This window comes from Phodopus roborovskii, unplaced genomic scaffold, assembly GCF_943737965.1.
Source record: "Phodopus roborovskii unplaced genomic scaffold, PHOROB, whole genome shotgun sequence".
NCBI lineage: Eukaryota > Metazoa > Chordata > Mammalia > Rodentia > Cricetidae > Phodopus > Phodopus roborovskii.
In genome coordinates this window covers 5,585,674-5,729,852 of record NW_026126588.1, presented here as the reverse complement: position 1 = coordinate 5,729,852, position 144,179 = coordinate 5,585,674, and the positions used below count along the sequence as shown (strand labels likewise).

General features: G+C 45.0%; 1 protein-coding gene across 1 annotated transcript; it reads left to right on the top strand.

The window, feature by feature from the left end:
* The first annotated feature begins 32,548 nt into the window (after window positions 1-32,548).
* Window positions 32,549-97,962, top strand: Tnfrsf21 (TNF receptor superfamily member 21). Its single transcript, XM_051204344.1, has 6 exons — window positions 32,549-33,110; window positions 53,328-53,976; window positions 55,481-55,975; window positions 73,139-73,404; window positions 93,871-94,099; window positions 96,557-97,962. Exons 1-6 carry the CDS (start codon window positions 33,015-33,017, stop codon window positions 96,784-96,786), a joined length of 1,965 nt encoding a protein of 654 aa, XP_051060301.1. The 5' UTR covers window positions 32,549-33,014; the 3' UTR covers window positions 96,787-97,962.
* Window positions 97,963-144,179: the final 46,217 nt, after the last annotated feature.

The window sequence follows — 144,179 nt, the reverse complement described above, 5'->3', positions numbered from 1 at the left end:
GATTATGCCTAAGAGTGGAATTACTGCATCTTGAGGTAGACTGATTCCCATTTTCCTGAGGAACAGCCATACTGAGTTCCAAAGTGGCTGAGTACAAGTTTGCACTCCCACCAGCAGTGGAGGAGTGTGCCCTTTCTCCACATCCTCTCCAGCATAAACTGTCTTTGGTGTTTTTTATTTTAGCCATTCTGACAGGAGTAAGATGGTATCTCAGAGTTGAAAACCAATGTTCTTAAACACAAAGACGTTGCAATATGAATTTGAGAAAATATTTTATTATTATTTTATTAATCCCTTTTATCTTTTTATGTGAGGAAATAAGAGAATGGTTAGAAGTACTGAAAATAGTAGGGGAAAATTCACATAGGTATGGCATGTGATCTCAACGAACAATATTTTGTTTTATTTGTTTATCTCTCATTTACTTCCTTACTTACTTGATGTTATTTGTTTGCATCTCCTTTAAAAACAATATAAAACATGGCAGTACAGTGTGAAGTCTCCTGTTTTTTTTCCTTCCTCAGATGCAATGGCCATTACAAAATTTTTGGGCAGCCTTTATTTTGTATTTAGCACATTTTTTTAACCTATAAGCTAGATTCAATGGTATCATATTGATGCTTGTCATTTTCATCTTTTATTTGGGCATGGTTGCCCACACCTGCTATCCCAACGCATGGACAGAGGCAGGAGGATCATGATAGCCCAAGGCCAGCCTAGTCTACACAGTAAGTTCTAAGCTTGCCAGGGCTACAAGAGGAGCCTCTGTTTCAAAATCAATCAAACAAAGTTAGTTTCATTTCTTTTAATGACTCTAGTATCTCACCCTATGAATACTGTCATATGTATTATTCATCCTTTACTGGTATTCACAATTACTTTATTTCTATTTTAAGCAGTACCAGAATGAACATCTTTGAGGTTTTTTTTTTTTCTCCTTGTGTACACATGCAAAAAATTTTTCTTTAAGCACATATGCCTAAAACTGGAATTGCTAGATCAGGGAACGAACATATTTGGTTGTATGAAATAGCTTCCAACTGGCTTTCAAACACTTGGAGTTTATATTCTTATACCCAATCTGTGAGAGCTCAGGAAAGGCTTGAACAATATTTGTGTTAGAATCTTTGGAGATGTCTATTTGAGCGGCTGGAGGCTGGGAACCTCCAGAATCCTTAGAGATGAAGAATGAGTTTCTTTTCTGTACAGTGGCTTCTAGTTTTTGCCATGCGATCTAAGAGCTAGGTAGCCACTAAAATTGTGCCACCCACTCTGTAGACCAAGCTGGTCTTGAACTTGCAGTGATCCACCTGCCTCTGCTTCCTGAGTGCTGGGACCCAAAGGTGTGTGTCATCACTACTTCCCACTCCCAGTCTTCATTAAAAATCTCCAAGTCCCAAGACCCAAATCGAGAATTATTTTATTAAATAACTTTTTAAATAAAAATTTTATATCTTTCTGTGTGTACCTGTGTGGAGGTATATTCATATCTGAGTGTAGATGCCTTTGGAGGCCAGGAGAGAGTATTGGATGCTTGGGGCTGGAGTTTCAGGCTGTTGTGAGCCATCTGCTGTAGGTGCGGGAACTAAAGTCCTATGCACGAGCAGTATGTGCTCTTAACTGCAGAGCCACCTCCCCGTTAACCCTAATGACTATCAGTCCTATTGCTTAGTTCTAAAGAGCATGCCCTCCAGAGATGACTCACTTGCATGACCTTTCTTGCTGTGTAGCCCTTCATCCTTTTGTTCTTTTGCTCCTATCACTGATTTACACAGGAGCCTCAAGGCCCCGCCTTAATTCTCCGTCACTCTTCAAGATCGAGTACCAGTCTGCTAACCCAAGACCCACTTTTCAGCCTAGTATGATGAGGTGGAGGAGAGCAGACTGATGGGTGGTGGCAGGAATAAGGAGTGGCCTGTGAAATATCATGGAAGTGCCGGAGAACTGCTAGGGTACCAAACGGCATTTGTGTGGAAACTGTTAAGGGAGGGGCGAGGCATTCTGCAACTAAACACCATAGACTGGTGTGTGGCGATAGAGAGAATTCACTTGTGCCATCTGCAGAAATACCAGGAGGCCAATGCTTGCCCATGTTTGCAAACTTAAGATTCAAAGCAATTCATATAGACGGTTTCTTGGCAGCAAGTGTGAGAAAATTTTGATATCTTATTTTTATGAGATGTCTTGCCAAATTTTACTTGAATGGTTTTTATATCTTGTTGTTAGGTGGATGTTGACTTTGGGGGGCAAGTTCTCTACAGTAGTTAAGTGCATCTGTTGATATGTAAAGCAAACTGCTAGAACAGGATCTTCTCACAAAAGCAAGGGGTTATTTTCAGGACTAATGGTAGACCAGTAGGTGTAAATGGGACAAGGTATAGAAAGCGCACGGCATGGCTACTTCTTCAGATTCTACATTGCAGCTAATCTTTAAGATACCACCAGTGAACCTTTCTTTTGGAGGCAGGGTCTCATGTAACTTAACCTGGCCTGGAACTCTCCATATAGTCAAGGATAACCCTGAACCCTTGATCTTCCTGCCTCTACCTCTTGGGTTATGGGGTTACAGACATACACTATCATGACTGGTTTAGGACAAATAAAAGTGTGTGTGTGTGTATAGATTGCTTCCTTAGTAACTTTCCACCATATTCATTGAGGCAGGGTCTCTTAGTAGCACCTAGAGCTTGGAGATAAGGGTAATCTAGCCAGCTTGTTCTGGGGATCCCATGCCTCTGACCTTCCCAGGCCAGAATTACAGGTGGCAGGCGCATACCCATTTGGCATTTACATGGGTTTGGGTGATTCCAGAAAGGAGTACTCACACTTGTGGGACAAATTCTTTATCCAATGACCTAACTCCCAATCCAAGACCGATAAACTGTTGACAATATCTAAGAATCTAAGACAAGATAAATCTTTCAAAGTTGGCATTCTGCCATAGAATTCACCAGGAAGGAAGATAAGCCATTATATTTCCTACTGTTCTATTGGAAGTCTATGCTATGGTTGGCTGTTTAATATCTATCGTGCAAAACGTAAACAAGAAGGATGGGAGGGAGGCGTGGGAGAGAGTCATGGGAGTCTCAGTAAATCTGCTAACAAGCAGATAAACCAAGTTCTGCATTCTTTCCACCTGACACCAGCCATCAAGTGACAGGAGATGGGTGGATGGAGGTCCACGTTGGAGCTATGGAAGAAGTGACATGAGCAGTGACATGCAGTACTGCCAGCAATCTGGGCTATACAGGGCTCCCTGTCCCACCTGACTGCACGCAAAGCCAAGCCAGGTTATGTCATAGTCAGTATTCATGTTTGCCTCAAATGCCTATTCCCTCAGGTGCAAGCCTGGCCATCATGGTGTTAAACACCTAAAGTTTGCTGAAGCCTGAAGGCTGTTAGTGAGGAGGGAGGTGGATGCTACTATTGAAGTCTTACTGAGTTGGTGGAATCCGTGAATGGATTCTTTGATGTTATACTCATTGATCCATCCCTCCTATAAAGCTATCAGAAGATACCTGATACCCAGTGGATCACTGAAGTCCACAAGCACAGGGATGTTTCTGGGCTGACATCTGTGGGTCACAATTTTCATGGAATTATTGATGGTTCTCACCATGCAGCTTGGGGAAGGACAATGCTCTTCAGCTCTGCAGTCTAACATTCCTTCTCGAGCTGGGCGTTGGCGGCACATACCTTTAATCCCAGCACTCTGGAGGCAGAGGCAGGCAGATCTCTGAGTTTGAGGCTAGCCTGGTCTACAGAGCTAGTTCCAGGACAGCTTCCAAAGCAATATAGAGAAACCCTGTCTCAAAAACAAAACAAAACAAACAAACAAACAAAAACAAAAAAGTTATTCCTACCCGGCAGACAATTTTAGATAGCTATGTCCACTTAAGGTGTTAGCTGTCTGCCAAAACTAGTCTGCAGGGGATATAGGTCAGTGGTTAAGGGCACTGGCTGTTCTTCCAGAGGACCTAGGTTCAGTTCCCACCACCCACTTGGCATTGTAATCTTCTGTAACTCTTAGTTTCAGATGATCCAATGCCCTCTCCTGACATCTGAGGACCGTGCACACACACACACACACACACACACACACACACACACACACAGAGGCAGGCATAACACTCACACACATAAATAAATAAATCTAAAAAAACCCCAAAACCCCAAACAAAAACTGGCCAGCATTTATTTCATGCATGTTTTGTGGAATTATAGTAGTTAAAATAAATGATGTGTGAATAGCATGATGGTACATCTTATATCTAATAGATAAATGTGTGGTCTTTGTGTTGTCTTCTTGGGAAGTTATGGGCACAGAGTGTATAACATGCTGGGTAGCATCAAAGGTGTCCAAGAAAATCTTTAAATGAGAGGCTTAGAAATAAAATCAAGGCTTGGCTCATATCCAGTGTTGGGTCTATAGACAAAAGCAGAAGCCAAAAGAGCAACATCAAATTCGCTCCACAATGCTGAGTGATGGGCAGGCAAGAGCCTGAGAGGCCAGCTCAGCGAGAACAAGTGTTTATCCTCCTAATGTAAGGAAACAGAGTAACCGAGTAAGATAAGTAAGAAGGATTTCATGAGAATGAATGATGAAAAGAGCTATTTCCCTCCTTCTATTCCGAAGCCTAGACTTGGTATAGATTAGTAAGTTAGCTCCTTGTGGACACAGGTTCTGTTTCTAGTTTATTTGTGCCAAAATCCCCAGCTCAGACAAACCACACTCATAGCGAAAGGTTCCAGTTGCTCCAGGAGCAGAAACTAAACCAGAACTGTTTTCTTAATGCCAAGGGACCTTCAATGTAAGCCATGTAGCTTAGGAGCGGCTTTCCTGGCATGACCTCGGCAACCTAAAATTATGGCAACGATGGAGTGCCATCCTGCCGCTGCCAGATGTTTTTGCTCTCTTCCTGTTCTGCTCACAGCTCAATTTTGTGTTTTCTTTCTTGTTTCTTTTCTCTTTTTAAATGTGCATTTACTTTATTATCCTTTGACAATTTTCAACATGTGTATGCTGCATTTTGGTCATTCTTTCAGCCTCTATTACCCTTCCCACTCCCAATGAGCCTCCTCTTCTTTCCAATAAGCCCCCTCCCCCCCCAGCCTGTGCATGTCTTTGCTTGTTTGTGTGTTTGACCAACTAAATTTTACTAGAGTTGCTGGCATGAGACGGGCAACTGAACAGTGGCTACACCACAGAAGAAAACGACCTCGTCTACCCCAGCAATCAGTTGCTGCCAATAGCTCTTTAGGGAGGGTGGGGCTTCATGTGCCCATTCCCCAACCATGATGACAACGTTGAGTGGCTTGGTCTTGTTTAAGTAACTTCAGATGCCGTGGGTTCATGAGTAAAAGGGTCATCCTGCATCCTGAAGACATTTCACAGCATACCCAACACCTTCCGGCTCTGTATTCTTTCTCGCCCCTCTCCTGAGGTGTCCCCTGGCAAATAATTTTTTTTCTTTTATAACATCATGTATACGTGCCTGTGAGGGTGGGAAGGGAGGTGTGCAGAGGCCAAAGGAGGGTGTCAGGTGTCTTCTCTTTTACTTTGTCCTGTTTGTTTGAGGCAGGGCCTCTTGTTGAACCCAGAGTTTGCGTGTGTGTGTGTGTGTGTGTGTGTGTGTGTGTGTGTGTGTGTGTGTGTGTGTGTGTGTGTGTGTGCTGGCAGCCCGCAAGCCCCAGTAACTCTATCTCCACTTGCCACTCCATGCCAGAGTTGCAGGCATGTACGAGCCCACATCTGACTTTTATGAGTATGCTGAGATCCAAACTCAGACCTTCCTGATTGCGTAGTAATCGCTGAGAATTTCTGAGCCATCTCTCCATCCCGCACTTTTCTTTCTTTGTGGAAAAAATAATTTAATTTTTTATGTATTATGTTTTGATCATATCTTTCCCTTCCCCCAACTCCTCCCAGAGATCCTCTACATCTGTACCTTCCCAACTTCGTGTTCTTCCTCTCTCTCTCAAAAAACAAAAAAGCCAGTGGACCAGAAAAACAACAAAGAGCAAAACAAGGAAATTAAAAAGAAAGAAAATCAGTAAGACAAAAAAAAAACTAAAACAAAACAGAGTGCACCAAAACAAAGCATGAAGTTTGTTTTGTGTTGGTCAGCTACTCCTGGGCCCGAGGCCCTCCCTGGAATATGGTTGACACACCCAATGATACTTCATGGAGAAAACTGGTCTTCCTTTCCCCTGCAGGCATCAACCACAGATCGTTTTTTCAGTTATGCTAGGGACTTCGTACTCCTCCATGCTGGTTCCACCTATAAATGTCTGGGCAAAGACGTTTATATTAATGTCTCAGGCTGTGTGTCCTGAGGCAAAGCTCTGAGGACGATATTAGTATGCAAGGGATGCATTGGAGAGTGATCGACAACCATGAAAGGGAAAGGAAAGAAGAAATATTAAACAAAGGGATAAATTGACCTATGATACAGTTTCAGCAAAGGTCTCACATGACCCCGAGGAGTTTCTCCCGGTTGGGCCAAGGGAACAGACTTTCGTTTTCTTCAGCAATTACTCAGTGGTTTAAACTGCTTAGAAATGGTGGTATGACCCTGGAACGGGGTCGTTCTGTTTCACAGAGGGCATTCACCAAGAACAGTGGATCAGAGGGAGCTGAGGAGCAAATTCTTCAGTCGGAACAGGATGTTGGGCGGGCTCTGTCAGCCCGCACCAGGGAGCCATCAGCCGTTCCATGCACACAGGAAACTCACAGAGAAGTTTTGGTTGGCTATTTACTTATTTATTTTGTGATGCTGTCTAATGTAGCCCAGGTTGGCCTCAAGCTTTATGTAGCTAAGGAGGACCTTGAACTTCTGCTTCTCTTGCCCTCACCTCTAGGATGCTGGGATTACGGACATGTATCACTATACCCGGTTTATGCGGTGCTCAGTATCAAACCCGGGCTTGATGAATGATAGACAATCACTCCAGTTGAGTGACACCCCCAGATTCACAATAATCCTCTTTTTTGTTTTTTAAGTTATGGAAGTGTGCAGTGAGGATCAAACTCAGGCCACCATCAGGCTCACTGGCAAGTGCTGAGCATCTTGCCTTCTGGTTTGGCGTTTTGGGCGACAGTGTCTTACGTAGCTCAGGATGGCCTTGACCTCTTGACCCTTCTGCTTCTGCCTCCCAACTGTTGAGATCACAGGCATGGGCCCCCCCCCCCCAAGACCTGGTTTTGTCTATAATTTTTGTTGTTGTTGTTGTTTGTTAGTGTTTTTGGAGACCGGCTTTTTCTGTGTAACAGCCCTAGCTGTCCTAGAACTCACTCTGTAGAACTTAGAAGTTCACCTGCTCATGAGTGCTGGGATTAAGGCATAGGCTACCACCACCCGGATGTCTTCTACCCTCTTGACATTGACAATTGATAAGTTTCCTTTTATTTCCCATTAATCAAGTTTGGAGTTGGTCAATTTCACTCACTTCTTAAGTAGCCACCTTTTCTGAATTATTCAGTTCTCTTCTACTCTTTCACTTGTTCGAATCTTAGCTGCATTATGTATTTCTTTCTTTCGTTTTTTGGAGGGGGTTATTTGTTCCCCTTTCTATATCTCTTAGCCCAAGTCTTTCCTTTTTTTTCTTTTTCCTATTTTTAAAAATATCTGTTTTAGCCATGCATGGTGGTGCATGCCTTTAATCCCAATACTGGGTGGCAAGGCAGGAGGATCTCTGAGTTCAAGGCCAGGCTGATCTACAAAGTGAGTTCCTGGACAGTCAGGGCTGTTACACAAAGAAACTCTGTCCCCCCAAAAAAGAAAGATTTATTATAACTTTTATTTTTGTGTATGTGTGTGTTTGTATACCTGTGTTTGGAGGCCAGAAGAGGCCAACAGGTCACCTGGAGCTGGAGTGACATGTCAGCGACCTGGCGTGAGTCTCAGGGACTGCATGCAGGACCTCAGCAAAAGCAGCAAGTACTCTTCATGGCACAGCCGCCTCTCAGGCCATTATTTATTTATTTTTAACATTTATTTATTTAGCATGTGTGTGTCTCTGTTCATATGTGTCTTTCTCTGTGTGTGTGTGTGTACATGTGTTTGCAGAGGACTGCCTGAGGTACCATCCTCACAAACACTGTCAGTTACAAGTCTCTGATTGTCTGCTGACCACTGTGAAGTCTTCTCTATACACTAATCTATGTGCATAAAATATACACATGGGGCTGGAGAGATGGCATAGTGGTAAAGAACATGGATCACTCTTGCAGAGGACCCAATTCCCGGCACCCACACCAGGCAGCTTACCGCTGCTTATAACTCCAGCCCCAGGGGATGCCGCTAACCTCAGGTACATGCACATATACAGACATCCACATATGCCCATGTAAATAAACAACAATAAAACATACAAAAAATAAATGTGCAGAAGGTAGCTTGACGGCATGTCCACTTAGCAGCACAACAGCAGTAGATTTATTCTAGATCAGCAAGAGGCTCTAGACCGATTGGGGGGATGTTGAATGACCTTTTCACGGGGGTCAGCTAAGACCATCAGAAGTATCAGACATTTACATTACAATTCACAACAGCAGCAAAATTACAGTTACGAAGTAGCAGCGAAATAATTTTATGGTTGAGAGTCACCACAACATGACGTTCTTTGTTAAGGGGTCGCAGCATTAGGGAGGGTCATAACCACTGCCTTAGAGCCTAGCTTGCCCAGCCATGGGTCCTCCATCAGGCTTATAGCACCAGACATGAATTTTTTCATGTGGAGCAGCCCTCAAGTGCAATTAGAAAGTGGCTGGTTACCCCTGTAACTGCCATGGCACTATGACAGCAACAGGCATTTCCTATAGCATTCGGGGTCCTCAGATGTGTAAGTCTGTCTTCTTTCCCCCCAGCGGCATGGGTGGAGGCTAGCCAGCGGAGAGGAAGTTTGTAATGACCTTGTATTTCTGATCTTCCTGCTTCCACCTCCCAAGTGCTTAGATTACAGGTCTGCACCGCCTCACCCAGGTTATATGATACTAGGTCTCGTGCACACTGAGCAAACACTCTACTAGAAGAACTATACTCAGTCCTCAGCCAGCTCATTTAGTGCCAGCAGCTTGCTGGTGTTTATGTTTATAATCACAACGCAGCAGTGAGTTTCCTGCTTGTTCCACCCGTTGCTTATTCCATTATCTTTTCCTGCTTTGTTTCAGAACACACACACACACACACACACACACACACACACACACACACACACATGCAGACACTCTGGCATTCTGTTTTTAGGGGCTTCAGTGTAGCTCATTGGTATTTGTCTAGCATTCCATTTTATTTCTACTTTTCATTTTTACCTCTGCTTCTTCTATTGATGTAAGATTTACATTTGTTGTTATTATTGTTGTTGCTGTTGTTTTGTGAGACGGGGTTTCTCTGTGTAGCCAGGGTTTCTCTCTTTGGCCATCCTGGAACTTGTTCTGTAGACCACTCTGACCTTGAACTCAGAGATCCTTTTGCCTCTGCCTCTCCAGGGCTGGGATTTGTTGTTTTTTTTCTTTTTCTTTTTTGAGACAGGGTTTCTCTGTGTAACATTTCTGGCTGTTGTAGAACTAGATCTGTAGACCAAGCTGCCCTCTAACTCACAGAGACCCACCTGCCTCTGCCTCCCAAGGGCTGGGATTAAAGGTGTGCACCATCTCTCTTATCATCCAGTCGCATCTGGCCCCGCCCCTTGGGGACCTGGCAGAGTGCAGGCATGGCAAGCTGTACCCTGGCCCTGTACGCAAGCACAATGGTCCTTTTAAGAGACAAGCTCCATTCACTCCCTCTTTCTTTTCCCACTGTTCCTCTGAAGAGGCAGGTGGGTCTTTTCCTCTCCCCCCTCTCTCTGCCTCTCTCCCTACCCTTTTCCCACTAATAAAACTTCCCACACAAGCTCAGCCTGCGTGGCGTGTTGTCCCTCAACCGTGGGGCTTCCCGCCAAGGTTCCTCTCCAGCCGCATCATAACAGCCACCTCCCAGCTTGCTTTAGGCTTGGGTCCAAATAACCATAAATGTCTCTTTCTTTCTTAAAATCTTGTCTTGGGGAGGGGGCGATGATGGCACACAGCCTCATGTGCAAGTAGTTATGTTTAGCTTCAGCTGTCAGCTTGTCAGAGTCACCTAAGGGGATTTCAACTGAGTGATTTCCTACTGCAGACGACAAATGACTGTGAGAGATCATCTTGAGTGATAACTGATGTAGGAGGTCCCAGGCCACCATGGGTGGCACCATTCCTAGGCAAGTGGGTATGGACTACACAAGAAAGCTAGCTGAGCAAGAGTAACATATTCCTGCACGGTTTCTGCTCCTGGTTCCTATCGAAGTCTCTATCTTGACTTCTTCAATGATACACTACTATCTGGAAGTGTAAGCCAAATAAACCTTTTCCTCCTCAATTGTCTTCAGGTGGACTGTAGGCCATTTTGGTGAAACTCAGAACTGATCTAGGGAGATCCTGGCTGAAGTTTCCTTTAGTCAAGACAGCCTGCCAGTGTGATCTACACCATTTCTCAGAAGCTTTTAGCAGGCACAAGTTCCAGTTGCCTATGCTGAGGCCTCATTTTTTGATATCTCCTATGTTTGTTTTTTTCCTTTTCCTTATATTATTTGTTCACCTCCCCTCAGTTCTTCCTGGGATTGCCTTTTACATCTATTCTTCACATCCCAAGATTTCTTTCAGGGTCATCTTCTTGGAAAAACATCCCAAGGCATTAATTGTGGCCAAAATGGTAGCCTATAAATGGGTGAAATTTGTAGCAATAAAAGGTGACTTAAAAACGTTTAGTTAACCTTGATAAAGGAAAGCAAACAACACGTGTGATCAATGTCCTTTGTAGTGTCTATTAACTGGCAACACACAGTACAGTAAAGTTGACTTCGACTCAGAATTTGTTGGGTGCACGTTGTAGCGGGATCACTATAACTGCCGTGATGTCGTCCCCACGTTCCTTTACAGATCACTTTACCCATCTGTATCGCCTCTCTCCTTTGAGCATAGTATCTCATGTCTTATGATCCTCTTCATTCTTTTCCCTGAGGCTCTGGAGCTGGGAAAGCTGCCTTAATTTTGTTCTTCTTCGGTGGCGTTCCAGCCTGCGTCTAGCTCATCTTTCTCTCCTAGAAACCCAAGGGATCTGGTGATCTTTACTCTTTTCCTATCCCTGACATTGCCACCTCTAGATTGCTTGAGGCAGAATTTCACATGCTGACCACAGCTTCCTCCTTGAAAACTCTCTGCCCTCAGAATCTGGGAACATGATTTAAAGAAACAAAAAAGATTCTTTATTTTTCTTTATTTTATTTTTTTTACGTGTTTGGATGTTTAGCCTACCTTGGTGTCTGCACACCTTGTGCATGCAGTGCCTGCAAGGGCCAGCAGAGGGCGACAGATTCCCCACTAGAACTGGAGTTACAGATAGATCAGACCCTCTCAGGCCCTCACATAAGGCCGCACGCACAGATGCACATAGACATGAATAAAACCAAAAGTAACATCTTTTTAAAAATGCAATGCTCTGGCATTGACTCCTTCATGGCAAGCACTGTTCCTATGCTTGTGACTTCTCTTTTTAAGCTAAATATTATTCTCTCACGTGTGTGTGTGTGTGTGTGTGTGTGTGTGTGTGTGTAAACATGTGAACATGTGTAAAAGCAATACCTTCTGAGAGATCTGGGAGGGAATGAAAACTGGAACTATGAAGTTTTTGGTGTTTGATGAATTCCCGTTACCACCTAACTGACAGGGGAGGCCCTTCTTTGTACTATGAGTATATGTTTCTCTTATTGGTTGTTGAATAAATGCTGATTGGTCAGTAGCCAGGCAGGGAGTATAGGCAAGGCTACCAGACTAGGAATGCTGAGAAGAGGAAAGCAGAGAGTCACCAGAGAGAGGCCATGTAGCCACTGAAGAAGTAACATGCTGGAGCATTATGGGTAAGGCACAGTCTTACCCAATAAAAAGCCTAAGCCATCAGCCAAACAGTTTATCACTAATATAAGCCTCTGTGTATTTCTTTGGGACTAAACGGCTGCAGGACCTGGTGGGACAGAAAATTCTGTCGGCACCTAACACTCATCACAAAGCCAGCAAGTTGGCTCAGCAGGCAAAGACATCTGCTGCTAAGCCTGATGATCCAAGTTCAATCCGCAGAACCCGCGTGGTGGAAGGAGAGAACTGGCTTCTGAAAGCTGTCCTCTGATCTCCACGTGTGCACAAGGGTACATGTGTACCCCTCTCCCCAACACACACAAATAATAGACATGCAAGTAGTAATTTAACCATCTCCCCAACAGAACCTGGCCTCTATGTGTCCTCACCCCTCCCTGTCCTCACTGTCTTTATTCTGGTCCTTGAGATGCCAGGCATACTATATGGCCGTTACCTCCCACTAGACACCGAGCTGAGCATAGCATCCTTTACCTTTGTCTTGTCAGCCAATAACTCATTGTTCTTCTGCTATGTAAGGCATAGCATAACCAGCCCTTTCAGTTTCTCATGCATGCGACTTCTTGTGTAAGCCCTGCTCAGAAACTCCACTGTCTTTTCTCTCAATCCACCTTTTGCCAGCACCTGGAGGGCAGTAACAAACAAAAGCAAAAATTGAAAAAGCCCACTCTCTTCCTAGTATCATAATGCCAATGCTGGTTATTATTGCATAGACTACCAGTTGAAGATAATCTTGTTTGTCTATTAAATTTTTGTTTGTTTGTTTTTAATATGTGCAGGTGTATGCCTGCTTATCTCTCTGTGTGTAGCAAATGCATGTAGGTGCCTGTGGAGGCCAGAAGAGAGGTCATTGAATCCTCTGGAACTGGAGTTATGGGTGGTTGTGGGTAACACAGTGTAGGTGCTGGGAACCAAACTCAGGTCCTCTGGAAGAGCAGCCAGTGCACTTAACCACTGAGCCATCTCTCCAGGCTCCAACAACTTGTTTATCTTGCTCAACTCAATAGCTCCAAGACTTAAAAACTGTTTAATAAGCAGCCTGGGGCTCAAAAGATGCTTCTCCCTCCCGCCCTCGCTCCCTTCCTTCCATCTTTCTCCTTTCTCTCCTTTCTTCCTTTCATTCTTCCTTCTTCTTCTCCTTCTCCTTCTCCTTTTCCTTCTTCTTCTTGTTTGTTAAAAGATGCTTTTAAATCAGATGAGAGAGGGCTCTGGGAAGTGATTCAGATGACCCTTCTCATGTGTGTCCTGGTCTTTCTTTTGCCATTTCTAGACTGGTTCTGGTGCTATCCCAGCACAGGGAGGAAAGAGTATGAAAGCAAGCACCCAGCCCAGAGGGCGTTTATGATCTCAGCCTGTTTCTCCACTGGTCTCACTGGGTCCCTTGCTCTACAGCTCAGTCATCCAGACTACGCTGAGCAGCCTTCACAGCACAGTACGAAGATGGAATTGAAACCCGAGGAAGCAGGTCCAGGTGGAGGTACCATCCCTTACTCCTACTGTGTTTACCTTGTCTCATCCAGGGTGCCTGGAGGGTGGCAGATGGGCGCCAGTTGTTTACCTCATCAGATAGGAAGTGACAGGACAAAACCATGGTTTTGATCTGTAGGGGCCAAGTGGCAAGCGCCGTGCCCTCCACCTACTCATGTTGACGGTGCTCTGCCACTCTGAGCTGGCGTCGTTCTCATCTTATTGTTTGCCTTCTTGGTCTTGTTTGCTTCTAGCCTATCAGCTCAGTGCAAACTGAACGGAATATCCCCACATCTGGACACAGCACTGCCTGCAAGAATCTGAAGTCTAAGTCAAGTCTAGGGCAATCACACTTTCCAGATTTGTGAGTCTAGATTTGTCTGGGTTCTTGTTTTTCCATCTCTGAAAGGATGACACCCACCCCTCCCCGGGATACCGTGTGTATGGTTATTTGTAGGAAACTCAACACTCTTGATACTTGAATAATGTTTTTCTTTGCACTTGAGGCAAAGTGTTCACAAAGGGAAGCATTGTCCATCTGTCCATCTGCTGAGTCCTCAGCTTAGCATTGGGCATGTGGGTATCCTGCAGAGAGGCAATAAAAATCTGTAGAGCCAGTCAATACATGACACATGCATTATCTCACATGTATATTTTTAATATGTGTATGGGGGTTTTGTCTGAATGTGTCTGTGCACAACTTTCATGCAGGTGCCTGAGGAGGTCAGCAGAGGACATCAGCTCTCCTGAAACTGGAGTTAGAGATGGTTTTGTGCCACCTTACGGGTGCTGGGGACTGAACAGGGATTCTCTGGAAGAACAGCCAGTGCTCTTAACCACCGGGTCATCACCCAGGCCCCTACCCCATATTATTAAGGAGGCTGAACTCCAAATGATTTAGCTTAACTACAGACAAGTGGAAACATGTGTTTGACCTTTTCAATCAAGGAGTGGGGCTACCCATGGCATAGAAGGCAGAGAATAGCTTGTGCTGACTTGACACCATTCCTATATCATAGGCTATATTATTGTTCCATTTTCCAAATGCCACTGTGCATCTATGCCTAGGTATTCTGTGTGTATGTTCTAATTGTCAAGGAGATTTTTACCTGCCTTTTAAAGTTCTTCAGTGCAACTGTATTTCTTTGCAAAGGACACAAACCAAGGTCCCCTTCAGGGTGAAGAATTCATTATTATTAGGCAGGCAAGATGGCACAACAGTTTAAGGTGTTTGCTGGCAGCTCCTATGACCTGAGTTCAATCCCTGGAACCCACATGATGGGAGGGGAAAACTGTCTCCCACAATTTGTCTTCTTAACCTCCACACCAACATATAGATGAGCATATGCATGCTTGCACACACATACTAAATAAGCATACAGGCAACTTTTCTCAAAGCACGCATTTTGTTGTTTGTCATATGCATTATTTGCTTTGTAAGAGAACACCAAAAGGGGCTTGAGAAGTACAGTATGGGAGAAAACACACCTAGCCCTTCAGAGAATTGTGGCCCTTTTCCCACAAAGTAGTAGAACGATAACATCATCTCAGAGGTGAGCAGGCACTTACATCCCAAAGGAATAGAGTGTTGGGTTTTCCTTCCTATTTGTTTTGAGTAGTTCTGCTCCTCAATACTCTGCTTGCCCAGCTGATCTGTGAAATGGGTGTGTGAGCACCACACCTTCCCACTGGACTGTAACAGACGTCAGCAAGCTTCATTAGCTGCTGTTTATCTAACTAAAGAGAACAGGGGGTGGAAAGAATCTTAATTACCTGTCTTCCCACGTGCCAGGTGCCACTTGCATCATTGTGCACACTGAGATTGAGTCAGCTGACTTGGCAAACAAGGAACAGTGGAAGCGGAAGACAGAAAAAGAGCCCTAGAGAGGCTGCCTATTGAGTGGGACTCCCGCGGCTCCATTCCAGGAGAGTGTAGCAGAGACACGTGCAGGGAAGCAAGGCCAACTCAGGTTCACATCTGGGCTATGCTGCATAGTAGCTGAGGGTCTAATTACCCAAACGCTCTAGCCCTGTTCCCAAGATTAAAATAGGGATAATGATAGAAACTTCAGGAAAAGGAGAGATGTGTACGTAAATCACACACCGCTGGATAATTGGCAGGAGCGACCGTTTCTGACTCTACAGAAGAGAGACGGGAAGAGTAATGACTGGTACTGTGTGTGCAGGTGGCTAAATATGACTTTATATGCTAAAAGGAAGCAGGCCAATTGTGGGTTTAAGTAACTGAACTCTGCTCCAAAAAACTTCCCCTTGCCTTCCTTACCCACTGATTTTGCTCCGGTTCCATTCCTCCTGAAGCATCCTCCGGATGCGCTCGCCCCCTGGCTACAGCACACTCCTGGAAAGGAGATGAAAGTACAATTTGAAGTGTGGTGTGTTGATGCTCCCCCACCCCAGGCACATTGTTTTGTTGTCTTTCCTCACACTGTAGGCACCATGCGCCCAGCAGGCAGAGGGATGCTCCAGAAGCACAGCAACTGGCAAAAGCTCGCAGTCCCATGGGTCCTTGCTCATCCCAGTACCCAGCAGGCTTCTGGTGTCTGAAATCGGAAGAGCGCGCACATTGTTCTCAGGGGCAGGGAATGGAATGGGAGCAACTTTGGGTGAGGAGCCACGCTTCGTGCGATTACTTCTTTGGGGGCAGCTTGTTAAGAGGTTGATAGCACAGAACCCCACTCCAGGTAAAAAAATAAGACTCTTCCTACGACCGTGTATGGAGAGCCCAATACACAAGGAGAGAATTGAAACACGAAGGAAAAAGTGATCATTAATTTTGCCAGCGCATAATTCCATGTATTAGCAAGTGACTTCAGCTGTGCTATCTGCGCACAGTCTTATTTTCCACAGCTGTAAAATAGTGAAAATGCCTACTCCAACCATTTATCAGAGTTACCCAGACTCCCTATCAAATACCATCTGCTTTGGCAAATCCTCTGTTATATAGTCACATGCCGGAACTGGCTCGTCAGAGCTACATTGAACTGAGCAAGTCCCTTCTCCACTTCAGGAGCAGATACCCTGCTGGTAGCTTGAAATCCAAAATAATGGGGAAATTCAAACCATGGCAACTGACACATGAAACAAGTCAGGCTTTCCTCGTTATTGTACCCTCGTGTTAGAAAAAAAAAATAAGAATATATCTTTAAACATTTACACATTTACAGAATGGGCCCTTCACCGATAAGCCATTTCTGGCCCAACAAACGCTTTTGAAAAAAAACTGAAAATGATTGAGAGTAGCAATAATTAATACTACAGAGGATCCCAGTGACACTCCCTCCTCAGAAGAACACTCAAGGTATTTTTCTGAGCACTGGGCAGGTAGACATCACAAGGCAAACATCTCAAAGTAGAAAGTAAGGTTGACATATTTAACTTCCCATCAAACATGCTCAGACTGACTGACAGACTGAAATCCCAGAATGCTAGATGCTTGGGACACATCAGCCACGAAGACTCTATCTAGTCTCTGTCTTTAGGGGGGCTTGTTGCTAAAAGGGAGCAGGCAGAACACCCCCGAGGAAAGGACTGTGCATATCAGGGTTATTAGCCACACATGGGTATTGCATCCTCCGGTTTGTATGCCTGTGTGTGAGTGGGTGTGCACGTATATGGGTGTGTATGTGTGTGGGGTGTGTGAGTGTGCATGTATGTGGGTATGCAAATGTGTGGGTGTGCAAATGTGTGGGCATGTGTGAGTGTGCATGCATGTGGGCGTGTATGTGTATGAATGTGCACGTGTGTGTGTACAAATGTGTGGACATGTGTGTGAGTGTGCATATGTGTGGGCATGCATATGGAGGCCAGAGGACAACTTTTGGGAGCTCTGTCCTTCCACCATGTGGGTCCTCAGGATCAAACTCAGGCTCTCAGGCTTGATGGAGGGTGTCTTTGCCCATTGAGCCCCAGCACATTTGGTTACTGAGAACTTGAAATTTTACTACATGTGTAACAAGTAAAACACACAGTAGATTTTGAGAATTTAGAGCTTAAGCGAAGAAAGTAAACAACCTCACCAACAGTTTTGAGATGTTAATTATATGTTGAACTATTAATGTTGTGAGTACAATGCATTAAATAAAATGTTAAAATCAATTTCAGAAACTAAGGAAGACATCCAGATACAAACCTCTGGTCTCTGATTACTTGTAAGTTAATTAATTAGTTAATTAAAATTAATCTTATTTCACCTTTTAAGATGGATAATTTTAAGATGGAGTATGAAACTTTTGTTGGACATTTGTCTTTTAAAAAATATGTATTCAAATCTTTTGTTGTTGTTGTTTTGTTTTTTTTCTTTTGAGACAAGGTTTCTCTGTGGCTTTGGAACTAGCTCTTGTTGACTAGGCTGGTCTTGAACTCACAGAGATCTGCCTCCTGAGTGCTGGGACTAAAGGTGTGTGCCACTACTGCCCACTATATTCAGATCTTTTGCCTATTCCTAAGTCGATTTACTTCCTTTTGTTGTATTTTTTTTTCTATCTCAAATAATAATAAAGTCTTAGCAGGAAAATGTTTTGAAAAAGTTTTTTCCCAGTGTGTGTGTGTGTTCACTTTTGTTTTCTTTTTGAAGCAAAGTCTCACATAGCCTAGGCTGGTCTTGAACTTGCTAGGTAGCAAAAGATGATCTTGGACCCCTGTGTTCTTTCCCCCACTTCTGGTGCTGGGATTATAGGCATGTGTCACCACACACTGCCTTACTCTCTTATTTTTCTCTTTATGTGCATGTGTTTGTGGATGCTCCATGTGTAAAGGTCCCCTCAGAGGCCAGAAGAGGGCATTTTCTCCTTGGAGTTAGTCTTATAGAAGGTTGTGAGCTGCCTGACAGGAGGCTGGGAACTGAACGTGGGTCCTCTGAAAGAACAGCAAGTGCTCTTGACTGCTCATCTCTCCAGGCTTTCTGTTGTTTTGTTTTTTTGAGACAGGGTTTTTCTGTGAAATAGTCCAGGCTGTCCTGGAACTCACTCTGTGGAACAGGCTGGCCTCGAACTCACTGAGATCTACCTGCCTCTGCCTCCAAAATACTGGGATTAAAGGGGTGTACCACTACCACCCTGCTCAGCCTTGCTCTCTTAACAGTGCCACAAATCTCAGAATCAGCTGACATGTTTCTATAAAATATATAGTTGAAATATTGAGAAAGCCTTCATCGAATCTGTGAATATGACTGACACTTAACAGTATTAAGATGGTGCCATATCTTAGGACACTTGTTGCTCTTGTAGAAGAGCTGGGTTCAGGTAACAACCATTTGAAACTCCAGTTCTGGAGGATCCAACCCCCCCCCTTTTTTTTTTTACCTCCATTGGCATTGCACAAATATGCTACACAGACTTGTATGCAGAGTAAGGCAGAGAGTCACAGAGACTCCTGAAGTCAAACTCAGGCCTCTACATGTATGTGCACACATGTGCATTTGAATATAGACACACACAAATGTGTCCACACATACAATAACATACACACACGCACACACACACACACACTGCAGTTTGAGTTACTTTTGTTAAAACTGGGTCTGTGTTGCTATTTTGAAGGGTACTATTTACTTGTTTACATTGGCCGCTAGCTCAGTCAGGTAAAGAGACACCAAGCAGGGAGGGTAAGAAAATGTTACAACAAGGCAAGCTGTCATGGCTTGTGTGAATTATACACTGAAAGTGAAAAGTAAAATAAAACATGCTGGACCGAAATCCGTAAGTTCTGAAATACGGTCCAAGCGGTACCATCTGCTCGTGAAAAGAGGCTTCTGGAACTTTCCAGTACTGGGTTGGATTGTCTTCATAACGCTTCCTGGGCATGATCCCATGGCACTGGATCATCAGAGGAGTCTCTGTAAGGGAACTGACACATTTCCCTTTAACCTCAGTGTTTCTTTGTTATCCCACACACACAAGATGGCGGTACATAAGAAGGCTTGCCTAGCTAAGCCATCAGTCACAATATACTTTCTCTTCTCCAGCTGCAATGTGGAATGCCTCAACTTTATTACTACCATAACCATTCTGCAGTTCTATTCTCAAGTCCGAGAGAGGGGACAGGGGACAGACACATCTGGTAGGAAGTGACACTCAGCTAGCTGCTTGAGTTTGCATGTGGTTTCAATCCCACGGTGTAGCAATTTCCCCAGGAAAACAGAGATGGTATCTAGTTTTTGAGTCGCTGAAAGAATTATATAAACTAAGCTCTCATTCAGTGTTTGCACATACATTATGCTTTATGGTCCCTGACTTCCCTCATCCATCCTCTCTTGGAACTTCCCCAGGACAATTTACTGTCCTGATTGCAATCTCGCTTCCTGACATGAATTAAGTCTTATCTTACCAGGAAGTTCTTGGCGTGGACATTCTTTTCTTTCTTGTGACTCCCCTTCCTCTGCTTCTTCTCTCCATTTCTTCTCTGTACTGTTCAGGGCTCCAGGAAGATCTCCATCAATTGTGAGATGTCTGCACCGAAAGAGTTCATTGCCAGAAAATGAAGCCAAGTGTTCTGGCTGGATCGGCTGACTGCAGCAGACGCTGGCCAGTGTGTCTGCATTTCCCGAGTTCCTCTTGTGTTCCCATAGTGCCTACCTCACACAAGCATGGTCTTTCCTCATGATTTTTTCCTCAGAGGGCACCCAAAGAGTACCTTCTGGCATTCATGGTATCCCCCGAGCTTCCCTGTGTATGTCTGAATATGGCTTTAACCCTCTCTGAGGGGAGCAGCTGTGTCAAACACAGTGTCTCCATTGGCAATAGAGAATCCCGTTCAGCTAACAAGGCCCTTGCTTCTATGTTAAAGAGTAACAGCAATCCCCCCCCCATTTATTAATCTCACACCTAGACCAATGAGGCATGCATATCGTCGTCTATTACCCCTACTTAGATTCCAACCCATAGTTCAACAAGGATTGAGGAAAAGGAATACCCTTCCCCCCATCCCATGGGACAATATGGGTAAATGGCTCCTCTGCAGGTCCCCCAGGTTTCTCAGTGAGGAAGTGAACGGCTTAGGAGTCTTGTCTTCCGGTTTGCTAAAGATAGGATGTTCAGCAAGAACATGTCTTCTTACGTTGTCAATGGAGAGTGCAAAACTCTTAGGTGTTTCCATAAGGACATCTTCAGGAGGCTTCACAATCATGTGATCTGGTTATTACCAAGCTAAGAGAAATGGGTTGTCTGACAAGAAGCGTGAAGGAAAAGCCTTCTGTATCTGGGAGATTGTTCAGTGGTAAGGTGTGTAGCCACATCTTGCCAGTGAACCTGTAAGGGTGGCCACACCTCTTTGGGTGTGGTTTCAGGTGTCAGGGAATGTTCAAAGGCACTTGCTGAGCAGTGATGAGGATGTGAGCTTCGATCTCCAGAATCCTCCTAGAGCTGGACATGGTGGTGTGTACACCTACACACCGTGTACAATTCTGTGGTGTACACACCTATGCAGTGTCTGCAGTTCGGTGGTGTATATGCCCATGCTGTCTTCAATTCTAGTACTCCTGTGGGAAGAGAGAGCTAATTGTCCCGTGAAGCGAAGAAACAAGATGCTGCCTCAAACAAGGTAGAAGGGGCAGGCATCTACGTCTGTCTATCTTCCGACCTTTGTACATGTGTCATGACATGAGCATACCTACAGTCACATACAAAGTGACAATTGTACACACACACACACACACACACACACACACACACACACTAGACAGAGAGATAGAGAGACAGACAGAGAGACAAAGAGGTAGAGAGAGACAGAGACACAGAGAGATACACACAGAGAACGGGAGTGAGATAGAGAGAGATAGAGATAGATAGATAGATAGATAGATAGATAGATAGATAGATAGATAGAGAGAGAGATTTAAAAAGAAAAGCATTTCAGGGCTGAGGAGATGGCTCAGTTGGTAATGCCTTACAAGCATGAAACCCTTTTTTCCAAATGGTGTAGTAGCCTCCACTTGTAGGAAGGATGCCCTTTTTCTACGTGACATCACCTCTTTGTTTACAAAATGGTTTTATCCCACTATTCTCAGTCTGGAAATAGTCCAGTTTAATGATGGCGGGATGATAACTACACTTAATACCAAACCCTTAAGCCATGTAGATGAATTTATGGTTATCACTTGACAGTTTCCCCCACACACACTAGGAAAAGAGAGGCTTCCTGCTTTTCCCTAACACAGAGCTACCGGCCCTGCTGGGAGTGAATGCATCATACTCAAGAGCATCACTGAGCAGCACGGGAACACACATGTCTCTGTGGACCTTTTGGCATTCAGAGGAATGTAAAGCCATTGTATTTTTGGCTAGTTACAGTTCAACTTGTGCAGCTAGTATGTACTGAATAGCTGCTACGACCTGAGATCTCTGGAAACCTCTGAGGACAACTGTATTTGCCTCTACCTGAGAGGTAGAGGACCAGAAAATGTCAGAGTTTTTTTTTTTCTTTTTTCTTTTTCTTCTCTCTTGTACAACCACATTGAAGATTCACACACATGCCACTTAACCCATATAAAGTGAGTTGCTGGTCACATCATTTGACAGTTCCCCTAAAACGCTCTAGGAAGTTTAAGTAAATAATTCAATTATTTTCAGTAAATTTACAAATCGAGTAAAACATTAAAAATCCAATTTTAGAATATGCCCATTACCACAAAGGCTGAAGAAGGAGGAGGAGGAAGAGGGAGGAGAAGGGGAAGGATGATAGAGATAGTTAGATGATAAATAGATAAATAGATGATAAAGATAGCTGATAGATTTGATGGGAGATGTCATTTTATAAATATTTTTCTCTTATTGGTTAATGAATAAAGCCTTGTTGGCCAATAGGAAATCAAGAGAGGCAGGACTAGGAGACAAGGAGGATTCTGGGAGATGTAGTAGAGGGTCAAAATGTAGGACCAAGAGGAATAAGAGGTCCTGACCCTCTCTCCGGTAAGTGTGGAAACACTTAGATTAATAGAAATGGGTTAATATTTAAGACAGAGCTAACCAATAAGAAATACTAGTAACAGGCCAACAGCTTTATATCTAATACAGCATCTCTGGGTGCTATTTGGGATTGATGCAGCTGTGGGACCAGGCTGGCAGGAAAACTGCTCATAACAATAGATAGATATAGATAGGTAGGTTGGTAGATAGATCCAGTTTCACTTCAGACTGATTATGTCAGAGGTATTTATTTATTTCGTTTAGAGCTCATGTATTCCAGGCTTGCCTTGAATTCACTATGTAATAGAGGATGGCCTTTAGACTCTGGTCTTTCTGCCTCAACTTCTTGAATGATGGGATTCCAGGTGAGCATCAACACAGTTAGATCAGAGTCTTTATTTTTATTTGTTGTTTGTTTGTTTGTTTATTGGTGGTGGTAAGTGGAATGGATTGGTGGTGGATGACTTTGGCAGCGTCTGAAGAGGTTCAGCCTTGCAGACTGTACCAGAAAGAATGGCTATGGAGGATGCAGCACGAAGAGTGGCTAGAGCCTGCTCTTAGGGAACTTGCTATCTATAAGTAAGGGTTCTCAGCCTTGGTAACATTAGCTAATTCAGTGTTTTGGAGAGCTGCCATGCATACCGTGGGATGTTACAATGGTATCCTTATCTTTAGGTCACATTGTTTTAGATTTTATTTTTAAATATGTATGTTTTTATGTGGTTTTGTGCACAGGAGTGCAGTGCCCATGGGTGGGCAGAAGAGCTGGAATTAAAGGCATTTGTAAGCCTCTTGAGTGCTGGGAACAAACTCCATTCTTCTGCAAGAGCAACAAGGGCTCTTAACAGCTGAGCCATCCTGCAGCTTCTTCCTTCCTTCCTTCCTTCCTTCCTTTTCCCCTCCCTCCCTCCCTCCCTCCTTCCCAACCCCCACTTTTTGAGACAGGGTCTCAAATAGCCCAGGCTGGCCTCCACCTTGTCATGTAGCTACAGATGATCTTGAACTCCTGGTCCTCCTACTCTACTTTCCCAGAGCTGGTGTTACAGGCATCTATCACCATACCTAGTTTTATGTAGTGCTGGGGAGTGAGCCCAGGGCACTGTATACATGCCAGGCTAGCACTCAACCCAACTATCTCCTCTTCTTGCCCCAGCATATCACTGTTAAAGTTAAAAAAATAAAATATTAGTTGGCATAAGAATGGTATATATATATATATATATATATATATATATATATATATCATAGTACATTGTATATAGTACATAGTAATATATATATATATATATTACATTGAGGTCATTTGATATACAAATAGAGCGCACAAAGATCAAGGCAGAGGGATTGGCATTTCCAGGTCTTAAAACTTTTTAACATTTGCTCATATTGGGAAGCCCCCTCCCCAACCCCATTCCCGCTCCGTTCCACCGATTTACAAAAATACAATAATTATGTAATCCCAGTGCTCAGGAGGCAGAGGTAGGCAGATCTCTGAGTTTCAGGTTAACTTGGTCTCTGTAGTAAGTTCTAGGCCAGACAGGGCTACCAGTGACATTGTCTGCAAAAGCAATATAGCTATCATAGTCCTATATCGCTTTTCCTTCCTCCTTTTCTGCAGCTGTGCCCTCTCCCACACTTTCAGCAAATGGGAGTCTGTGGAGATGGGACCATTGATTAATTTGAGCAGGCATGTGTCAACATCACTTGGAGAAAAGGGAGTAGACTCATAACACACATGCAGCTAACATAATTTGGACCAGTTTGAGAACATCAATCCTCTGGCTTCCTAATTAAGTCCTGACTCTGTCAGGACTCTATCTAGACTGTCTTCTTAGCTAAGTTTTCCTTCCCTGTCTCTCCCTCCCACTCCAACCCCATCTCTAACACACACCACACACATACACCCACACCACACATACCATGCACACCGCCCACACATGTACACACTATACACACACATACACCCCACTCATACACACCACACACACCACACACATCCAGCAACACACACACACACACACACACACACACACGTGCACAGAGTGGGGGGGTCAATGTGTGTGTATGTGCCTGCGACCATCTGTCCTTCCTTTGCTCTTCTGTAACTTGTTAGGGTAAGTTACAACATCTATGGGGTTTCCTTGCAGAAGAGGTAAATTTTTAGGCTCTCACATTCTTGATGGGTGTGGGGGGGAAATGGGAGGAGGTTACTCTTATATGAAACTGGATCCAATCCTAATCCCTTCCTTATCATTGTTAGATTCATGGAATCTTAAAGACCAGAGACCCTAGATCCTGTCTTATGAAATTCAACCGTCATTTTAGAAAAGCATCAGTCTCATAGAAACTTATTTGAAAAAGACTGTGGAGTTGAAAGCAGTTGAGTTCTCAGTGTGTGTGTGTGTGTGTGTGTGTGTGTGTGTGTGTGTGTGTGTGTGTATTCAGAGGTCAATTGCTGGGTTCTGGAGACTGGAACTTCCATGTATAGTGTTCCCACTGGGTTTTTTTCTGAGGGTTCGTTACTAGAGCCCTGGGTCAGGGACCAAGGCTACAGCTTCAGCTGGAGCATCTATCCCCTGCTCTGTTTATCCTCTGCTCTAGCCCCCTGAGACAAAGGCAGTTGTTGGAAGGCTGACACTCAGGGCTCAGGTCCATGGCTGTCTCTGGCTCTTGCTTTCAAACTCTCTTTAGTACCAGCCATCAAATGGCAAAGTGGGAAATATGTCTATTTCCCACACTGTAGACCTTCTGTTTATTTTCAAACCCCATTTTCCTCATCTCAGACCTTGTGGGAACAGTGGTCCTTTCAAGGTTATGATTGCAAGCTTATATATTTAAAATAGTTTGCATTTATTCTTTAGGAATTTCATACACATCTCTCCCCTCCATTCTGAACTCCAGACTCTCCTAGACCACGTTTTCCTCCCAATTTCACATAGTCATCCTTGCCCCCTGCCCCAAACTCACTGAGTCTAGTGTTGCTTGTACACTGGCAGATGTCCATCCATCCAGTGTGGGCCATCGATTCTCTCTCCTCTAGCAGACATCAACTATCAATGAGCCTCAGCTAGGGGTTGGGTGGGCTCTTGTGAGCCCTTCCTTCCCCACGCTGGAAAGTTGACCGGCTTGATCTTGTGAAGGTCTTGGGTAGGCAGCCACAGCTGTTGAGAACTCTGTTTTAAAATAGTTCTCCCTAACTCTGGCTCTTAACATCTTCCTGAATAGTTTCCTTTGATGTTCTCTGGGTCTCACAGGATAGGGTGTGGTGCAGATAATGAGTATTTTTAGTGTCAATGGTCTCTGTGATAGCAGAGTTACTGTTTGTGGGGTAGCTGCTGTTAAATCAGTGACTATGGCTTTTTAAGTGAAATCCAGAGGTCAGGTAGCAATAGGTCTCTCATATACAGCACCAAGGCTTAACTCTGTATTTTTAAAACTTGTGTATGTATGTGCATGAGAGTGTTGTATGAAGGCATGCACATGTATTTGTGTGGTTATGTGGTCTTTTGTCAGAGGGAATTGGATGCCCACCTCTATTACTTTCCACATCATTTCTTTGAGGCAGGGTGTCTCCCTGAACCTGGGCTTCATTTCTTTTTGCCAGGCAATCAGCAAGCCCTAGGGACCCTCCTGTCCCGTCCTCCCTCATCTCTGGGTTATACAGGCATGTGCAGAGCCATGCCTGGCTTCTTAGGTGGGCACTGAGATCTGAACCCTGGTTCTCATGATCACACAGCAAGTGTTATATTTTTGCTTGTGAGCCTGGCCTTTAATGGATGAGCCATCTCTCCAGCCCATAGAAAGTGTTCTTAACTGCTGAGTTCCTGAAGTACTCGTTATTGAGGAGCATGCCACATTTCCTGGGTTTTTATGTTTTGTTTTGTTTTTTTTCCCAAAGATTTTGAAAGCACATATGTTACAAATGACAACAAAGTCACTTTAAAGTATGTCAATTTCCTTATGTTTATATAATTTTGTGAATTTTGAATTTAATTTTTGTTGTTTTGGTCAATGTTTGCCATTATTCTGGCTTCCTTTCTGCTGCTGTGGTAAAACACTTTAACAGAAAGCAACTTGGGGGAGAAAAGGATTTGTTTGGCTTGAACTTCCAGGTCACCGTCTATTATTGAAAGAAGTCAGAGCAAGAGCTCTAAGCAGGAACCAGGAGCAGGAGCTCTGAGGGAGTGTTTCTCACTGGTTGACTTTCTGGTCTCCTCAACTAGCTTTATTATGTAGTCCAGGCCCACTTGCCTAGGGATGGTGTTTCCCACAGTGGACTGGGTCCCTCCACTTGAATGAATCATTATTACATTCTCTAAGAGACATGGACACAGGCCAATAGGATCTAAGAAATCCCTCAAATGAAATGTCATCCTAGGGTGACTCTAGCTTGTGTTAAGTTGACAGCTGAACCTAAGAAGGGTAGTCATCCTTAATCAGAGAGATGAAAAGTGTAGATGCCCTTACTGCAAGAATTTGTGTTGCGACGTCTATAATGAAAAGTAAATTAATAAGACAAAAAACAAACAACACAATTCAACGTAAGTTTTTTGGAAATGAAGACTCAAAGAAGCAGGGCAGCCCATTGTACCAGTTACATTTCTGTTGCTGCTTTGGTAGAAAGAGAAGGAAAGCTGTATATAGATACAGATAACTCCACTGTCAGAGGGAGTGAAATAGAGTGTCACACATTGTGAATAGACTGGCCACCTTACTTTCCAAACCATCTCTTCCTTATCATCTAAGAAAGCAAGACGACCCTGGAACAATGCCTGCTCTGCAATGCTATCCCCACTTGATCTTATCCAAGGGCGCTGCGTTGTCACAGTCACCATGGAGACGTGACCAAACTCGTGCACAGGCACTTGATCTTGTAATCTGTCACTGAATGGTGGATATTCTCTCTGAGACCAAAGAACAAGTTCTTAACTGAGTTCTTGTAAGGAAACAGAGCTATGGAGAAATGTTTAATCTGAATCCAGGACCGAGAAGGACATTGGAAATATCCTAGATTAAAGCGTACTCATTTGTACACAACTCAGAATGTTTGAATTAAGTCTTGGAAAAAGCAAGGTGTATCTCATGTGCTAACTTCTTCATTGTTTCCAAATTTTCCAAGCTATTTCATTTAGCTAATATTTATTGAGCAAGGTCATTGCCTCCAATTTTGACTATGAAGACTCAAAGATTAAGACATGTACTTTGTCCTCAAGGGCCTCAAAGACTGGGATAGGCACACACAGGTAACCACACATACAACCACTGAGCCTTGTGGGGGGGGAACTAGAAAAAGGCTCATCTCTTCTACAGAGGTAGAGAACACTTTTCAGGTGAAGTGACATTTGACATGGCCTTGGAAGTCCCCAAAGCTCATTTTTCTTAGCAAATGAAGGATAGACTTACTGAAGGGTTGAGAGGTCACAGAAAAGCTAGCAGGAGGGACAAGAAACAACCAATCAGGAAAAATGCTTGACTGAATGGAAGGGTTATACTACAGGGGATAGAAGTCGATTAGAATTAAGATGGAGTGAGCCAATCTCTGTGCTACTGTGTGAACAATGTGATGATAACGGCCAATGGGAAGTTGTCTAGAAGGAACACAAAGCAGTTCTGACTGGACATGTCTTTAGTCTCATGCAGTGAACGGGGAGTGGAAAACGCATCATCTTATTTCGAGCAGCCACAGTGTCAGCTGAAAATAGGTGTGTGCATTATCATGGGTCAATGGTGGTTCTTGACTTACACACACACAAACACAAGTGCGCGTGCACATGCGCGTGTGTGCAGGACTGGGCATTGAACCCTGGACCAGGCACTTGACCATTGAGCTACATCCCCTGGTACCATGCTGTCCTCTTTTAACTATTCTTACCCATTTCCTCTGGAGAGGAGATGATGGGGTCTTCAAAGGTAAGACAGGGTCTTATTGTATCTATGGTATCCAACAGTGTCGTGTACACACTGCATACATAGATACATAGGAAGTGTAGAAACAGAATTGCACTCTTGGATAGCATTTCATGTTCTTTCTCCCTATGAACTTGGCTTCTTACACTTTCAGGTGTTCAAACCTATTCTTGTTAAATTCCTGCCACTCCATCCTAGCTCAGCGTAATCCTAGGCTTTTGAACAGGTTTGAAGAACAAATTTTCTCTTATGGATCAGGCCTTAGGTCCCATTAAAAAGCAGTTGGTTGCCCCACAAAAATCATATGGACCTACACTTTAGGAATAGAATTATATGTTTTATATGTTTGAGTGTTTTCCTTATATGTGTATGTGTGTACCATGTATATGCCTGGCGCCTGTAGAGGTCAGATGAGGGTGTTAGATCTCCTGGAACTGAGTTATAAATGGCTGTGAGCTGCCTCGTGGATGCTGGGAACCAAGAAGAAAGTGCTCGTTTTTTTTTCTTTTAATTTAAATGTTAAGAGAATTTCACACATGGCCGCTGTATTTACACCATTTCTATCCCTCCCATCCCAATTTCTTCCTTGTCTCTCAAACACCCCCTCCAAAACTTATGACCTCTTCTTTTCTTTTTTTGAGACTTATGTTATATGTATAAGTGTTTTGCCTACACCCATCTATCTGTCCGTCCGTCTGTCCATCCATCCATCGTCCATCTGTCCATCTGTGTACCACATGTTCACCTGGTGCCCTGAGAGGCCAGCAGAGGGCATCAGATGCCCTGGATGGAACTGGAGCTACAGAAGGCTGTGACTTTCTCACTTTATACTGCAAGACCCAGTCCTCAGAGAGGAGGCTTCCAGGACAGTTTCAGATTTATTCCTTCAAGTCCTGTGTCCAAAGTGTGTGGTGTCTTCAGCCATATTGCCCTCACATTTTGGGAGGCCACAAAGGGCAGCAGCAGAAATCTCTTGGATTCTCACCAACAATTCAGAAGGAGGCTTTGGAAGTCTGTTGGCCTCTTTGACCAATAGTTCAGAAGAAAGGTTTTCATTGTCTGGTACTGGGTACTTTGTTAGTCTATGACTCTTACGGGGAGTATTATCACCCAAAGTGGTATACACTCCATTTAAGCCACAATATGTAATATATATGAATAATATATATTATTCATGAATAATATATATATATATATATATATATTACATATGTGTTCCTTTTTTTTTTCTCTTTGGTTTTTCTAGACAGGGTTTCTCTGTGTGGTCATTGCTGTCCTGGAGCTCACTCTGTAGAGCAGGCTGGCCTTGAACTCACAGAGATCCACCTGCTTGTGCTTCCCAAATGCTGGGATCAAAGGCATGCACCACCACCACCCAAATGCGTGTCTTTTTTGTTTTTTAAAGATTTGTTGTATGAGTATGAATGTTTTGCCTGCATGCATGTGTGTGTATAGTATGGGTGTGCCTGGTGCCCGAGGAAGTTAGAAGAGGGCATCATATCCCCTGGAACTGGATTTACAGACAGTCGTGAGCTTCCATGTGGGTGTTGGGGCCTGAACCTGGGTTCTCTACAGGAGCAGTTAGTGCTTTTAACCACTTAGCTATGTCTCCAGTGTTCCATTATGTGTGCATTTTAAGTAAATGCACACATTTCCCTATGGCTTTTGCAAACACACTTGTTCTTATTTATCCCTCTCTCTGCTCTCCCTCTGTTTTCCCCACCCTTCCCCTCCCCACTAAAGCCCTGGCCCTGTTTCCCCCATCTCCCCTCCATAACACCACAGCAAGTGCTCCTAACTGTGGAGCCATCTCTTCAGGCTGCACACAATTACACCTTCTAGAACTAAAAATTGACTACAGCTTTCAAAGGGCATGGGATAGGGTGTAGAAATACAATAAAACAAAGGGGGAAGATGGCAACCCTGGTGTTTCCTTTAGTGCACGGGGACTTTTAACTAGAAAAAAAAAAAAAAAAAAAGGAAACAGAAAAATCCATTGATTAGAAATAAATTAAGGAAATGGGAGATTCTAGTGATGGTGCATTTGAGGCTGGGGAAACTGGACAGTTCTACAGTATCAGATGAAGAATGAAACGTTCAAATCAGGCTGGAGGCCAGAGGCAGTTATTTTATGGCAAAGATAGGGTTAGGCTTATCCATTTTGGTCTCATTTATACCTTTCAGTTTTAGCTCTAGTCATACTTTATTAATAATACTTCTCCTCTCTTTGGTGCTCAGGCAGAAAATCCATTATTTATGGTCGAATATGCACCAATTATGAGTAAATAAAGACATTTTCATGGTCATATTGAATATGCCACTATGAAGTAATCAGTGATAAAAGCATTTTACAATCTGAAATAAGAGATATTTCTCTCTCTCTTTTTTAGCATGCAATAGAAAAATAACATTTTATATTTTTACCTTGATTCAAATGACTCAATTGATTCTTTATTGGTTTATCACTGATACCAAGGAGCATTTACCCAATTAGCAGTAAGCAAGATCAACTGAAATTTTTCAACAAGAGGCACGCGGTTCCATGCCTGTAATTCTAGAACTCAGGTGGGATCCATGCCTGTAATTCTAGAACTCAGGTGGGAGGCAGAAGCAGAAGGACCATGCATTGGAGGCTAACTGAGTTGCACAGCAAAACCTGATCTAAAACAAAAACTAACCAGCCAATCAACCAACCACCCAACCAGTCCAACTCTAACCCAAAAGGTGTGTTAAAGTCTGAGTTCAGGTGGTTAATGCCCTAAGGACCTAATGAAACGGGAAAATATTGCAAAGAACACGAGCTGGTCATAGCTGAAGCTCAGGGGAAGAGTCGTGTAACTTCAAGGAACTCACATTTGGATATGAGGTGTTAACTGACCCTCCTCTAATATCTCACTTCCTTTTCCTTTAGATAAAGAGAGCTACTTTAGTAGTAGTTGATAATGTAAATTTTCCCAGAATGAATTAACCCTAACATGTGTGGAGATATAATAAACACCCCTCACTTTGGGAAGCATTGGAGATAGCTTGAGAATTTCAGATTGAATTATTACCTCCTCCCCTCCCCCATTCTCCAAATTCTGTATTTAATCATAGTGTTTTTCAGAACCTCTTTGAATTTTACCAAAGACTACATATGGCTACTTTTCCCTTCAGTGTTTATGGACAACCCTTTTCTTTACTGGCAGATGTTTGAAAGATGAGGTTGGAATGAATCCTCATGTTAATTTTTAACACATTTCTAACTTCTAAAGAATGCTGAGAAAAAGAACCAGTGTTCAACGTACTAAGCGATAAGGAAGTAAACAGGACCCCCACTGTAGCAGATTCCTATTGGGGCTGCTCAGTGTTATGTCTTTGTACTAGTTTTCCCACTACTGAGATCAAATATACAACAAAAAGCAGGCAGAGAGAGAGAGGGGGGGGAGGGGTCTGATTTGGGTTACAGTTTCAGAGGATACAGTTACTGTCCCGGTGGAGAGGAGACAGCTGATCACATTGTATGTGCAGTCAGGAAGCACAGAGCCACAGATCAATGCAGATTCTATGCTTGCCTTTTCCTTTTCATCCAGAGAGACCCCAGGAGACACCACAACACAGCGCGGACTTTGGGAATCGACATACAAGTCTCTTTGTGTCTGATAGTTGATGTAAGCCCTTTGGTTTTTTATTTAGTTTTGTTTTTTGCTTGTTTAATTGATTTTTTTTTTTGAGACAGGGTTTTGCTCTGTAAGTCAGGCTTGTGTGAAACCCTAGCTTTGGAGAGCCTGGAACTGGAGAACTTCATGTCAGCCTCCAGAGTACTTAATGGCACTGTTATGCTCAATTCATTCGTTCGTTCGTTCATTCATTCATTCATTCATTCATTCATTCATTCGTGCACTAATTCATTCCTTCATTTATTCATGCATGCATATATGTATACGTTCACGAGACAGGAATTTTGTGTATCTCAGGCTTTCCTCCAACTCCAAATTCTCTAGCCTCATCTCTCCCAGCAATGAGCATACAGACGTGTTCCATAATGCTCAAGTTGTATTGGCTGTTGTTAATACTTGTGTTACAGAAAAAAAATAGTATCTTTACATATAATAGTAGCTTTACATATAATTTATTTGGAATCTTTTTACAGGAAGAAAAGTAAGGAGTGTGTGCTCAACTCCCAGGCTAACAAGCGAACGCAATTCCTCAAGCTAACGCCAAGGGGCACCCTTTCCTTCCCTCGGTTTCTGGAACGCCTTGAGCTCTCCCTCAGCACAAAGAGCCCGGCCTCCTCCCGGGTGACATCACAAAGGGCCGGTTCTCCGCCCCTTCGGCGCCACCACGTGTGTCCCCGAGCTGAGTGTCCACCCTACTCAGTCCCTCGCCGGCTAGTCTGGGCAGCGGAGGAGGCGAGCGTTTGGTAGTGGCTGCAGGCGTCGCTATGGGAAGTCGTTCCTTCGCTGTGTCTCCGTCAGCCCTGCTCCCTGCTTCTCCACAGCCGCTGTCGCTGGAGAGCACCGGGAGGCGCGGGTTCCAAGCGCGCTTGCTTCTTCTCCCCGCCCGGGCGCCCGCGCCCCTGGGCAGGTGCTGAGCGCCTTCCCGAGCCTCCCCTGCCGCCTCCCTCTTCCGCCCGGCCGCCCGGCTGCTGCAGTGCACATGGGCTGCTGGAGGTAGATGGGCTCCCCGCCCGGGAGGCGGCGGTGGATGCGGCGCTGGGCAGAAACAGCCACCGATTCCAGCTGCCGTGGGGCCGCGCGCTCCGGGCGCCCCTGCGAGCCCCGGCCTTGGCCATGGGGACCTCGGCAAGCAGCATCACCGCCCTCGCCACTGGCAGCCGCATCGCCGGCCAAGTCGGAGTCACGATGGTCGCCGGCACCCTTCTCCTGGTGAGCGATTGGAGGGAACCCTAGGGTGGCGGTTGCGTTCGAGGAGATGTACGGGAGCGGGGCGGGTCCCCGGGCCCAGAGTGCCTGAGGCACGCGGTGGGACCAGCAGGATTGGAAGATTACAAGGCAATGGCCAGACCAAGGGGGGCTCCTAGATAATTTTTTTTTTTGGAGGGGGGCAGAGGGAGAGTTACGACTGGGGAGTGTCAGCGAATTCTTTTTCTTGCCATCCGGCTGCTTGGAGGAGGCACGAGTGGTGGCCGCCCCGGCGTCCTGCGCATTTCAGGGCTTTTGCCCCCTACTCGGCCTACCTCGCACCCCAACACCTAGCTTCACCCTAGTATCATCCTCTGCCAGCTCCTCCGCGTGGTGCGAGGCTGGAGCAGTCCTGTCAGTTGCCTGCGGCCGGTTGTGGCCGCCGCTTTGTCGCTGGTGCAATGTCATGTCCGGATGCTACCGCAGTGGAGACCGCGGGACCGGTGCGCTCCGGACACGAGCAACCGCTGCGTGTTTCCGCGCGCCGCGCATTCCGGAGTAGGGAGCAGGCCGCCCCTTGCTCGCTCTAGCCTTCTTGCTTCTCTCCGTCTTGGCTCGGATGGGTCCTGATTTCTGCACGCCAAAAAAAAAAAAAAAAAAAAAAGGATGAAGAAAAAAAAGGGACCCAGAGACCCATTCTTAGGCGCCTCCAAAGCACCGGCTCGGAGCCAAAGGCGCTCTGGCTCTCCAGTAGAGGGGGAGGGGAAAAGAGCTATATAAAGGAGGATTAATTTTCTCCATCCTTATTTCTCCTTTTCTGTGTTTAGGCATGTCACCACTCAAGATGATGCAGGCTCCCTCAGCGCCCAAAGCTGGGGTGTGCCCTGAGCAGAGTCCTCCATCACTTTATCTGACATCATCCCTTATACAAAACTTACCCGGACCATCCCTTTTATTCCTAATATTGGGGCCAAGTGGGGAATTGGGCGGAAAAATAATTTGAATTCAAACCCTTGAGCCATCATAAACCAGCCATGTCTTTTATCCCTGCAGGGAGGATGAAGGTTGTTAGTTAAAAACCAAACAAAAACAAAAAAGAGCCTGTTTTCATGGTTGGGCTGTGTAAGGGAAGGGAGGCCTCTTGTCTCCTTCCCCTAAAGGACCTACTGCCTGGCCAGCCAAGATCTACTGCTTCCCTCTCGAGGCATTGCAGTTGCTATGGCCTGGGAATTCATCCTACAGACACTTAGATTCCCCCCTCCATTCCCCCCCCCCCCCCCCCCCGTGAGTGTGTGTGTGTGTGTGTGTGTGTGTGTGTGAGAGAGAGAGAGAGAGAGAGAGAGAGAGAGAGAGAGAGAGAGAGAGAGAGTACAGAGAGAGAGAAAAGAAAGTTTGTTGTTTTAGCATTTATAATGAGGCAAATTTCAGGAGACATTTTTTTTTTTTCTGGCCATTTATAATACCAGCAAAGTTCAAGTTTGTACCCTTGAAACAAGTAGCCAGGGAATCCTTGGGGCAATGAACTTGAACTGTCAGCCTAAAGCAGAGTTCATGGGAACTGACCCTAATGACTGCAGTTAGGTCCCTCGCGGTATGTTTCCCTCTAAAGTGGGATCTGCTGCTCTGCTCAGCCCATGTTGTGTGGTCCTGCTCCCCACGACAGTCCACTAACACCTTCAGACGTGAGTTATTGCCCGGTGTGTACTAGTTCATACGTTTTTAACTTCTAGCATGAAATAGGTACTCGAGGTTCTCAGTCTATAAAAGTGTCTGCTGTAACTAACCAGGAAAGGCTCAACTCCTTTTATTAAAGTACCAAACCCAACTTAACCCACAAATTGCACAACAGATTTGCAACTCACAGCCCGACAATGTAAGTCTGACAATTAAGCGCAGTTTACAGAAGGATTTTAGAAGCAGTCTCCAGGTGACAATACTGCCAGGTCCTTTGATCTTCTGGTACCTATAGCAAAAAGAACTTTGCTTAAATTGAGGGAGTAGTAGAAGGGTGGCCTGATTGTCCTGAAGGGTGATCTCTGGGGTACGCCAGGAACCATCAGGAACTATGCAATAACCTTCTCTTCCATCCCACTCTGCTTGCCCCAGTCAGCAGGACAGGCTTTGTTAATATGTCCAGCAGCGATCTGGCGACATTGTTCTCGGGAGAACTTGCACCACTGGTAGCCTTGGCCAGGTTAATGACTGACGTCAGGTAGGATAGCTCAAGTAAACAGGGTATGAGGTACATAGAAAAAAACTAATGGGGGATGTAGGGATGTAGGGAGGTTACTGCTGCGCTCATACAGTTAGAGAAAATGATGGCGATGAAACATCTCTCAGTTGCTGCTCTCCTTTTTCTCATAGCAGTCTTTGTTATTGTTATTTTGTGACCCCCCCCTTTTTTTTTTTAGCAAGATAGACTAAAAAGGAGCTTACTATAGGCTGTGATGTAGATACATTGTATATGTTGTATAATATATTTGTGTGGTGACTATATGAACATGTGGAGAGAGCAACAAGGTACTTTATACATAGTATCTCACCATCCCTGTTGTACTGATGAGAAAATAGAGTCTCCAAGAACTTTACTGGTCTCTTGCAGGTCACCGCACGTGTATATGGGGACTCTGGGATAGAATTCCTTGGCTCACATTCTCCTTCACCCGTGTACCACACCGCTTGTTCCACAACTTCAACCTGTCTGATGACAAAGTGTAAAGACAGAGAAGGGTCACTGGAGGGAAGCTGAGATCGTGGCTTGGATATATGTATATATATATGTGTGTGTATATATATATATATATGTATATATATATATATATATATATATATAGAGAGAGAGAGAGAGAGAGAGAGAGAGAGAATTATACAAGGGCTTTTGGAATGAGTCGTTGTAGTTGCTTGCATTTCTGTTGTTGATGAGTTGAGGTGACCTTGTCACGCTTGAAAGTTACACATAAACTGAAAGGTAGCACACATGGTCCAGGCTGTCTGTAAATGAGATTTTCAGATTCCTGGTAGTTTAGGGACTGTCTTAGGAGGTCTTACTCATGCAACATTAGATGCAATCAGATGTGCCCATGCCTTTAGAGAGCTTGCTTTGACTACAAAGACCGATTGCAAAGACCAGTCAAGGCAGAAATAGACTTCCTTGATAAAGACATTGGATCTGAAACTTTGGAAAGTACCATTATCACGCCTGGATTGAGAATTCCTGCACCTAAGGAGCGGGAGAACATAGCAGAAGAGGGGCCGGAAAGATTCTAAGAGCCAGAGGAAGAGAACTAACTCTGTGGGGTTGTGTTTCCTAGAAATGTCAGGGAAGCTTCACTCATAAAGTCTCAACAACATGACTGCCTAAACAGGGCCTGACCAAGGACAATACCGGCAGACATAGTAACATGGAAGGGGGCGATCTCATGGAGCCCCAATCCTAAACAAATAATTAGAATTATGGGCAACTAAGAAGTGTATATAATCTATGTAACGGCAATTGAAAAAGAGGCCATGAATTTGAGATAAAAATTGTTCAGTACATGGGAGGGGTCAGAAAGAGGAAAGGAAAGGGAGAAAGCTATACTGAATAATTCCATTTTAATTAAAAAAACAAAAGAATTCCAGACACAGGGCCATTTGCTTAGTATCTTGTTCAGCTCTCTGTCTATCCTTTTTCTAGGCAGTTGGCATCTCACCATATCGATCATGTCACCAAAAGGAAAATCTTTATTCATTATTATTTTTTCTTTTTAGTGATAGGAAATGGCGAGACACGCCACCAAGCTCTCTTTCTGCCTAGAGAACAGCAGCCGTTACTATTGACCACTGTTACTGAGTTCTATCTTCACCCATCAAAAGGAATGGCTATTCACCTAGGCAGATGTGGGGGGCTGATCTGGTTGGGGCTCAAATCTTTACAACTTGGTGACAAGTTCAAGTAGAACAGTGTATGAGAGCTGGCACTATGTACAGGGACTTTCTCCCATCTTAGACTGTGGAGCTGGAAGGGAAGCCAAGCTGTTACTGATCTCACACCCCACACAGCTTGGCTGAGCGGAAGAGCAGCCTACGGGAGGAAGTGACTATTTTTCATGTTATCAACTCTGCACCGTGCTCCCTTTCTGAGTGATGTGTCGTCCTAGGCTGTCAGTAGAGCTGATAGAGTTTCGCTCCGGTGGGATGGGTGGATGAGCATGCCAGACCCACAGTCATGTACAAATACCATGTTCACATCTGTAAAATATGGCAAGTAGCTTCACCATTAGATTCAAAGCCAGAAGCGGGAAACGCTTTTGATTTTGGGAGACTTTTCAATCTTGGAATAATGTATCAGTCTTGGTAAGGAAGCTGGCTCGTGGGGAATTGGGGATGAGGAAGAAAATGACTCAGAACCTGTACTGCACTGAACAGTTCCCGATTTTACCCCATGTGTTATCCGTACAACTGAACCAGAGAATAGGGTCAGGCTTTCTCATCTGGATTAAAGAGATCTGGCTCTCTCTCAGGTCTAGTCCTTAACAGACAGACAGACTCTCCAGCACAACTAAACTACATCTACAAGAAACTATTTCTTCAAATAAACTGTATACTTAGAATAGAAATAAATGAAAAATCTCCCATAACTACATGGGCACAGATCCTCCAACTGTTTACATTACACATCTGGACAATGTCTTTCAAGTTACATAGAGCAAGAATAGTTATTGCCACATTCTTTTGGGTAGTCTGCAAGCTGTCCCCTCCTCCAGTGGTCAGAAGTGGTCATGGATTCTTGGCTGGGTCTGGTGAGTTGTAGTTGTTGGAGGTTAAGGTTTGGAGACATCACACCTTGACTTTGCACTTGACTTCATCTTGAAGAGAGGCAAAGCCTCCTGGGAAGCTTGGTAGAAAAGTTGCAAATTGGTTTTGTGCTTACTCAGCCAGTATGTAAACTATAATTGGCCTAAGTAAAGTTCATTATTATTTTTTTTCTTTTGGTGACGGGAAATGGTGAGACCAGTTGTCAGAGTATTCGGGGGCTGGAATGAATCGGGTGACTTTCCCTTGTACAAACAGCTCTGCCTATTTTCCAGAAGGCACTAATAGTCTGCTGGCCGCCTTTCCCCACACAGGCCTGGCAAACTGGTAATGCCAGGTCACCACCACCAACTTCTTGGCAAACTCAGGTGCTTCTCCTCTAGTGACAAGAGGAGCCCAGATTATCTCAGAGCTTTGGTGGGTGTCCAGTGGCTGTTTGGAGTCGAATCCCTCCAGACCATGACATGCAGACAGGTTTGATGGACAGAATGATAACTGAAGCCGTTAAGAGGGGCAGCTTGGTCCCAGTCTTTAATCTCCATGGAGTGTCAGCAGGAGGCTGGGCTTTCTTGCTACTGCAGCTGCTGAGCTTGTGTTCTTTAGGAATTGGGGCGAGATCATGAATAAACACTGGCTTTCCCAGGAGTGTTTATATTTGCCAAATACAGGATCTTCAATTGACTTGAACGCCGCCACCTGGTTGGACAGTGGTTATTAACCTTCGGGGAAGCTGGCGGAGGCCTGCGAGAATGGGTCGAGGCCTCTGCTGATGGAGAGAGGGACTGGCGGTCATGCTGTTGATTGAAGACAGGTGTGCAGTCATTGTCCGTGAGGCCTGCTGAAGTTATGTTTGTGCTGGTGTGGTGTCAGTGTGCTGGCTTTGGAGATGGCATGTCAGTAGTGTTGGGAAAGTTGGACTTGAAGGTTCTTGGGGAGGTGTAGGATGCAACAGGGCCTGGGTATGTTGGCAGGATGCTGCAGTGCCCTTTCATCATCTCCTCAGAACATTTGAAGACTATGCATGGCCCTTCTCTGGACTGCAACAAATGAAAAGAATGGAGATGCACATGACTACCCAAATCTTAGCAGGGCGAACGGTCTAATAGCTATATAATTTCCCATTTGTTCTTCTGCAACCAGAAGGACATGGTGGCTGTGTTGCTTGGTACCACTTGCAAATCTTTCTGTCTACGTGTCGGGGGAGGGGGAGGACCAGGAGCTTAATAGATTTAGAGGAGAACATGGAGGATGACCGCGTGCCCTGAACTCAGAAGAGAGCAGCCGTGGATTCAGCAGAGTTTCTGTGTTAGCAGTCTTTGGAGGAGTGCTAAGCAAATGGCGGGTGACCGTTCATATCAGGATATCACTGGCCCTTGGTTACTGAGTACTTACCACCTCCTCGAGTACCTTTGATAAAGCGTCACAGTGCAGGTCTTCCAAGTCACCAAGTCTCAGCCTTAGTCCCATTTTGCAGACTCCAGAATGAGGTTTGATAGAATTTTCTCTTCTCTAGGTCTGGAGAGATGAATGGCATCTCAGTCAGCCTAGTTTCATACCCGAGCTCTTTTGCCAAGTGGGTTCACTTCAGTTTCCCATATGTTCGTTTCTTCTAAGGGGAATTGATTTTAACCAAGAGTTGAGCATGCTCTTTCTATTTTCTGAGTTTCATGATGTGCCTGGATGGATGGTTTGCCAAAACCCCCGGTAAGAGCATGGGGGGGAGGTTGAAAGGGGAGGGTGTGGAGACATGGGCGAGCATTTTCCTATGGTGTGACTCTGACGGGCCATGGTGCCATGGTTGAGATGGAAAGACACTGCTGCAAATTGAGATGTTATAAATAGGGGATGGGCACATTGCTCTCCCGCAGCCTGGGCCATTTTTGAAAAATATTTGCTTAGTGAGTAACAGTGTGGTGTGGGTTCTGCTTCCCAGTGTCATTTCTGCTCCCTTAACCTGAGGACCTGAGGAGCTGTTTAGGGTCCTCTTTGCTGCCAGCCTAATTATTTGTGGATGATAAGTTCACAGTTTGTATCAGCTGTGACTGGTATTTGTTTACTTTGCATTTCAGTTCTCTGGGATGTGGATTTAACGCCATGATTTGACTGGTTTACATATGCTCTGAATGTGACATGTAAGTTGCCACAATTGCTGGAGACACCTTTATAAGCAAGCTGGTTAAAAAAAAAAAAAAAATCGAGAGCTTCATATATGCATAGAATGTGATTTGGTCAAATCCATAGCCCTCTACTCCCCACCCCCCATGACTTTTTCCTTCCCATTTCCTGTTTTCTCAACCCACCGAGCCCATGTAATGCCACCTGCATGTGCAGGGATGTAGGGCCTTGTACTGGAGTGTGGACGGCCTGTCAAGAACCCCACCCCTGAAGAAAATGGAGTCTCCCTCCCCAAACAGCCACCAGTGGCCAATAGAGCCTCAGCTAGGGGTGAGACTTTGTGACTCCCTTCCCTGTCCATGCAAGCTTTAGGCTGGCTTGATCTTGTGCAGGTCTTGTGCATCCTGTCTCAGCCCACTGTGCGTTCATGTATGCACTGGCTTGTCATTTCTACCAAATGCTGCTTAACCATAGTCATCCACTCCTTTTGGATCTTACCATTTTCTCGCCCCCCCCCTTCTGTAAAAGCCCTGAGCCTTGTGGGGAGAGATCCATTGGCATAGAGGTCCCATTTAGAGCTGAGCGCTCCACAGTCTCTTCTGTCCATGGACCAGTAGGCCTCTTTCTTGGTCATCATCTTTGTCTCTGATGAGAGTAGCGAGTTGTGCTAGTTAAATGAGCTTTGAAATATCTGTCCATAGACTTTAGGGCCTCAGTAGACCAGAGCAAGACGAATTCTGAGAGGAAATTACTTGATTGTTGATCCTGAAAGAGAGGTTGGAATTCTGGTCTCCTGAGAACCACTGTCTAATTGCACTGTAGTCTTGGCTAGTTCTACGCAGCCGGGAGTGGGGGAGGCAGGAGGGTAAGAGCCAAGAAAATTTAAAGGCAAAGGTGACATGTTTCCAGAACAGTCTAACAAGTGTGTTCAAGCTTGCTTGAGTCCCTCTTTTCTTTCTGTGGTTATTTGCCCTTCCCTTGAAGATGCATATTTGTGTTTTTCATCCATTAATAAAACTCAGGGACCATCTATTAACTAACAGGTGCGATTAGACTGTGGGGATGTAGCAGTGTAAGGCTGTCTGTGGTCTTGGAGCCCACAGAAAGAGTGACATTTCATGGTAATTGTCATAGAGCAAAAGGGGGAGAATTCCAGTGGGAAGAAACAGTATGTGGAGTAGCCAAGTTTAGGACAGACTGTGTCCTATGACCTCTGGCCACTATGGCTGGGACTCTGTGAAAGGGGACAGTGGGGGGCTGGGTGGGAAGAGGCTGCAGGACTATGTCATGTGGGGCCCTTGAAGATGTGAAGGCATCGCTCAGTTCGTGAGAGGCAGTATTTGGTGTGTGTGTGTGTGTGTGTGTGTGTGTGTGTGTGTGTGTGTGTAATGGACATGTGTGTGAAGGGGGCCTCAGAGGCCAGAAAAGAGCATCAGATCCCCAGCAGTTCACGTTTTGAGACACCAAAATGGGTTCAGGGAACCAAATTCCTCTGTAAGAGCAAGAAGAGCTCTTAACCACCGAGCATCTCTCCAGCCTGCAAACATATAATGATGATGATGATATCTTAATTAATTCTTGGAAAATTTCATTCAGGATATTTTGGTCCAACCACCCTACTCCCTGAGCTCCTTCCAGATCCTCCCACCTCCTTACTTATCCAACTTTGTCTCCCTCTCCCACCTCCCTGCATGGAGTATAATCTGTGTTGGCCAAATACTCTTGGGCATCAGGACATAAAAACAATAAGGAAAAAAAAAATACCCCAAAAAGGAAAAAGTCCATTTTCTTTTCAAGCTCAGGATGGAACCTCGGGCCTTGTACATACTGAGCAAGTGCTCTACCACTGAGCTACAGTACTGTCAGCTCTCAGATCACTCTGGAAGCCTGGTAGAGCAGGGGTTAGAGAGAGAAGTCCTGGAAGGCGGGGGCCAGTTTGTTTTTACAGGACTACAGGGTGGAGTTCACGGTCCTGGGGTATCGGCAGTGAAGACGACAGCATTATTAGAGATTTTGGGGGATTTATTGTGGTGAGATGGGAGGGGCAGGTGGTGTCAAAGAAGATGGACTCCTAAGTTCCTAGACTGGACGGTCTACGGTGGGAAGAACAGGCAGAGGAGGGATGAACGGGACTAGCGCCCTAAGGCTCGGATGGTTACTAAGTAATTTTGAGGTGTGTGATGTACATCGGCTCAGGTCTTCGTCCTGCCATTTAAAAGTAGCTGACTTTGCGGGTCCAAAAGTGTGTTGAGCCACCCCTGCTGTCACCACGTGCTGGGGATGCTGCCATTCGTCCACTGCGCTCTGCGGCACGAGACGTCTCTGTACGCACCAACACTCTGCCCCCTTTTAGGTTTTTCTCCCTAGGGTGCATTCCCCAAAGTGGCAATGCCAGGTCAGAGGAAACGAATGAGTGGTTTTATGGGGTTTGCAGTAGACTGCCAGATTGTTTTTAGGAAGATAATCAATTCCGAATGCCACCAGCCACCCATAAATGTGTTTTCCAGCCCATGAACCTGCCGGCACTGGAGTCTCTCATTTCCAATTGCTTATCCTCTTTTTAATTCAGAGGGCTGTCAGTGGTCTCAGCGACATCTTAGTCATTTACCTTAGACATCATAGATTTACCTGTGCTTGCCTTTTAATGACTCGTGATTCTCACTATTGAGTAGAAGTTATGTTAACCTTATTTTTTATCAGTTCCCTGTATCTTTCTAATTATATTTGTATTAGTTATGTATGACATTGTTTTACATGCATTCATTTTTTTTCTGATCACTTTTACATATTTATTTGTGTGTGTGTGTGTGTGTGTGTGTGTGTGTGTGTGTGGTGTCAGATACAACTTATGAAGTCTTTGGGCCCTGGAGATAGCAGTGCCCAGGCTACCAGGTTAAGTGCCTTTGCCCACCGATCCATTTCACCAGCACTATATTCTATTTTTAATATTACTGTAACATGAAAAATTAGGCTTGTGTTATTAACCCTTTTCCTTTCTGGGCCTGAGAATATTCTTTTTATTATTGTTTGCCCATTTTGACAGGAATTCATGTGTTGACAGGCAGTATAAAGGATCGTGATAATTTTATCGTTTGACTGTTGGGCTTGTTGGTGCTTCTGGAATTTGGTGTTCCGTTTGTGGTGAGAAGCCCCTCAGTGTGTTCTCCAGGCTATCTGTATGCATTGTGTGTGTAGAAGAGTTTTTGAGTAAACACACAAGGGAGTGCTGAGCACGGCTGATCGAATTTTCTTTTTCAGGCAGGTCTTAGGACCAGTCATATGTTGCTATATTAGTTGTGTCCTTCCAGAAGAAGGTATAGAGAGGAATATTTTTTGAACTTTTGACTAGAGGATTAGTAAACTTTTCATGTAAAGAACTAGGCAGTATTTCTACCTTATGAAATCCATAGAAACTACTTAATTCTGCCTTTGTGTGGACATAGCATCCCTAGACATTACCTCAAAGAATGAGTCTGGCTATGTTTCAATAAAACTTTATTTGTAGAATGGAAATTTGAATATTACATACTTTTTACTGGTACTATATATTACTATATATTTTTCATTCCTCCTCACCTACAAGCAAACCAGGATATAAAACCGTTGTTAGCCTACGGGCTATGCAAACACAGGAGGTTCTAGGGGCTAGTTTGTTCCTAGACCAGGCCACTAATATTGTGAGACCAGATTAGGGAACCTTGCTCTGGAAAACTCTTATTTAAAATTGTGTCATGGGTGTCTAACGTGAAAATGGGATGACTAACTGTAAATCCTTTCTCTTCTCTTAGGTTTTTAAAAATTTGTTATAAACCAAGATTTATTTCAATTTAATTAATTAATTAATTAATTAATTAGCTTACTTTGAGATAACATCTCAGGTTGTGTTGACCCAAGGCTGACCTTGCACCTCCATGGGATTATAGTGTGAGCTGGTCTGGGAACTCGAGGGTTTGCACATGTCAGGCAAGCAGTCTACTAGCTAAGCAACATCCCCAGAGCCTTGAATATTCATTTTTTATTTGTTTTTAATGTGTTTTTGAAAAGCAGTCTTTGTTTTTCTTGTCTTTATCTTGACATCTGCTTTAAAAAATAAACCAATATAGTATGTTCTTGTGTTCAAGGAAGTATGTTTCAGCATTATAGTCTTTCAGTATATTAAATAAAATAGGTAACCAAAATTTGGTTTTTTGAAAAAGGATCTCCTTATGCAAATCAACCTGAATAGTAACTCAGTGTCTAGGCCAAGCTGGCCTTAAATTTGTGATCTTCCTGTCTCTACATCTTAACTTCTGGGGTCCTAACTTCTAATTACCATGTAAATGGAATTAGTTGGTAGTTTTTGCTTTTTTTTTTTTTTGTCAGTTTTGCTGTGGATCCCAGCCTAACTTTGAATACACTTTATATACCAAATTGGTCTTGAACTAACTATGTATACCAAGCTGGCTCAGACTATATCTTGTAGATAGACAAAGCTAGTCTTGAATTTACTTTGTAGCTAGACCAAGCTGGCCTTGAATTTGTGATGTCCTTCATTCCTTTGTCCACTGAGTGCTAGAAATAAAGGTGTGTGTCAGTCAAATTAAGATCTAAAAATTGGGTACTGGAAATGTAATAAATATGCCCAGCACATAAATAACCATGGATTTAACTTCAGCATGACAAATAACACAAATAAATAATAGGAAAAAACCCTCAAATTTTTGTTATGTATCCTAGAGTCACATTTTTGAGATATAATTAATAAGTTTTAAAAGGTTGTCTAATCTCAAGGAAACTGACTTAAAGTATAGTAAAATAACGAATTGGTGACAATTTTCCAAACTAATAACCATACAACAATTACCATGTCAGGCATGTTTTCTGTGCTTTTTTTTTTTTTTTTGTATGAACCATTAATTAATTATCAAAACAACTTTGAATAGCAGTTACTACTGCTACCTCCAGCTGAGCCACTTTCCAAGGTCACCCAGGATAGAAGGACAGAAGATATCCAAAGTGATTTGCCTACTCTCAGACCAGAAACCAGATTCGCCATCTGATACTAGCAAGGTGTCTTTAATTCACTTTGACCCTGTTTGCTTGGAGATAGCATCCAATGCTACAGGTTTGAAGGCTGAGTTCCATAAGACTGACCCTGACTTCAAACATCCATAGCAAAACCCAGGTTGTCACCTGCACCTCGTAAATCGGAGACCCCATGACCTTCTGGGGTTCAGTTGACTTGCAAGCATATCCTCATATATCTTAAGGAAATACTTTCTGTTTGTCACTCACTATAAACAGGAGATTCTAAAGGATGCAGAGGAAGGCATGCCTAGAGCAGCCAAATACGACACGATGTGGAGCTCCTGTGTCCACTCTGGACACTTCACCCTCCAGGTATTTGCACCTGATCAGCTAGCTGTGAGCTCTCTGAACCTTGTCCTTTTAGGGTTTTATGGAGGCATCATTATGAAGGCATGGTTGGTTTACTATATCACTAGCCATTGGTGATTAACTTTACCTTCAGCTCCCTCTCCCTGTCTCGCTTATTTCCGTGGAGCTGTCCAAACCCTGTCGTCTTGTTAGCATACAAAAGACCCTAGTCACGTTTGCTTGGAGGTTTCCCACTTTGTGATGGGAGCCACCTGAAGAGACTGCATCTCTATTTCTTATTAGTATCACAGCCAGCTAGTACCGTCCACGTGGCTCCTCTAGGCTTAAATAGGTTTTCCTTATACTTTGTAGCTTCAGCTGCTGTGTTGGCTGGAAAAGGGGATTCTGCTGGGTTTACATGCTTTTCCGGACATGCCCAGTCAGCATGAAGAGCATCTTTCCATCGTCTTCTCCTGTCTTCTATGTAATGCCACGTCATTTATTATGGAGTGGGCACTGTGTTGACACCTCCAGTGGGCAGAGGACAGAGAACTAGCTTCTGTGATAGAGGGAGATGGCTCTGTGGTCCAGTAACTGAGTGCTGTGTATACTCTCTCCTGCATTGCAGGTTCTCAAGAAAACAGCTCCTGGGCAAAATCTTCCTGGTTTTTTCCTCTCCAGTGTCCCCTGAGCTTGCCTCCTTCTGTTTCTACAGTCAGCACATTCTGGCTTTGGCATCCTCTATAGTCACCAGCTTTAAAAACAGTCCCTGATTCTTTTGCTCTGGTAGGAGGCAGGTCTCTCTCTCTCTACCTCTCTCTCTGTGTCTCTCTCTCTCTCCGTCTCTCTGTCTCTCTATCCTCCCTTCCTTCCTTCCCTCCTTTCTTCCTATCAGAGAGGGAAATAGAAAATGAGAGAGAGCCAACCAAATTTATATAACATAACCGGAAAATTTCTGACTGTGGCTTATGGAAATTTTATCCTTGAACTGTTCCTTTTTCTACATTTTGTTGTCAACTCCCCGCCCCCACTCTGGGCCTTCAAGTCTCCGGGGACTTCTACTCACCTAGTATGTTGATATCACAAACTAAAAATGATGCCTGAGATAAAATGGTCAGCAATTCCGAGGGCTGCCCATCCCTCCATGGCTGTTAACCCTTTGTCATCTGGTAGCATATGTCACAGCCACCTTCCCAGGGAAACGTGATCACCTTACAGACTCCTGTAATTCTTATTTTTTTTTTTTTTAAATGTTAGCCTTATGCAGCATTGAAAAAATTCTACATCAAACTCCAGAGCAATTTTCTCGTTTGCCCATAAGGCAAGGCGGGTCTGTCTGCCTTGAGCTTGCTTATTTTGCATTAGATTATTATTAGAACTTGATAGGGCATGAACGTGACTGAAGTCTGTGGCAGAGGCGATCGCTCAGTGGGTAAGATGCTGGCTGCACGAGTGTGATGACATGAGTTTGAATCGCTGGCACTGATGTGAAGAACTGGATGTGGCCTTGTGTGCACCTGTAACCTTAGCACTCTTGAGGCTAGAGACAGGAGGATTGCTGGCTGCCAGTCTAGTTGAAACACAAGCTCCAGGTTCAATGAGAGATCCTGTCTCAAGGGAATAAAGTGGAGACAGATAGAGCAGGACACTCCGCCATCCTACTCAGCCTCCACACTGGCATGTGCACCTGTACATACATGCACACACACACAGGCAGGCAGGCAGGCAGGCGGACACAAACAACAACATCAATGACACAAATATGTTGTAACCCTTAAACTACAAGGGATCTCTTGTTTGTGTCGAGGATGAGGTCATGGAAGGGAAATTACTGAAGAACAAATAGATGTCAACATTCTGACAAGTGTTCTGGAACATCCAGGTACTTCTTGTTTTCAGTCAGGCCTATCTCTTCGCTGTAAAGTACAGGTGACACATCAGAGGTGTGCTGCAGGCCACACGTATGAGCAATGAGACCCTGGAAGACCTCACAGTGAGTCATGTAAACCAACTACTGCTTTCTACAATGCAATTGTTTTTCCTTTTAAAAAAGCTTTTGATCATTCAACAAGCACCTGTGATATTTCTACCAAATATGCAGTTTGGGGCTGCATGCTGATATTTACCTCCTCTATTTGTTGGTGAAGTAAGTTCATCCTTGGATAAATGGAATTTTCATAATAACTGCAGTTCAAACAGAGAGAAACTAAGTTCCTTATGCTACATATAACCTTAATTAATCATGAAGGCAATTTTCTTGCCTTGTCTTTTTTTTTTTCTTTCTCTTTTAAATGAGAGGTGAATATTTGGACCCTTTAATATATTAGCTTTTTATTTTCAGCACCACGAAGAGAGCAGTTCCTATAAGGCAATTGTAGTTCTATTAAGACAGAGCAATGTCCTCAGGGCCTTTGGAGGTGAATGAACTCTTTGCTTTCATGACGAAGGGAACCAGGATGCTTTATTTAGATCTTCAGTTAATATTATGACACCATTGCGGAGGGTTTGGGGGTTTCTCATTGCCAGCAACATTCCCTATCACTGCCTTTTAAGTTACTAATTCTGCAACTTCACCCTTTTAGTCAACAAGTCCTTCTCAGATAGACGGTGAACTGTCTATCTGCGGATTTGGATAGTATTATTGGGTCATATCGACCAATCCCTTCTCTTCACAAAGGGAACAGAGGTTCGGTGGCCCAATGAATGGGTGCTGAGTCTACATGGTGTCATGCATGCATTGCAGGGAAGACACACAAGTAGATACATGTGTAAGTAGAAAGTGATGACGGCTATCTAGGGGAAAGAAGGAACAGAGGGGGGCTTTTTAGTTGTGGACGGGAGGCAGGAACAGCATCCAGGAAGAAGTCTTGTCTCCCTGGATGATGTTGCTTTTCATCGGATGTCAGGTGGGAAGTGAGAGATTTAAGCTGGGTGTGAAGGGATCAGCTTGAGCGTGTGAGTTAGAGTGGGTGGAGAGAGAGAGAGAGAGAGAGAGAGAGAGAGAAAGAGAGAGAGAGAGAGAGAGAGAGAGAGCTCTGTGCTCACTGAGAAGCCCATGGGGGGGGGAATGCCTGGGGCTTCCCGTGAACTTCTGCTCTCTGTACTGTGTGCATTTCTTTGGATGCTCATGCTGGGAGCTGGGGGCCAATTGATAGCAGTAGACCACTGAGGTCTGTGGCCACGTTTTATCTTTTTGGCTTTTCCACAGTAGCATAAAAACAGCAATGAGCGCTATCTCCATCTGTGTCTGGATTCCAGGAAGCTCCTTTATAAGGACAGCTGGCATGCATGCTGGATTTCCTTTGCTGGCCCCTGACTTGAAGGATGCTTTGCTTATTATTGTTCTAGTCTTCATTTGGTAGTTGAGCAAGTGAGGAAATGTAGTCTATGTGGCAGTCCCTGGCCTTGAGCTGCTTATAACCACTAAGGGAAGATAAGTATATACATTTAGGAGGCTGCCAACCAACATTACGAGACACTATGTAATTAGGCACTAATACAATGGACAGAAACAGGAAATTTGATGGGCTGCTTGCTCATCTGCTTGGCATGTAGGTATCTAGGAAGATTTCTAAAGGCTACATAAGGATGGTGGGACTTAACAAAATCATAAGGTACAGAAGGTTAGGGTTGATTGAACGCTAGTCCAACCTGCTAATTTTATATGTGAGCAAACCAAGATCCAGTTGACTTTGAGACAGGCTGGTTAAGAATATGTCCTCTGTTTTCACAATCTCTAAGCAGTTCTTCTTTTGACCCATGGTGCATGTGTGCATATTTACATATTTATGTCTGTGTATGTTTTATATTGTTTAGGGATGGGAGAATGGAGCCAGGGCTTCGGGTTGTGGGTTGCATTTTGGATCTCGAAAGGCCTAGAGGAGTGTGGTGTTGGCCACGTGGAATGAGGAGAAAAGCAAACGGGGATCTGCACCAGGCATATGAAGGGGAAGAAGGAAGTATGTAGTACTCTGATCTATACATAAGAAAGCAGTCAACACAGCCCCGGAGGGAAGACCCTCTAAAGTAAGGTGCACCCATTCTATTGGCTGTAAGCCTAGCCTTTCTCAGCGGAGACAGCTCTTTAGCCTGGACTCACTCTGTGGAGAGAGAATGAGGCTGTTTGTATGTTCATACAGAGAGGTCTCGGTGATGTAGTAACAGAAGTGAGTCAAAAAGAAATCCCAGACTTTTGGGGGTGGTCGCCTTTTCCCCTTTGCATACATAAAACCAAAACCAAACAAGAGAATGGAGAAGCTGATTCAAGTGTATATGTATTATGTGCAAATGCTCAGCGAAAGGGGCCACCAGCGTCCACAGTGACTCTGGGGAGGAGTTAATTTGCACAGAGAAACCATAGTTCTGGATTGGTAGCATTGTTACGAGGATTTTTTTTTTCTGGGTGGTAAAATAGAGAACATCATCGAGGTAATTAAAAACTCAAGGTTGGGTAGAGATGGAGGGGCACTGGACCGTGTCCATTGTGGCTCAGGGTCCAAGAATATTAGAGCCAGAGAGGTTCTGCTTTAGTGTCAGAGAGCTCAAAGGCAAGAAAAACCATGGCCAAACAAAACAAGTTCCTCACCCTGTTGTAGATTCACGGTAATCTCAGAGATAAGATGGGACATATGAAAGTATTTTCAAAAACCATCCCAGGCAGTTTATTTTTTTTCTTTTTCCTTTTTCATGTGTGAGTGTTTGCATGTGTGGGTGGGTGTGCATGCCAGCCAGCCTGAGGTTGATGTTGGGGATTATCCTCAATTGTTCTTCCTTCCTATTCAGGCATCAGGGGCTCCCAATCAAACCCAGAGCTCACTGATGTGGGTAGTCTCTAGCTAGTTTGCTCTGGGGATCCCCTGACTTCCCATGCTGGAATTACAGTAGACCGAAACACCCACTTGCTCTTTGCATAGACTCTAGTGACATGAACTGTGCTTGTTTTCATGCTTGTGTGGCAATTTTAGTGGCTGAGGCTTTGGTAGGCCTCCTTGATATATCTTTCCCATGACTATACAAAGCAGGCAGTCAGGGGTTGTGGTTGAGGGACCCAGCCTTAGCTTTCTTGCTCTTACCATCTAGCACCCATCAATGATGTTGAGTCCCTGCTCCAGTGGATTTTTCTAGTATTAGCTTTCACTATCGTCTTTTTATATTGTGCAGGGGCCATCTTTCCATACTGTCTTTCACTTGATCCATCTCATCTCTTTCAGAGCCCCGGGGTTAGAGGCTGTCTGTCTGCCTGCCTGCCTGCCTGCCTGCCTGTCTGTCATGTATCTATCTTGAGACATGTTCTCAGGTAGCTCAAGCTAGTTTCAAACTTACCATGTAGTGGAGGATAGCCTTGAACTCCCAATCCTCCTACTTTAGCCTCTCAAACACTGGGTTTACAATCATGTACCATCACAAGGGGGTATTGTTTTGTTTTGGGACAAAGTCTCTTTATGTAGCCCAGACTGGCCTGAACCCTTCGATCCTCTCCACTGAGCCTCCCTGGTGCTGGAATTACAGGCAAGTATTTCCACACCAGATGGGAAAGCTTTAGTTTTGACTGAAAGCTCTCAGGAGAATAGGTTTTCTTGGGTGTCCTGTCTCCCTGTCTCTCCCAAGGTTTTTTTTTTTGCACAGAGGGATTAGCCATTGTCTGGAATCAGAAGAGACTTTAGAGGTCCCTGTAGTCCCTGCTTTTAGCAATAAGTTTACTTTAAATGGACCCCCACCCAGATGCCTGACTAAGCTTTGCAAAGCAGAGAGGCTTGTTGGAGACATAAATGAGGGGCTTGGAGCCTCCCTCCCATTGCTTCTTGGCCAAGAGGCAGCCCTGTGATCTATGTCCAGCTCAGTGCTTGCTTCTGTCCCATCGGTTTTTTTCCTTCATGCGCTTCACCAAACACAGTTAATCCACACTCTCCTTTATTCTGTTTGCAGCAGATAGAATTGTAGGAGGCATTTATAGGTCAATAGTGTAGTCTCTTAAGAACTGATAGAATCAGCCAGGCTTTGTCGTGTCTACCTGTAATCTCAGCCTGTGGGAGTCTGAGGCAGGAGGATTGCAAGTTTAACCTCAACCTGGGCTGTATATTAACAGCCTGTATCAATGAAACAAACTGCATTAAAAAAAAAAATAGCAAACTAACCCAGCTCGGTGATTCACACCTGTAACCCCAGCAACTGGGGAGTCCGAGTCAGGATTGCCACACGTGTGGCAATGAAGTAAGGTTATGAAGTAAGACCTACCTCAAAACAAGGTATCTTCAAAATGAACTAACAACTAACAATCTCCCTTTACCCCAAGAAATCAAGAAGTCAAAATACAAGTGTGGTATAGAGCGGAGGGAATGTGGGGTTATGGGTGGGTTTTGTACACTGCTAGGTGATCTCTGACAAGTGAGAACCCCAGGGGACTGGCGCGGTACCTATCATTACCCATCTGAGACTCGGAGCAAAAGTCTGAATCCTAGCCTGGTCTGGTGGACACTCAGCCACAAGCACACTCCGGGTGGCCGTGCGGATCAGAGCCCTGGATGGGGGAGGCTGGTGTTGAGGCTCTGTTTTCTAGAGCTTTGTGTCCGTCTCCACCTTGCACACTTCTGAGTGGGAGAGGAGGCATTACATTCATCTTGTGCTTGGGCTCCAGTGGGGAGATGGTTTCCTCCACCTGGTGCATCTGCCGGGCTAGGAAGAGGGCCACTGGGCTCCTTGTGCAAGTAGAAGGGGCAGGGAAAGGAGGGCAAAGCCAAAGCGGAAAGGGAAGAAGACAGATCTGCCGCAAGCAGCGGGTTCTTCTCTTTCCCAGTCTCCAAGATGAAATGACGCTTCTCAATGAGAAAACCAACCACTGGCTGCCCCCACTGCCCTATCAGGCTCAGACTAAAGAAATCTAAGTATATGGTAAGCCAGAAATTAGTCATTGTCATTAAGGAGGAGCACTCTGGAGTGGCGAAGAGGCTCAGGAAGTGCCCAGGACCTCACTTGAGTGTGGGGGTAAGGAAGGAACAGACTCAGGTCAACTTCCAAGATGCCAAGGGGCAGTGGGAGGGAGGCTGCAAGCCCCTCATTTCCGCCAATAAGAAGCCGCTCTGCTTTGCAAAGACTCACCAGGCTTCTGAGTGAGGATCCCTTTAAGACAGAAACTCTTGATGACTTTGCAAAAGTTCTTGCTTTGTTCTCTTGGCTACCAGTGTGGATGTAAATCTAGAAGGAATTTGCACTGGAGCTGGTAGGTCGAGGTCCAGGCAGCCATTATTTATTTCCTTATTAACTTCTCCATCTTAATGAGGATGGCAAGAACTGTTGGGCCTCATCATTTCCATGGCCACAGGAAAGCTGTCACTCAGATCCTTGCGCTCTGTTACTTAATACCATCTTTCTCAATATCTTAGGAGTTTTTCTCCGCAAGCCTTTTTTTTTTTTTTTTTTTTTTTTTTTTTGAGCTAGGGTCTCACTATGTAGCCCTGGCTATCCAGGAATTCACTTAGTAAGTAGACCAGACTGTCCTCAAACTCAGAGATCTAGCTGCCTCTGCCTCCCAACTGCTGGGATTAAAGGGATAGGCCACCGATACCACGGCCACCAGGAACCCCCACATTTTTATTCTGGAGGTTGGTGTGATTCTGATTGCTGGGTGAAGCTTTTGTTTTATGCATGGCATGGCTGCTGAATTGTTTCTGCTGGACCAAGCTCAACGCATAGATCCTCAGTGGGTGCCTGCAGGAATATGCACTTATCTGTTGTGGCTTTCAGAGACTGAACAAACAGGGTTTGACTCCAGTAGCATCGGTTCTGTTGTTTAAGGCACACACTAGGAATGTCAAGAGTATCATCAGGCATGCCAACTTCAGTACAGCCCCCTCCCTGTTTCGGGGGACAAGCTAATGTGGTACCAGCCAGATCCTGAATAGTGATGATGACAATGTCGATGCAATTGCTGGTGCTTTGTTCTTCTCTGTTGCGGTCTGATACCTATCTTATTTCTTTCAGCTTGGATTCCTCAGCACCACCACAGCTCAGCTAGAACAAAAGACTCCAAGTCTCACAGGCACATACCGCCATGTTGACCGTACCACTGGCCAGGTGCTAACCTGTGACAAGTGTCCGGCAGGGACATATGTCTCCGAGCACTGTACCAACATGAGCCTGCGTGTCTGCAGCAGTTGCCCTGCGGGCACCTTTACCAGGCATGAGAACGGCATAGAGAGATGCCATGACTGTAGTCAGCCATGCCCATGGCCGATGATTGAGAGATTACCTTGCGCTGCCTTGACTGACCGCGAATGCACTTGCCCACCTGGAATGTATCAGTCTAATGGTACCTGCGCTCCCCACACAGTGTGCCCCGTGGGCTGGGGTGTGCGGAAGAAAGGGACGGAGAATGAGGATGTGCGGTGTAAGCAGTGTGCTAAGGGTACCTTCTCTGACGTGCCTTCCAGTGTGATGAAATGCAAAGCCCACACAGACTGTCTGGGTCAGAACCTGGTGGTGGTCAAGCCGGGGACCAAGGAGACAGACAATGTCTGTGGCACACACCTGTTCTCCAGCACAGCCCCATCTTCCCCTGGCACAGCTGTCTTTTCTCACCCTGAGCACATGGAATCCCATGAAGTCCCTTCCTCTACCTATGAGCCCAAAGGTAACTTAACCTTAGGATTACTGGAGGAAGGGCTTTGAGCCCAGTAGAGTGGGCTTATAACTAAGGATGTTATATCCACTTTGCTAAACCTAAAATCATCCCTTGGAGAAGGGAGCCTTCATTTTTGTGGCTAATTAAATTTGGCTTCTTTGGACTTAATAGAAGCATTTAAACTCAGAAGGTTTCTATTAGGAGACAACAGACATCGAAAAACTAGGTTACATCAAACCACCAAATAAGAACGGAGAGAAATAAGGGCAGTGTGTGAGCTCATGTAAATCACTTAACCCCTTCAGCTTTCGGCTTTGAAATTGGCCAGTGAGTGACTTTAAATGTTTAAGGTTTCTTTTAGATGGAAAAGTTATGCAGTGTGGAGTTAATCCTGGCTAGACAAAGCCAGAAGGAGAAAGTAAGGGGGAACTTGCCATAATATCTGGAAGGAAGGAAGGACTGTTGTCCAAGGTAGGACACAAATCACAGGAAGGGAAGTTAGAAACTTCAGAAAACAAGAGAATTTAAATCCGAGGAAAGGTAAGCAGCCCTCACACCTGGAAAAAGAACAGCTTCATGTTGTTTTGCTTTTTTGTTTTTTGTTTTTTTTTTTAGCCGTTCTGACTATATGGCCTTTCTCTAGTATCCCCGTTTGCCTAGCATGCCAGCCCACACTCAGGCAGAGGTTCACAGTTTGCCTTATCCTTTTCCATGGCATTTAGTTCCCATGCCATGACAGCCAATGTAAACTGTGCCTCCTCCTAGCACACGGTCAAGTGTGACGATGCCCGGACTGCATTGGTAACTGCAGGGGATGCTTCCCCACATCCACCGTTTTGAAATTCAGAAATGGGTGTGAAGAGCTTTCGACACTGACACAGGCCAGGTTCTGTCCCCAGAGACTCTCAGCTCCCATTCCTCACACTCTTCCATGATGACTAATGTGGAAACGGCTCAGAAAAAACGTTCACAGAGCCAGCCCCAGGCCTGTGTAATCTGTTGGTTGCAGCTGCCAGAGAGTCCAGCCTTCCTTTATTTACTGACCTGTTGTGCAGGGTTGGATTTGAGCTGGAGCTCTTTTCTGTATCCTAGTCACAGGCACTGCCTCACCACTGAGTCATGAAATAAAACTAAAGGTGAGGGAGGAGGAGAATGAGCAAAGGATTCTAATTGGAGCGAGTTCTCCTTGTAATCAAGTCAATGGAGAGTTGACAAACGGCAGATGCACACTTGTCCGCTTAGTACTTGAAGTCTAGTAGAAGCTATTTGCAGCTCAAACGTTGGATCCTTGAGGATGCCCATGTTGTGGGTACCAGAAACTGAGCTGAACTATTCACATCTTTGTCTTTTATATAAAGATGCTGTTAGGACCTTTATGAAAATGTGCAAAACAGTATTTGACCTTAAGCTCCAGCAGTTACCTCTTCTTGTTTGCCCTGACCAGGGACAGGAGAGAATGTGTAGATGCCCAAATATGGAAAAGCTCTTCCCCCCTCCTTACTCTTTCTTCTAGGCATGAACTCAACAGAATCCAACTCTACTGCCTCTGTTAGACCAAAGGTACCAAGTGGCATCCAGGAAGGGACAGTTCCCGACAACACAAGTTCAGTGAGTGGGAAGGAAGGCACCAACAAGACCCTCCCAAGCCCACCACAAATTACCCACCAGCAAGGCCCCCACCACAGACACATTCTGAAACTGCTACCAACATCCATGGAGGCGACTGGGGAGAAGTCTAGCACGGCCATCAAGGCCCCCAAGCGGGGTCATCCCAGACAGAACCTGCATAAGCATTTCGACATCAATGAGCATTTGCCTTGGATGATCGTGCTCTTCCTTCTGCTGGTGCTGGTGCTGATCGTGGTGTGCAGTATCCGCAAGAGTTCCCGGACTCTCAAAAAGGGGCCCCGGCAGGACCCCAGTGCCATTGTGGAGAAGGCGGGGCTCAAGAAGTCCTCGACTCCAACCCAGAACCGGGAGAAGTGGATCTACTACTGCAATGGCCACGGTGAGCGTCTTCGGTTTCCTTTGTGCTTGCCGAGCCCTCGGCCTCACTCCTGTTGTCCCCAGGGGTGGGAAATCTGTAGTTTGTGGCGTCGTCCCCTTCCTTCTCCAAAGGGCTTCTTGATCTAGTGTGTTCTAGAAAATGTTTCTGACTGCCTATTTCAAATAATCACCTCTTTCCATTTCCTTCCCCGGCACTGTTGAAACTGGAAAATGTCGCAGAATCAGAGACCTGTGAGACACTTTGAGGGGCTTTTTGTTTAACTGTGTCATTAGGCAAATGAAGGAATGTAATTCAGAGAGGTTTTGCCCAAACAAGAGGCTAGTTGCTTGTTCGGGACCGATGGCAGGAGATTGCACATCTTTTAGTACTGGGGCCCTTCCTCTTTTCTGTTTTAAAAAATTGAAAAACAAGAGAACCCCAAAAAGCCAAACATGTTATTTGTGTATGGTTATGCTGTGTGTGCGTGTACACACACACACACACACACACTATAGCCCACATGTGGAAGTCAGAGGACAACTTTTGGGAGTCTGTTATCTCCTTTACAGTGGGCTCCAAGGATCAAACTTGTGTAGTCAGAGATTTTAACACACAGAGCCATGTTGCCAGCCCACACTTCCCCTTTCTGTGCCACAGGGCTAAGGAAAAAATAAAGGGAATCCAGAACTAAATTGCTGTAAGCTAGCTGGGCTGTAAGATTACAGATGTGAACTTGGCCTTTCAACATATATCTTTATATATACACATTCCTTTAAACACTCGAGGACACACACACGCAAACACACACGCCTCCTACCTAAATGTTTATAGTCTCACTCAATCCAGAGGGCAGCAAGGTCTTTTAGATGGTAGACACCCACAGCATAATAAAGAGGTTCCTCTTCCTCTGAGGCTGTATCCTACATCTCTCACTTAGTAGTCTGTGTGTGTGTGGATAGACGCTAGAATATTTTGCTCTTTTCTTTTTTTTGAAGGCAAAAATAGCTTACAGTACTTATTTGTCTCTGAGCTCAGTTTGACTTGAAGGCTGCAATTTTGTTCCCCTGCTGTGGTTGCGACTTCCTCTCCTGAGTGAAGGCCAGCTCTGGAAATCCCGTTCAGATGTTTCCTTTCCAGTTACAGATAAAGGTGTGTGCTCACCTTCCTACAGCCTGGGTCTAGTCTTCTCTAGTGAATCTGAAAATGCTTACACTGTTTGGTCTAGTAAGTCTATTTCTGGTTCTCTATCACAGAAGTATAAACTTTTTTTTTTTTTTTTTTAAAGGAAGCTACAGTGAACATAAATGCTCTCTTGTGGAGAGAAGTCATCTTAAGACAGGATCTTGCTCTGTAGCCAGGCGAGCCTTGGACTTGCAATTCTCCCTTGTCAGCCTCCTTAGTGTTGGGATCAGAGATAAAGGATGCCATGCCTGGCTAACCTCCTAACCACTTAACTTGGCTTTGTGGATCATAAACATTGTAAACAAATGAAGTACCAATTTTAGGGACATAACCGAGTAAGTGTGAAGTGTGCATGTACAATGGGACATTTTCATCTTGTTAAAAGAGATGTTTATATTAGGTAAAAGAAACAGATGGAACAACATAGTTTATAACAGTCCTAACTCTTCTAGCCTTCAGAGGCTGAGTGGAAAGATGCCAGAGTGAAGAATGTTTTTTTTTTTTTTTTTTTTTTTTTTTTTCCAGTGTGGTAGGATTTTGTCCTCCCTCCCCTGTATGAATCAGAATCTCATACTTTCCCAAAGTTTTGTATAATAAAAAACTGTAGGAAGTTGCAGGTATGTGTGTATGTGGCATTAAAACCCAGCTTAGTCTGCTTCCCATAGTGACTGGGGAGAATGGTCAATAGGATGCTGGGATGCTACAGCGGCCCTTGGCCTGGTGCAGACTCCCAGCGCTGTCCAACTTTTTGACTTTGCAGCCTGAATTTGTCACCTGTGAGTGTTCTGGGCCGTGTGCTGACCCAGGATGCCTGTGGGTTGCAGATTGGACCCGCCTGGTTGAGAGCCTGTGTGGATCTACTAAGGCAACTCCTGGAAACCTAGTAACTGGAAAAGCTTCATCCATCTCCATAAAAACCTTTCTAATAGCAACATAATTATAATAGGAGAAGTTGTAAGGAAAGGGTAAAGAACACCTATATTCCTGTGCCCAGCTTACTGTTGCTGTTGTTTTGAGACAGCACCTTGCATAGCCCAGGTTGCCCTCAAACTCACCATATGTCTCAAACCACCCTTGATACTCCTGCCTCAGACTTTCTAATGCCAGAGTTACACACATGTACCATCACATCCATTAACATTTTACTGTTCACATTTTCCCTTGCTTCTAAAGCCATACACTGATTTTTACATAATAAAGTATGTGTTATAGAGTAGCTTGTTATATTTAATGACATACTATATAATGTATGTCACCTGCATAAACTCATGTACTCAATAGACAAGATAAATTTTCCAAATTATTTCATGGCCCTTTACTCTGCAATACATTAGTGTTATTTCCTAACAATAAGCATTTTCTCTTCCTAAAATATTTTGTAGTTTCCAACCTCAGTAAATTGAACACATCACTGTTTTTGTTTGTTTATTTTTTGTTGTTGTTGTTGACCCAGTTCCTAGTTTGCTTTCTGTTATTATGATAACCACCACAACCAAAAGAAACTTGTGGAGGGAAAGGTTTATTTGGCTTACACTTCCAAGCCACAGTTCATCATGGAAGGAAGTTAGAACAGAAAGTCAAATAGGAACCTGGAGGCTAGAACAGAATCAGAGGCTGTAGAGGACCACTGCTTTCTGTCTTGCTCTCCTTGGCCCCCTCAGCTTGATTTGTTTTAATACAACCTTCTGAGTGGCAGCACCGTCCACAGTGGCTTGGGCCCTCCCACATCAATCATTAATCAAGAAAGTGCCTCACAGACCGTGGTGGTTTTAGTGGTTTGAAAGAAGATGGCCCCAAGGGGAGTGGTACTGTTGGGAAGTGTGGCTTTGTTAGAGTAAGTGTGGTTGTTGGAGGAAGTGTGTCACTGTGGAGGTAGGCTTTGAGGTCTCATATGCTCAAGATACCACCCAATGTCTCAGAACACTTCCTGTTGCCTGCAAGATACAAGGCACTCAGCTACTTTTCCAGTGTCATGTCTGCCTGTAGGCTCCCATGGGTATTATGGTGATAATGGACTAAACCTCTGAAAATGCAAGCCACCACAATTATGTAAGAATTGCCATGGTCGTGGTGTCTCTTCATAGCAATAGAAACCCTAACTAAGACACAGAGTTTTCTATGGACCAATTCAATGGAGACGTTTTTCTTTTTCTTTTTCTTTTTTTTTTTTTTTTGCGGGAGAGATGATTCCAGACAGGGTTTTCTGTGTAGCCCTGGCTGTCCTGGAACTTGCTTTATAGACCAGGCTGGCCTTGAACTCACAGAGTTCTGCCTGCCTCTGCTTCCTGAGAGCTGGGAATAAAGGTGTGTGCCCTCACTGCCCAGTTAGCACTCAAGCTTTTACTTAACAATCTTCCACCCTAGTGCTGGGATTGCAGGTGGGCCTTGTATCTCCCAGGCTTTTGTATAGATGCGGGGGATGCAAACTCTGTTCCTCATGCTTGCAATGCAAGACCTTTATCCATTGAGCCACCTTACCTTAAGAAGTTTATTTTTTTCCCTTGAGTGGAAGATATAGTCTAGGATCAAATTTTGTATTATGCTATTCCATGTAGTTATGTTCCCATGAGTAGAAAATAGGATGACTGTCGTTTTAAGATCACGTAAATCTATCCCCACAGAACTGTCCTGCGGTGAGCATTTTATCAATCAGTGGTTGCTGTGATAGTTTATGATCAGATATATTTTATAAACTGTTTTTGGTGCATCATTCTAAAAATTATAGAGAACACAGAAAGTTGAAGAAATAAAGGCTGGTCCAGGAGCAGAAAACAATATAGTATTATGGCTTAACCATTCTTTGAAAAATTTTATTGCATTATTTACTGCATTATTAATTGTTTACTTAGTGTGTTGGGGCACATGCATGCATGGGAAGGTTTGACGAGAGTCTTCAAGAATCCATTCTTTCCTACCACTGTGTGGGCCCTGGGGATGGAACTCAGGTCTTCGGGGTTAGTGCCAAGACCCTTTACCCTCTGAGCCATCTCACTCACCTGACAGCTCTTTTCACCTCATGGAATACTGCGTGTCCCTTTATGAAAGAGGAATGGAAGTGGCAAGTCAAACCCAAGCCGGTCACATGCTTCTGCCACTTCAGTGGGGCCTCTCAGTCATCTCCATCAGGCTGAAGTAGCCCTTCCCACAGTGTAGCTTACCCCAGGTTTCTGCATCGGGATATTTATGTTTGAGGCGTTTCTGTGAGAAGGGCCTCCTCTTCCCAAATTGCTGGTTTCAAGGGTGCAGGCAGGTAAAATCCTATTACAAAGAGAGGGTCTGTTCAGCGAAGGCCACGCCAGGTGCACCGAGTTCTCTGCAAACAATGCCTTGTTGAACTGACCGCATTGTGCCCCAGCAGCAGATTATCCCACATCAGAAGATCTCTTCCTGGTTTTCGTCCTTTTACACTGAGTGGCTTGTGAGCGAGAGAACCGAATGCCCAGGAGTTTTCTGCCAGAAGTCCTGTGAGACCGCCTTTACCCCTGCCCACTGTAAGAGGGACATGCTGGGCTCTTTTTTTTAAAAAATTCATATTATTACTTGACAGTTTCCTGCATAGGTACAATGCATTGTGGTTCTATTCGCCCACTGTTAACCTCTGGTTATCAGTTTTTCTTTCTCTGAATGCTTTCGTCTTTCTAACTAGTCTCCTATTTGCTTTCCCATGAAAAAAAAAAAAAGGTACCCCCTTCCACAGCATCCATTAGTGGTCACATCTTCAAGAAAGGCTGCAAGAAGGGAGCAGTGGCTCATGTCACTTCTTATTTCCATGATGCAACCCTGAAGGGCTCAATCTTGAGCGGGTATTTATTGCTGCTGCTCATGGTTGCCATGGCTGCATTGTGTCTCTGCGACAGACCCCTGGACTCTAGGCTTGTCAGATCTCAGCACTCTAAAGCTAGCTAGGCCTTTGGTTTCTGTCTTCTTATGAGGTCCCTGTGTGTCACTGATAAATAGTTTCTACAGTTGACGGTCCCAGTACTGCAATCCTATTGTTATAGAGTTGGACCCCGGAGTTGCACCTTCTGAGGCTAGGTGTGATGATACTCTAGCTTCCTCCCTTTCAGAAGTCAGAAGAGCTTAATGGTTGCTAGGTTGCAAGGGGCTGTGTTTTCTTGCAGTATATCCACTTAGGCATTAGGGATTGAAAGTAAGTCCCTCGGGAATTTTTATCTATGAAACCTATTTGAAATTTTATTGTTAGGTTAAGTTGTCATAATGATTTGAGTCTATTGTTTGGGCCCTAATTATCACCCTTTTGTCACTTTGTGGAAATAGATTTCTTTTTGTATTATAACCCCGAGATAGTAGGGTCAGTGTGGGTGGGAGTACAAAAGTTCCAGCTGATTTACAATGGAAATGAAGGGGCTGGAGAGGGGGTGCAGTGGGTAAAAGCTTGCACTGTTCTTCCAGAGGATCCAAAGTGGGACCTGCTCTCTCTCTCACACACCACCCCTATCCACATATAACTTAAACAAACATTTTCTAAGAACAGACAGTGCAAAGGCAGAGATAGAGGCTCAGACCTGTTATCCCAGCATTTGTGAAGGCTGAGGCAGGGGTGTTGCTGCAAGTGAGCTGTAGGTTAGCCTGGCTAGTCCAAACAAACAAGCAAGCAAATAAATAAAGTGAGATAAATGTGGGTTACACAGAAAATGATAGTTTTTCCTTTGACACATAAACCAAATGATAAACACAGTAAAATGTAGTCTCCTCGTAACTAGCTGCACTGAGAAAGTATGGAAAGATTTCAGAAAAAAGAAAAAAACAGAAGTCACCATCTCCCTTATGTTTAGAGGGTGCAGAGCCCTGGTCCAGCCCCCTTGGCAGCCGGGTGGCTGAGAAAAGGAAGCAACTGCGTGCTCTCATGGTTGTTTCTAACCGGTGCCGATGCTCTTGCTTTTCCTTCTCTTATTTCCCTTCTCCTGTATCTTCCTTCCCCATTCCTTGCATTTGCAAAAGCTCCTGAAGCTGGAGGCCAGGCGATCTGTTTTTCTAGAGACTTGAAGGGGATGTTTGCAAATAGGGTTAGAGAATATCCCTACTGGTGGAGGAAGTGCTGGAAAGCGAGGAACAGAATGCATCTAGGCTGTGACTGCAGGATCGTGTTTCCTCTTGCTCTTAGGCTTTAGGCTGTGAAGACAAATGAGAAGTAGAAAAGGGATTGAGAAAGGGGAACTGGATCTTCCGAGTTTAAAGTGTGCTTAGTCCTGACTGCCTGGTTGCTCAGTCTCTGCCTTAGGTAGCTCATGTGCATTTGGCAGTGACCCCTCCTGTGTATCAGTGTGAGAAGCATGACCCATGGAGACAGCATTCCCTTAAGGGAATAGCAGCAAGCATTCTGAGGGCCCTGGGGCTCCTTTAACTGTGGACTGTCATGCTTCAGTAGCCAAGAAGGGAGAGATTTCCTTTTCTGTACTTGGTTTACTTTAACTTGTAGTTTTGGAAATGGTCTCACGTAGCCCAGGCTGGCTTTAAACTTGCTGTGTAGCAGAGGATGATGGCCTTAAGCTGTTCCTGCCTCCACTTCCTGAGCCCTGGGATTTCTAGAATCACAGGCATGCAGAACCTGATTCATGGCGTTGGGGGCTGAACCCAGGGTTTTGTGTAAGCAGACAGATAGATACTCTGCCAGCTTCACCACATCTGTAGTCATCTATATAGTAATCCACTTTGTGATACTATTTCTGAATTTCTAGTTCCGTCCATCTGCCACTGTAACTATCATGCTGGATTGCTTCCCATAGCCTATCAATCTTCAGAGGAGAGACACTGTATTTTACCGTATATACCCTTGCCTTGGGCCCATGCCTCTGGGCTCAAATGGTCTGTGCTTGAGCTGGTCCCTGTGGTAGCTACAACCACGAGTTGTTTAAACTAACTAAACTAACTAAAAAAAGAAAAATTCAGCTTCTCAGTAGCACCAGTCGCACCTGATGTGCCCAGTAGGCACACATAACTAGAACTTGCCTGGCCACACTGGGAAAGACTGGACATTTCCGTCACCTAGAACATTCTGTTAGATAGCAGTGGCCCCGAACCTCCGGAAACTTACGCTCTCAAGACTGTAAGGGTGAGAGTGTTTGAATTAAAGCCTCTGAACCACTGAGTTTGTCCCTGTTGGCTGACAATGATGCTGTGGTAGAGAATTAAACACAGATCTTGATTTCAAGGTTTGTTTATTGTGAATTATGTGCATCTGTGTGGGGGGCGTGTGTACATTCACACAGGCAAATGCACAGTAGCCCAGAAGAAGGCTTTGAATCCTGCAACACTGGAGTTACAGGCATTTGTGAACCACCCGGTGTGGGTGCTGGGAACCAAACTCAGGTCCCAGCAAGAGCAGAATGTACTCTTAACCACCGATCCATCTCTCCCTAACCAGAGGGCTCTTGGTGGGCTGGTTGTACCGACTGCAGATGCTCGGACAGATTATTTCTTAGCACTACAGGAAGTCTCCATGACTACAGTAAGTAATGGTCCAGTTTGAGTTGGAACCATTGAGCTCTGTTTTTTTAGGATGAAAATAGCCCCCAGACAGTGTGTAACTTCTCAAAGGGGTCATATTCTAACATAATGAAACTTTATCTGTAAGACCAGGTGGCATGTGCTGGGCCGTAGCTGCCAGCAAGTGAGCTCTACCATGGATTTGTCATTCTCGGTGGCTTTCTCTCTCACCTGCCAACTGGAGTCACTTATATCATTAGCCCTCTCCTTGAGTGTAACTGCTCAATTTTACCTTGAGGTGCGCCTAGTTCTTATTCTGCCGTAGGGCTACAACACAAAGCAGCATGGCTAGAATGTCTATAATGTGTAACAGCCATCCTTGTCACGGATTCCAAAATCCCTCCATTTCTTCCCACTATCTCCTGGCTTTAACTCCGAGACTGCCATCTTACGTTTAGACCTGCCTCACAGGCGCACCCACCCAGACCTGCTACAGCTTGTCTCTTAGTCAAAGCACAGCCCCAGAGGAGGCAGGATGCATGGGCTCTCTAACCTTGACTCCCAATGTGCTTTGAGAGGGGAGCATGTCTAAGAAAAACAGTGGACAGATGTCTAGAGATTTGGAATAGGGACTCCACTCTGTATGCCTGAGGGCGTAAATAGAGGGTGACTTGATTGACCCAAATCAGTATTTGTAGAGGTATTTGTGAGCTGGGAGGAAAAGAGGGTGCAGGATGTGTATACAGGAAAAAGCCATTGCGATGTAGTTGCTTAAAAAAAAAAGGGGGGGGGAGATGGCTGAGTGGAGGCACAGACTCATTTCTCAGAGGTCTTGTTTGCAGTCCTGCAGAGCAGCTATAAGCTGCAGAAATGACATATGGCCAGGACGGTTGGTGTAGGTCGGTCTGCCTGCTGCAAAAAAGGCTGTGGGTGATCCTGGCCAGGAAGGCACTCTCTTTGGTGATCAGCTTTTTCTGTAAAAACGAGTCCTACGCCCAGCACAGGCTTCAAGGTTGAAGAGGATCAAGGTGACAATGTATTTTTGCCTTACTGGGTATACTTTCCTGTCACCCTGACATCTGACCGGAGAAATGCCAGCCCTGTGGGTCCTGCAATAAGTTATAGCATGGGAGAAGTGTGTGGCTAGTCAGAGAGGAAGCCAGGCTTAAGCCCAGCTTTATGCTGAAGAAGGGTCCTATGGGGGAAGTGGGAGGAGGGAATGGGAGGAAGGGAGGGAGGGGAAACTGTGGCTGGGATGTAAAATAAATGAATAAGTTTAATTAATAATGACGATAATTTTCAAAAGGACCTTCAGTCCACAGGTATCCAGGTTAATGGGAGGTTGCCGGTGAAAGGTAGATAAGATGTATTTTTTAATGATAAATCATTATATGTTTGAATGGAAAAAGGAAGACCCTACGTTCACTGGGACACCAAGGGCTACCCTGCAGTTGACAACAGAGTGTCAGGAGGCCAATTAATGGCTCTACTTGTATCTGGAGACATGACTGGACAGGACTGAGAGAGTGTATCTTGGCTCCGCTTTTGGGGGGGTGTAGGAGATCTTTTGGCGTTGAGAGAGATTCAACCGCTATTCCAGAACTGATGTTTGGAGCCGATATTTTCAAGTGTGCCACTGGAAATTCTAGTACTCCAACATGCACAGTGATGGCAATGGAACAGGGAAGCTGTGCCCAAGGCTCTTGCTTATCTCTGAACGTTAATACTCAGAGAGACCTCGGTGTCATGGCGGAGCACTCCCCAGAACAGTGTTGCTGGTTCTGGAGTCTTGCTCATCACTCATGCCAGCTGAGAAGAGGTCAAGCAGCTCCTGTCTATCTATAAAGAACAGGACTTGGGGATGGACACATCTAAACCCCCTCCAATACCTGCTCAGGATTCACGAATAAGGTAAGGCTAGCCTGGGGCCTCCTTAAGTTTTATATACTTTAACCATGGCCTAAAATTCTTAAATTGCATGTTTACCACAGGTTAGTGTCTGTTTGCATTTTCTTCTCAACTATGAATTTAAGTTCTGTAGACTTGCCCAAAGTGGTCCTTTGGGGTAGAAAAACTATCACTCGTATAAAGGTAGAAAGTTCCGATTCCAGAAATGAGTGACTTCACTTAGAAAAAAGGCCATCGTAAAGTCTGGTTTTACCTGTGAGTTAAGTTCTTTGCCTTGAAGAAGGTGACTCTCCAGGGGCTCCCCGGAAAAGCTCATGTCGGTTTGGGGACATCTTTCGTCATGACAACCATGGATTTCTTCAGGGACAGATGAAGCAAGAGATCGGGCTAGAGGGAGATAGTTCTCTGTCTTAGTAGCACCCTCCTCCCTCTGTGCTCTGCTTCTTGCTGTATCCCCTCTCATCTGGGAATCATTGTTAACTGTATGATGAACTGTTTTCCTAAGGGGCACGTGAATAGCCAGACGCTGCAGCTGAATTGCTTGTTTGGGCAATGCAGGAAGCAGGCATGCGCAGGTGCATGGTGCCAGCCCACTCTCATACGATGGGGGGAAGTTGTCAGATGAGAGGGGTAGTGGTGGGATGGGCTTGTGGCCAGCTTCACATTTAAGGAATCTGAAGGTAAAGGAAACATTGGAATTTTCCAAAGAGTTGATTATTATATTGCTTTTCATTTGGTGTTTCCATTTAATTATGCGTGTTCGGACATTGTCTTTGTAGACTAGGGCTTACAGGGCCTTGGTGACATGAAGAGAGCTTTTGTTTTGATTTTGGAAAATATAGAAATTGGCCAGTGATAAGATTACAGGGGTGTTGGGGGGGGACATCGAGAGGGACAGGAGAGAGAGGGGAAGGGGAGGGGAAGGAAGGGCATGGGGGCAGGAGTGTGGGGTAGTTGGTCATGATTCCATATGCAGCCAGAACAGACAAAGAGATCAACGCCCATTTCCTTCATTCTGTCTTAATTCAGTCCAGGATAATGCATTTGGCTGCAAGGTGGGTCTCCCTCCTCAGTTAAACGTCTCTGGAGACAGCCTACAGACACATCCAGGGGCTTCCAATTTCTGACAAGCTCGTGGTAACCACCACTGAGGGTTTCTGCTGCCATTAAATGTTCATTGCTTGCTTTATTTTCTCTACCTAGTCTCAGGATGGCCTTGAACTCACTATATAGCTCAAGGCTAGCCTTGAGGACAAGGTTCTCCTTCTTTGGCCTCACGAATGCTGGGATACACATGCATACACCCCCAGCTGTCACTACCTACCCTTTTCTAACTGTGGTATGCACAGTGCTCTACCACTGAGACAGCCCTCCTTAAAAACCACATAGCTAGGAAGTGGCAATGCCAAGTCTTAAACAGAAGACTCGGCATCACTCTAGTTTTCACCTATTACTCAACATTAAACGTTTCTATGTTTGGGGGTGATTATTATTGTCATTATTATTCTTCGTGCTGGGGGTTAAAGGGCATTGCCCATGCTAGCTGGGTGAGTGTTATTATTATTCTTGGTATAGGGTTAAAGGGTCTTGCCCATGCTAGCTGGGTGAGTGTTATTATTATTCTTCGTATAGGGTTAAACGGTCTTGTCCATGCTAGCTGGGTGAGTGTTATTATTATTCTTGGTGCTGGGGTTAAAGGGCATTGCCCATGCTAGCTGGGTGAGTGTTATTATTATTCTTGGTGCTGGGGTTAAAGGGCATTGCCCATGCTAGCTGGGTGAGTGTTATTATTATTCTTGGTGCTGGGGTTAAAGGGCATTGCCCATGCTAGCTGGGTGAGTGTTATTATTATTCTTGGTGCTGGGGTTAAAGGGCATTGCCCATGCTAGCTGGGTGAGTGTTATTATTATTCTTGGTGCTGGGGTTAAAGGGAATTGCCCATGCTAGCTGGGTGAGCGTTCTATCGATGAGCTGTGCTTCACAAGTCCCTATCGTTGACATTTTAGAACATGCTCAGTCAAGGCAACTGTATTTCTCTTAGCGAAAGCCAGCTGTTCTGAAGTGAAACACCTATGCTTTATCATCAACAGGGAGCCTTTTCTCTTAGGGTTTGCTCCAACTTCCTGATTTTCCATGAACCGATTGATTGCAGTGGAAAACTTGAAAAAGAGAAAGGACAGATAGCGGTTGACAGGTCTCCAGAGCTGTTCATGGTGCCGGAGGGAATATCATCCTGCCCATCCAGCTCCCTTGCCTGTGTGGCTTGGTGTTACATCACCCCCAGACAGCAGCAGCCATGAGCTCACCACACCCTTCTTGCCCCAGACTCCTTGACCCAAAATCCCAGACGGCCGTCCTGTCTGTCAGCCCAGATTTCCTATGGGAAGTAGACCTGGTGTATAAACACCAGGAGGGCCTCCCTGAAGGGAGTGGACTATTCCATGGCAGAGGCTGCTGTGTCCTGCCGCTCCAGCCCCAACTGCCACCACTGCCGTCATTATGCAGGGTGGGAATGGTTGGGCCGGTGTCCAGTCCAGACACCCACCTCACTGCCCGAGCCATATTTGCTCTCAGACAGTACCATCCTGTTTTAAAATGCTTGGGTTCCTTTTCCTTTCTACCTCGTATCCCCCTCCTTTTTTTTTTTTATTTCTTGCTGTTCTGGGGCTTGAACCCAGGACTTGCCCGTGTCAAGCAAGCACTCTACCTTCCAGCTATAACCTGGGTAACCTCAGCTTCTTCTGTTCCTTTTACCCATAAGGATATTAGACTTCATTTGTGTGTGTGTGTGTGTGTGTGTGTGTGTGTGTGTGTGTGTGTGTGTGTGTGTGTGTGTGTGAGTGATCTGAGGTAGCCAGGACTTCTGCCTCAAGGCCTCAGGGGAAAGGATTTTACTATTACAATATGTTGTATTCTCAAGAGTTTACCCTACAGTCTTCCAGCATGAACTGTTTGAAATAGTGAAAAACAAATTAGCATTTCCCTACAAAAGATCTATATACAAGTAGAAGAAGAAAAAACATCCCTAATGTGTGCATTTAAGTCAGCCTATTCAGGTGTGACACAAACGCTTTTTGCAGAGGAGAAAGGCTTTCTGGAATTCTTCGTAAATCGTCGGTTGTTAATACTGGAGCCAATGCATAGAGCTGGATGAATGTGGTTTGTGGATTACGTCAGACTTGGGCAGATGTAGGTACAAAGTCATGTAAGTTAAAAGCAACAGCTCGTGATGTAATAATAGCTGGCGTACTTGGTCCAATCTGAGCTACTACTGATTGTGAGACATACCAGTTTTTTTTTTTTTTTTTTTTTTTAATAAGAGGGAGAGCAAAGCCATGATCGATGCCATGGTGTGGAAAGGTACTGCTTTTCGTGTGTATTCTGATACTTCGAGTGATGAAACAGGACAGCCACACGTTTGCTCGGTGCAGTCTGACCCACAGCCCTGGAGCTCAGATCAGTTCTCCGCCTGCCTCCACTTGGCCTGTAGCAGCTGCCCCTTTTCCTTGATATAGGCGCGTCCCTCTATATCATGGGAAAAGCATGTCCCAGGCCTGACAGCTTTGCGTTCCCTTGCTATTGATCCACTCCCTTGCTAATAAGCTTCTCTGCCTTCAGATTTGAGACACTGTGACTTGAGAAGCAGCCTGACATGGTGGCTGCTCCTTAGATACCTGTAAAGGAGTCCCTTTCTTTTTCCCTGGTGGTGATGGGGTGGGGGACCAGGGGCTAGTTCTGCCTGTTTTTCTCCTTGGGTTTTGTGTCTGTGCGTTGGAAGGCTACTGTCTCCTCTATCTTCAAATTGTGGACTTCAGAATGGGGGATGGCAGTGTCAAAGAACATGCTAGCACAGGCCAGTCTGTGCAGTTCACTCCATGTTTCTCAGTGACATCTCACCAGGGAAGATGGCAAGATGAAGCTCCACTTGGGAGATTTTCAGTTTAGTTTGATGTTCGTTCGAGTTAAGGAAAATCTGATTGTACCCATTTTTTCATGTTTTTCTTTTCTTGTTTTCTTCACCACCACCACCCCCATCTCCTTTCTCTTTATTTTTGCGACTTAAAAAAAAATGAGGAACCATTCTATATAAACTATATAAATCGCTGTAGTCTATATTAGTATATAGATTACTATAGATTTGAATGTGAAGCGCATTGAGCCTCAAGTTTCCATGCTCAGCATAGATGGGACATCTAAAGTCATGTGGGTAATTTTCTAAAATAAATTAACTCCATAGAAGGTGTTGATAAGTTCATCCCCGGGGATGGCAGTGAACCTCTCCATTGTAAGCTGAGGAAATGGACTTGACAGTTAGTGGTTTGCCCAAAGCCACTGTCACGGGCATCAGGAGGATGGAAGCAATGGTCCTACTTATAAGCGAAAGCCCCGTGTTTTCATGTAAGACACTGCAGGCCTTAGTCAAATTGACCTAAATTAAGATCCAGGGACTAACAAGCCTCTGGTGTTTGGAAGAGCCTACCACATTAACCACAAAGAGCTGGCTTGTTTCTTCAAGTTACCTGCAGAGGCTTTAAATAGGCCTTGGCTTCTTCTTTTTTGCTTTCTTTTTGGAGGGAGCTTGTGTACTTGAGATCTAAAGCTGTACATCTGGCTTAATAGTGCCAGGAAAACTGAAAAGCAGCTGCCTGAGACTCACCACTACCCGGACGGCAGCGCCTCTAACTCGTTTGTAGCAGTCCATTAATACTGCTGTCGCTGCTGCTTTATTTTGTTTGTTTGTTTGTCTTGAGAAAGAGTTTCTTTCTATAGCCCTGGCGGTCTTGAAACTCTTTCTGTAGACAAGGCTGGCCTCCAACTCAGAGATCCTCCTGACTCTGCCTCCAAGTGCTAGGATTAAAGGCGTGTGCCAGCACTGGTTTTTGTGTTTTCTTGGTTTTTTTGTTTTTGTTTTTTTTATGTAGCATTCTTGTATTTAGTTTTCAGGCTTTGACCTGGCCTGTCTGTATCAACAGTCTCCTAACACACCTACTTCTAAAAACTGAGTGACTGGGTAAGAACTTATAATGAGGAACCACCAAGTCCTTCACGTTCAAACAAGTTTCTGTAGTTACTATTGTTCATAGCCAGAATTTGCTACCTCATTTCACAATATTTCCATCAAAAACTGGGCTTTAAAAAAGTTTTTTTTTCTCATCTCCCTTTAACTTCACTTGGAAATTTGACATCATTTTATTTATTTTAATTTTTGAGACAGGGTTTCTCTGTGTAGCTTTGGAGCCTGTCCTACAACTAGCTCTGGAGACCAGGCTGGCCTTGAACTCACAGAGATCTGCCTGCCCCTGCCTCCCGAGTGCTGGGATTAAAGGTGTGCAACCAATGCCCAGCTTGACCTCATTTTAACAAGTAATTAAGAGCCACTTTTAAGACATCACTACCATTTTGGTGTAGGGGACCACTCACACTCCTGTTGACATAAAACATGGTGTAGAAATCCAGGCAAAACCAACTTACACTTACAGAGAGAAGATGCCAGAGACACCAAACACCTTAGCCTGACAGGTGATTTTGCCCTATACCCATTAGGTTTAGGGACCAACACACAAGTTCACCGAATTGACAGGTGACTGATAGAATAATCCTCCACTCACCCACAGTTGCATTCTGTTCAGAGAAACACCATAAAGCGTACTAGCATCCAGTTCATTCTGCCCGAAGTCGTCGTCCCTCTGCGTAGTGGGCTCACACTGTACAAGCTACCTGCTCACTAGTCACATAGTGGCAAACTGTGTTGGTTTAAAGTTAAGAGCACTATCTCGCTTTAGCGGTAGCCTTAGAGTGTGGGAGTAACAGGACCAGCAGTCAAATAAGGGAAAAAGAAGCCATGTGAAAAGAGACAGTCTCCACTTAAAGAAAATCTTATACCAAGGATTTTCCATCTCATTCCCCCTCCACCTGAGCCTCCCGAGTACTGGGATCGCGGGAGTGCTCGGTCACATCTTGTTAACTTAGATATTCTTAAGGAATGATTGTCTTGGCCTGAAACAGTTGGGTATGTGGTCTGTTGACACATTAAAAATGGATGCTCTATTCGATTGTGCAGAAAAAAGAAACGCATGCTGTTTTTGTCTTGTACCTTAAACTGGAAGGAATAGATCACTGTGTGTGATAAATGCCACTTAAGAAGAGAAAGGCATCAGATTACAAGGTTGGGCACTATTTGTATGTTCAAGCATCTATGGATCTGTGAGGAGTCCTGGGTCATATCCTTGGATGAGGGAGAGTAGAGGATATTAAACCACGGGGCAGAGTACAGATATCTTATAGAAAAAGCAGCCTTGATTATTTGCTCAAAAATGTTTTCTCTGTCTCAGAAGGCAGCATTTAATGGTGGTTGCTTCTGTGGGAGTTCTTGCATCCAACCTGGTAAATGGGCTCAAGTCCCAACCACCTGCCTTTGCAATACCACCTGCGGTGGTAGTCCATCTTCCTGATGTTTTATGTTTTTTTCTCTTCTTCTAAGTGTGCAGTTGAAATGTTAATGTCTTCTGAAGATCTTCCGTGAGCTAAATGAATTAACACAAAATCTGGAAGGTAATAACTGCTTTTAGTATTATGCTGTCATTTGGGCCATTGTCTGCATTGTAACTGTACAAGTCAACAAAGAAGACTGAATAATGGAGCAGAATTGCTCATAGAATCATTTGAGAAGATATAGATGATCTTTTTTTTTTTTTTTTTTTTTGCAGATAGGTATTCTAGGCTGTCTTCAAACTGGTCCTTCTGCTTCTAGCTGCCTAGTTCAGGGATTACAGATATGACCCACTAAGTTAGATGTTCCTTTAGAAAAGTCATTTTGTTTTATTTTGTTTATTCTCTCTCTATATATATGTGTGTATGTGTTTGGTACCCACATGGGTGCACTGCCCTCAGAGGATAGAAGGTGTTAAGATTCCCCTGGAGCTGGAGTTACAGGCAGGCATGAGCCCCCTGACATGGGTTCCAGAACTCAGAAGAACAGAGCTCTTGCTCCTCTGCAAGAGCAGAATGGACTTTTCACTCAGCCTCCTAGTTAGATATGCTTAAACAGTGGCTCTGTTGGGCTGGAATGGTGGGGTATGTGGTCAGTTGACATAAAAGACACTGGTCCTAGAATCTGAATATTGTTTAGCTAAGGCTGTGTAAAGTCCACTAAAGTCTTCATTTGTGGTTCCTATTTTTCTGAATTTTATGAAGTCATCACGTGTATTGTGTGTGTGTGGGGGGGGTCTGATTTCTTTTATTTCAGTTGTTTTTTAGTAGTAACAAAGGTATTATTGATTGTCATGATTAGTTTGGCTTTCAAAAGCAACTCTTGGGGGAGGATTTGTTGTGCCTCTAAGATGAGCCCTTCTTCTGGTGTGCATTCAGGAAGCCAACCTGTTGTTAAAGGACTCGTTATTTATTTGTTTGTTTACTCTGTGTGTGTGTGTGTTGCTAGGAGCCTAATACAGCACTTCCTTCATGCTAGGCAAGCACTGTAGCACTGATCCACATCTCTCCTCCACAGAGTCAATATTATGATGGTGTCTAACTGCCCCATGGTGGGCTGTGTATGCCCACCACATGTCATCTGATACAACATAATGGGAAAGCTTTGGTCTGAGACCTGCTTGTGTTTATTTTTATTTTATTTTGTCCCTGGCATAGGTATTGACATCCTGAAGCTTGTAGCCGCCCAGGTGGGAAGCCAATGGAAGGACATATATCAGTTTCTTTGCAACGCCAGTGAGAGGGAGGTGGCTGCTTTTTCCAACGGATACACGGCGGACCACGAGCGGGCTTATGCAGCCCTGCAGCACTGGACCATCCGTGGCCCCGAGGCCAGCCTCGCCCAGCTGATCAGTGCCCTGCGCCAACACCGACGCAATGACGTCGTGGAGAAGATCCGTGGGCTGATGGAAGATACTACGCAGGTAATAGAGACCTCCCAGGTTGTTTGCTTTGCCACCAATCTGTTTGTCCTTGACCTTCACACCTCATCAGGTATGTTTGCAAGGAAAAACAGCTGGTCTTAGGGGTTTGGGTAAACGAACACACTTAAGCACACCTCTACCTTTTAGGGCAGAAGTCTTCAGTGGCTGTGGTTTACAATTGTAGGGGGATTTCTGTCGTTGTTTGATGCTTGGAACCCCACTGCACACCTGTCAAACAGAATATCTAGGGGAGGACTTTGAAGTCTCCTGTTTCTAAAGCTTTCCAAGTGTCTCCAGTGTGTGGAGTTGAGAATCCTTGTCTTTGGATGTATATTCTAGAGTCAACCTGTGTGGCTTACAGTCAGTGTAAAACTTCATTTGCATTGCATTGCATGTTTTAAATAAAACCAGACAGGGAACCCTTCTTCCAGAGGGTGTGTGCCCACTGGCGTGTGTTAGGAAGGCCCTCCTTGCTTGTTGAATAACCAGCAGAAACTGGTAACAGGACATACCCTCATTGGTTATTCAGCTGCCTTCATCATGTGGGGGACTGAGGAAATTCCAGGCATGTATGTTATTGGCCTCCGTGAACACTAGTTTATGGAACCAAACAGTGGTTCCTAGTCCTGGCTCTGACACTTATTAGATGAATGATCAAAGATAAGTTCCATCCAGTTTTTATGACACTGGTCATATTGGCAAGCCTTCTTTATGGGCATTAATAACAACAGTATAAATATGGATTATAAATGCCTGAGTTATTTATATTATTCTAGTATGGTAATTACTATCATCACGTAACTCATTTCACTCACCCATTCTTTATTTAATAGTTCCCCGAAAAGCAGGAATTAAGTAGAAAATTTGCTATTGGATCATATTTCAAGTAGACTTTGATTAAAATTTGGGAATGTATTCTGCCATTAAGACTTGATAAAATCCACTGGAGGTGAAAGGCCACCCTGCATGTGTTATACCTTTTGAGGTTCAAACTCACTAATTATAAGAGCTGAGAAGAGATTAATTCACCACTTCAAGTCAGTTCATGACCGTCCTGCACCAAATGTCGAGCAACAAGGGACTCTGGGGTTGTGAGTCTTTTATCTTTGTACATCAACAGTGTAATACCTCTTCATTAGTAATGTAAACATTGATCCGAGGAGTTTTATTTTTAGTAGTTATATTAGGATATGAATGTGTAGGTGTTGGCTGACTTTGAAGGTGGCTTTTGAAGTTCGTAGCATAATTTTATATGTGGAATTTCTGGGGGAAAAAAAAAAAGTTGACCAACCAGCCAGTTATAAACATGAAAAGGCACACACCAGTATGTTACAAGAGTGTTTTAATGTGTATGTGTATTTTACCTGCGTGTGTATGTGTACAGCTCGTGCATGCCTGTTGCCCTCAGAGGCCAGAAGACAGTGTGCATCCCTAGGAACTGGAGTCAGAGGTGGTTGTGACCCTCCATGTGGATGCTGGGAGCCAAACTCAGGTTCTCTGCAGGAGCAGCCAGTGCTCTCAACCACTGAGCCATCTCTTGAATCCTAGTGTTGTGTTGTGAATTTTAAGAGACACTTTTGAGTTGGATTTGGAAAGGCAAGGGAAACGTTTATCCTCCACTTAAATAAGATACTTGCAGTTGAACTAGAGGGAGTTCAGAGGCAGTATGTGTGCTTTCATGAATATTGGCTTTAAGGGGGAGAACTGGTCAGATAATAGCAGCCTGAAGATGGGTTCAGATATTTGGGGATAAACTGCCAGATCTCCTTGACCATACCTAAGAAGATAATGTAAGTTAAGCCACATTAGGATTTGGCTATCCCAAATCTGTGATCATCCCGGAAGGTAAGAGGTAGCTGTGGCCAGATGCTGGTGGCTCATGCCTTTACTCCATCCCAGCACACCAGAGGCAGAGGCAGGTGGATTTCAAGGCCAGCCTGGTCTTCGTAATGATTTATAGAACTACTAGCGCTATGTAATAAGACTGTTTTAAAACAAAACAAAACAAAAAAACCTAAACAAATGCATAAAATAAAAAGAGGTGACTGGGTATCCAGTGGAATGCTTGATAGCCTAAAGGCCATAAGAAATTTATAAGTCTCTCCTTGCATGCTAACCTTATGCACACTGCTTTCCTATCTCTCATCTCCTCTGTACTAAGAAAAATTCTAACCACGCTTTTTTTTTTTTTTTTTTTTTTTTTTGTATTTTGAGAGACCATGGTGTGCAAGCATTCTGTAGCTCCCAGCTTGATTTTTCGGTAGCCTTGGTGTTATGAAGCATGCCGAGAGGACAATACTAAGCTTCTTATTGCATGTTTTAATAATGTACAACATTATTGTATTGCAACATTCTGGGTCCAGTTCTTAACTAATTTTAGTAGCTAACAAGCCTTATTCTTGGCTGCCAGTTCTTAATAACTGCACAGTATGGAACAATCCGCCCTCTATAGCCTCTCTCTGAGATTTGTCAAGTCAAGCAAAAGACCAGGAAATCTGGGGGCATAATTAAGACTCACTCTTCACATTTTCTGGTGGAATTGCTTTCCCTGTGCATTGTGGTACTACTGGGGATTCAGGACTTTGCCCCAGGAGGTAATGGACTCTTAATGTGTAAAAATGACTCATTTTAAATGGTTAATGTTTCTTCCAGTTTGTGAGGCTGAGAACACCTACATTACACTGCTTTTCAAAGGCTGGCATTCATGTGACTTCTAGTTAACCCCCACCCAGAACAGCTGGTCCAATATTAACCACGTCGCCATTATGAAGTCCATCCCGAGGCTGGCTCTTTCTTCATCTGAGAAGTGAAGGGCATTTGCAGACGCTGTCTTCTAAGATCAATGTCTAAACTGAACCCAGATCCTCCAGAATTGCATCTTTTCTTCCAGGCATGTGTATCTGAGAGAAGTACCTAAGCAGTGCGATGATAGCTAGAAATGAATGGGGTTTTCACACATCTATTTAAATTCTTCTAAAGTGGGTGCGCGCGCGCACACCCAAGAAACTGAAACTCCACAAAGTCATGGCCTCTGCCCAGTGTGGTACTGGGAACTGAACCTCAGTCTTTGAAAGGGCAGCAGTGTTTCAGTCTAAAAAGTCACCCTTCCGGCACTCTTCCACAGAACAAGCTATTTTAAAAACAAGCCAAAAAAGTAATCCTCCTGCATTTTAAATCATCTTACCTCTCTATTGTCGCTTTTACTTCATTCTCTGTGTACACTTATTTGAAAATTGTCTCTGATGCACGGGCGATGGCTCAGTAAGTAAAGTGCCTGCCACACAAGCCTGAGGTCCCAAGTTTAGATCCCCTGAACACACTTAAAAAGCCAGACTTGCACTGGTCATGGAGGTGCCCGCTTTTAATCCCAGCACTTGGGAGGCAGAGGGAGGGGGATCTCTGTAAGTTGCAGCCAGCTTGGTATACATACAGAGTGAGTTCCAGGACAGGTTCCAAAGTTACACAGCGAAACTCTGTCTCAAAAAAAAAAAAAAAACAAAAAAACAAACAAACAAACAAAAAAAACCAAATGCATAAATAAAAAGAACTTTCATGCTGTGCACTCACTGGCGTGCGAAGCTTGGTGAGCATGTCTTTCCACAGTCGGGGTTATAGTGAGCTCCTTGGTCCTTTACCTTCTCTCTTGTCTTTTCTGCAGCCTCCACATTTACCTGGGTTATTCTTCTTTGTCTAAACAACACTTCTCAGTTTTGGCACCCTGTGTAAACTCTTTGTCTGGAATATGCCCCACCAAATAAAGAAGCAAATAACTGATAAAAGAAGAATATTATTTCACCATAGTGTTGAGGGATAGCCAGGAATTAGAGGCTTGGCTTCCCGGTTACTTTCTTTTGGTGTCTTTAATGCCTGGGTTTATGTTTCTCCTCCTAGAGCAGCAAGGAGATATTGTGGATTTTATCTTTAGATCTCTGTTATGTAAGAGTTTGTGAGCACAGTACGATGCCAGGCACTTTGGGCCCCTCAGAGGAGTGAGACAGTCAAGGGAATTTACAGTTGACTGGAAGTAACTCACACAGAGTTACTTGTGTAATCAAAGAGAGAGTCCAGGACGATGGAGGACGAATGTACTCAATGTTCGTGGAAACAACCATTACGGGTCCAGCCAGAACAAAGTGTGGTGATGAGTGACAACCTAAATTCCGTGGTGTGATCAGTTTGAGGACCCTGGGTAAAACCACTGTGCCTCTCTGCCCCATTTTCTTCATGATAAAACTCGATGCTCATGGGTTGACTTGGGGATGAATGCGGTATGGCCGCCAGAAAGCAGTCCATGTATGTCTATTTCTTTTTAGACATAATGACTTCCTGACTTTTTCCTAACCAGTTCCAACTCACACATAATGGGACCTTTTAAATCCTGAAGACTGGGGTTACACCGTTTTTTGGGCAGGGAAGCTCACCAGGTTTCGAGGCTGCTGGATGGTTTGTCAGGGCGGAGTTGCCTGGGTTCAGTGGCCAAGAACTAGAAAATCCAGCTAACTATAAATATTTATTCCTTCCTGCCTGAACGAGTGCTCCTAGGCTGCTTGGAATGTTTTTTCCTTGCAAGGAAACAAAGGTGTGTGTGGTGATAACACTTTCCCCTTGACTCTCAAGAGAAGAGAGCTAACATTGGTTAGCTGAATTTCTAGGTTTCCTTTTTACCTTACTTTTTCTTCTTTTCCTCTACTTTTATTTTGGCCCCTGGCGAATGCGGATAGGCTTAGTGAGTGCAGTATTTGTTTTCTGTTCTTGTTGTTATAATCCCCTTCCCTTCCTTCGGTGGGGTATGGGGGCAGAGAAAGGGCTATGTTTTTTTCTTCTTAGGAATCCCTGGGTGAAATCCACACATTTGCATGGGAATTCAAGACCACCCTCTTCATACCTTGAAAAATGCTTATCAGAATTGTGTGGTACTGACTTGCCACGCTCTGGGATGTACAAAACAACCTATGAGAGCAATGGTCAGTGGCTAAATTCTGGAACAGTCTGATAATCTAATTTGTGTGCCAACACCTTTTTATTATTTCGTTTTGACTTTTTTTCTTTTAAATCAGGTCTCACCATGCAACTCTGGCTATCCTAGAACTCAGGAGGCAGAGGCAGGCAGATCTCTGAGTTTGACGCCTGGACAATCAGTGCTATATAGACAGATCCTGTCTTAAAGCAACACCATATTTTTTTTATTTTTTTTGAGACAGGGTTTCTCTATGTAGCCCTGGCTGTCCTGGAACTCACTCTGTAGACCTGGCTGACCTTGAACTCAGAGATCCACCTGCCTCTGCCTTCCAAGTGCTAGGATTAAAACTGGGGGGTCACCACTGCCCAGCATTTAATAAATTTGAAAAATTAGGGGGCTGGAGAGATGTCTCAGCATTTAGCAGCCCCTGCTGCTCTTGCAGAGATCCGGCCCCTGTTCCCAGCGTTCTCAGGGAGGCTTACACTGTATCTTAACTCCTGTTTGATAGGGTCCGATGCTCCTTGGCTCCAGCAGGCACCAGACAGACATACATACATGAAGGCAGACATTCGTATACATAAAATAAAAATAAATAAATACAACAGAAAGTGAGTGTAGTAGAGCATCCTCTGATTCTTAGGCGGTTGATGCAGGAGGGCTGAAATTTGTGGGTGACCTGGGCTCACACGGCGCAATTCTGTTGAAAGAGGCAAGGAAGGGGAGCAGAGGCTAGAGGCGAGGGAGAGAGGGAGGAACGCGTGAGCAGGAGCATTGCCGTTTTAGCAGCTCTGAACAGCGACTTGAGCTGCTTGCTGTGAGCCCTGGGGGTGCAGAACAGGTGAGCATGGGTGCCTTACTCTCATCTTCTTTACCTAGTGAAGTGTGAGGTTACGCTGTGATTTAACAGCCTCTTGTTGAATGATTCCTTGTCCCTAGGGAATCTTCGGCTTTTGTAGACCCACACAGAAGAATGCGCCCTCTTAGGATCAGAGTGCTTGGCCAAGCTTATATCCCCCCCCCCCCTTTCCCTCCCAACCTCCTGCCAGCCCTCCCCTCCGTCTTATATAGTAGGCTTTGAGTGAGACACTGGGTGTCATTGCTCTAGTAGCTGGGAGAATCCCAAGTGCTAGGGATGGACTGGGCTTCCCCTTGGTGTGGACACTGTTGAGGGGCTGCTGAGGGGGTGACAGCTCCTGCCAAGCGGCAGGGTGCAGCTGTCCTTATCTATGGGACTAGCTACTTTCAGAAATGTAGTGAGCACGAATTGAGGCAAATACCAGCTGTACATTTTTTAGTTGGCTGTTTAGGGTTTCAAATGAGGGTGTTTTTTTTTTTTCTGTTTGTTTTTTATGCCGTTGTTGTTAATTTTTCTAGAAAATAGAACTTATTGTCCTCAGGGCTTAAGGACCTAAGACCCAAGTTAGCCAGACTTACGTGGCTCTAGCCCTTGCTCACTACAGCATGGAGGGTCATTTAAGGGCGTCACTTAATCACAGGGCGTGACTGTGGGCTCTGGGGAACTTCCAGGGCAGCGAGAGGACAGTGCAGAGGAATATGCTGGCACATGCAGGCTCAGGTGTGTCTCATGTTGCTGGCTATGGGGCACAAAGGAGGAGGCATGTTGGTGAATAGACCTTAGATTTTTCATGGCATTTCAGGCTGATTTACTTATTACCATACCTCAAAAGTCTCAGTTCAACAAGGTAGCTCACATCTGTAGTTCCAGCACAAGGGTCTGAAACTGGAGGATTGCTGAGAGTTTGAGGCCAGCCTGGAACCTCAGTTCTGCCAGGATGCACAGTGAGAATCTGTCAAACAAATAAACAAAAAAAAAAAAAAAAAAAAAAAAAAAAAAAAAGAAAACAAGAGCCAGAAATGCTCTAAGAAGTTTCATACAGTTATTATTCACACTAGTGATGCATGTACTCCCTGCTTGCCTGATACTGGGTGAATAAGAAAGGTGGTCCCTGCCTCTCAAAGCATTCCCTTTCCTGGGTGAAGGCAAATGTGCAAGGACTGGTGATTACAATTCACTGGCATGAGCAGATGTTACGTTGGAAATGTGCATGTGAGTTTTTAACACCAGGCGGCATTCTCGGTTCAAACACAGCTAGGAAACTAAAGCTGATACTTGCTTGTGCATCTTGGAGGACGGGATCCTGGTTGCACTCAAAACTGTGCTTTTGGTCTCCTTCCCAGAGTCTTTTGTTGCTAGCAGGTAGCTTTATCTGCCTGTTTGCAGTAGGGATGTCTCAACCCTTTGCCGTTGCAAACAACATCCCATTTTATGTGGCTCAATAGCAAGCTTTCCAGAAACATTGGACTGCTCTGTAGTAAGAAAGATACAAAGAGTGAAGTTCTAGCGTCCCCTCCACATCCAATGCAGGGCATCAAAGTCTGAATAACAGGTAACAGAGACGGATACATCCAAGAGTTGGGCTCTCTCTTGGTTAGAGTTGAATTTTGTTCTCCACATTCCCTGTGACCTTGGGCGAGCCCAGTTCTCTCCCCATGCCTTTTCTGGGCAGCTTTGTAAATAGCACCTAAAGTAGAGGGGTGTGTGCACCCAGGCGTGTGTTTGACACGGATCATAGTGGCTCTTCTCTTTTCTTTTAGAACAATGAACTCATGACTGTGAAACCAGGGAGCAGCATTTGCTGAGTGCCCATCCATCACTTATCAGAACATTTCACACCCCTGCCCAGGGAACAGTATGTGCAGGGGTCACAGTTCCTAACTATTACTGGTTTTCATCTGATTTTGATTGTAAGACACAGTCGTGCATGCCCCTGTGAACAAAATAAAAACACCCCCAGGAGTAGTTGAAGGATACAGTCCTGCTTCTGCATGTTAAAATGTGCATCTTAGAACCAGCAAGATGGAAACTGAATTTGCTATATGTATAGATCATGAGGAGAAAAGCCAGAGAAATAGATTCATTTTTATTTAACACCCCCCTCCCGCTGTGTGTTGTATGTGCTTTGCACTTGGTGTGGTTTGTGCAGGTACACTTGTGTGTATTTACACCTTCCTAAAGAGGCTTGGGGACCATGTCACTGACCTTCCCTTGTCACCCTGGGCCTTTATTATGTGCCACAGAATCTCTCACTGAGCCTCAAACTCGGCCATTCAGTTAGGCTGCCTGGCCAAGGAACTTGGGGATTGGCTTTTCTTATGGGATTTCTGGGGATCCAAATGCAAATCCTCGTATTTACATTTTACTGGCTGAGCTAGCTCTCCAGCCCAGAAACAGTCTTAATACACTCTACAACACTCGAGTGTACTGACACGCACACGTTTCATTATTACTGTTATTATTTTATTGTTGTCATTGCTTTGAATGGGTAGGATGTTTTTACACAGGTACTTTATTTAGTAAACATTAATCCAGTGTCCCTTAGGTGCTGAGCACTGTGCCTGGCACTAAGACATGCCCTGGAGAGTAGCAAAGGACAGACAAGGGGTTATCCTTGTGCTAGCATGTTTGTAAGAAGGAAAGGTGTGTGGGATACATTTTTAGACTATTTTCTTTGAAACTGCCATGAAGGGATTTAAGTGGACTTTAAAACTCTTCCCTTTTTTCCCTCCAGAGAGAGTGACTCAATGTCCCCAAAGGCTAAGTCTATTACTGATGACATTTTCCATCCTTTAAATCCACAGCCTCACTGGCTTTTTCCAAAAGCTCACTGGGAGGAAATCAGAATCGACATTGTAGAGATTTTTTTTTTTTTAAAGCTTATTTTGACCATCAATTCTCAAGACTAGAGAACACATTTTATTTTATTTTTTGAAGCCTAAATACACGTGGAGATAAACTGATATCTTCCAGCTTGGCCATTCTGCATTTTGAGTCTGTCCCTTGGTCTGTTACAACCCCATGTCATTAGCCAGTCACTAGCTCATGAGGAAATCACATCCTGTCTCAAATAGATTTGATTGTACAGCCATTAATTTCAAGGTTTTCCTTGAAGGACAGACAACATTGCTTTGATTTTTTTTCCAGTAAATATCGTCACTGGGGAAACATCAGAAAGGGCATAAATCACCTATCATTAAAATAATTCATTTCCAAAAGTGGGGAGTGCTATTTTTGTGTATTTATACTCCCATCTGTAGATGAGGTGCTCCTGAAAATGGCAGAGAACACAGAAGATGTACACAAGTCTTCCCGAAAGTAGAATCCTAGGCCACTTGGCATATACTTCATCAAGGGCTGCCAGACCCCCCCCCCCCCCCCGCAGAGAGCCTGCCTGTAGTCTTTTGAATTGTGAACAACACTGTGATGATCTGATCTATGAGGATACACATACAGCTAGAGATTGCCTACAGAACAGGACTAAGTTCCTCAAAAACTAATTTGCACAGAGGAAGAGAAAAGTCAGTCAGTGTTAGAAAGGAAACTGAGAACTTCAAACGTATGCAGATGTCTAGCTTCAGGCCAGCAGAGAGGAAAGGGCATGGCATTTTGTACGCATTCTTCTGGTTTCGGGAATGTTTCCCTTCCACACACTTATAATTCAGAGAGATGCAGATCCTAGAATGCGCATGGATGCCAGAACAGGTGAGGTCAGCTGTGGACATCTCCATACTTATCAAATGAGTGAGTCAGCTCTGGCTACTGACCTCGAGAATGTACAGGTTGAGACTGTTTGTTCCTGCTTGCTGGTACTGTGTACATATAGACTGAAGAAACAGTGTGCCGTAAATTCTGATACACTGGTTAATCTCTATGGGGGCAGGGTCTGAGGAGCCGAAACCTTGAGGTCTCAAGAGGGGCACCGTTGGGGTGGAAATGGTGTGTTGAGGTTATAACAGTATAAACTCAATGAATTTATTAAGCAATACTAATCTGTCAAGTTCAACCTAATGGAGACGGGGCTCAAAAGTGGCTGGGTGGTTAAAGGTACCTGCTGCCAAACCTGGGTTTTTGAGTTCCATCCCTACATGGTGGAAAGAGGGAGCCAACTTCACATAACTGTCCTCTGACTCCCACATGATCGTTGTTGGATGTGTGTGTGGTGTACACGCGTGCACACACACATACACACCACACCACACAATCAGTCAATCAATCAACATAATATATTTTAAACAACAATAAAAAAAAAAAAAAAAGGAGAAATCTAAAACCAAACCAAAAACCTTACTTGAGCTAGGCGTGGTGATGCACACCTTTAATCCCAGCAATCAGGAAGCAGAGGCAGGTGGATCTCTGTGAGTTCAAGGACAGCTTGGTATACAGAGCAAGTTCTAAGACAGCCAGGGCTGTGTAGAGAGACCCTGTCTCAAAAACAAAACAAAAAAAACAAAACAAAATAAAAAGTTACCAACAACGACAAACTTGAGTCTTACTTCCTGTGAAATTACTTTCTATTCTTCAGATCTTCAGGCAAGCTTTTGGAAAGTTTGTGCAGTGTGTTCTCATGGTGAGAATTGTCTAGACTGCACTGAGGGGAAGCCCTGATTTCCAGCAACATGACTTCCCAGTGTCCTGATGGTGCTGAGCTTGGCAATATTCAAAGATGTGATGTGAGTGGGTTCCTGCTGGCTCAGAACCGAGAGAGCCCATTTACTCTCCTCCTCACTTCCTTTATTCTTGAGAGACCGAGCCAGTGAGGCAGCTCAGGGCTGTGGCAGCAGTACCATTGCTGCTGGCAGCCAGGACAACTTGCAGACACCGACCTCAGCAGCTGGGCGGGGCCCTCCCTTTCTCCTCTGCTCCCTCCCTCCCTCTGGAGCCAGCTGGTTTGTACCAGCTTTGGCAGCTTTTGAAGCACATCTTGTGGCTTTCCCGTAGCTTTCCCTCTGTGCACCCAGGAAAGGAAGAGTTCTTTTGTTTAAGGCGAAGCTTGACTGTTCACACTTTGAGTTAAATGCAATCTTTGGGCTCCCTTTTTGAAACTAACTCTTAGGAATGGTCAGAGTTCGTAAATGCAGTACCAGTGCAACATTACAATAACTACCTGGTTTTAAGACACAATCTACCATGGCCAATTAACCCCTGGCTACCTTATGTACAGTCTTCAGTCATAACAAAATCTTGGACCGCAAGTAATCAAGGTGTGTGGGATTGTCTCTTCAATTAATTTTCCAGTGACTTCAAGCATTGGCTAGACAGGTTAACACTGAGTTTCTCTCCATGGTGAGTTAATTGATGCTATTGGCTTGTATCGGATCCCAGATTCCCTGGGTAGACAACCATGCTTCATCTGTGGTTTTTGCCTTCCGAGTTCTCAGAGGGGCCCACCCTGGCTTGGTGTTCCTGTTCCTACTCCATCCCATGACCTTCCATGACCCCAGGGAGAGTTAGACAGTAGAGAGCCTGTGCTGCCCGCCTGCTAATTGGTGATGGAGACTGGATGTGTCAGAACGTTTCCTTCCTTATGCAATAAATAGACCTCCTCACATATCTCCTGAGGTCTGGACTGAGCGGGAGAGTAAAGATAAGATGCTTGTCAACAGTTCTTATTTCAACATATTGCTTTGTCTGTATATGTGGCTATTTCCAATCCGTGTTCCCACTTCTGTGACTTCACATTTCAAATAACAGAGCAACTTTTCCTGAAAGGCTTGGGAATCAACATCATGCCAGTTCTCTCTATGCACTTTTTGTGTGGAGAAAATTGTTCAGTAAATTTGGTTTATTTCTGACTTGGGTTCAACAAGAATTCACACTTCAAAAGAGTGGATTTAAAAGTCATTGTCAGGGTTGAGAGAGAGTTCAGTGGCTCACAGAGCTTATTGTTTCTGCAGAGTCCTGAGTTTGAGTCCCAGGACCAGATCACAACCGTCTGTAACTCTAACTCCAAGGAATCATGACCCTAAACACACACACACACACACACACACACACACACACACACACACACACACACACACACACACGCATAATAATAAAAGTATTTTTTAAATTATTGTCTCCTGTCACTTAAGATTTAAAGAAAACCTACCCCTCCCTTGAAAGAATGTGGTTTTTGTTATTTCTTTTGCTTTTTTGAGATTTTAATATAATTTCATCGTTTCCCTCTTCCCTTTCCTCCCTCTAAACCTTCCATACAACTTTCCTACTTTCAATGCATGGCCTTTTTCCTCTACAAATGATTATTAAGAAGTCATTATAGCAGGCATTCTTCATTCTCTGTGGCTGGGAATGGAATATATTCAGGTAAAATTTTTTTCTGGCTACTCACCCTTTTCCCCCATCTGAAATCCTAGGAACACATAGACTTAAACTCAGGTTTAATTTTCACTTTATTGAGCGTAGAGGTGTATTTTGCCTGCATTATGAGAATGTGTACTGCCTGTGAGGGTCAGAAGAAAGCATGGCATCATCTACAACTGGAGTTACAGAGGGTTGTGAGTCACCGTGTGGGTGCTGGGACTCGAACTCTAGTCCTCGGCAAGAGTAGCAAGCGCTTTTAACCACTGAGCCATCTCTCCAGCCCTGCCTGGCTTTAACTTTACTGCTTCATTGTCTGAGTTCTTGTTCTTTAACACAAGGAACAGTAGGTTAGATGGAGTCAGATATTACAAATACTGACCTGGAAAGGAAGGGAGGGCTCAAGCCGGGATTCCTACGTGGATCTAGAGATGGTTTGAAATCTAATTTCATCTTCATGACATGAGCAGCTGGATGGCAGGGGAGACAAGCTTGAGATAACATCACACTCCCCACATAGCTGTCATTTTATACTTATTGGTGACTGAAATTCCCTTGAGATAAATCTTTAGTGGAAAATTCAGTTTGTTTGTTTTCCTTAATTACTCCACCACTGGTCTGCAGGGATCTGAAATATTTTCAAATAGAACACAAATTGTTGGTCTCAATCAAAGTGTGTGGTGTTTACAGAGTGTCTCATCCGTCCTTCTATCCTAGGGCCGCTGCCCAGCTGGAGGGTAAGACCGCTATTGAGTTCCATGGCCTGGCAGACCCTTCTGATCAACCAACCCTTCTGCCGCCCAGAGGCCAGGGCAGCTTCTCGTGCTCATGTGCTGTTGGTGATGGGTTTACAGAGTTCAGCTTCTCTAAACACCATGGGGTCTCTTTCCTCAGCAGTGGGCTATAGGCAGTCTGTTCAGGTCCATCTTTTTAAAGACAGGGTCTCTTATAGTCCAGGCTCCTCTTAAAGTTGACCTTGAACTTGCGGTCCTCCTGCCTCCATCCAGTTTTATGTTGAATACCAAACCCAGGGACTTCAAGCATGCTAGACGAGTACACTACCAACGGAGCTATGTCCCCGGCGGCCCTGACTATGGCTTATTTCTTAAAGTCCCTTCTTCTTTACAGGATCTGGGTGCCAAGCTGTTCAACTCATGGAACAGCAATTACTTTCAGGTGGAATTGTCAAAGGTGTCCTGGAAGCCATTATTAAAATGATATGTTCACAAGCCAGCTAAGAACGTCCCTTCCTCTGTAGTGCCACATGAGATGTGGAGTGAACACTTGGTGGGAATGATGGCTTTTGTGTTTCGGAAACTTCCTTAGAGGCTACCAGGCATCTGTGACTAGCGGCCACTCATAGAGAAAAGGGCATGGTGATCTCTGGGTGGCAAATGCCAGGGGCTAAGGGGTTAAGTTGAACCATTTTAACAGTCCCAAGGAACATCCAGGGGGATGATGAATTCCTTTTGTGAGTACATATTGCGCAACCACAGTGAGATTGTAATTGGGTAGTAACTGACAATAACTCTGGTAAACCTTAGTTGAGTGGACTAATTGGGGATAACTTGGCAAGGAGGAAAGGATTTGGTCATGTGGGGGTGAGGGCTAAGAGAATGAAATGGCACTAATAAAACAAGCAGCATGTAAGACAGTTTGGATGGAAGCAACTTAGAGATGACCTAACCTACACCTTTTAGTTTAGAAATAAATAAGGAAAAGGGGTCTGATGAGGGGAGTAGTTTTTCTAAGACCACACAGATGGCTAATGGGATGTCTCCTTTTTTCCCTTGCAGTGGTTTTTCTGGGACTTTTGAGGCCTTTTCATTGTATTTAATTTCTTGAGCATTTAAATATGGGGACTAAGAAATGCATGCTGAGGATGTGCCTAGGGGTTAGGAAAAACACATATTCCGTTTACAGCCTGCAGAGGACGCTCCATGCTGCTGCCAGGCTGTGGGAAGACCATTAGGCAACTCAACATCTCCCTTGACTTTTCATGAGTAAGGTGTGGAAGGGGTTTCCTTCCGTGTTCGTGGCTCACTCCTCAGAAGCTAAGGAGCACTGTGTCTTCTGAGTTGGCCTTCCCTGGAAAGGCTGGCCAGGGACAGATTTTTTTTTTTACCTTGAGAAGAACAGTAGAGATTTCCAGTTGAGGATACTGCATGGGCCCTTCAGATTGGGACTGGGAGGGTTGACAAGAATTCTGTGGAAATGGGACAAGAAGATGGTCACCATAACTTAGATGTACTGTCACTGTCTTCAGAGCCCAGAGATGCTCAGGCCCCAGACTCTGCTGTGTTTATTAAATCCTATTAGATGACTCTTTGCCTTCCGTGTTCCTGATACTCTGAGAGGAAACCACAGAGCCGTGGGGTTATAGGGCTGAGTCAGCTGTAAGGTAAGGGCGGCTGTTTATCTACCCTCCCTACCACTTGCAATAAGCATCTGGAAGCACTAAGTGTACCTGTGTGGAGATTAATCAGGGGGAACACCAAGGCCTTACCGGGCCAAACAAAATACCGTGTTCCGCCAGAAGTGCACTCAATAGTACTGTTCTGCTGAGGACTGCCTGGAGAGCCTTTCTTGGGTTTGCCCTGTCCATCCTCTTCATCTGTCTCTCTGGCTCTCCCTCCCTTCTCAGATTGTCTCACAGTTATCTCATCTGACAGCTTTAAAGCAAAAAGGACCACGGTTTTCTAGTGTTTCTCGAGAAGCAACAAGTATTTGGTGGCCACATTTCCTTTCTGGCCAAGGTTTCCCAGAGTCCTTTCCTCTCTTTAGTCAGATGGGTGTTGTGTCCATGGACACTTCAGGAACGTACAGAGAGACTGAGCTGGAGAGACACTCTGCCAGCAGTCCTGTTTTTCAGCCCGATATAAATACAAGTTGCCACAGCCACAATAGCTTCAAATTAGCAGAAGGAAAATATACTTATCAGTAGGGATGCTTTTTAAAAATAACACGCCTTGTTTTCCTATTATAAAATTAATATGCCCCCACAGAGAACTTGGACAGCCCAAAGATGCTTAAGGAATAAATTAAGTTACTCTGCTTTGTGACTATTTTTACAACGCTTTGCATAGAGCTTTTTGTTTTTTTGTTTTTGTTTTTTTTTAAGTTGATGAGACTTATCTAGCTTTCTTGGTTTGGTGTCTTCTCTGGCTGGGATGTGGTTCAGTTGGTAGAGCCCTAGTCTAATATGCACAAAGTCCTGGGTTTGATTCCTCATCACTGCATAATCCTTACTGTAGATGCAAGAGGATCAGGAGTTCAAGGTCATCCTCCACTGCACAGTGAGTTACAAGCCTGCCTGGGGTATATGAGATTGTGTCTTTAAAAAAAAAAAGCACTTACCTTCTCTTTTAAGTAATATTGCCACCTTACTATTGATGCTCTTTTCTATGAACTCAGAACACCAAGTCATGGATTTTCATAACTAATAAAGTAAACTATTTCATTCCACAGAGCCTGACATCCAGTTTCTTTGTGAGAGATAGGGCAGGAAACATAATACCTAATATAGGGTTGCAAAGCAGCTTTGGGAGCTGTTATTAATGTTGGGTAAAGGGACAAAAGACATTTCTATGAGCTTATAGGAGAAATGCAAATAACTTCCAGATGGATTCCAAATGCAACCAGCCACCCAAAGCCGGAGAAAGGAGAGTTTTAGAAGGATACCTGTCATGCTGTCTCTGGCCCCAGCTCCACTAACTAGGTAGCTCCAGTCACATGGCCTCTGGCTCCAGCTATACTGATTAGGCTCCAGTCACGTGGTCTCTGCCTCCAGCTCTACTAACTAGACTCCAGTGTGATGATGCATTCACTGGGGTGCCTTCATAGTCACCTGGTTCTTGTTAATTACACTCCCTTCATTCAGCTCAGCACCTCGAGCAATTATGCTGGAAGTGTCTGCTACTTAACTTTCCAACTTCTAGCTAAGTTGTTGGGAAAACAAAGATTGGAAGTTTTAAGTGGGTGCAGGAAATAGGTGGGTGGACTTCTTTGCTGGCACAATTGTGGGTGGGAAACGCTTTCTTTCTTTCTCTTTTTTAAGCAAGAACAGTGTGCTATATTGATGGGCCATGTCAACCAGTGTAATGTCTCTGAGAACCGAAATGTAGACAAGTGTTCTTTGTCAGTTGGGGGCACAAAGAAGGTTGTTGGCATGAATGAGTGACCACGTGCATTTCAGGGAACAGCACCCTATGCCAGAGCCTGCTGAATTAAAACTCAAAGCCTATGCATAACTCTTATCTGGGGATCAGAAGGGCCCCTCTGGGGATGCATGTTAACCAGCTCTGGAAGCGTAGCCAGCTGTGGGTGGGGGTTTACGGGAACGTCCTATTAGAATGTCAGGCGTGTGCAGGAATCTGTGGTCTTTGTGGATCTTCAATCACTTGCAAAAATGTGTTAGGCATGAAGAGTTGTAAAAGAGGCGGACATGTTTGCTTCATTTCTTATGTAAGTCTTGAATGTAATCTTTTGAAATCAGAGTCAGTTTTTGTCTGGAGAGCTTGACAGCATCTCACTTGAAGGGCTTGAGAGAATGACAAGTCCCCAGGGTGCTCACCAACAGCTTTGGGAGAGTGTATGTCATCTCTGAACACTGTCCTATGTGACTGGCCACCTGCTACCCTACCCGGACAGTCATCCATGCTGGGTACATTAGCTTTTTTTTTTTTTTTTTTTCTTTCTCATTGCTGTGACAACTACCCAGCTAGAAGCAACTTAAGAAGGTTTATATTAACCTGTATTGTTCAAGGGGATGCAGTCCAGCCATGGCATCAGGAGCTTGGGACAGCTGGTTACACTGCCTTTATAGTCAGGAAACAAATGGATGTTGGTGCTCAGCTCACTTCTTCCTTTACAAATTATGTATCTCATTTTAGTTTATGTTTGTGTGTGTGTACACATGTATGCGGTCACCCGTGAAGACCCGAAGAGGACATTGGATCCTCTGGTGCTGGGTTTTTGAGCATTTGTGAATGCTGGGAATTGAACCCTGGTCCTCTGCAAGAGTAGTGAGTGTTTTTAACTACCGAGCCATCTCTAGCCCCCTTCCTCCCTTTGCTTCTAGCCAGCTATAGTCCCCACATTTAAGACGAGGCTTTCCACCTCAGTCGACCCAATCTACAGACACCCTCACAGGCATTCCCAGAGCTTTATCTGCTAGGTGGTCCTAGATCTTGTCGGATTGACAAACAGTAATAACCCTTATACCAGGAAAGCCAACAAAAGCATAAAATCAATGGACTAGGGGAAGCCATAAGTACCTGATGGAGTTTGAAATTTGAAAGCATTTCTTAAAAGCGAAGAGGTGAAATCGACTTGAAATGAGTACTGGTTGTCTCAGGGTAACTGTGTGCCCTCTCTGGGTTTGGGCTCTTCACCCATAAAGTGAGCCTATACCTCGTATCCACACCCCCATGCCCATTGCATGCTCCTGGCATAAGCTGCGGTCATCCCTCACTGCAATACTGTGAGAGTATCTATCCAGATTCCTGGCTTCTTGTCTCCCTAAAACTATTCTTCACAGAGCAGGCAGAGTGGTGGGAACTTCACTGTCTCCATCCAAACTGTCCAGTGTCTTTGCTCGTTATCAGGCTCTGCTCTGACTCTGCTGTGGAAAGTAAGCATCATGGTATCTGCAGCCTTAGGGCTGCTACCCTGTTCTCTGCTGTCAATCTCTGAAAGTCAGGAAACCTGAGTGTAGCAGGCTTCCTATGGGGCCATCAACCAGCTCCCAAATCATGACACAGAGATTTGTTATTAGTTATGAAGGCTTGGTCTTGTCGTAGCTCTTGTTTTATTCTGTTTCTCTTTATGTTTTGCTTTGGGCTTTTTTTTTAACCTTACTTTCATTCTGTATACCTTACTTTCCTATTTCCTCCATGTCTGGCTGGCTGGCAGCTGCCTGGCCTCTGGCCCCAGACACCTCCCTCTTTTTCTCCCTCCTTCTCTCTTCCCTCTCATTCCTAGAGCCTAGATTTCTTCTCCTGCCTGGCTATTGATTATTCAACTTTTTATTAGGCCAATCAGGTGCCTTAGGCAGGCAAGGTGAAACAGCATCACATCTCTACATAATTAAACAAATGCAGAGTAAACAAATGTACCACATCTTTGTCTAGTTAAAGTAATAGTCCATGCCTGTTGGGCCTTCAGAACTCACGTAATTGAGGCTGGAGAGAGGGCGCGGTGGTTAAGAGTGCTTGATGCTCTTCCAATTTGGTTCCCAGTACCTATGCTGAATGGCTTATAACTGTCTATAACTCCATCTCCAGGGAATCCAATGCCTTCTTATAACCTTCATAAGTATGTGCACACCTGTGGCATACACACAGACACATAAATGAAAGAATAAGTCTTTGAAGAGAAAAGGGAGGGGCTAGAGAGATGGCTCAGTTGTTAAGAGCGCACATGGTTTTGGTTCTCAGCACCCACGTCGGGTAGCTCACTACTACTCCAGCTCTGTGGTACCCAACGCCCCCTTCTGGTCTGTTTGGGCACCTGCACTAGTGTGCATATTCCGACCCCCCATATACACACAATTTAAAAACAAAGAGGATATTTCACATCTCCAGGCTGAAGTTTCTATCTGTTTGGGATTATTGTATCAGTTTTGTTGTGAAGTGTCCACCAGAGAAGACCACTCAGACACCAGTTCAAGCTAGTAGAAGGTCTATTAGCATGCCAGCAACTACACTGGCTTTTGGGGCACAAGTGGTAGCCCCGAACCTTTCTCAGGGTGAGCTTTTCAGTACCAGCCCCACACCCTGGGTTGACACGCCTCAGCTAACAAGAACGGTTAGCCAGAACCGGAACTAGAGAAGCCAAAAGGCAAGGTTATTAGGGTTAGGGACGTTCCCGGATCTATGGACGTCAATGGAGTAGGTCTTTGTTCTAGTTTTGGCAGGTGTTGCAGCCTGTGTGCTGGGTTCCAAGTCTGGATGGTACTTGCATCATGATGTCAGTCATACGAAGGTCTGGGGGCCCCGGTACAGTGTGTTGGCGCTGAGGTGACAAAACACTGCAAGCGGCGTGCCTTCAACAAAGAAGCTTGTTTCCCCCCCTACTTTGGGGAGCCTTTGCAGGTCTCCCCTTTGTGTGACCGTGTCCCCTGTCTTTATGCCGGTCATACTGGATTAGGACCCACCCTCATGACCTCGTCTTCATACGCTCTTTAATGGCCTAGTCTGTAGTCGCAGTCTGAGGCGTGGTGTTGAGTTAGGATGTCCTCAGCTCCTGGCGGAGGGGAACATTTAGACTCTATCTGGGGTTCTTTCTGGCTGTTAGGATGTAAGTTTAGACTGAGCTTTGTGTTACCTGTGTCCAACTCCACAACCCTGAGGTAACAGCTTGGAGAATGTGGCAGTTCCTGTTGTCAACCCGACAGGATCCAGAATGCCTCAGGAATGGGTCTTTAGACGTGTCTGTGTTGACTGATGTGAGGAGACCCATCATTTTGTCTCCCTCCCTCCCCCCTCCCTCCCTCCCTAAGGAGACTAGAGCACAACAACACAGGGCAGCCTGAACCCCACCAGGCCAGCCCCAAACTCAGGGGTGCCATTCTGCCTCGGCCTTCCATATTGCTAGGCATGAACCACCGTGCCCGTCTAAAGACCCGCCTTAACAAGGCAGGGTTCCTGGTTTGCTTAAGGAAAGCCAGCACTAGAATCCCTGGTGTTGTTGCCTCTGCTTCTTGGCAGCTCCCCGAAGCTGCTGCTGCCTTGCCTCCCAGCACGCTAGACTGTGCCTTGAACCGAGAGCTGGGATAAACACCTTCTCCCACTAGCTGCTTTCGTGAGAATATTTTATCACATCAATAAGACAAGTAGCTAAAACAGCACGTAGAGTACCTTGCTATGTTGCTCAGGTTGGCAGCAAACTTGCCTTCTCCAGAGTAGCTGGGATTACAGGCACACATCACCTTACGGGTCTCCTCGTTTTTAATATTACACTATCTGCTCACGTGTGCTTTGATATTTGTTTTTGAGATAGACTCTTGTTAGCCCAGCCTAGCCTCAAACTCCAAATTGGTCTGTCACCACATGTGGTTTCACATGTCCCCTGAAAAGGTTTAAAAATGAGTTTGGGCAGGGTGTGGTGGCACACACCTTTATTCCCAGCACTCAGGAGATAGATGTAGGTGAGTCTGTGAGTTCAAGGCCAGCCTGAGCTACATAGTAAGACACTGTCTAAGAGTGTGCATATGCTTACTAACAATGTAACAACAAATCAAAAATATTCATATAAATGGAACAAGAGTGTTAAGGGAGTAGGGTTTACTTTCAATTTATTCCTATATATTTCTGACGTATAATCAATTTTTGTTTTCTTTCCACAGTTGGAAACCGACAAACTGGCTCTCCCCATGAGCCCCAGTCCACTTAGCCCGAGCCCCATTCCCAGCCCTAACGTGAAACTTGAGAATTCCACTCTCCTGACGGTGGAGCCCTCTCCTCTAGACAAGAACAAGGGCTTCTTCGTGGACGAGTCGGAACCCCTTCTGCGATGTGACTCCACATCCAGTGGTTCATCAGCCCTGAGCAGGACCGGCTCCTTTATTACCAAAGGTAATAGCAGCCAGGAGGCCTGGGGCCCTTCTCCCCGGCCACTTCCAGAGTGCAGGTGTAGCTGAGCCAATCGCATGGCCAGATAAGGAAGCCCTCCAAGACAAAAGTGGCCTCAAGGAAGCCGCTCCGTTGGCTAACATGGACACACCTGCACAGCCTTCCCAGCTCTGTCAGAGCCCCCTTTGACACATACCATTACCTTCTGCCCTCAGCACGCTGTGTGCTTCAGGGGACACCTGATAACGCAGTACAGCTGCTTTTTAGAAATTACTTACCACACTTGCTAAGTCTAAGAATGAATAGTATAACCCATCTGGGGAGTCAGAAGGAGCTTATTTTTTGGTTTTGTTTTTATTTTGTTTTGTTTTTCCAGACAGGGTTTCCCTATGTAGCCCTGGCTGTCCTAAAACTCACTCTGTACACCAGGATGGGCTTGAACTCGGAGACTGGCCTACCTTTGCCCCCAAATGCTGGGATTTAAAGGCAGGTGTGTGTCACCACCCCCTGGCCAGAAATAGTTTTAGTGCCTAGAATTGATCCTAAAACTCACTCTAAGCTAGATTGCGCTAGGCTGGGGCCATCCATAGCTTAGTTGGTAAAGTGCTTGTCAACATACATGAAGCTCAGCACCACAAAACGTCACGGTGGTACCAGTCAGCACTGTAGAACTTGTAAGAAACTCAAATCAAATGGATGGAGTAGTGCACACTTTTAATCCCTCAAGGGATTGCAGGTATTTGAAATGTGGTCTGGGACTAGAACACAGGTCAAAATCAGTTTGCGCTCTTAACCTCTGAACTATCTCTTTAGTCCTCTTGGAAGGGTTCCTAATGTGTTAGTAGTTCAAAGACTCAAGAGGAAGAGGCAGGCAGATCAATGAGTCACAGGCCAGGCTGGGGGCTATGTAGTGAGACTGTCTCAAAAAAGCAAAAGAAAAAAAAAAAAAAAAAAAAAAAAAAAGAAAAGAAAGAATCAAAGGAAAAGTTAGTCCTCCTCAGCTACATAGTGAGTTTGAGGACAGCCTGAGATACAAGAGCTGTAAAAACATTAAAATTGAAATAAGTTCCAAGAATTATAAACCAGTAAATAATCTATCAGTTTTGTTTTGAGACAGGGTCTCCCAATGTGTTCCTTGCTAGCCTGGAATTCTCTGTATAGACCTAGTTGGCCCGGAACCTTCTATGATCCTCCTGCCTCTGCCTCCCTGAATGCTGGGATTCTAAGCATGGGATCTCTCACACAGCCTTAGTAGGGTTGTGAATTTGATTACACACTATACCAATGACAGTTTAGTCGGACGTTTTCTTTTTAGGCAAGTCTTCATAACATTTCAGTGAATAGTCTTTTTTATAGATTTTATGCTATGTTTTATTTTTAAGGTACTTCGTGTTCCATATACTTACACATTTAGATTAAATCGTTTTATATGAAATATTTTTTACTGTAATTAATGTTACAATAAAAGTGTTTCTTTTTATAATAAGTTTAATTTATTGTAAAGAAAGTGTTTGGTAATTCTTAATAGAAGTTACGGTTCTTTACCAACAAGTGTGACCCAAGAAGCAACACTTTCTAGTTTAAGTTCCTTTAGCCTCTCAGTGGTTTGCGTTCAAGGCATACAATGCCAGGGCTGGAGCTTTTTGCTGCTACTACAGAGGAACTGGGTTCGGTTCTCACCACCCAGGTGATGGCTCACATACCTCCTATCACTCTAGTTCCAGAAAATTTGGCACTTACTTCTGGCCTCCTTGGACACTGCTTGAAAATGCTACACATAAATTCACACAGGCTACACATAGATGTGTGGATTTAAACATTAAAAAATTGTTTTTTTCAAGTATTACAATATAATTATAAATGGAATAAGGTCTGGAACTTTCGTTCACAAGTGTGTCAATACTTTCTACTAAGTTTCAGAAGTCACATTATTGATGACACATTAGGAATCCATTCAAGGGGACTAGACAGATAGCTCAGAGGTTAAGAGCATAGACTGATTTTACTGAGGAAATGTGTTCTATTCCCAGAACCCACACCGGGTGGTTTACAAACACCTGTAAGACCAGTTCTAGAGGATCTGATGCCTGTGGCATCTCAGGGCACCTACAGTCATGTGTAAATTTGTCTCATTTCCGTTAAGCAGATCTTTTCCTGTCCAGCTTTTTGTTTTTTATAGGCAGGGTCTCATGTAGCTTAGGCTGGAGGATGGTCTTGAACTCCTTCCTCTTCCTGCCTGGATGTCCCAAATGCTAGAGTACAGACTTGGGTCACCACAACACTGAAAATCTTGCTGGCTGTCCTTATGTGCCATGCAAATAAAGATGCTTGCATTGTTTGAAATGTACCAGAAGGTCTCCCACTCGAGTTGGAGGGCAGCTCCAGGTTGAGGGTGCAGGCAGCTCCTCACCTACCACTACAGGTCCCCTCATCTCTTTCTCTGTCCCCTGTTCCCTGCAGAGAAGAAGGACACAGTGTTGCGCCAGGTCCGCCTGGACCCCTGTGACTTGCAGCCCATCTTTGATGACATGCTGCATATCCTGAATCCCGAGGAGCTGCGGGCAATTGAAGAGATCCCCCAGGCTGAGGACAAACTGGACAGGCTCTTTGAAATCATTGGGGTCAAGAGCCAAGAAGCCAGCCAGACCCTGCTGGACTCTGTGTACAGCCATCTCCCGGACCTATTGTAGAACACAGGGGCACTGCATTCTGGAAATCGACCTACTGACAGGGTGGTTTCATTTTGTTTCCGACCTTTGCGTTCTGGTGTGTGCGTGTATGTATGTGTTTAACAGAGTATATGGCTGGTGCTTGAGTTTGGGGTTTGGGGGATTTTTCTGTCCTTTTTTTTTTTTTTTTTTTTAATTTTTCCTCTTCTTGAAAGTGAATTTATGAAGCCTTTTCAATGTATGACTGTTGGAAAATGCCCACCACTAAGGTTTTTTTAAGTTCCACATATTCTCCATTTTTGCCTTCTTACATATTTTTCAAAACTGTTCTGTGCACTTTAAAAAACTTAAGGTAAACGCAGTGTGACTTTTCCCACATGCTGGGCTCTGAGACTCTTTAACTTCTTAAAAACATAATGGCATCTTGTGATATAAGCAGATATATGTCTTTGAACACCCATACCTACTTTTTGGGTTTGTTTGGTTTCTCTTTATCTTACTGTTTGGCCTTTACAAGTGTTCTTAAGGACCGAGGGTATTCGAGACCCTGTTGATTACTGTAACGTGATTAGACTTCGAGTTATCTTTTCCATGTCTTGTTGTATAGTTCACATTCATGGCTGAAACTTGACCACACTATCTATCGCTGACTTGTATGGTTTTCATCTGGACACCGTACACTGCTTGGTAACTTGTGCTCCTCTTAATACTAATATGCTCTGGGCTGGAGAATGATGTCCTCAAGTCATCAGGACTTGCTGTTTCAGTGGCTTGACACCTGGGCCACCAAAGAACTTGATCTTCGTCTTTTTAGGGACACCTCTGCTGCACCTTGGAATGTCAACCTTGAGTGCCAGTGGCAGCTTCTGCCCAGCTTTGCTTTGAAAGATTTTTTTTTTTTTTTTCTTTTTAATACATGTAGTCGCTAGGTCCAGTTTGCCCTCAGGGCCTTGCTGGGTTTTTTCGTCGTCATTCAATCACTTTAATTAAAAATGGCTGCGGCTGTAAGAACTCTTGTCTGATGAATTTGCAACTATGCTCTCACTTACGAACCTGCCCTTTAACGCTCAGCTGTCAGGCTCCAGTGCAGAGGTGGTGTGGGCTGCCTTTGTGTGGGTGGGCTTAGTGGTGAGGAACTGATATCAGAAAAATGCCTTCAAGTATACTAATTTATTAATAAATATTAGGTGTTTGTTACTTGAGTGGTTCTGAGTGTTTTTACTACTTAACTTTTCCCCCCCTGCCCCTGTGCTCAAGTTCTAACCCTGTTCATCCCTTGGGAAAAGGTGTTTGTTCTGATCTGTAAATCATGTCTAATGTGTAAATCATGCAAATTAGCAAAAGTCCTTTTTGGAGAGGTGTGTGGAGGTTCAGAGCACAAGGCAAGACCTGACAAGCCTTTCCTAGTCTTTTGTGTTAAACCTTAGGCTTTTTTCCCCCCTCCAGGTAATTTGTTACTTGTGGGGCGACCTGCACACATCCACAGGCTTCTAGCTGAAGCCTCCTTATCCCTGCCCGACTCCAGAGAGCTTTCCCAGTAGTGAGGCAGGCAGGTTCTTGTGTTGGTGGGATCGCTCCTGCTCACTGCAGGTCCCCCTTAGCGTGCCCCCTCCCCCATCTGCAAGATTCCAATGACCAAACGTTAGCAACTTCAACTTCCTCTTTTGGTGAGAACCTGGAAGTGAATTACTCTGTACACGGTGACACCCACATCAGCAACGCAGATTTTTCTGGGTTTGTCCATTTCCACGAGGCTGGTTTCTAGAAGAACAGGGCACTCCCTTGTTCTCACAATAGGTTTCTCTTCCTCATTGTGGGTAGAAGACAAGAACACACACACTCTCTCTTCTGTCTCTCCCCTCCCTCTCTCTGTCTTTCTCTCTCTCTCTCTGTCTTTCTCTCTCTCTCTCACACACACAATAATGGTTCCGTGATGGTGTCGAGGAAACAAATTGCGTCAGGTTTTCATTGCATCAGAGGATTTAGGACTCTGAGAAATGCAGTCCATTTATTAATTACTATTATGGCTAAGTTTATAGACTATTAGTAACTTGGGGGTGCTTTTAGTTAATAGCCCAAACCTATAGCTTTGTATTTTATGAGGTGATCTTTAAATTGCTTTATTGGATCTTTATATCTGTCTTATAAAACAGATACCTATTATTATGCCCATTTTACAGATGAAAATAGGCTTGTAAAGCTGAGTATATTAGGCAGTCTCTTAACACTAGAACAGAATAGCTGAGGGGGGCGGGGAAATTGCTCTAAAAGGAGGAAAGATTTACCTCCACTCGTGGTTTCCAGGGTTTTAGGTCTATCCTCACCTGGCTCTGTTGCTTTCAGGTTGATGACAAGGCACATGCATGGTTGAAGACCCGACAGAGGAAGACAGAGGAATACTGCTTACCTCACGGTGGCCAGGAAGCAGATAGAGATACAGGAAGGGTGTTGGGATGTTTAACTCTTCAGTGGCATAGGTTGAGTGACCTTCTAGCTGGGACCCACTACCCCAGAGCCTATTCAGCTGTGTGGTAAAAACGTAAGCATTCGAGCCAAACAGAAGCATCTTACTGTGAACGCATGGTACATAGCCTTTCTAGTCCCATCAGCTACTTCCTTAAAGTACCCAGAGCTAAGTGTCAGGGTATCCACCTGTAACCCAGCACTCAGAGATGCAAGCTGGAAGCCTGCAGAGTTTTTGGCTCAGTCGGTAAACCATGTGTCACACAAGCTTGAGAACCTGAGCTTGGATGCCTTGCACTGTAAAACACAGGGCTCCGTGGTACACTCCTCCGATGTCAGTGTTGGGCAGACAGAGACAGGAGGATTGCTGGGGCTTGCTGCTAGCTGAATTAGGAATTGGGAAGCACCAGGTTCAACAAAGTCACCTTGCCTCAAAAGGGAAGGTGTAGAAGGATTAAAGAAGGTACCCAACATTCAACCCCAGCCTCCACACGCACACACAGACACATGCACACAAGGGAATACACACCACACACACACAAGGTGGGGAGGGGAGGGGGTGGAGAGAATTGAGAATTCAAGGTCAGCCTGGGCCACATAGTAAGAATCTTTCTCAGAAGAGCCATCTAGGGATTGGGGTTATAGCTTATTTGGTAGAGTGTTTGCCTTGTGTGTGTGAAGCCCTGAAGTTTGATTGCCACCACTACAGGAAACTGGGTGTGATGGTGCATGTCTCAAAAACCCATCCCTCCAGACGTGAAGCCAGAGTAATCTTTGGATAGATAGCAAGTTGGAAACCAGTCTGGGACACGTGTGATGCTGTTAAAACCAAACCAAAATAACGGAAACCAAACAAAAAGCAACGTAAAATACCCAAATATGCCAAATTCTGATCCAAGCCGATGGATGATAACACCATTTACATCATGGAGAGGTTCTTCTCTGGTTTGGGCTGCCTTCTTCTGACGAATTTAGACAACCGAACTGGAGTCTGCCAGTGTGAGAGTAGAGGAGGCAGGAGGGTAGCCTGAACAAGAAGGGATTGAAGCAGCCATTGGGAAGTATAGCCGGATGACTGGCTTCAGAAATTTGAAGGACGAAGGAAGAGATCATTTCTTTTTCCTCAGAGAGTAATACAGGCTCCTCTTCGCTGCTGGAGGCTAAACTGAATTAGACAGGGCTGCTTTTCATGGGAAAGAGATGGGCCAGCAATTGAGGTATATCAGTCACCTGGGAGCCAGCAGCCTGTTCACTTTAAAAAGGCCAAGGAGGTTTGTGGTGAAGTCCAAAATGAAGGAAGCCCTTGCAAGCTCTTGGGCCATGCTCAGAACACTAGCCTTAGAGAATTTCCATTGCTGCCCCTGGGAAAGAGACCAGTTAAGGCAAGCTGGTTAGACTGGCACTCTGAGGCCTCCTGTCTGCCCTTCTAATGTGCAAATCAGACACCTGGAGGTCTGGTTAAAATGCAAACTCTGTTTCTGCAGGGAAAGAACCATGGGCACCTGTGTTACCCAAGATTTTGGGTAGTGTGGGCACTGCTGTTTTGTTTTTGTAAAGCAGGGTAGCCTTCAGGAAAGGGACAGAGCAAGTATGGGAAATGATTACACCAATCTGACCAGCAAGAACAAATTCTGACGACCTGAAGAAATTTCCAGAACCAAGCAAATCTGGTCAAAACTTGAATTGGTTGGGGCTGGGAGCCAGTTGGTAAAATGCCTGCAGCACAAGCTTAAGGACCTGAGTTTGGATCCCCAGTGCCTGCTTTAGAAAACAAGCAGGTATAGTGGTGCATGCTTTATACTCCCAGTGCTGGGGAGGCAGGGAAAGAAGCATCTCAGGAGCTTGTTTGGCTTCCCTGTTCCATGTTCCATGAGAGACTTGCCCCAAAAATAAGGTAGAAAAGCAATAGGAAGACATTGAACACGAACACACACTCCACACCTCCACCAGCAGGCCTATATAAATTGCAATAATTACTGAAAGTACTTGGAATTTGTGCAGGGAATTCTAGGGATGTTGTTGTTCTTTCGTTACAATTATAAGAATAAAGGCTGGAGAAGCGGGGGGTGGGGGGGTAGGTGGTCCCAAGTGAGTGGGGTCCCAAGGTAAGGGACCACGTGGGAGAGCATAGCAGGTGAGGCTGACCGAGGCGGGAGGCAGAGGGAATAACACACCAGGCAGATAGAGCTTGAATGGGGAGTTTATTTAGAAAGGGGAGTGAGGGAGAAGGGAAGAGGCATAGAGGCACGGGGAACCGAAGAGGAGAGAGGGGGAGAGAAGAAGGAGGGAGTAACTGGTGGCCAACAGAAAGCAGGAGAGAGAAAGAGCAAAAGAGAGCCTAAGTGGGCAGGGGTCTGACTTTTAAAGGGTCCTTTACACCTGCCTGCAGACTAGTACTCAGTCTGGGCTGACCACAGTACTGCCCGAGTGCATTCTGCTAGGTGATGGGCAGGCCAGCGTAATGCCTGAATCCTTACAGATGTAACTTCCGTAAGTTGGCTTCTCCGTAGTACCCTTGCCTTTGTGTCACCCATGCATCTTCAAGAAACCGCAATAAACTCAACTAGACTTGAGAAGAATCATTTCTTCCTTCTGTCATCAGTGCTGTATCTATTTGCTTGCATCTCCCAGGAAAAAGTCACTCAACAGATGGTGAGGCTGCCCGGCAGAGGAAGCCTCTTTACTTTGTAGTGAGCCAGAAAGAGACAAGAAAGGCCAGCATCTCAGTATACCTTAGAAGAGCATTTCCCCAGCGACCCGACTTCCTTCCACCAAGCTCCACTATTTAAGTTTCCACCAACAACAAACTAGACACGAAGATTTTACCGCATGCCCTTTGGGGCTCACTTCCAAACTGTAGCACTGGGCTATGAATTTACTTTCCTGTTGCTGTGACAAAATACCATGACCAAAAGGCAAGCTAAGGGAAAAGAGTTGGGCTTCCGGTTCCAGAGGGTGAGTCTGTAAGGAGTACGGTTTTTCCGCCTGCCGCCTGGTCTTGTCCCCCCGCTGCCGCGCCAGCCCCAAATAATACACTGAGACTCTGTATTTGATATAATTCTGTTGGCCCGGTTACTTGTTTCTTATCCGCTAGCTCTGTCTTAATTATTAGCCCATTTCTATGTATTTCCACCTGGTCTTACCAGGGAGAGGCGGCTGGCAGTTCTTCCTTCTCCAGACTCTCCATCTTGGCTCCTCCTTACTCCTTCCTCTTTCTTCCTTGTCTCCTAGTCCCTCCTATCTTCATTTCCTATTGGCCAACAGTGCTTTATTCATTAACCAGTATGAGAAACATATATACAGAATGACATCTCCCATCATGAGTCCATATGACCGGGAAGGCACAGCAGCAGGCAGCTGGAGCACTAAGTTGAGGGTCACATCTCCTGCCTCAGTCACGAAGCAGAGACAGTGAGCTGGAAGCTGGCGAGTCTACAAATTCTCAAAACGATGTACTTCCTCCAACAAGGTTGCACCAACTCACCAAACAGTGCTGCCTAGGGCCTGGAGCTCAAACACTTGATCTTGTCTTTGTTTCGTTTCCATTGCTGGGAAGAGGCACCACGACCAAGGCAGCTTCTAATAGGAAGCATTTAATTGGGGCTTGCTCACAGTTTCAGTTAGTCCGTGATCATCATGGTGGGAAGCATGGTAACAGGTAGGCATGGCTGGAGCCGGTAGTTGAGTGTAGGGCCCTGCATGGACCCCGGAGGCACCTTGAGCAAGCCTGAAGCTGTTGGCTGGAACATCTTGCCCCCTGCCCAACCCGGAGTAGTTATTGGTACTCTTCCTATTTTGCTAACAAACATCTGCTGGGGAGGAGCTAAGCCTGAAAACCCTATTGTTTTCCACTGTGCTGTGAGTCAGTATATAAGCCCACTCCTTCCCCAAAACAAACAGCATTCCAATATTGCTGTCGAACGAGTGACCCGCTGGCACTACAGTTGAGAGCTTGCATCTTATCTGAAAGATGGAGACAGAGAGTGGAGAGAGACTGGACCTGGTTAGGCTTTTGTAGACTCAGAATCCACTCCCTGTTACATGCCTCCCACAACGATGTCACAGTTCCTAATCCTTTCCCAAAACACTTCCACCAACTGGGGGCCAAACATTCAAACATAGGAGCCTACAGGAACCATGTGCCTTCCAGTCACCCCAGAGTCTACAGTGGCTTCTCCTCATTGGAACCATGGCACAGCTAGAACTATTATGAGCCAGACTTGAAGTGCTAGCCATAGCTCTGTGGGAAACACTGGGAATCCGCCAAAGCAGCCAGCCTTTGTTCTGCCTCTAACAAGCAGCCATCTTCCTCCAGCTTGCTCCACAGCTTCCTGAGGCTTGCTCCCCAACAAACAAAAGTCTAAATGGAGTGGTTGAAGCTCAGCATCTAGAATAGTAGGACACAGTGGCTATTTTCAGTCCCAAATGTCTTGGTTTCTCTGGACAGGGATCCCTCATCATTAATCTTCAAGAGGAAAAACATGAAAGGTTTCTAGAGTTTTATGCAGCCCTCTAACCATCCATTGGAGATGTCCCTGCTCTGTGTCTTCCTCTCACGCCCGTCCCTTACCCACAGCGTGGTGCTGAATGGGAAATCTCCCCGACAAGAGGCAGAAAGCTCCTTTCCAGGATCAGTGATTTCCAACGGTGTGGGAGAGTGAAACTCCTCCTATCACGTTTTCATTCCCTTTGCTTGAATGTGGTGTACCCGTGCACTCAAACAGATTCATTCTGCTGGTCAGCCAGCCATGACACATCTGAACAGCAGCTACCCGGTACAGCGAGGGACTAGATATGTAAAGAATTTGATAGTGTTGTAGTTGCTGAGGAGGAAAGGGAAGCTCTGTGTTCCCAAATTCATCCTGGACATCCAGGGCAATGTAGAGAGCAGGCACCCATCTTATAGGCTGGATGGGGACAATTACAAGCTCCTGGCTTCAAGAAGGGACTCGAAGAGAGACATTTATACAAAAATGGGAAAAACGGACACAGTAATCAATTCTATCCAAATATAGTGGCCGTGTTCTGGGGGAGAATTAGAAGAGCCAGAAACCAAATATAAGTCAAGGAAAAGAGATGCAAAATTTTCTAGTGTAAGCCTTCCTTCTTTGTAATTTCAAAGAAACTTGTGTCAGAAGTCAAGAGCTGTTGGGGGTGATTCCATCCACTTTAAAGCTTTGGCCGTGATGAAAAGGGCGGACCCATCTAAACTGTAGCGCAGGTGAGCCATGGATCACATGGTAAGGGCAGGTGTGCTATGGACCACATTACATAAGCAAGGATGTCATAGTTTTCCTGCTCTGGCCATTCCCGCCCCCCCAATTTCAGGCTCATCATTAACCATCATCACGTGATCTGACGCTGGTCATGTGGCAGCTTGGAAGACCATAGATAGGCTGTGGGAAGCCCCTCCTGGAACTCATTCTCTGAGGAAGTTATTCAAAGGCTCTGGGAGTGCTCGTTGCTCAATCTTAACATGAAGCTTATGCTATAGGTACTAGTTCCATTCTGTTGATGAGGAAGCTGAGACGTCAGTTGTGACTTCTTCAGCATTATACAACTAATGGTGGGTGGGGCCAGAAAGGACGTCTGTGGAAGTGAGTGACTCAAGGTCATAAAACAGCAAGTAAGGTGATTTCACTCCTGGGCCCTTTTGTCTGGACTCAATCAAAAATCTCCTTATTCATTTTTTGAAGTCTTTAAAGTGCATATGTATATTTGTGTGCCTGCATGAATGTGTATGTACTGTGTATGTGCAGGAGAATGGGAGAGGGTGTTTCTAGAGATCCTCTGGAACTGTGACCAGCCTTTGGGTGCTGGGAATCGAGCCCCCATCCTCTGTCAGAGCAGTAAGCATTCTTAACCACTGAACTACCTCTCTAGCCTCCATTAATGATATATTTTTAAAATTTAAATTACATTTGTTATGTATACATGCAAATGCATGTGTCACAGCTGGCGTGTGGAGGTCATGGACAACATGCAAGAGTTGGTTCTTTCCTTCCACCACATGGGACCCAGGGATCAAATACAGGCTGTCAGACTTGGTAGCAAGTGGCCTGACTTGCTGGCCACTTGGTAAGTGTTTTGGACCAAGGAATTTTCATTTCTTTGATAAATATACAGGAGCAGGATTGTTGGGAGTATTCTTTTCTTTTACGAACTCTACAACAAAGCAACTTTTAGAAGGAAGGCTTTATTCGGGGCTCACATTTCTAGAAGGATGAGAGCATCACTGCTGCCATCTGCAGCAGGCAGACATGTGGCTGGAGCAGCAGCTGAGAGCAGGGAAGCAGAGAGAGAAAACTTGAAATGCCCACAAGTCTTTCTCAGATCCCAAAGCCATACCCCAGTGACATATTTCCTCAAGCAAGGTCACCTCTCCTTAGCCTCCCCATAAGTAGCCATCAACGGGGGCCTAAGTATCCAACTGCCCGGACAATGGAGGACAACTCATTTAAAGCACTACACTGGGTAAGGGTGAATTATATTCCTAATAGACTGTTGTGCAGACTTGGATGAAAAATGTCCCCCATGGACTCAGGCAGCGCACTCTTTTTTTGAAAGAATAATTCATTTTTTAAAGTTTTGTTTTATTAGTTTTTGACTCATCATTTTTTAATTTATTTTACATACCAACCATGGTTTCCCTTCCCTCCTCTCCTCCCATTCCCTCCCTCGCCTCCCTTCCACCACCCTCCCCCTCTCTATTCAGATGGGGTAAGGCCTCCCACGGCGAAGCATGGCACATCAAGGCAGGACCAAGCTCCTCCCTCACCTCTGCATCAAGACTGAACCCACCACAGGGGATAGGTTCCAAAGACAGGCATTGCACTCTTGGTCCCCGGTTGTGGGTACTGTTTGGGAAGGTTTTGGAGCTGTGGTCCTGCTGGAGGAAGTATGTTGCTTGGAGAGGGCCTTGAGAATATGTAACCCCACCCCACTTCTCAGTTACTTTCTCTGCTTCGTGTTTGTGGTTGAAGGTATAGTCTCTTGGCTTCCTGCTCCTGCCACCATGTCTGTCACAGCTTTATTTATCAGCCAATAAGAGAAACATATATTCACAGCCTACAGAAGGACATCCCCCATCAGACCCAAGACATCTATAATGTAGCAACCTTTTTAACATCGATGACACAGAAGTCATTAAAATTGCATGGTGATGTAACACATGCTAATTAATATATACTTTAAAAACTCTTAAATTGCTTGCTTTTACAAATGCAGGTTTATTAGAGGCACCGAAATAGGTAATCCTGCATCCTCCAGGAAGAACAATGATCTGAGTGAGGAATTCAGGACCCCTATCACTGTTGTGTAAGTCTTTACATTTAAGCCAAGTTCAGAGTGAAAGAATATCCTAGAAGCTAGGGCAGCTTTGAGGGCTCCAAGGGACCAAAGGTCATGTGACAGATATAGTTACTATTGCCAAGTTTGGTTAGAAATCAGAGTCTGGAGATAGACTGCTTACCAAAGAGGAGCACTCAGAAGGTGACAGTGCAGCACTGATCACCCAGGCAAGGCTTGGGCAGAGACAGACATGTACATCTTCTCTTGGGTTCCTAGGATCCCGAGCCTGGTTGAGCTGTAAGGTGGACTGAGTCTGAAGGTCCACATGGACTCACAGCTGAAGACATGGGGGCAGGTTCCAGGGGTGTGTGTCTCAGGGATACAGCACTTGCAAGTGGCAAGAACTGAACCCAAGGTCTCACACTTTAAAATCTAGAAGCCCAAGCAGTAGCAAGAGCCCAGCTTAGGCTCAAGGAGCAGATGTAACTAGAACACATGCATGTTGAATACTCAAACCCCAATGACCCCCATAGTGAGAGACTGAGGGAGGGGTGTGGTGGTTTTGATAGGTGTGTCCCCTATCGGCGCATGTGTTTGAATGCTTGGCCCATAGGGAGTAGCACTATGAGGAGGTGTGGCCTTGTTGGAGGAAGTGTTCACTGTGGGGGCGGGCTTTGAGGTCTCATATGCTCAAGTTTCACACAGTGTGGCACACAGTCTCCTGCTGACTGCGGATCAAGATGTATAACTGTCAGCTCCTTCTTCAGCACCATGTCTACCTGCATGCTGCCATGGTTCTTGCTATGATGACATGAACTAAACCTCTGAAACTGTAAGATGGCCACAGTTAACTGTTTTTCTCTATAGGAGTTGCTGTGGTCATGGCATCTCTTCACAGCAATAAAAACCCTAACTAAGACAGGGAGTTAAAGGTAATACTAGACTATAAGTACTTCTCCAAATAGCTCTCCCTCTCTAAGATGGGATCTAGTCCCAGAGTAAGGAGGACAACTTGCTCTAGGTGAGGCAGCCATCAAGAAAGACAACATAATTATTAGAGTCTAAAAATAAAATGGGCCACAAGGAGGAACACAGACCTGTGAACCCCTGGTTCAAACAGGGGTACAGATAAGTAGAAATTAAGTATTGCCTGGATGTGGGGGGAACTGGAGAGATGGAGGGGGAACTATGGAGATGGAGGGGTAGGTAACTGTGGAGATGGAGAGGTAACTATGGAGATGGAGGGGGACTGGAGAGATGGCATTGCTCTCTCTTGGGAGAAGACTCTTGCCGAGCCCTGAAACTAAGTCTCATAAACTCAGATGGGGTTGAGAATTTAAATCTTTTCAAGTGTGAAACTAGATCCAGTAGCCAAATGCCAGCCTCCACCATCTAAACTAGTCCATGACTTACGGATTAAAATTGGGTTTATTTTTAAGTCAGAAAAAAAAATAGTACTATAAATTTAAGTGCTTCAGATATCTGTGACCTGAAGAGTGGAGTATTATGTAAAAGGAAGGTACATCAGAGGTCTTTTAATGGCACTTCTCATTTCAGAGCTTTCTATTACATACTTCACGGCAATTCAAAGTCATGAACCCTGGAACTAAAAACACTACCCATCGGCCTTTGTATTCGGAAACCGGTTAAGTGCAACAAGTCCAGGGCAAAGTGTAGAGTTTTCAATGGCTAAGCACACACAGTGGTCAGACTAGATTGGCGGCAGTGACTACCTTCACTGCCCCGATTCAGCAGGCATCCAGTCACCCTAGACAGATTCCATTTTGATTTCTACAAATTTAGCATCAAAAGCCTCAGCTGCACGATTCGGCAAATCCAACTGTTTGATCTCTGCTAGGAAATGAGGCATTCTAAATGTACTTCCACAGGTGTGCTGCAAATCACCGTCAACCTAATAAAAACAATCACTACAAGAAGATCAATTATTTACATCAGCACCCTCCCATTTTGTTGTACAAATGAAGGAACTGTGTAAAAATAATGTCTGGGCTAGTTTTTGTTTTGTAAACATTTTCTGGGAAAGCAGGTGTTTGCAAACTAAATAGACATGGATGCCACCATTAATATTCCTAGATGCCAGGTCGGTTCTTCACTAAGGACATATCTTTGGAGGAGACACTACAAGATGGGGGTCGTGGGAGAATATAGTCTGAAGGAGATGGTGTCTAAGATGGAAGTATCTTGGTGAATCCAGGCGATGGGGGAGGCCCTCAAAGCTCCTTCTTATCAGAGGAATTCTCCTCTCTCCTATTTATCCCACTCCATACTGCCCCCCAAAGCCCAATCAGTAGTGAGACTCAAGTCTGTTTTGAAAACAATGCTACAATTTGAAGCTTCATTGTCTGCCCCTCTATCTACTCCAACGAATTAAGCTAGCCATATGGCACATTTTTTTTCTCTTCCCCAATAACCCCTTTCTTGTTGGAGATGTTTCCTTTGCCCCAAATGCCTTTCATCCACCAACTGCTTCTAGCCCCTCCTTTATTGGCTAATTCCTTCTTCCCTGTAAGACTCATCACACCATCTTGTCCTCTGAGATGTCTTCCTGCCACCCCTCAGTCCTCACTCGTCTGCTAGGTGTCCCCATCACACTTTTGCATGCCAGGAGCTAAGAAAAGGGAATTAGAAAGTTACAAGAGATTGGTTTGGAAGGGGGGCAGGAGCCTAGAAAGGAAAGACAAAGGGGGTTCTAGAAAAGTCACACGAAGCTGCCTGGGCCCAGTGTGGTATGCAGTAAGAGGAGAACATGGATCTTGCTAGCAGGGTGTTCCCATCTGAAAGTTCCTAAGACAAACCCAAGGCCATCAATGCCACAAAGTACAGGGCGACATATACAGCAATAATGATATGAAATAAACTGGGTCCTGGAGAGACTGCTGAGCGGATAAAGCATTTGGTAAGCAAGCGGGAGGACTGGAATTCAGAGCCTCAGCACCATGTAAGCGCCAGGTGAGCATGGCGGGCCATGTGTAATACCAATTCTAAGGATGCTGATGCAGGGGAGCTCCAGGGCAAGGTGGCTCAAGGATTTAGCAAATTCAGAGGGCTCCAGATTTAGCTAGAGACGCTGCTTCAGTAAATAAAGTGAAGACACCAGAGGAAGACATCCAAAGTTAGCCTCTCTTCACACTAGCACCCAGTCGTACCTACCCCACACAGACAAACATGCATATGCATACATGCACATATGCATCCATACACACCCCACACATAGTCAGATCTACCTACACACAGGCAAATATGCATATACATCCATGCACATATGCATGCACCACACAGGTAAACATGCATACATGTACATGCAAACATACACCCACACACATACACACGTGGGGGGAAAAGACGAAAATTAGGCAGATAAGAAATTGAGGAACAATTTAAATAGGATAGAATTGTTTTCTGTCCATCCCGGGGAATGGGTGTTTTGTTCTTTCTCAAACCCCACCCCTCATTTAAGGAAAATTAAATGTATGTTAATTTATGCACTTTTCATTTCCTTTTCAGATATCTGCATCTTGAGATGATGTGGCTACCAGGATTTTGTTTATATCACTCCAGGTTTTGCAGTGGGGTATGAGTGCGAGTGGACAACAGATGAGCCAAACCTTGCTGTGCATGGATTCTTGTGCAATCTGGGTGGCGGGTGCACTGGGTCTCTGAGGGCCTTCCACTTTTGTGTGGGCTTCAAATTATTCACACTGGAGGTGCAGAACGATTCCTCACCAGGAGCTATGCGTTCCTCCCTAGTGGAGGGCATTAGATATCAACTGAATGTTTACACGTGCCTTTAACAAGATGGAATGTGCATGTGTGCTGTATAAGATACCTTGATGAGGCACAGGGTAGTGAAATGGCAAACACAGATTTTCCTAAGCTCTTGGCTTCAGCCAAAATTCTACCTTTCCCAAATGGTGGCATTGTGCAGGCAAGATTTATTTGGGGATAAGATGATAGTGAAGTGTCTCAGAAGCCCCACAGCTGAGGACAGGGTAGTGTTTGCTCTTCTCATGATATCTCTGAGGGCCTCTTATATTCATCAGCCACCAGATCTGAGAGTTCCTACCATGGCTAATGCCATATCCCCTTTCTTATTTTCAGAGGAAAACAAAAACAAAAACAAAAAAACAAAACAAAAAAGCAAGGGCAATCAAAATGCTTAACATATAGGGTTGTTGGCAGAGTAAATGTGTTAGCACACAAAATTACCTAAGGTTTAGTCTAGCAAGTGACTAGCACCCAACATCTGTGTTTTACTATCAGAGTCTTACTATCATTAGGGTTAGTCTGGGTCAGTAGTTACCTGCAGTTAATTGGGAGTTCGGATAGTATCTGGAGGGTTAAGAGGACATTAATCTGCATTGATAAAGACTCATGCTAGTTTATAGACAGAGAGAAGACGTGATTTTCTGAATGAAAGAAGGGGAGGGGTAACAGAGCCAGGAATGAGCAAAGTGTATGAAAGGATGCAGTTCTGGATGACCTAGGGAGGGTGTGTAGGGGAGGGCGGGGTATGGACTGGGGAGAAAGGCAGGGCAGAATGGATGATGGGGGGCCTGGAATGTGGCAGCAAGGTTGAGACTTGAAGCAGGAGGCCCTGTGGGGCCAGGGAGGGGTGAGGTGAGAGCATACTTCACGAGGATTAGGCTGGCATGAGGCGTAAGGTACCTGGGCTTGGGGCAGGTTCAGACCAAGGGTGAGGAGTCCGTACAGAGCTGGCAATTTCCAAGCTTCCTCCAGCCTAGGTCGGTCTCCAAGCTGCATCCCTCCCCCAACCCCTCACCCGGCTGTTTGGCAATCCTGGAGTTTTCCAGGGACCTAACAGCTCATCTCTGTGTCTCCTATCACCACCACCTTTGTTGCTACTCAGCAGTTTTGTGTAAGACTCCCAGGTTATGTCAGTGCAAGCATGCTGGGCTTCCAGAGGTTAAACTCTAGAACCTGCCTGGCCAGGTTGGCCTCTCCTGAAGCCAAGAAAGAAAGTTCTTCCATTTGACCAGGGTCCCTTGTAGACAAATGGCCATAGTTGACCCTGGCTTCTCCTAATACTCTTCTCCTCTCTGTAGCCCATCCTGGACCTGTTTATGCACATGCTTACACAAACCTTCGCCACTCCTCAGTGCTTCTTCGGGTGGAGCCTCTAAGGAAAATTCTGTTGCTAGGCCAAGGGGCAAGGTTTGGAAAGACACCATGTGCTGCCAAGCCCAGCAAGGCAAGTTAATGAGAAGGTGAGATTCCTGCCTCCCACTTTCTTTCACTGGCGCATGTTTTTGGTAACAAACAAAGCTCCGGGCAGGTGTTTGTGACCCACTCCCAGGCAGGGCAGGAGCTGGATCTGAGCCACCAGTCTTACTTGGCCATCTCGAAGCCTAATCTCTGCACATGCCCAGATCTCCAGCACAGCTGCGCCACAGTGGTTCGGATCCTTCCCTCTCTAAGTCCTTTAGAACTCCAGCCTCCCCGGATGCCCTTCCCAGTGTTAGTGTGCTGGCCTGGTTGAGTACTATGTCTAACCAGGCCTACTCAGAGAGAGCCACAGAAGGACCATTTCTGCTAACAACAGTCCTACTCACAGCGGGACAAGTATGCACACACTCACATGCACTCCTACATGCAAGTATACTCACAAGTACACACACATGCATACACAGAGATACACACATGCACACACATGTACACACACACAGAGCCTCCTATGACTCTGTTGGATTTCATTTGCATTTCCCAGAATCTTATGTCACTATATCACCTGCACCATATCCCTAAACAATTTCTGCCCCTTGCTAGTAGGGTCCTCAGTTGAGACAAAGCAGAGATGAAAATCTGCATATTTGATACACTCCTGTGGTTCTAAAATCCCACCCTCTCCTGGTTCTGGGGTTCTGCTTCAGTTCCCCCCCCCCCCCGACTCTGCTACTCTGTCTTCACAAGTGCCATAGCCAATAGGTGATAGAATAGATTGGAACCATGGTACTGTACAGATCAGCTCAGGTCAGCGGTTCAGGCAATGAACCCTGGAGAAGATGGATGCCGCAGCTGCCCTGTGAGGGAGAGGCACGCCATCTTCATGAGAGCCTTCAGAGAACTGGAGAGCTAATAGGCTGAGGGAAGGCTCCCAAAGGACATGTGTGCAGTTGTGTTGGGAGGACTGGGAGGTTTCAGCAGAAGGGATCAATAGAGCTGAGATCCCAAGGGCACCTGAATGGATAGCTGTGTGAGGAAGGGGAGGTCCTTAAGCATCCTGGGCTTGCCCTCTCCCACATCTTATTTGTAATAGGAGATGATGCTGGAACTAGGCAAGCAGGCATCAAGGGAAGACCTGGGACAAGAAGCCAGAAAGGAGAGGAGGAGATGGCTCAGCAGTTAGGATATTTATTGCTTTTCCAGAGGACCGGGGCTTTTGTTCTTAGCACCCACACGGTGACACACAGTCTTTTTAAGCTTCTGTTTCAAAGGACCTGACTCCTTCTTCAGGCTCTTTACGTGTCAGGAATGCACATGGCACACACACATACATACAGGCAAAGCATATGTGCACATAAAATAAAATAAAACCTAAAAGAATGCAAGCAAGATCTAGGTTGTTTATACATCTGTTTCTTGTTCTGCTTGTTTTGTTTGAGACAGGGTCTCACTACACAGCCCTGGCTGTCCTGGAACTCAGAAAGATCCTCCTGCCTCTACTTCTCGAGTGCTGAGATGAAAGGCGTGCACCACTGTGCCCCGCTGCAGTGTATTTTATAGAAGGTCATCAGTTACTAGGATTGGGTTATAAGTTAGCATTGCCAATGAATCCAGAGCACCTTTGGGAAATGAGCCTCAGCGAGAGATCGCTTTGCTGTTGGGGATGGGGCGTGACTTTCCTTAGAGTTGAGGTTTGCTTTCTGTCATCTGCAATTGCTGAAAGTGATGCCTGGTGGACTTCCAATGTGTGTTTCCTTTTGGCATTACAAGCTGAGAGGGGTGGTAGGGAGAATGAATACGTTGAGGAATCACACAGGAGGAGGAGAAATAGACAATGCTATTTCATTACTTTGATAAATGTTGTATTGAGTTAGAAGACAGAAGGGGACTGGAGTATACTGGAAACACCACGCAGTCCCCTAATGGTGGACTCTCCGACCAACCAGATCAGTAGTAGCATCTGGTCCCTGTTATGGCAACTGTGTGCTTGGAAATCAGCTCCACTAGGCTGACTTTGTCCTTAGGATCTATGGTTCCTCACAGTCTTTGGGTCCATTGACCTTGCCTTCCATAATATCCATGATGCTGGGTCACCCACCTCACAGATGAAGGGCCCCTGTGGACATGGGTAGTACCACATTAAACTGTTAGTGCTATCAAAGGCTAACGTGTAGCCAGCTTGTCTGGCAGGGGTCACTCCACTCTGAAGAGACATTGTGACCTCTCTTTGGCTATGAGGCGATTGAAAGAATGGCCCCCAAGAAATTAGAATTTCCCCAAGAATCTCTAGCTGGAAAAGAAGTAGCCGAAGCCCCAGGGTCATCCAGAGGAGGACCCTATCTCCTGTGAAGTATTTTGTAGAGATTGGAGCTGAGGCAGTAATGGGCAGAGGCTACACCTTGGCTAGATGTTTAGTTACACATATCTTCTGTTTTTATACCCTCGTGTCTGGACTCTGAAATTGGACTTGAGGGTGGTGGTCATTGTATCTCTTTGTTCCGTTTCCATTGCGGCCACTTTGAATAAATCTCCAATTTTCTGTTTTTCACTATTAATTTGCCTCTTTTGATTGGCTTCAGGATAGGTGGCCAAGCCTGGCTACTTGGGGCACAGAATGTAACCCTACTCTGGTAACAGTAACACGATTCCTGAGTTTAGACCTGCACAGTCAGGCTCAGCAATGATAGCATATACCACCTCTCCTAAGGGGTTAAATCTCACCCCTGCTAAATAAGCAATAACTAATCAAACAAGGACTAACAGCTTGTTTTTTATGCTCCTTAGTATTTGGGGGCAGCCTTCTCTCTTTTGATACCTGAATTTGCATTCTGATTTGAGCTTGGAGTTGAGTTTACTCCAGACTCACGTAGTTTCTCTTAATTACTGTTGTGTGCTCCTACTCCTGAAGCTGAATATCTGATCCCTTCATGCTTGTGAAGTAAGCAAAGAAATTGTATCACCCCATCAGTATCAAAACTTATTCTCTTTTGCCTTGTCCAGTGAATTTGAAATCATGTATATTTTTCCTTTTAAATGTACAGTTCATGCTTAGAGAAAGGAAATGAACACTGTATCAGTTGCTTGGGTACTTACTGTCTAGTTACCAGAAATGAATGTTTAGGCATGGTACTTCCAAATTTCTTTCTTCCTAAAGAAAGAGCTTTTTGTTTAATCCCGTTTCTATTGAGAGAACTAGGACTGAACTGGCTAGCCCTGCTCTTGGTGTTTCAAATGGGGTGATGGGGCTGGGGAGACAGCTCAGTGGTAAAGTGTTTGCAAGCATGAGACCTTCTATTTAGATCTTCAGAACCACACACACACACACACACACACACACACACACACACACACACACACGCAAGATAGGTGTGATGGTGCCTGCCTGTAACCCTAGCGATTGTAGGAAAAAACAGGTGGATCCTTGAGACTTTTTGAGCAGTCAGTTTAGGGAATCCATGAGCTCTATTGCCAGTGAGAGAACCTGTCTCAAAAAACTAAAGGGAGACAACTGGTGCAATAGCTCAGTGGTTAAAAGCACTGGTTAGTTTTCCCAAAGGGCCTGAGTTCAATCCCCAGCACCCACTTGGTGGCTCACAACCCTCAGTAACTCTCGTCCTAGGCTCTTACAGCCTCTCAGGAAACTGCACACACATGCTGCACAGATGTACAAGCAGGCAAATACCTGTACACACATAATAATAATAAATAATAATAAAAGGGATGATCTGGGTGTGGTAGCATACCTGAGAGGCAGAGACAGGTGAATCTTTGTGCATTTGAAGCTAGTATGGTCTGCAGAGCAAATTCCCAGACTATATAGTAAGATGTCATCTAGCCAAAAAAAAAAAAAAAAAAAAAAGAAAAGAAAAGAAAATGAGTAAATGAGTAAATAAAAATAATGTAGTAGAAAAAGCAAGGAAGACACCCCACATTGACCTTTTCTCCTCCACATACATACTCTTACACACATGTGTACATACATGTTTATGACCTTATGACCATACATACAGCACATACCAAGTTTAAGATTCTAGGGCCAATGAGATGGCTAAGTGGGTAAGGACAATTGCTGGCAGCTTTGAAGACTTCAGTTTGAGCCCTGGGAAAGAGAGAACTGGCTTTTACAGATTTTCCTTTGATATCCATGAGCATATGTGTGTCTGAGGTGTGTGTGTGTGTGTGTGAGAGAGAGAGAGAGAGAGAGAGAGAGGAAGAGAGAGAGAGGGAGGGAGGGAGGGAGGGAGGGAGGGAGGGAGGGAGGGAGGAAGGGAGGAAGAGAGGAAGAGAGAGAGATTCCCTGGAAGTGGAGTTACAGATGGCTGTGAGCTACCATGTGCATGCTGGGAACGGGAACTTGGTCCTCCGGAACAGTAGCCAGTTCTCTTAATCATTAAAGCCATCTTTCTAGCCCTAAAAGGGGTCTCCAAAATAAGTTCTGTAGATTAATTTCTCCAACCACAAAATATTTTGTGTAGTGTTTGGAAGCCTTCCAGACCACAGCTTAACAAATCCATCGATTTTTCCCCCAATGTCATCACTGTCTTCAAATTCATCAAATTGGGCACTTAGAACTTACCCTTTCATTTATGCCCTTCATAATCCCTAGGTTCAATGTCAGTTTTCCCGTTTGGACTGGTTAAGCAATTCCCTGGATTGTTCTCTAGGAAGACAGATGTGTGAATAGTTAACTCAACCTCATTAATCAGCTGCTACTTCAGCCTGTAAGAGTCAAAGCTGAGTTATTTGCCCTTGGATCAGATCATAAAGTTGGTTTATAGATGGAGTATGCGTTCATGTATGCTGGAGGAAGTGATCTGATTAATAGAACTGAGAATATGGGAAGCATGGGAAAAGTAGTGAGACATTATTAAAAAGATAGAGATGGTTCTTAGCAAATTCTAAGAGTTTCAAGTATCACCATAGGAACTAGTTTTTAATTAATTAATTATCATTATTATTATTGTGTGTGTGATATATGTGTGTGTGCGTGCATGTTCCACAGCGTGCATGTGGAGATCAGAGGACATCTGTTGGGAGTTCCCCTTCCTCTGTGGGCTCAGAAGCTCAAATTCAGCTAGTCAGGCTTGCACGGCAAGCATCTTTACACACTGAGGGATCTTGCAATCGTTAGTGTCATATCAATACTATGAAAAGTCGTTGTCTTCGAGGGCAAAGGTGACTCCATATAAGGTTTGTGCTTAAGTCAGCCAGACACAAAGAACACTGTAGAGCTACATCCAGATGATGACAGCGCTCAATGCACTGAGCCGGAACTATGACTAATACACAGACAGTTCACCGTCACTGAACTGTGTAGCCAAGGAGACAGGCATACACAACTAAACAGACTACAAGCTAGCATGAAGCAGACGGAAACGCCGTGAGATTAGTGAGGTGCGAGCAGGTGCTGATTGGGCAAAGCCCCTGTGCTTGCTTACACTTACCGAACAGTCTGCACTGCTTGCAGGAATGTGGGAGCATTCAGGACAAGGTGGCATTCCATTTGGTCTTGAATGGATGAAGACGCTTCAACAGAAAGAGAAACTGGAAGTGGCAATGTAGGCAGTGAACAGAAAGGAGCGAAGAGGAATTTAATGGGGATTGAACAGATGGCTGGGAGACATAGTGTTTTAAGTTTCCATTCAGATTAACAAGTTCAGTCTTTGGTGCATCAGTCACATTCCCCCACCCCCTTTTGAGACACAGTCTCATGTGTTCCAGGCTGATCTTAATCTCACTTTGCAGCTGAGGATGACCTTGAAGTTTTGATCCTGCTGCCTACACTTGCCAAGTGTTGACATTACAGGTGTGTGTTGCCGTGCCTGGTTTATGCAGTGCTGGAGATGGATTTTGGGCTTTAGGTGTCCTGGGAAAACACACCCTGGGCCACATCCCAAGCCCTGGTCCTTCTTTCCTCTTTCCACTGTGATCTATATACCTTGCTCAGAGGGCGTGGTCATCCATGAGTTCTCCACTGGTAACCTTGAAGGGTAATCCTTAGTCCTTGACTCCTTGATCTCTTGGCAACATTAACTTTCTGGTTCATTACCATCTTCATCGGTAACACCCTGCCTTCCTACTTTTCTTCTCACACCTCTATTTTCAGTTGCTTTTCCTCTGTCAGGTCCTTCTTGTCTCCAATCTTGATGACTGCGTCTCCCGCCATCTTAAGGGCACACCCTCTCCCACACCATGCCTGAAATAATCCATAACTAACTTTCGGATCTCATCTCAATTATTACTTCACACCAGGAGGAGTTCCCACAAACTTTGCCTCTGTCCAGTTAGAAACCTACAGATAAATGAATGTCCATGTGCCCAGAGACCTTCCTAGTGCTTGTCATTCTATATTTTCTTTGTTTTCATAATCCAATTATAAACGCAGAAGTTGTATTTATCATCATATTCCCAGCACTCAACACAGTGTCGGACCTTTCAATGTCACTGGATTGATTAAATAGAGTTATACAGAAAGAAACAAATGGAGAAATAGGCTGGATGCAGATTCGTAGTTTTCTAGCTAAAACATTTCAGGCTATTCTACAGATAAAGCTGTTGTGTAGTATTCTAGTCTTCCTGTAGTAATCCACTTTGTTACACTGGTGTAGTGTAAACTATGGAACAGTTTGGTTAAGGGTTGATGGGTTACTACACGGCAACTGAAAGAACAGTCAGAGAGATGAATTGGGCAGGGTTGGTTCCCAAAGGAATGTTGGGATTTGATGGAGAGGCAAGCCTCAAAAGTAACTCAGCATCCTTGTCTACACTGTTATTTCTCACTAGGAGAAAGGGGTGCCTAAGGAGAGCCAGACTTAGAAGAGAGAGAAACAGAGGGCTCATTTCTTGATGCAGTTTGAGCTAGCAGGGTATCAGTCTGAGTAGTGTAAGGATTCAGGCTTTATGGTGGCCAGCCCCTGTCACCTGGCAGAATGCATTCAGGCAGTACCCTGGTCGGCCCAAGTGCAAAGGACCCCTCTAAAAGAAAGACTCCGCCCTCTTATGCTCTCTTTGCCCACTCTGGGGCAGACAGGACTTTTCCTGTGTCCCTCTTCTATCCTCTCTCTGTTTCTCTGCTCCTTTACCTCTTTTCTTTCCTTCCCTCTTCTCTCCCTTTTCTAATAAAACATCTCACTTAAGGTCTGGCATGTTTGTCCCTCCCTCTTGGTTACCCTTGCCAGCCATGGAATCTGCCAAAGTCCCCTTCACGCTTTATCATAACCAGCCGGAGGTGTTGGGTCTGAGAGCTATTTGGGGAGAGAGAGTGGATGAAGATGTGAACGTTGTCAGGGAGGACAAACAAAGGGAAATGAGTGGAGGTGCTGTGTGTATGAAGTCATAAGAAACAAACTAACAAACGAAAACAAAGACCCCAGTTTCTTCGCATGGAGGAGCACTTGGCCCAAGGGACAACGGAAATGATTATGTTTAAATATTGTTGTGCTTAGAATCTAAGGATGCTAAAGGTGGCTTGGGGGCAAAGAGAAACAGTTGGGTTCAGTGGGTGGAAGTAACATAAGGGTGATCTGAAAACAACATGCTCCTTCTTGAGCGTGGGCTACCGGAAATGAGGACGCAAGCACAGTTCGATTAGGCAGGAAGTTAGGTTTCCATGAGTCCAGGGAGCCAGAAGGAGAAGTGTTCAGGGCTAGGATCCAAAGTGAAGGAATTTATGGCCAACAGAATGAAGGTTCTCAGGTACAGGCGGAACACTTACCGAGTCTGTAAACTTTCACCGTGTCAGACTAACCTGACAGTACAGCTTACCTCATCGGTTAATTAAAAGACAGTTCCAATCAGAGTTGCTTGTGCTTCCTTGACCGAATGGCTAACTGGTCACAGCGGGTTCATTGTTTTAGCTGGTTCATGCTGACTGCCCCCCGCCCCCCGCAGCACACTACCCTTTCTGTATAGACTTCTTTTGTAGGCTGATGCTAAACAGTCACCTTCCCCAAATCACTAGTTTTGACTCTTTTTCATGTGTTCTAAATTAAATGCATAGCCGTTCAAATGCAGAAGGCATAGAAAGGCCGCCTCAACAAGAAGTTGACCACTTTGGCTCCGGCAGAGTTGTGAGGACTGAGACCAAGTCCTGCATGGTGCCCGACTTTCATGTCCTACGTTCTCAGGAAAATGGTGAAAGGGGCCGGGGTGGATTGGGGCCTGCAAACACTGAATTCCATAGGAGACTCCTATGAACAAAATATCTCCCCAAACCCAACAAAACCATCATAAACTGTGTCCTTCCCAGCTCCCCGCAGGAGCTTCACAGAGAACACAGCGGCTTTCCAGATGTTCTTATCTTTACTGTCCTATTTCTGGGAACCTGGGAACTCCAGGGCGTATGAGAATTCACTGATAAGACAGAGCCACATGCGGGCAGGACAAGGACTGCTGCTCGGAAGAGAGGGACAGTTACCCCCGAAGGGCTCCACAGGCAGCCCTGTCTATCCGCAGAGCAGATGAGATTCCAGGAGACAGGTTAGTTCCACCTCTGCCAGGGCACCCTCCCCTCCTGAGGCCTATCTCAGCACTAGGGTCCTGATTGACATTGCAAATCTCACCCTGAAAAGTCCAAGGGATGCTCCCTGCCTAACTGCTGAGGCAAGAAAAGCAAACACCAGGCCTCAGCTGAATGGATTGCCTGCTGCTGCTGAGAAAGATCCAGGCTGTGGCAGAGCCCTCGCAAGTGAAGAAATTCACTTCAAAAGCGGCCAGACCTAGGCCTAGCAATACGTTAATGTTTGTTAAGTTGAACTTGAGGTGAAACACACTGAATCTATTTCCAGTTTGCACTCAGGGGCAAGTCCTTGACTACACAAAGGGTGAGGCATTTGGGGAATTTGTGGACTGTCCCGTACTTAGATAAAATCTGTATCAGAGAGGAGGTTTCTTGGAAAAGTTAAAAGTTTTACTACAAACAGCTGAAGGGCCTGCAGCTAATCTGCGCTTTCTTTCCACTTCTGGTTGAAGTTTGCCATCAGTAAACACCAGTGACTTCTCTCTCTCTTGTCTCTAAGACACAAAGCGAGTCTTCATTCTAGAGGGGGAAAAAATCTGACTCTAGCATGAAACAACTGGATTTCAACAGGGAATGAATTAATCTGTCTTCCTTTCTGCATCTCAATAATTCATACACTGTAGCCAAACCAACACTGACCGACAAACTTAATTATAAGGTAGATTCAAACTGACGTCCAGCTGACACTTACTGACCTCCATGATGCACTCTGTCATTTCTTACATGTCATCACATTTAATTTTATTAATTTTTGCCACAAGTAGCGTGTGTGTGTGGGGGGGGATATTATTACTCTTGGTGCAGCAACTGGGTTCAAGGTCTCTTAGCTAATATATAACTCTAAAGGTTACTAGTTTCTAGGCCAAGGATATGTCTGTTCTCAGACCAGTGTCTTCCACTGACTTTCTAAAATGTTAGCTCTCTGCCTTTTCTATGGCAAACTCAGCCCCTCACCCCACCTCTTCCCCTGCTACCCCGATATACTTACATTCCCATTCTCCCATTCTTCTGGTCCTAGATGCTTACCTCAGCTAGAAATTATATGCAGGCCTCTTAAAGAATTTTTTTTAAAAAAAATAATTGCCCTTTTGCTTTTATATTTTTATTGAAATGTTTCAAATTTTGTGTGGAGTGAGTGTACATGTGAGCTTGTATGTGTGAGCTTATTTATGTCCAAGCGTAAGGAGTCTGAAGGTGTCTTTCTCTATGGTTCTTCACCATATTGCCTTGAGACAGGGTCTCTCACCCAACCCGAAGCTCAATGTTTTAACTTGGTTGGTTGTTCAGCAAATTATTGGGATCTACCTGTCTTTAGCCCCCAAAGCTGGGGTTATAGACATAGGGCGATACCTGGCTTTTATATGGGGATTTGAACTCAGGTCCTCGTGCTTGCACAACTGCTCTTACCCACTGAGCCATTGCCTCAGGTTCGCTTTATTGTTTTAGCATTGCCTTGTGTGTGTGTGTGTGTGTGTGTGTGTGTGTGTGTGTTAAGGTCATTCGGGCTACCTGACACTCTGGCTGACAAATGCAACATATATGCACACACCAGAGATGTGTGTGAACTAAAACACTTCTCTGTTAACATATCTAAAAATACTGGGCAGAACATTTTAAAGACTTACTTTTGATTTGTAAAATTTGTGTGTGTGTGTGTGTGTGTGTGTGTGTGTGTGTGTTTGCCTCATGTGTGCAATACCCACACAGGACAGAAGAGGGTGTCAAACCCCTTGAACTGGAGTTACAGACAGCTGTGAGCCACTGTGTGGGTGCTGGGAGCTAAACCCTGCTCCTTGTGAGCAACCCAAGCTCTTAACTCCCAAACCATCCATCTCTCTAGCGCTATGATTGCACATATATACGGATACATATTAAATGGCATCATTATGCTATCAGGAGAATAAATGGTGAAACAAACGCAGGAGAAAATGTGGACTGAGAGAGATAAGCGAGTGCTCAAGCTGGAGGCTCCCCTAGACACATCTGTCTACCCTCAAGTGACAGGAAGACAGGTCAGTTTCCCTCACAGGGCTACAAGCAAGGCTCCCTGGGATAGCAAACAGGAGGCAACATTTGAGAGGACATAGAGGGTCAGAGAAGAGACCCGTCTAATAACTACCTCACACCCCAACCGGTATTCATCGGTGACCGTATACAGCAGGAATCTCCCTGTTCCCTTCCCTCATGCAAGGAGAGAAAAACTGTCCTGTTTCTGCTCTGATGGCTCAGGAAAGTCAGGGTTTATAACCAGAGCCTGGTTTTATGTGGGCTTCCAGCCACATTCACACTCTCAGCACGAGTTACCAAAACCTGGCTGGCAATTTGTTTTAAAAGGTGACCCAGCATGAGGAGCGCTCTCAGTCTGGAGACAAAGTGAAGCCCCGCGAAGGAGTGCTGCTAACACAGGGCTGGACATGTCTGGGTAGGCTCTTCCTTTGAACCAGCGCTGATTATAAATGAAAACAAAGGATCACAACACATTTGAGGAAGAAAGACACCGTGAGAGTCAGCCCAAACAGCAGGGAGACACACATTTCAGATAGACGGTGGGTGACTGATTAGGAAACAAATTCATTGCATTTGTAGGATTTATTTATGTATATTATTTCATTTTCATGTGGGTGCCAGAGTGCACTTGTGGAGATCAGGAGACTTTGGGGAGGCATCGCCTCTCTTCTGCCATGTGGGACTCAAGGCTCCAAGTGGCTTAAAAAGCCTAAAGTATTTATTATCTGAGCCTTTATAGAAAAACAAAAACAAAAACAAACAAACAAACAAAAAACCTGTCAATGTTTGTTGCAGAAGGACCTGCATGGAAGCCCCTAGTCAGGCTGGGGTTGAAATTTAGGGAACAGCCAAACATCAAACTGACCCTCGTTCAGCAGGAGGAACTGGACAAGGGAGTCCTGGGAGTTGGGAGAATGGGCGTGGTAAAAGAAAGGGGGGTATTTATGTACAGTGAGTTGGGTACCTGAAATGGACCAACTTGCTTCTGAATACTGAGTGTGTAAAGCATGAGTGTAAAGAGTGTGGGGAGAAAGTCTGGCCCAAGCATGCAGCTACTATTACTTGTGAGTGGAGTCTGGCGATGAAGAGGAATGGAGAAAGGATAATTCATTTTGAATAATCGCTCTTTGTGACATGTACCCAGGTGCTCTGATCCCCAAATATATGACAGCTGTTTTGTGACCCGGGCTGTGCCAGCATGGGCTCGCACACTGCTTCTGAGCTCCAAGTGCTAACATGCTCCCCAGGGAGCAGAGGGGAGGATTGGAGATGGTGGCAGTGAGTTGCCCTGACTGCTCCAGGCCGGTAGAAGCAGTGCAAGCCAATTAGGGGGGGTGATCTGGAGAAAGGAAGGCAAGAGGCACACGGAGCCTCAGGGTTCTTGTTTGAAGGTGGAAGACACACCTGGCTTTCTCCACACTCCCTGAGGTGTGTGCCCTGCCCTTCTGCTGCTCTCCTGAATGAGTCAGTGAGGACTGGGTTGTAAAATAAGGGGCTAGGTGATGAGCAACCAAATTTCTGAGCCTCTATTATATGCTTGTCTTTACACATGCACCACGGCCCTTGTATTGCTGTCCCAGAGCAGATACTGACCTCTTGTTCTGCAAATAGGGAGACTGAGGCCCAGAGAGACTACACACAGGGAGGTGTCACTCCAAAACTTCATTCTTCCTCTCTAAGCAGTTCTGGCCAAGATCCACATGGCACAGCTCAGCCTGCTAAGGGCCGGAAGGGTTCGTGACTTCTCCCGTTCCCCCATCCTTTCCTGAGCGTTTATAGGCTGTCAACTGTTTTTTGCGGGAGGGGGGGGGGCTCATGAGGCCTGGACCTTCTTGAGCATCTACAGGCAGTTAGTGGAAGCTAGGGGAAGAAAGAGACATTTTCTTTGGTTGTGTGACCACTGATACTTCCCCCATATTCCTTTAAACAGACCCCCACCCCTGCAAAGTTGCTTCTGTAGCAACCCTAGTGAAACTCATGGGCTAACACACATGGGGGGCGGGCATAAAAAGGGGAGGGGCTAGCTGAGAATACAAAAAGAGCTCAAGAGGGGGACAAGAAGGGATAGTAATGGGTGAATAAGAAGAATATACTTTACCCACATATCCAAATACACATTATATACATGACTGAATATACACTATATACATGTCTGAATACATTGTAGACATGTATACATATATATATATATATATATATATATGTCTGAAAATTTCTTAACAAGCCCATTATCACGTATAATTAATAAATGCTTTAACAAAAAACAGAACAGGAAGAAAAAGTAAACCCGAAGTCCTGATGCCCTGACTCAGAATGGGTAAAGTATCAACAGCATAAATCTCTTTCTCAGACAGTTGCCATGGAAATGGTCACATGTTGGGAGTGGAGTGCTGAGGTTTTTCCACTGGGCTGGATGTATTAAGTAGTTGTAGTCAGGGGGAGCCAGGGAACCGAACCCTGAATCCAGGGAGCTCATGCACAGCCCAGAGCAGGAGGGAGGCTGGGAGTGAGTGACAGCTTCTCAGTAAGGGCAGACTGGAAGCAGTGTGCAGAGACAGACTTCACTCCTGGGCCTCATGGCTATCTTCCTGAGTTCACTACCTACCAGCTGGGGGAAAATATCACGAAGACACCAGAGATGGGGACAGTAAATGAAGAAGAGCATTGTCAACTTCATTGGGCCACAGGGTGCCCAGACATTTAGGGAAGCATTATTAATGGCCCTGTCTGCAAGAGTGCCTTGATGCCAGCTACCTGGGAACTGGTAGACAGAGGGAAGTAGATTGCTCCCCCAGCAGGGCAGACCTCTTCCAAACTGCTGGGCGCCTGTGTTGTGCAAAACAGCAGGAATAGGGAAATGTTTCCTCTCTGTTCGGCCCTGGGAGTAAGATGTGGGATAGAATTTCCATGCGCTGAACTTTCCTGTTTCTTGGATTAGGATTTGGATCGGAACTTATCGGCTGTTCTGGGTCTGCAGTTCCGCCCCTCAGGTCATGCTCCTCAGCCTCTATAATTTTGGGTGTCGATTCATTATAAGAAGTTCTGGGACTAGAGACTGCCTCAGCAATGAAGAATGCTGACTGCTCTCAAAGAGGACCAGAGCTCAGCTCCCAGCACCGACATCGGGTGACTCACGAACATCTGTATCTCCGGCTCCAATGGATCAGATGTCCCCTTGTTGCCCAGATATACACATACATAACATCAATCTTTAAAAAAAAGAAAGAAAGAAAGAAAGAAACCCAGTCAACCATCCATCACCTTCCCTGCATCCTCTCGGCTCTGGCTCTCTGGAGCACCCAGACTGCCCTAATACAACAAACCTCTTCACCTTGCTGGCTTCTCTACATGCTGGGACTCAGTGAGGAAGATACCAGTAGGCACAAACCTGAGACAGACCAAACAGGAGGAAGGAGGAATTCAGGGACTTCGAAGGAAAGTAAATGTTGGCAATTTGGTGATGTGACAGACGGAGGTGGTGGACACAAAGCCAGATTCCTGGGCATGTGCCGGTGTGTGGACGGCACCAAGGAAGCCAGCCATACTTACTTTTACACTCTTCTACTCCTGAGTTGGAATTTTTAGGACGTTTGAGTGAAGGGGAGTTTGTTTTCACATTACACTGATCCTTATGGAGGGGGTATAGTCTGTGATGCACTTAGGGTTTTATCCCTTAGAGAAATGGAGATTAGGGTAGGAAATGGCAGTAATAGCTGTTGGCATATCAAGGCTAGAGAGCTGTTCTGCCAGATCAATAGTCCTAGCATAAACTTCAGCAGCCGGGAACTCTGGTTCAGTGAAGGAAAGATGGAAAGTGTTGATTATACAAGCTGAAAAGGTTTCCCTGTGAAATAAACATCAGCCCCCACCAGGCTCCAGGCTGAGTTTCACTTACCCTTTCGTAACCCAGACCTTTGTCCTTAGATCTGACTAAGAAGTTAAGCAATGTGAATACTTTGGCCAGGCTTTCCTCTCCCTGGAAGAAATAAGACTTCCCTAAGGCAATAGATGTGAGTCAACTGTACTGTAGGAGAGAGGAGTGGTAGAGTAGAGCTGGGGAAAGGTTCTGAGCCGGTTCTTACGGCTGTGCGCCTGGCCTCCATCCAACTGCTAAGTACCGAACCAAGTGCCATGCACAGTCTGGCCTTCCTCCAGGGAGGATTTCTAGGTGGGTGCTCATGAGGTCCCACTCCTCATGAGTATCTATAGACAGTAACTAATGGTTGCTGGGGAAGAGAGATGTTTTCCTCCGTGGTGTAGCCATTGGTAAGTTGCCCATATTTTTGTAAGTAACTCCTCACCCTTGCTCCTGTTACTAGGACACAGCACCACACAGGCACACACACACACTAACCTTTAAAAATCCTCTAGTCCTTACTAAAGTAAGGAAGATGCATACTTAAAATTGTTGGCAAAAATCAAGCTAGTCAGTAAAGTAGATTGAAGGGTCCACAGCCTGGGTGCTTTTTGATGGCTTGTGAAAGTATTTAGACGCTAAAGTTACAGGCAGCCACAACAAGCTAGACAGCAAGCGTCACTGACATTAGTATTAGCCAAGCAAAGCACAGCCAGGTCAGAGGAGAGTTTCTGGGTGTGTAGGGATGGGTGGAGTTAAAGTCCAAACCCAAATGGTGTCTCTTTGCTATCGACTTGGCGACAATCCTAATCTTCATCACCATTAGTAGGACAAATGAAAATTATATTAATCAAGTAAGGGCTAGGTAAGATGACATGCTTAACATTCAGGAAGACCAGAGTCAAGTTAAAAATCACTGGTTGTGTGTATGTGTATCTTTGTGTGTCTTATGTGATATGATATGTGTTTGTGTTCATGTCTGAATGGTCTTGAGAAATGAGGTGATATTCTAGAATTTCAATTCTTCCTTTCAAAAACTTTAGAGTATTTCCAGGAAACTGGTCATTATTTAGGGAAGAATGAAGGTCACATATCATGTTAGAGAGATTTTGGAGCTAGGTATACTTTACTTAAATATGATTTGGGACCAGATGTGGCGATGCACACCTTTAATCCCAGCACTCAGGAAGCAGAAACAGAGCAAAAGACACTGAATGCCAACCTCACCTACACACACACACACACACACACACACACACACACACACGCATGCACACCCCTTCACATGCAGGCATGTTCATGTGCATGCATGTGCACCCTCCCCCCCAAACACAGACATGATCATAATGGGAAAAGAGAAAAATAGAAAGGAAAGAATGTCTATTACTCCTTGTATTAGTGAAAAACCCCTCTAAGGGGTATAACAACCACATCTACAGTCTCAGCACTTGTGTGTAGTGGTGTGCAAAGACAGGAAGATTGCCTAGGGGTTGGAGCAGCATTGACTATAGAATGAATCCCATGCTAACCCAATCCCAAGGCTACACAGTGAGATCCCATGTAAAAAACAAACAAATCAACAAACAAGCAAACAAACAAATAAGAGAGCAAGGAAAAAGCTAGACTGATAGGAAAGGATTTTGGCTCAGGAAAGAACATTATTTTCTAGGATCATTTGTACTATATTTCAGCATTATCTTTAATCCTCGATGTTGCTGGTATTTTCTTGTGATATGATTAACCACTTGACTTAAGCCTAGAGCAGTTGTTATTTCTTTTCGGGGTTTTCACTTCTCATGTTATTTTCTCTGCTCTCCCCAACTTACAACGAATAATCTAGAAAGAAAGCATGTCTGCATAGAAAGGACTCCCTGACAGTCATAGGTTCTTATGTGAGGACTCTTGTCTCCATTGTAGGAGTCTTCCTCACTGTAAAGTGAGCGGGGGTAAACAAGACCCATCCTAAGGTCACCCTTGGTTCTGAAACTCGATGGTTCTAAAGCCTGCAGCACATGACCCTTCTCCAATCTCTGGTATCAGATTCTGAGCCTACTCTCCTTACTCATTCATTACCTTTTCTGTCCCCCACTTAACCCAGAGCTGTCTGTGCAGAGTCTCTGAAGGAGCAAACAGGGTTTTTCGGTGCTGTTGTGAGATGCCTGGAGTCTTCCTTGAAGATCTTTCAAGGGAAACCTTAAATGGTACAGTCAGTATTTCCAAGAATGCCAGCTTGTTGCAGGCCTTGGGATTTGCTTTGTTACTTACTTTGACTTCTGTCTGGTGGAGCTAAAGACAAAGGCCTGTAGTCAAATCTTTGTGGCATCCATGCCATCTCTATTTCCAACCCTGCTACATCCTTGCTGCATCAGAGGGAGCACTATCTGGTACTCCCTGAGTCTGCAGCAAGGGCTCAGGCCCCAAGCAGTAAGGCCTAACCTATGTTTGATGCTGGCCGGTGACGGAAGTTTCTAGTGGTTTTATGATATCTATAGATAGGGGATCAATAAAATCAATGGTAGAAGCCATCTTTGGTGAAATGGGGCAGCTATATTAGAAGGTGTGTGAGATACTTCTGGGTAGTTCAAGGAGCAGAAAAATAAGACCAGCGCGGCTGTTCCGCTCACCGATGGATGCTTTAGCTTCTTGTGCTGCTAACAGAATAGAACGCACCGGGCAGTTTCTAATGAACAGATAGGATGGCTTGTCATTCTGGAGGCCAAATCCATGACCGAGGTACTCACATCTGGTGGAGGCCTTCTTGCTGTGTCTCATGTGGTTGACGTCATCAGGGGACAGAAGGAAAGATGGCGAGAGAAGACTAAAAGGGGTCCACGATCGTGCTTCATTAGGGACCCACTCCTGCAGTGGCAGTCAGTCTTTACCCCTTCACTCTTTCAGCCCAGTCATCTTACACCAGGCTCTGCCTCCCGACACTTGCTCAGAGAAGGACTTCCAATACATGCTCATAAGAGCACATTATCACCATAGGCGGTAGCAGCCTCCAAGGAGACAGCGTGATTGAAGGGAAGGTTGCAGAAGTAATTAAAAGGCAGCAGGCATGGTTAGTTAATGAAGCCAGATGCTTGGGAGTGGGGAGTGGGTAGTGCTCCCTAACTACAGGAAACACAGGAGGGCTCGGCCTGGATGAAGTTCAGAGCTCTCAGTGCTCCTCCAGGGACAAAAAGGGAGTTGGGACTAATCTGAAGGCAGAGCTATTGACTAGACCCAGAACTCACTACACTTGACCTTTCACTATGGGTGGGGGGGGTAGTATAAGATCAAAAATGACAGTAAAATGTATATTAGGGACTATAGCAATGGCTCGGCTGTCAAGGGCACTTGTTTTTATGTGCGTGCTAAAATCAACATTTTTATAGCAAGAAAAAGGGAGGGAATTCAAGGTGGCAGTTGGCTTTGGGGGAGGATGTGAAGAAAGAACACAGGAGTGAAGTTATTGGCCATGGTCTCATTGGGCTGGGTGGTAGATATGTAGATACTCATTAGAAAATAATTAAACTCAAGGGAATAAGTGGAATGAGAAAGTCTCATGCATGGGTAAATGCCTAAGCCATTTCATGAGCCGGGAGTTGTAAATGTTCTCATTCTGGCACCTCCCGTGCTCCTAGTGAGATAGGAGACCCAAGCTCTAGATTCAGTCTGAACTCACAAGTGCCCTACCCTCTCAGCGGTGAGCTGGGACCCACACTCAGATCGTCCCGCACAAAAGCAGTGGGTGCTCTGTGCTCTGGACTTCGAAGGCACCGCTCCAGTCCCAAGATACAGAACTTTTGATCTTCATTTTTTTTTTTCTGTTATACACATAATCTTCTTCTGGGTGTAATTTCTATAGTCTACTCAGAGAATCAGGCTGTGGTCAGAGAGAATAAAAGGCTTCTTCACTGGGGTGTTCTATAAGTGAAATCGTGTCTCTGCTAATTGGTTTAACGTTTCCTTGATAATCTCTTTTAATTTAACTTGTTTTTGCTTTTTGCGACAGGGGTTTCTCAGTGTAGATTTGGAGCCTGTCCTGGAACTCGCTCTGTAGACCAGGCTGACCTTGAACTCACCAAGATCTGCCTGCCTCTACCTCCCAAGTGCTGAGCTTCAAGGAGTGAACCACCACCCACCATCTGGCTCAGATAATCTCTTTAATTTTTAACTAGCCCAAACCAAGATAGTCTAGGGCATTGAAGAGTTCCTGTTCTATTTAGAAACCATTCAGTATGAGTAGTTAGAGGATCATTACCCATTTTCCTTCAGCCATGTACACGATCTCATAGATGTATACACTTAGGGTCCTTTAAATTAGCAGGTGTTATGGTTTGAGTGTGACATATCCCCCAGCAGCTCACATACTTGAGTACTCGGTCCCCCGCTGGCGGCAGCGTTTCAGGAAGTTGGATGGGCAGGAACCCTCACTCAAGAGATGTTGGGCAGGTGGATGACACTTGAGGGTTATGGGCTGACTCTGATTCTGACCTGGTCAGATGGGCATAAATGGTCTGAAACTCCCACCAGCAGGCTGGTTCTGCCTTCATGTCTTTCCCACAGATGTGATGCTCTCTGGACCGTGCACCAACACTAACCCTTCCCCACTCAAGCTACTCACGTTAGTGTTTGGTTGCGGTCATGAGGCAGCGACTCCCATAGTAGGCTCCCTTTTACTTATCTTCCAATTAGTCAATGTCTATGTCCCCCTGTCAGTTTCTATTGCAACCAAAAGAGGCCACAGCCCTGGAGAAAACCCTCTTTTCCCCAGTGGACATCAACTGCAAAGTGCTCTCTGTTAGTGCTGGGGTGTCGAGCCCCTCTCATCCATGCTGGAATGTTGACCGGCTTAGTCAATATGGGGCTGTGCAGGCAGCCTTGGCTGCTGCAGGTACATGAGTGTGGTGGCCCTATCTTCATATCCAGTATCTTCACACCCAGAAGACACTGTGTCACAACAGTCCCTCCCCACCCTGACCTCTGGTCATTGTAGCTTTTCAGGTCTCCCATGATCTTTCCCTGGGAGGGGGTATGGTGAATATGTCCTGTTTAGGGGACAAGCATTCCACCATCATTCCACATTTGTTCTTTGTTTGTTTTTTTTTTTTTTCCCTTCGTTCCACATTAGTTCTTAAGTGGGAAGAAGTATGAAATAAAATAAAAGGAGTCAGCTAGACTTTAGCCTAGTTTAGGGCAGTATATAGGAGAAAGAAAAAAATATCCTTGAGAATTTGTTGAAAATGAAGACCATTTCTCTCCCAACTCTCTTCATTCTGAATGGCTCAGCTGTTACACGGGCACATTATTCTAGGAAAACAACCATCTGCTGATTCTGGTACCGATGTCTCCAACGAGTTCTTTTCAGTTGTTTGGGAGATGTTTGTACTTTTTAGTTATTTGACTGCTATAGACATTTCTTTCCTTATGTGTCAGGCATTGTGTAAGAGGTAGTCAATGCAGCCACTCCCAGAACAGGAGTCCTGGAACTAATATCTTCAGGAGGAAGCCAGGCAAGCAACACATGGTCACTTAAACCAGGGTCTGTACACAGCAGGATTTCATTAAGTCTAAGTGGTAACCGCCACACCGCCCAGCAAGCTATCACCTGTAAGAGCAAGTTGGAAAATGCTCAGCTAGCCCCCCAAATGGTCTTCCAGGTTATGATAAGAGGGACACAATGACTACCAAAGGCCTGATCTGGGGACAAAAGTCTGCTGTTCTCGCTTTGCTGCCTGGCTCCCACACTCTGACCCAATTTACAGCCCCCTGCAGCGCTCCCCGGCATACTTTCCCACGTGAAGTTATTTATCTTTCTTAACCGTCAACTCGATTTCTTCCAAGAGAATGCTCCTCCAGCTCTGCTGGTAATCTATTGCTGCACTAAATTGCCATTGTAATCAAAATTCCTAAAATAGCTTATGTTTTTCTTCTGCAGCTGCAGTTACCTCTGTCTAGACCCTTTCCAAGTCTTCTCATTGCTTTGGAGTTCGTGTCCTCCATACTGCTGCAAACCGCACTCCATCTGGCTCTCCCTGCTTTTCCACACTCACTTTGGGTTCTTGCATACCCCTAATCCACTACTTACCTGGCACAGACCCAGCATATCTCTCTTCCTGGAATGGCGTACCTCCTCCTCAGCTCCATGTGTCTATTTTCCCCCCTCTGGTCCTTCCTTAACCCACTTCATCAGGCAGGGTATTCTCCTTTAACCTTGAGACTTGGTCAGATTGCCCAGCATATGCACCACGCCACAGACGTTTTGATTTTTATTTCATGTCTGATTCTCCCCATGTTGTAAGTTCTATGACATATTGCCCACCCCTTGCATAGCATCTGACACACAATGGGAAATTACTGGATTTTTGAATTGATCTCTGCCTGGAGTTGGAGGTTGGTGATAAGCTTTCTTATGTATTTTCTACACCCGTGGGGCCATCTCTCATGCAAGGGTTTATTTGTTTTTTAACTTTTGAGATAATCAGATCCACGTGCAGTTCTAATAAACAATACAAAAGGGCTAGAAAAATGGACATTAAGATTGCACACTGCTGTTACAGAGGACTGGAGTTCGGTTCTGTGGCGGCTAATCTTGGTTGTCTTCAGACTACATCTGGAATCAACTAAAACCCAAGCTGTTGGGTATGCCTGTGAGGGATTTTCTTACAGTTTTTGTTATGAGCCTAGCCTTTAATAGCTGAGCCATCTTGCCAGCCCTGTGAGGGATTTTCTTAATCAGATTATTTGAAGCAGGAAGACACTTCCTAAATCTGGGCTCCGCCTTCCAATGGAAGCCCGGATAACAGGACACGGAAGAACGGAACTTTTCTTCTTGCTTGCTTGTCCCTCTCTCGCTGGCATCTCTTCTGTTGCTGAGACATTCCTTCACCAGTAGTCAGGGTGAAGTCAGACTGAAACCAGCAGCTCTCCAGGAAACTTCCAGGTCTTCAGTGCCAGGTGAGGACCTCTGAGACATCCAACTTTGAGAGCTGAATAACTACCAGACTGGACTCTTGACCTTTCCATCACAAGACAGCCATTGTTGCACTATCTGGACCATGTCTTGTAAAGTAGTCTAACACACACACACACCACAGGCATGCAATTCTGTTCCTTTAGAGAATCATGACCAACATAGATTCCCACCACCTATGCTGAAGGGCTCACAATGATCTGAAAAATCTAGCTCTGTGGGATCTGCTCTCTTCTTCTGCCTTGTGCACTCATGTGCACAAACTCCCGCTTAAACTTATACATGCACATACAACCACTACTACTAATACTAAAGAATAATAATTGATACCCATACCAGATTTTAGTGGTCGACAATACTTTGTGTAATGACAACCCAGTTGCACTACCAGAAAATTGACATAGACTCTATCGACCTTACTCAGGTTTCATAGTTTTTATTGTGCTTATAACTGCATATTTGTATCCATTAATTGACAGATTGTTTGCCATACCAGGAACTGAATCTATACATGCTGGGCAAGTGCTCTACCACTGAGACGTATTCCTAGTCTTCTGTTTACTTTTGACTTTGAGACAGTCTCACTAAGTTGCCCAGAGTAGCCTTGAATCCAATCCAAAACACAGGCAGGCCTTGAGCTTGTAATCCTTGTGCCTCAGCCTCCTGTGGAGCTGAGCTTACAGGCCTGTGCCACCCATCCTGTAACTTGTACCTCTACGTGAGATATACTCAGGAAGAAGGAACCTCAGTTAAGGAACCGCCTCCATCAGATTGGTCTATGGAAATGTGTAACCACAAATGGGTAAGATGGTTCAGCCTGCTGTGGGTAGCACCATCCCTAGACAGATGATCTTGGGTTGTATAAGAAAGCTAGCTGAGCTAGGAGCAAGCCACTATGCAGCGTTCCTCTATGGTTTCTGCTTTAAGCTTTTCCCTTGAGTTCTTGTCTTCACTTCCCTTGATGATAGACTGTATCCTGAAAAAAATGAAACAAACCCTTTGCTCTCCAAATTGCTTTTGGAAATGGCGCTTATCATAGCGGCAGAAAATCAAGACCTATCACTGTAGTCAAATGTAGAACAGTTCTATCAGAATGATCTCTTGTGCTACCCACTAGCCAACCTCCTCCGGCTGCCCCTCCTCCCCACCTGTAACCAACAACATGTCCCCAAATTCATAATGCAAATAATTTTAAGAATGTTACATGAGCTTAATCATATACCATACAAAAGTCTGACATTTTCCTCCCTGCATCATTCTCTTGCTATCCACCTAAGTTGTTTATATCAATAGTTTTCTCATTTGTATTGTTAAGTAGTATTCCAGAGTGTCAATTTGGCAAAGCTGTCCAATTACTTACTTGTAGGATGTTTGGATTGTTTCTAGTTATTGCAAAGCAATCTGCTGTGGAAACTGACATGTAGATTTTGTGCATTTCTGGGATTGCCTGGGATAAATGCCTTAAGAGTGTGTTTTCTGGGTCATACGGTAAGCGCACTTTGTTTTTCTAAAGAAATCGTTGCACAGTTTCTAGAGTGGTCGTCCCATGTTACATCCTCAGTAGCACTGACTTGCCAACATTTATTAATACCACTAAAGGTTTTTACGCCATTCTTTAAGTTATTTTATTTATGTATGTGAGTCTAGGCATATAGGTGTGAGTGACCCTGGGAGGTCAGAAGAGGACACTGGATCCCTTGGAGCTGGAGTTACACACAATTGGGAACCACTTGACACGGGTGTTGGGAATTGAACTCAAGTCCTCTGAAAGAGAAGTCCTTGCCTCAACCACTGAGTGGTCTCTCAGCTCCTTATTGTATCCTCATCTTACTGCTGACTTAGCTTGTGTTTCTATGATGGTTTATGGTGTTGAACCTCTTTTCACACACTCCTTCGCCATCCGTTTATCCTATTTGGTGGAAGATCTGTCTTTTCTAATTTTCTATTCTAATTTTTTACTCATTGATTTTTGAGGTTCTTTATATATCTTAGATACCACCAACCTCCCTCCTTTAATTTTAGATGAACGCAGATGAGGTTAAAAGACTTTCAATCTTTCACAACTGAGAAAGAAAGGGTTGGAACTATCTCCTAGATCTCTAGGGAATCTTCCCCGCAGCTCATCTCAGTTCTCTCTGACTCAGCAAACTACCTCATTTTAGCCTCCATAGTTTCTCTAAACCAAATACACCTCTTCTGGGTATACAGCCTGTTAGATGGGAACTATCTACAGTTTGTGTCCTAAAGGTTCTTGCCTGTGTTAGTCATTGCATCTCCGTACATAAATAAGAGAGGAGACAGGAGCTCAGCTTCTTTTAGGTCTGAGGCTTCTTAGAGGTAAGAGCCCGAGAGGCTGGCTGTTCTGCCTCCCTGATCTTTCAGCTTTCACCCCTTAATAGCTCACGTCAGGCTTTTATTATTAAGACCAAGTAAAGCTCATGCTACACATAGGATAGGTCTAGATTGTGGCAATGACAACAAAAATAGAATCCCAAGATTTCTCTCCATGCCAGAAGATTTTGGAAGGGACAGACTCCATCCTGTTGAACAACGGTGCTCTCCTGAAGTATCAAAACTGTATTAGTTACTCCCCTTCTGCTGTGATAAGACATCACCATCAAGGCAATTCATAGGAGGGTTTACCTGGGTTTACAATTCCAGAGGGATTAGCGTTCATTGTGGCAAGGAGACATGGCTATGGGTAGGCACAGGAGCAGAAACAGGAAGCTCAAAGGTCAATGGCAAACATGAAGCAGAGGGAGCATATTAGAAGTTGGTCAAGGTGATATACTGTCCATGATGTACTTCCTTTAGCAAAGTTATACCCCAGTCCCCATAGCTTCTCCAAACAGTTCTACCAACAGGGGATCGAGTGTTCAAATGCCTAAGTCTGTGTGGGAGATTTCTCATTGAAACCACCACAAAGACCCATACAGAGCTCCACTTGTTAGGAAAATGTGTCTCCTTTTCAGATTCACTCTTGGTCATCAGGCTAAATCCCACAGCTATATTACAGCAACCTGGCAGAGGTCTGATAAGAAAAGAAGTTGTAGGCCAAGAGAAGCACTGGGACTTGGCTGGTGTAGTCTTACAAAAGCCAGGGGACTGTAAGTGGGACCGGATTGTGGAAGGCTTGCCTCAAGGGTGGCAGGATTCAAGTTAGATGATGGAGGCCCTGTTTCTTGAGGAACGTTCTTCTTGGATAGGAGTTATCCTATCAACACACCTGTGGATGGCATGAATGTGATACTAGATGATTTAGGACCTAAATAAAGAAATACATTATTATCATCGTCATGGATGAGTTCTTAGCAATAAATGACAATGGTGGATGATGAATGGCCAGAAGACATACTGTTGTTAATGATGTTCATGGGCGGAGAGAGCTAAGATATGGACTGATAAGGAGAGTTCCAGCATAGCTAAGAAGTTCAGTGATGAGTGGCTCCTGGGGTTGTGTCTGACCAGAGACTTTGTTGCAAAGATCATTGGTGGATTCTGGCACAGATAGGAGGATCCCAACACAGCAGCGTCAGGGGTTCCACTGAATACCTTAGAAGGCAGGTGATAGAATTTATCAAAAGGAAGGTCAAGAGCAAAGGACTATGATTGATAGCACAATTCCATAGCCCCAGGGAGAAAAGAGATGTCAGGGAGCCATAAAACTATTCAAGTTCTCAGAGCAAAGGGAACCAAGAATGTATAACCAAGATTCTGAAGGTAAGATTTCTCCACATCACGTTCTACTACCCAGGTTCAGATCTAGGCCAGTTTTCAAATACAGAGCCTAGTGATGGGGTGACAAGACTTCCGGAAGGCAGTTTCTTCAAAACAGTGGCAAGCTGACACTTCCCTGAAGCAGCCTGCACATATGAACTCAGTTAACCATATCCCTGGGGAAACACTGAATCCAGACATATCAAGGTTGTTGGAGTCAAGGTCACTCTGACACAGGTTCAAAGGATTTACAAGGACCCTCTCTTACACCAGGGGCATACGGCACCTAGAAATACATGGATGCTCAAGACAGTTTCAGGATTGTAGTGTGTCTGCAGAGTACATAGACTCAACAGTAGTGAGACTTTCTCCTATCCCAGAATGTAACATTGAACAAAACACATTTGGCAGTGGACCCAGCTTGGATTCCTTGACCTGCGGATGAAAATTATGAAGTGGGGGGGGGGGGAGGATGGATAGAAGTATCTGAAACTACACAACCGCACTGGGAATACATGTGCACACCACCACACCCAGCCTTTTGCGGGTTCTGCGGTCCAAACTCAGGTCGTCAGGCTTGTACATCAGGCTTTTTACTCAAAGAGCCATCTCCCCAGCCTGAAATCTTTCTGGACGGAGCTGACTCCATCTTCCATAAGGTTCTTGCCATAGCTTAGCAGATGACAACTGCTTTTCCCAAGGTCACGTGCTCTCCTCCATAGCAACCTATATTCAAAGATGAAGGAAGTTGTCATTGAAGAGTACTGTCATCTTAACTGGTTCCGGTGTCTTCCAAACAAAGGAAGCACTATGCTTGTGGTAGTTCATCAATACATTTCTTGAATCTGGTAAAGAATGACTGGCTAGAAAGATGGTTCAGTGGTTAAGAGCACTTGGGACTCTTGCAGAGGACTCAAGTTAGGTTCCTGGCACCCATATGACTATGACTCCAGTCCCAGGGGATCTGATGCCATCCCCAACATTGTTGGACCAGGCATGTACATGGTGCACACACACATACATGCATAAAACAGTCCTACACATAAAAGAGAATCTATAATGCTAAAATACAAGGCTAAGACTTAAAAAAAAAAAGGGGGGGAATAAATATCTAAAAGCTTTAAGATAAGTAACAAAGGGAGGAGCCATCCACGGGAAATCCTTGGGTCTTGGAATCCTGCTTGGGGAAGGCGTAGGTTGTAGCTAAGGAACTGAATGAGCAAGGTTGTATCAGCCTTCTGATCCATGCTCTCTTTTGAGACTTCCCTGACACGGGACATCCGCTATCAAACAACTGAATATCATTTCATTTTGCTGATTTCATCTGTGGCCATATTTTTCATCAAAATGGAATTCAGGATGAAGACAAAAATTTGGCCTCCTGTTTTCTTTCTTTTTGAAAAATCTTTATTTTTAGTTTTCGTTAGGTGTATGTATCTATGGGAGTATAAGCTATGTAATATTTGTGTGCCCCAAGAGCCCACAAAGGGCATCAGATCCCCTAGGGCTGGAGATACAGGCAGTTGTGTTCTGACCAGTGTGGGTGCTGGGAACCCAACTCTAGGCCTCTGGAAGAGCCATCTCTACCCTCTAAAACCTGTCTCTGTAATAGCCCATGTAGTGCTGGTACTTATAACATGTACGTTTGCTAATCAAATGATGCCTAACCCAGCTAGTGAGTATAGTGGATAAATCCCAGGTGAGCAGCAAAATCAGGTCCCCATTCTACTTCCTTGGTTTAATTGCAGTGCCAGGAATTGAACCTAGAATCTCAAAGATGCTAGCTAATAGAGTATCTTTTCCCCCATTTAAAAAGAACTTTCTGAATTATAAATGTTTTCCTCACATTATTTAACAATGTACACTGTTTAAAGCTGAATTCAAACCCTGGGGTTTCTCAGCGGCCGTTAACTATAGTTGGCACTAACTCCAGGTGTCGCGTGTCTTGTAAGTTTGGGCTTTGTGCTTCTGTTTGCTACCCTTGTGGCCTTACCCTTGTGACCTTATTTCAAATAAACCAAACTTGCTTTTGTTGGAAAGAAAGAGGAATGCTAGATACATACTCCACACTGAATAAATGTTCAGTGTATGCACACCTTCAAGCTCTCAGCCTCACACACACACTAAGTAAATAAAAATGTAATTTTAAAAATTGTTGTTTTAGGTGTGTAAGGTGGAATATGTCTGAAATCTTGGCCCTCAGGAGGTAGAGGCAGGCCGACCAGGGGCTCAAGGACAGTGTTATTTGTGTATTGAGCTTCAGGCCAGTCTGGGCTCCATGTAACCCTTTCTGAGTGAAATGAGCAAATAAGAAGTTTCTAGTTCATGCAAATTGGGGAATTTGGGGGGATAGAGGTCTGGAATTCCCTGTGTTTTCTTGTCACAGACTTTTAAGTTAAAGCACTTTTTTTTCTTGTTTTATGATTGTGTGGAGCCAGATTTAATAAAAGCAAGAAAGCTTCCTATAAATATGAAACCATTAGTGAGGCCCTGGAAACCAGGAGCCGGCTTTCCTTCCCATCTTGGGGTGCTAAACTTTCCCTTGCCTCCTTCTGCTTTGTTTTTATTCTATAAACCACCGAAGGGCTGACTGACGTGTGTATTGTTATCAGCCTGCAAGCTCAGGAATTGTGCATGTGTGGAACCAGTCAACAGACTGCGCATGCCTGGGACCAGCCAGGAAAAATAACAAATGAACTAGAGAACAAACAGACAAAAGCCCTCCTGTTTTCTGGTTGAAGGAAGCAACCAGAAGGTGGGTTTGCTTCAGAGAGATTGCATTCATTCAGGGCTACTTTCTCGTTCTGTCCACAAAATGAACATTGAGAACTGACACTCAAGGTTCTCTAACCTCCACACATGCACTGTGGCACGTACATGCCTGTGCACATGAACAAATGCATGCGTGCACGCATGCGGACACATACACACACACACACATGCATGTGTGTGCACATGCACACATATACACACATAAATACACAAAACATACACATACATATATACACACATAAATATGCACATACAAACACACAGACACAACATAATAAATACATATATATATACAACACACATACACACAAATATATAAAAAGAATTCAGTTTTATGAGGTGATTACACCTGACTCTCCAGGCATGTAATCTAAGGAAATCATTTTTATGGATGACTGAGTGAAACACACCAGTTTAGGAAGAAGTATGAATATATATAGTTCTCTAAAGACCCCAGGGTAGAATATTAACACCCAGGCTCTGAAAAGATACAATATTAATTTATCTATATTTTGTTTCACTTCTTCGGTATTCCAAGAAGGAAGCTTCATCTTACCAGGAAAGGAGCTTTGCCATAAGAATATTCTGAGATTAAGGGATGCTTTAAATTAGATATTTCTTCATTTTATTATTTGGAGACAGAGTCCCATGTGATAGCCCAGACTGTCCTGGAACTCACTATAGCCCACTCAGCCTCCCAAGCACTGGGATAGCAGCTGTGGGCCACCACACCCTGATTGGTTTACATTTCTTATTTATAGAAGTGAAAGACTAAGTCCAGTGTGGCAGACCATGCCACTGATCCACGGACTTGGATTCCCAGCATCCACGCGGCAGCTCACCACTGTATCTCCAGTCCCAGAGTATCTGTGTACAATCTTCTAACGTCTGGGGCAGCAGGTATGCAAATAAGAACAGATATACATGCCAGCAAAACACCCATACACATAGAGGAATCTTTTCAGTTAAGAGAGGGAGAGAGTTGGTGGGCATGTCCCATGTAGAGCATGTGGAGGTCAAAGGGCAACTTTGGGCGCAAGTTTCTGCTCCACTGCATCCTGCAGCTATTTGATTCCCCTGTCTCCCCCGGCCCCCACCCCGCCCCATCCCACTGGAGGGGTGCTGAGGTGGGCGACATCACACCTGGCTTGTTACCTGGGATCCGGGGCCTGAACTCAGACTTGAACATTAAGAGCTTTCACCTGTGGAGCTCTCTCCCTGACTCCACTTCTTTCATAACTGATTAGAAATGAATCAGTTACCTTAGTGATAGGCCGACACACCAACCAGCAGTGTAAAGCACTGCTGTGCTTTCCACAGCATCCCTTGCTGCTCCTACTCCCAGTGTCCTAGCCCATCCAGGGGGAGATTCGAGAGGGAGACTCTTCAACTCCAAAGAACCCTGACATCTAAACTTTGGAGGTGGCACAGATCCTCTGGTCTCCCTAGCTCTCAGAGAAGACTGGACGGACGTAGAATCGGCCGGAAGCTGGTACATGTCTCACATTCTCTCACATTGCAACCTCATTCTCTGCAAGGGAAGGACCCGACTCCTGGGGTCAGAAATGTTGGAATTAGGACACAAGCCCTTAGTAGATACCTGGGGAAACAGTGTGATCTTCACTTGGAAGATCTCGAGCAGATCGGTCAGCAGCCTAGATTGAGGCAGCCTTGTTCCTTCTGCATGGAGACATAGAGTGCCCAGTGGCAGACAGGATGGGAGGAGACAGACCCAGGGAGAGTGTGCTTTCATTTGAGCTCCTTTGGGATAGGGAGGCTGGAGTTAAACTTAGCCACAAATGGGACAACTCTGTCATCCTCTCCAAGGCTCAGGGACGAGCCAGAAGCTGGTGAATGTTCAGCAAAACGGTGTCTTCTGGTCATGACACAGCCATTGCCTTCATGCAGATACCTGAACACGAGCTGCAGGAGATCAGGAGAAACCTGTCAGGTCCCACCCTTGCCTACTGCCCTAGCAGTAGTGAATGGTTGCCCGGGGAGCTGCTAGCATCATCTGCAGTAGTGTGACCACTGACAGATTGCCCATGCTCTAGGAAATAATCTTCTACGCATGCCCATGTAAGCAACTCTAATTAGGCTGAGTGGCTCACACACAAGGGAAGACCCCAAAAGTAGGAGGGGCTCTTGTTGGAAAGAAGAACGGCTGTAGTGGGGGGGGGGAGGTAAGATGATTAAAATTCATTATGCACATGCATGAAACTGCTAAAGAATAAATAATGAAAAGCAGTAGCCGCTGCCACCACCGCCACCAGGAGCAAGTCAGAGGTGACCAGCAAGCATGTAGGAACCCTTCCCTCACCACCAGGGAAGGCGGATACCAGACACCTGACAGCCATGTCCTCTTCCATCCATTAAATGATTTGGGAGAGAAATACCAACATGTTATCAATGATGCTGTTACTTTTTTTTTCTATTTTCATCTTTAATTATGCATGTTTGTATGTCTATGTATGCATATGTCCATGAGCGTGCAAGTGTCCCGTGTCCGTAGAGGCTAGAAGGAGCTGTTGGGTATCCTGGAGATGGAGTTACAGATGGTTGTGAGATATCATATAGATGCTAGGGATGGAACCTTGGTGCTCTGGAAGAGCAGCCAGTGCTATCTTAGTCATTGAATCGTCCCTTCAGCCTCATGGACTTGTTGGGTTTTTGAATAAGGCTTTTATTTTTCATTATGTGTATATGCATGTGTTTGTACACATAGGCACAGAGAGACCAGAAGAGGGAGTTGGATCCCCTGGAGCTGGAGTTACAGGCAGGTGTGAGCTGTCTGCTGTGCCATTTGAAACCAAACTCGGGTTCTGTAGTAGAGTGTGAACTCTGGACCGATGAGCCGTCTCACCAGCCCCTATATGTTAACGTCCATCTAAGTCTTGGCATCAAGTCCTTCTGAAACCATTGTGGTATAACTCACAAGTCACACATAGTCATGGAAGCTTTTTTACCGAAAAATATTCCTTTAGAATCCCAGCTGTTTTCTGTATCTAGTACCTGCTGGAAAAATAAGAAAGACAGACAAAGCCACAATCCCAGCCACAAGAAACACACACAAAAGCCAAGAAAAAAAACAAAACAAGCCCCCATCCCTGACTATTCAAGACAGAAAGAGAGACACCCAACTCCTACCTGTGGTGATTGCGTGGTGAAAAGTAAAGTAGTTTTCCTCTCGGTCTTTCTTTTGTGACCATATAAATAATGAGGTGATCCAGCATTTGTCAGTGGGCATGCCCCTGCAGTGAGCTGAGAAACAGGCATGTTTCCTGAGGGTATAACCCAGCCTTTCCTTTTTGTCTGTCACTGGAGAATGAAGTGATTGATGGTTTTCACTTCCCACTTAACCTACTTCCCCCCCACCCCACTAACTCTCTGAACTTCCTGGGGCTCTGCTGACAAATTCAAAGGTCAGCTTCTCTCCGCCTTCAGACTTCCTTCCAAAGGAAAGTTTCTGTGGTTGCTTGCTACAGCAGCTCTCAGGTCCGGGCTCTGTCCTGGCAGCAAGTTGACATTTGACACCTTTCTAGAGCGGGTGGGTGACAAGGCAGCTGTATGACTTCATTTTTGCTATTTCCCCAAGGACAGCCTCCTTTAGGGCACAGCAAACTAGGTCACAGGTCCTGAGATGGGCATTTTCTGGGCGGGGTGGGGAGGCACTTGAGTTTACTTGAGGGCGTGGTAGGGCGGTGAGAGAAGGTTTACCACCTTCTGTAACAGGAAACATTTCCCATCCTCAGACACATCCTTAGACCTGTGATGTGGATGTACCCAGAGGGTCCCAGTGGTGCTGACTAGCCACGGCGATGCCTGCTGCCTTCCCGCAAGACCCCCCCCCCCTTTTCCATGGATTCCTTTGCCCATCACAGGGACAGTCTAGCTACCAAGCTCTTCTAAACAGGGTTCCTGTTACTAATTTTGCTTCAAAAAGCACCACAGCGATTGACTTATGCATCCCCAGGGATGTATCGGCTCTGTCTGGGGTCAGGGTGGGGCTGGCTGGATTTCTTTATTAAGGGTGGTGGGAACCCTCTTTTGAGCTTTGAAGCTCTTTTTTTTTTTTTCTAATAAGTACAAAGGGACAGGAAGTCTCTTTTTATTCCTCCTGGGCTTGCCGTTCTCCTGGGGAATGGAAAATGTACACGCTGCTAGCTCCCCTATCCTGGGGCCAGGGCTCTGCCGGGTTGTTTTTACATCCCAGCACAACATCTGTGTGCAGAACAGCAGCAGGTCTGCTGCTACCAACAGTAAGGTTCTCAGAACCAGTGTAAACGTCTTCCTTAGAGGCTGCCCCAAGGTGCTGCTTCTGTTTGGAGGAGAAATGCTCCAAAAACACTAAGCAGGGGTTTAAAGGCCCTCCTTTAGGGGCCCGGCAGCACACCGACTGGTACACTGGTTCTCAGAATCTGGGCTCCCTGGAAGGTTGCCCCAGAATCCCTGAGCCAGTAAGCTAAAGAGTGATGAAGAGGTCAAGAATCTGTATTTATAAGCTCCGAGGTTGGGCACTGATGTCTCTGATTTCAAGACTGCACTCGGGGTTTAATCTTCCTCTGGCCTATTGTTGGCTGCAGGGTGTAATACAGGTACAGTGCTTATCACCAGTGAGATGAGGGTCTGGG

What these genes read in the sequence shown, in the direction of transcription:
- Tnfrsf21 (XM_051204344.1), top strand. Translation starts at nt 33,015, where the DNA reads ATGGGGACCTCGGCAAGCAGCATCACCGCCCTCGCCACTGGCAGCCGC. An exon ending in CTCTACCTATGAGCCCAAAG is followed by an intron (nt 53,977 to 55,480) that starts GTAACTTAACCT and finishes TCTTTCTTCTAG; the next exon opens with GCATGAACTCAACAGAATCC. An exon ending in TGATGGAAGATACTACGCAG is followed by an intron (nt 73,405 to 93,870) that starts GTAATAGAGACC and finishes TTCTTTCCACAG; the next exon opens with TTGGAAACCGACAAACTGGC.